Genomic DNA, 144,179 nt, shown 5'->3' on the forward strand with positions numbered 1-144,179 from the left:
TCAGATTTGTCTCCTGGATACAGCCGCCTGTTTCTTGAGCCAACTTCATAAATCGATATTGATGTAGCTGCATCTAGTTGGAACTGCGGGTGCGATTTGTTAATTTACAGCATCACACGACAGCACTTGCAGCATCCACTGTCATGAGACACTTTGAAAAGTGTTGTTATTGTTCTGTGTTTCGGCAGCTACTACAGCCAGCAGCGCTCTCTCTCTCTCACGCAGCGACTGTGATTTATGCTGTCACAGTTTGGTTCATTTTGCACCTCATAATTTGACTGAAGTCTCCTTTGTGCTCCCCGTAACTGCATGACGGATGCACGCAGACTTTGAAAGATGCTGTTGCTGCTGCGCTGTGATGACAGCAAACACAACATAGCAGCCTCCCGTGCTTGTTCACAGTCTTTATTGTATGCTGGAAAACAGACAAGACTTTCAGTAGGACAACATACATTTTTAGAATTGTATACCTAATAAATTAGTGAGAACTTTTATATGTGAATTGGAATCAGTTTTATTGGTCAGACAGACGCAAAGAAAAGGGCATCCTCATGAGAAGAGGCGTCTAGTCGGAAGCGTCACATGCATTATGGAGCAGCATACACACACTTTGGCACACACAAAGGCTGCTGCATCTGGCCTTCTGGGCCATTATATGGCAAAAGTCTAAAAGGGTTGAGGCACAGGCTAATCAAAGCCAGAAATGGCCATGTTTTAATCCCAGACTCTGACGTAAGTTTAAACCACTGGGGGCAAGAATGAATGTTTCTGTTCCAGATGGTCTTTCCAATGATATGTTAAGGTTGAGAAGTGGAAGCAATGTTTGTTTTCTAGAGAAGGATGCAGTATATTGCAGTGAACCTTCTTTCTTCTGTGATAATTTCATTCTGTACACCCTAAATAAGTTCAGTATAACAAAGCATAAAAGTTCGATCGGTTGAACAAACATGGAAGCAGAGCACCTACAGTTTCTCACTCATATGCTTGACTTGGCCTGCCTATCTCTGTCCATGACAAAAAACTGAAGATGTCTTCTCCACTTGCATACTCCCATATGATGCTTTTCAAATTGCAGAGTTGGGTTTGTCAAACCCATTCACGACAGCAAACAGCGCGGCTGTCACTTCTAGCCTCTCCGTCTCACTTCAAAATATCACTGAGCCCGACGTCCCAGCGATTTGACTCTGAGACGGGAGGCGCTAAAGGCAACACCTGCTCATATGAAGTGTCACCATTTGATGGGAAAGTAGTACATTTATCTCCTGGTGATGTATGAAAGCTTGTCTTCTGATCTGTCTCGTCGTGTGTGTAAATTTTGGCATGTGGATCAGTAGGTTTTATGTTTAACTGCGTATTTGGACTCTTGTGAAGAATTTTCTGTTGTACCCTTTGACCATTATTCTTCCAAGTAACTTTCACTTGCAGAAACATTATCTCACACAATCCCACTGAAACACTGTACAAGCTATTTGCAAGTAAACAACCATTTACTGCTGTGACGGGTAATTAATCCCTAATTTGTTTCACAGGATGAAAACAGTGTAATTAGGGTGACAGATGGACAATATATTAACAGCAAATGTATTTGTTGATGTTGATTAATGTAAAATAGTTCTGGATTGATGAAACTTGTGGTTTGGGAAACTACTGAGACTTACAGTTACATGCAACAACAACAAAAAAACACTGTTAGTGTGATGCAAGTGAAAGATAACCTGATTAAAGATGATACATTTCTTTTATATTTAAAGCAAGATGACTTCTCTAGAGGATCTTTCTGGGTGGAGTTTGTATGTTCTCCCTGTACATATGTGTGGGTTTTCAGCAGGTTCTCCGGCTTCCTCCCACAGTCCAAAGACATCATGAGGTCAATTGGTACTTCTACGTTGTCCGTGGGTGTGGATTTGAGTGTGCTTGTTTATCTCTGTGTGTAGCCCTGTCCAGGCTGTATCTAGCCATTCTAGGACTGTTCTGCTTGTGATGCTCTTTTAGATCTGTCCACAGATGTTGCATGATGTTTAGGCTGGAGGAATGTGAGGGAAACACCTGCAGAGTGCGCCTCTTGAGACAGTTCATTGTTGATTTTGAAGTGTTTCTAGGATCATTATCCTGCTGTAGGAATCATCTTTTTCACCCTCAGCTTTTTTACAGAAGGTGTGATGTTGCTTCTAGAATTTGCTGGCATTTAATTGGACCCATTCTTCCTTCTAGCAGTGAAATGTTCTCTCTGCCACCAGTTTCAACATAAGCCCAAAGCATGATTGATGTGCTCAGCAATTCTCCAAACATTACCTTCTCTCACTTCAGTCAGAATGTTTTAACTTTTTCAGCCCACAGATCTTCTTTCCAAATTGTATCACACTTGTTTTCCTGTTAATTGGCAAACTTTTGATGCTGAATTGTTCTTGTGTGGAAAGTTTGCAACACTGGTTTCGTGCAGGTGTTGCTGCACAATAGAACAGTGAATCCATAGCAGTCAAACATTGGTTTTAATTTGCCTTCCCAGCAATCCTACAAGCAGCTCTACAAGAAAGTTTTCCTGTACTTCCAGACCTCAGCTTGACCTTCACTGTTCCTGTTAACTTCCAATTCTTAATTACATTTCCAGCTGAGGAAATGGCTAACTGAAAACGCTGTGCTATCTTCTTATGGCTTTCTCCTGCTTTGTGGGCATTAATTATTTTAATTTTCACAGTGCTAAGCAGCTGCTTCAAGGGGCCCTTGGCAGCTGATTGTAGAGACACAGTTTGAGTCAGATGGTTTATTCTGTATTTGTGTCACTCGTCTTTCCAATATGACTGTAGAATGTTAAAAAAGGAAGGAACTGTGTGTCTTTTGACAAAATATTTAAGAATTAATATAAACAGAAATTTTGATCAGAGGTGCCCAAACGTTTGCACGACACTGTACAAATCATGCAGTGAGAATTAGACGTGAAAACGAAACAAATGCCACAATGAAGAACAGAAAAGAAGCCCTCGTAGAATATGTACCATAATTGAAACTGTAGTGGTAGTCCTGTTTTAAGCCCACTTACATCCAGAGTCCCTACTGAAAACAAGCACTCTGTGATTGCAGCTGTGAAGCTGCCAGTCATGTTTGCCAAATGGTTCTGAAGTGGTTTTTGCTCTCTAATAGTTTTTCTGAACAGCTGTAACTCGAGTTTTCTGGCAGCTGCTGCAGGAGAAAGGTTAATGGAAGCAAAACCCGTCCTCCACTTGTTCGGTTTAACCTCAACTCATATCAGATTTTAGTTATTAAATGTGTGCAAAGCTTGATTTTTTTATAGTCAAAGTTGACTTCGGAAAAAATATTACATGCAACATTTTTATCTGCATCGTGGTCCGGTAACAGTGTCAGTCAGTGCCAATGTTAGCACCATATTTCTGTTGGAAAAACTTACTAACAAAATAGGAAACTGGTCATTTTGGGTCACATCAGAACTTCATTAAAGCAAAAGCACACACAATAAATGACTCAAGTTCCCGCAGGCCAGCTGCCCACAGAAAATACATCTGATGAATTTTGTAGTCGCCCATCTGCTTGTGACGCACAGAAACGCTAATCAAAGTTTTAAGGCGTACTGTAAGTTTGCTGTGAGACATCTGAAAGTAATGACAGGCCACACCAGCCCTCCTCCCAGATGATGCTGTGATTCTGAATTCTCTCAGCGAGTCAACACTCCTTTCTTTACTGACTATTAAGCTCCGAAGAGTTCTCACAAGCAAGCAAAGTCACAACAAAACTGCTTTGAAAACAAAAAAGCTAACAGCTGCTGGAGCTTCAGGATCCAATTATTCTTGTCCGCGGCTGCTCTGATGAGCTGATAATATCACGCTAAGTGAAAAGAAATAATGTGTTATGTCTCACCGGCAGACACTATGGGTGCAAGTTTGAGCTGGAGTGAGGAAAGGATGTGGTGAAAGTCTGTTTTCTCCAAAATGATAAACCTGCCACAGCTGGATCAATACTGTGAGGTACGTGTGGGATCGATAATTGCCCAGATATCTAAGCAGTGATAATTTGATTGGAAAGTACACGGCATGTCTGATCTTGATAGGATTCAAAGCAGTAATTTTCCGAGGTAGAAGACGTGCTCATTGTCTTGTCAGAATTGAATGGATGTGCCATACGGTCAATTAACTCCTCCATGTGCTGTGTTACTCTGGTGTGTGTTTGGGTTCCAGACACTTATGTGAGATCAATGTTTGGCTTGAGTCAGATGGAAAGAAAGAAAGAAAGATAGAAAGATAGAAAGATAGATAGATAGATAGATAGATAGATAGATAGATAGATAGATAGATAGATAGATAGATAGATAGATAGATAGATAGATAGATAGATGAGGAAGGAAAAGATGGATGGATAGCTTTTTTTCTGGAGGGATGGAATGCCATTCTTCCAAAAGATTTCCCCTTATTTAGTGTTTTTTGGCGTTTTGATGATATAAATGAAGAACGCTGTGTAACATGTTGGTCCAAAATCTCCCTTGGGTGCTTTAACTGCCATCATTTTTCATGCTTCTCAAACCATTTGGTGACCCCTTGCGCCCTGTGGATGAAGGTACTGACATCCGTGGAGAGACCGCCAGCATCAGGATAGAAATGTTTCTTTATAGGGTAAAGGTGATCACCCAGAACAATTTGGTATTGATTTACAGTGAGCCTTCTCTCCAAGGTGTCTGACCAGAAAAATGCATAACAGAACCACTGCATCCACTCACTGCAGGGGCCATGGACTCAGGGTTTTTGTTTAATCTTGTCAACTGCCTCTGTGTTTTTGTTTATAATGATAATTAACAAATTTTTGCATGAAAATGTTCTAAATTAGAGCAGTGTCCTTGGGCGGCATGTCGTCATCATGATTATGAGCTTGTTACAGCATCCTCAAAGCGCTAAACTTTTCTTCCTAATTGAGACCTAACCTTGCTGCTGTCATGGCTGTATTCTTTTTCTCTAAATAATATAAGCCCATATTAAAGCGAAAAGAAAAGCAAAGCCAAGATACGCATCAGATTTCATGAACGCACATTCATAATTAAGATCTGTGCCGAGATAATTCAGGCACTTTTTGAACTGATGCGGATAAACAATTAATTCTGTCTTGTATCTTTTTTTGGTACCAGTGGAGGAGGATATCAAACCCAGAGAGGAAACCTCCTTTGCTCATACATAATTAAAAAGACTGGGGTTAGAAGAAACTGCTGAGTTGGCCCATTTATGATTCATGCACGTATCAGACACTATTTGGTTTTTGGCCTCAACAGATAGGGAGAAAACAAAAGTGCTGAAAGCTTGCCAGCAGGGATGAGCTATTCTCAGAGCAATGTCTGCAGGTAACATCACGCTGGAGAAACTTTGGCCTGGGCCTTGACAGCTGGCTAAATATTAACACTGTGCTCCCTCAGACAAAGTGAACCGTGACATGTGCCAGCCCACGGCTCACCCGGAGCATTTCCTGACTCGCTTAATGGCAGTGCATGGAAATTGGTAGCCTAGCTGCGCTAGACAACCCACGGCAACGAATTTAATTCTCTGCCAGGGTGGGTCCAGTTACCCTCCATAAGCCTCGAGGTTGGATGCTTCTAAAACTGGCCGGACGAATCACCATGAAGTGTAGAGTCAGAAGGCGGGCATAACTAAGTGACAACAGAGGCGCGACGATTCTGACAGAAACAACCGGAAACAACTAGCCTAGCCGCGCTAGACAACCCACGGCAACGAATTTAATTCTCTGCCAGGGTCGACAACAAAAACGACAACAGTCGTTGAGCTCCATTAGCACCGACTCTGAATAATCTTTCTGTTAACATGTCTGTAATATACTCGAGCTTCACCCATTGACTGTATAAATAAGGCTTCACCGAACTACCGCATCCTCTGATTTCCGGCGCTCTAGGAGCCTATTTGTTGCGCTGATTGGTTGTATATCTACCCAATTGCTGCAGAGTGATTTGATAGACAACCTTTTAGCCCGCCTCCCTCCCTGTTGAGCGTGCCTAGGCCCTTGCGTCTTCAGAGCATGGGTCTAGCGCAGCTAGGCTAGGAAATTAGTATTTTGGATAGAAAGTGTGCAAAACAACCCTTACATTATATTCATTGAGCTGCTTTTAATATGCTTTGAAACTGAATCATGCAAGTAGATTGTTACTGTTACCAATATTCACTAAGGTCTTCTCACTCCTAAAGGTTAGCTAAACAACAACCATATCTATTTTCTCAACACCCACACTCTGTTTAGCCACCAGCGTCAATCTATCTCACTTTATTTGCTTCATGTCAGTGATGAGCCAGCCGGCTGCCCTTTCACTATCCTTTCCTCTACCCTCCAAATCCTTCAATTGCTGCAAAGCCTGTCCATCAATGTGCCACTGAGGCGATGGTAGTTCTGATCCTCTGTTTTCCAGTGAATACAACAGAGATATAACTGCTTAATCAATGACAGATGAGTTAAGCCCCAGGTGGAGGATAAATGAGCACTATATCCGTTCTGATTTTACAAGGACCAGACAAGCAAGGGAAAAAAACTGCAGGTGATCGATTTCAAACACAGCTCAACATTCTCGTATTTTTTCCCAATATGCTCAAATAACAGCCAGCAGGGGTAACACAGAATGCCATTTTCAATGTATAACACCTCAGTGAAAGAGAATTAACAAGCAAGTAAGAGATATATGGGGTGTTTGGTTGTAAAGAAAGGTGGTGTTGAGGAAGTAAGCCTCAAGGTCTTAACCTCCACTGTGAAAGTAAGCGACCCAGCAAAAACCCAAAACCTACATTTCTGCACAGAAACTCAGAGATCATGAAACAGTCTTAGGCATTTTCTGGTCATTGATTAAACCTCTAAAAACACATCTCTGTGCATCAGCGTTACATATTTGGAAGTGTTTTTTTCTTGAAAGTAGTCCCCTGATGCATTAAAATGAATGAGATGTAATTCTACATAATTGCTTCTTCTAGAATGTGCAGTCGTCCTCTGTTGATCGCTGCAGCTTGAGCACACCAGCTCACCAACAACACTATTCAAATACTGTACGACTACTTTGTACAACACTATGTCAAGTTGTAATATTGGAGCAAATCAGGTTACATGTTCAAACCAGAAACTTTGTCTGAAGGAGAATAAAAATACAAAAAGCTCCACCTTGCAAATTGTCAGGGTTGATTCCTTGGGTTTGTTACTCATCAGACTCTGGCTGTCTGAATCCGTGGCTTTAAGATTATCATCGGTGCACTGCAGCTTCAAGGTGAAAATGCTCAGCTATGGCGTTGACTGTTTATTTCTCTCACCACGTGTCTTCAAGCATTTATTGAAAATAAAACACCACAAGCACGCTGTAACAAAGTAAAGGCAGAAAGACTTGATTATCACCGGAGCGTTGCTTTAATGACCTGGAGAGCTCTGTGGCAGGTTCAGTCTTATTTTCTTTCTGAAAATGTAATAGAACACAACAAAGCGGTGCTGCTTTTTTCTAATCAGTGCACAACCTCGTGAGTGTGATTACTTGTGGAAAAAGTATAACATTTTGCACTTGGCTGGAGAGTTTTCCACTGATTAGCCACATGTAGTCAGTGGGGCATAATTTTCAAATAATCACTCATAAATTTCTTTTTTTTTGCCTTGAAATCTGTGTGTAAAGATGCTGCAACTGAAGCTTTATGGTGCATAATAACAAAGCGGACCTTTTATCGCCAGTGATTAATCTTCATTATGTGCTTACTGGCCTTGTCCAGACATTGGAAATGGATAAAGTGAAGGTAAATCACATAAATGCTCTGAGCTCAGGCTGTATGATTTTTCTATAATCGCTTATAAACAATGTAATCAGTATAGGTTTGTTTTAAACATTGCTTCTACTTTGAATTCTCTGCTCAACATGATATGAGGATTAGAGGCTATCTCCCTGGAGATGCTTAATAGAACAGAGTCATTCCCTTGTTAAGTGAAGGGGGAAAAGACTCCAGCATTTTACTACAATTTCTGCTCCCCTAATAGGTCACTGATATCCCTTTAAGTTTCTATTCCCTGCTGTCCGGTTTATGGTGACTGTAAATAGCTTAATGTAAACGCTGACACACGGCTAATTGCCACAGCATCACAAATCACATTCAGTGGTGCTCATTTAAAATCCCAGCCATGTTACAGAGGCTGTGGCGGCTAGCGGCAGTATGATCTATATCAGCAGCTGAGGCTCCTGTTGCACTGCCTGAGGGGTAAACTCAGCAATCTAATTTCACTGCCTTCAACTTCCTCCATCTTGAGGAGAGACTATAAATTTATTCCTGCCAGCTGCGCTCAGCATATGCCGTCCCTTTATTGTCCTTTGGAGCTTGTTTTACCTTCCCATTAATACATTCGGCTTCCCTTTTGCCAAATAGATCAGTGCGTGAAAGTGTATTGCTTTTGTTGACGCACCTGATAGGAGCAAATGAGCGCCGCACATGAGAGAGAACAACTGGTCTCATGAGAGTCTTCCTGAGGCAAATAAGAGGATCCAAGAGAGGATTATGGGAATCCCAACTACTCTGAAAAAGAGAAATAGTCAAGTCTAGGCATAGTGGATGTAGGGAGACAAAAAAAAAATTGCAAACAGGGGACACTCAGGAAAAATAGCCCCCTTAAAAAGAACATGTATTTTCTTTTAAGATTTACATATTTGGATTATCAGTATCCAGATATATCCAGTACATATGACGGATGTTTAAATTAACAAATTTAGAGAGTAATAAATCATGAGAGACTGCATTTTGTTGTTATAAACTATATAGAAAACCTAAACAAGTTATTTTGATCAATACATCATTACTGCTTATGTATAAAATTAACTTTATTTTTGAATTCTAACGTGGTCTGACATAGATGTAGGGTAAATGTAATATAACTCCAACATAAATGTTAGTACAAATAGAAATTCTTCAGTGATTTCTTTCAAAACGAGTTAGTTTTTTGGATGGTGAACAATGCATTTTTTTTCTGTTCGATCAGCCAAGAAAAGAAACACAGAGGTTATGGTCAAAGCATTACACCAACTTACCTCAAAAGCACTTCTTTTAATTACCTCCAACCACTCTTTATAAAAGTAATCAAATTAACCTTTTCCCCACCGCTTAACTGATTTCATATTTGCAAAAATAAAAATCTCATTTACTGGTTTAAATAAGCTACATAAAACAACATATTGATCGTCTGTTTTGACATAGTCATGATGGTAATTGCATCAGCTTAATATTATGTGTAATTTATACTCACATTTCTGCATCAATTGATTGAAAACTAAATTTAAGTTGAGTTAACTTAATTAAATTGACTTCATTTTTCTTTACGTTTCAAGTTTGCTCCACTATCTTGTCAAAAAGATTGATTTTTGGTGAGCCCAAAGATTTTTAGAGTGCAGAAGAATGAGGCTATTTAACAATTAATCAGGGGGATGTTTTTCATATTGGTTTATTATGTGCACTTATTGTAACACTTACATATACAACATAATGACGATGTGTTATGTGAAGTGAAATTAAGCTTAAGAATGTGACAGATGGGACACAGAAGCATTTGCAGTGTTACGTTTCTTCCATCTCTCCATAATTAATTCAGAAAGGAACGTCCAAAGTGTCCCTGTTAAAACGCATGTGATTTAATGTTATGTATGATGATGATAGTGATGATGATGTTGACTGACCGACGCACATCCCTTGGTGTTTCTTTTTTTTTCTTCGTCTCCTGAGGGATGACGAATATGAACGAGCCCGAAGTGGGAAGGAGGAGAGGGAGAAAACCGCTGGCTGTGACAGTGACAGTTGCTGCTTCTCTCCCCCTCTTTCTCCTCCTCCTCCTCCTCCTCCTCCCCCGACTCAGCTTCTTCCTCTTCTTCTTCATCATCGTCATCATCCGCCTCAGCAACAGCAGCTTCAGCTTCATCAGCAGCACAAGCGGAGTCCATCGAACAAAAATCAGCTGCACGGAGCTTCTCCACTCCAGGAGGGAAAGATGGGGAAATGGCAGCTGCAGATGAGCACATGTAAGGATCAAGAAATCCGACGAAATCTTCTTTTATGACACAAACCCGGGTTTTTGCACCAGTAGGAACTATTTAAAGAAGAAGAGGTAAGACGTTTATCGACATTATATTTCTCGTCCACACTGAATAAGGATGCAAACACCTCTAATAGGACGGTCTTTTTTTTAAAAAAAAAAAAAAAGGGAAAAAAAGCAATTTTCACCCAATTTTAACTAGATTAGTAACTCACACTGCATCAATCCTGCATTTACTATACTAAATGATCATCTTTTTATTCTCTAAAATCGGTGGGAAAAAACGCTTTCACTGCTTTTACCTGCTAAAAATACAATAATAAGTCATCGTGTTATTCGTTTTGAGCGTCAAAAAGCCTTTTTTCACCTTCATTTATGCTCCCAGAAACAAAATATATCTTTTATTTTAATTATCTACATCCCTAACATACATACTACTGTCTTTAATTATCAGCAATGAAGTTATATTTATGTATATTTCGAAAAGGAGGAGCAACTCTGTTAGAGGAGGAGAGGAGGCAAGTAAGAGTATCAATCTGCCCCCTTGTGGTTTCTGTTTATGCAGGTTTAAGGTTTTGCCAAAAATGAATGTTGTAGTAAGAGTGATTCTAGAAAATAATAACAGTACTGACAACTCTGTCTGTTCTTAATATCTCCAGGGCTTTTATTTTTAGATCAAACTGAATACTTTTTTGACAACATTCTGTAATCATCTCCTCAAACCAAATCTTGTTGCTATTTAAAGAAAACAGAAATCTCTCATGACTGAAAGGACCATTCAAACTCTTCAGCCCCATTTAACCCTTACACTCAGTGCTTTATACGGGGCTTGCTTATTTATGGTGTGCGACTCCATTCATCTCATAAGTGGCCCACATTCATGTATCATCCCCTCTGTGGATTCTTGTTATGTAATTTCATCCCCATCAGACTGCATCAGCCTCAGAATGCTTGCTGCTTGGCTTATATGAGCTCACATGGGAGATAGAGATTTATATATAGAAGTAACATAACATGAGTGTAAGGCTTGGCAGCATTTAAAGGTGTCACAGAGGTGACTTGTGTGTGTTTCCTCTGTGGATTTTGTATTTGTGTGGGCGTGGGGGAGATGGATAAAGTCAAAGCGAGTGATGAATTATGCAAAAGGATTTTCTCTGTTGGGGAAAGTATCTGTTTTGACTAAGTAGAGAAATTAAGATCAGACCATGCAGCAATAATTTTTAAATGCCATTTTTATATTGTCACACTGTAATGATTTTCACTTCATTTTTTCAGATTGCCTCATTTGACACCTAGAAAACATGGATGTATCCTCATCCTCGCTCCAGTACGGGTCAAAAAGCGGGTTAAGATTCATCCCAACACAGTAACAGTGAAATACGCCACCCACTTCCCCCAGCCTGGTGATGAAGGGTACGATGATGCACCCTCTTTTGAGGACTTTGGCACCTTCGCAGAAGCAAATGTGGGAAAGAGACTGGTGTCAGACAGCAAAGGGGGCAGGACTTTCTTTGGAACCATGGAGACTCAGCCTAAGCAGCCAAGTGTGCAAAGAGACAAGGGAGTTGAGGGCCAGCTGGCTAGCTTCGGCGAAGCGAATGTCTTGGCCTCCAGAGTGACCTGGATGGCCTTGTTTGGGGCGGCGGTGGCTCATGGTTGTGTGGCGCTGATTACTCGTTTAGCAGCTGACCGCTCTAAAGTTCCCTCTCTTGAGCTGCTCTTCATCCGCTCTGTGATCCAAGTGCTGTCCATTTTAGTAGTCTTCTACTACCACGAGGCCCCCTTCGGCCCTAAGGGCTACCGACTGCGTCTCTTCTTCTACGGTGTTTGCAACGTCATCTCAATCACCTGCGCCTACACGTCCTTCGCCATAGTACCACCCAGCAACGGCACCATCATGTGGCGCGCCTCCACCACAGTCTTCAGTGCAATACTGGCCTTCTTGCTGCTGGATGAGCGGCTGGGCTACACAGATGTGGTCACGGTGGTGGGAAGCGTGTTCGGTCTGTGCCTCGTCATGGTGCCAAATGTGGCAGATGAGGAGAAGTCCAGGCTGGGGTTTTGGAAGGAGGCCTTTGGCTACACAATGACAGTGATGGCCGGCTTGACTGCTGCCCTCTCCATGATCGTCTACAGAGCCATTAAGGAGCGCGTCAGCATGTGGACGGCACTCTTTACCTTCGGCTGGACGGGCACAGTGTGGGGGGCCTCCACCATGTTTATCATGCAGGAGCCCATCATTCCTCTGGACGGAGAGACCTGGGGCTATTTAATTGGGATCTGTATCTGCTCCACCGTGGCATTTCTCGGAGTCTACTATGCTCTGAATAAGTTTCATCCAGCCTTAGTTAGCACCGTGCAGCACCTTGAGATCGTGGTTGCCATGTTTCTCCAGCTCATTGTTCTGAGGATGATCCCGTCTGTGTATGATGTCATCGGAGGCCTGGTGATCATGATCAGCGTGTTCACTCTGACAGGAGTCAAGCTGTACAGGGTGAGCAGGGCCATTCGGCAGGATTATCAAGAGATCCTGGACTCGCCAATCAAATAAATTAAGATCTGTCAGTCTATTTGTTTACAGTGTTGCTTGGGTGTGCAATTTAAAGAATGTCTGGATCTTCATCTGATCATTTTTGTATTGTTGTGTTGTCGAAAGAGTGCCAGTTGTGTAACTAATGTCTTAATATTTGTGTGTGAAATAAAAGACAAATGTAATATGGTGAACATATCCCCTGATAGTTCTGTTTTAATGTCAAATTGTGTCATGGACCAAAAATTCTGCAACAAAGAAAAAAAAATACAAGAGTGAATTTGATTTGTGTGATTTACTATGCTCCGACATTTCAAATAATACCGAGCATATTGAATCTGGTCTTGTGAGTGGCAGTGTAAAATCATAACATCAACAAGGTGTGGTGTATCCCTGTGTTGTCACACTGCCACACTTGTCACACTGTGTAAATGTCAGCAAAGAACTCATTCATAGTGCGTGCAATGAATGAAAGAATAAAAATACATACCACCCATGCTTCATAAAATAACTGGTATTGATTTTCGCAGCCTTCATCCATTGTTTACCAAGACATATTTTTAATCAAAATGCCGTAACAGAGTAATGGCCTTTTTGTATCAGGATAAAAACTCAGTCATGTGCATTACATGTCAATATTTTTAATCTAAAGCTACAAGTGGACTCCAATTTATGCAAGGTAAAATGTTAATTCGGATGAAACAAAAGCAGTAAGCTAGTCCTCTTACTGTTTTCAGAAATAATTTGTGCACAAATTGCATCCTTTAGTGCTCATCTTGCCTCTCACATATGTTCTGACCCCATGAGTTGGTTGATATTTAACACTGGCGATTGCATCCCTGGATATTGCTTCTGTTTACTTTCAGACGCATATCAAACTAATGCCCAGAGGCAGGTGCACTGTATTGAATTAAAGTCCCTTCTAACAACGTGGGACTGTCTGCTTTCTCTGCAGTGGACGATTCAGTGGCTCAGCAGTGACGTTTCCTTTCTCTGTTTAGAAAACCCAACCAGTGAGTCAGTCTCTGTGATTTCCCCAAGGCAAAGCAACAGTGATGGAATGAAATAAAGATATAATGATGGTGCAGAGCGGGTGAAAGAACTCTGCTTGCTGAAAACTGACAGAACCCGCATGCTTCACTAACAGCCCAGCAGGTGGCATTCATGGCCTACTTCATTACTCTGAGCATTTGCAAAAGTATTACTTTGTTACAGTAAATTAGGAATTACTTAGTGGTTTATCACTTGATTAAGTGTTCTAAATTGATGACACTGTTGAAGGTTTAATATATTTAGACAGAAATGGGAAGGAATCAGTCCGATAACCACACACAAAGAGGATATGCTGATGGACTCCAATCTTTCTGTGAAATGACAATCTACTGTCAGTGATAACAGTCAATAAAATGGTGAGTACACCACAGCTATCATTCATTTACAGCCACAATCATAAATTACTAATGATGTGAAACTGTCATTTACTATGTTCTAAAATGTATTTTTCAAACTTTAAAGTGAGATTTGGTGGGTTTTCCCATCCACTATGCATGCTGTGTTATAGTCTAGCTTTGTGATGGGGTTTTGGGTGCAGAAAACAGAATACACGTAGAGCAGGCCCATCTGTTTGAGCAGGAAACAGATTGCATCCTGCAGCGAGCTGCACAGCCTTCCAAATTACTCTGCAACTCTCTTCACCACAGACATGTTTATCAGATGTATCATCATTTCCCAGGAGGGGCCTGAATGGAGTTTGATGATGAGTTAATGTATGTACAGTTGTGTGTGTGTTTGAATGTGTTGCATGGTATGTATGACTTGGCATTTTTATTAAACCCTCATCAACAAATGATAACTAAATTTTTCAAGGCCATGCCTGCTGAAGCATGGACTTGCACATGTTATTGTCAGCCATAGATACCATTAGTCATAAATTTAGAAATGGTGATGCAGTGTAGACCCAGTTTTTCAACTTTTTATATGATTAATTTATCTGATTGTAGTAACTGGATGAAAATCCACTTTTAATTTTTGTTTCCAACTAAAACAAAGTAATATATATATTGCCGATATCGGTTTTACGAAATTATACAGCGAGTAATGTGCTCAAGAGGGTCCTTTTTTCTGGTGGAAAACCTGGATTCTCAGACACCCAGACATTAATTGATTAATAAAGTAGGAATCCATAAGAATAACAAGCACACAATAATGACACAACCCCCTCTCCATCTCTCTTAACAAACATTTTACAGTGGTAATTATATTGATTATTTGCCCTCAAAAGGCAAAAAACACACCGAATTCTTGTGGGACCGCAAAACATCAGCAGTTGCAGTGCTATTGACTGACAGTGCGTTTGTCCAATCAGAGGAGAGTTAACTCTTCCGCAGCCAATCGTGTGGGAGGGGGCGGGACTTGTGGGTCTGGACTACTTGTGTAGCCGCGGCTAGTTAGCTTAGCTGCGCTGCTGAGCTATGACATGCTTTGATATAGAAATGCTATTCCAACGGGGCACAGCGTCTAATCAGCTAAGCTAGCTTCTTGGAGTGGGAGAAATAACGGGCTGCTAGCTAGGACTCTGGATATCATTTGTGTGCATCCAGTGCTAGTGTACGTGACGCTTTAACATATTAACTATTTCCAAAAGGGGATAAGAAGAGGTTGCCGTCAGCAGTCAGGTAAGACGTGGTGTGACTGAGCGGGGTATGAATCTGAGCTGCCGCAGATGGTGAAGCTATGTGATCCTTGCTGCCGCACTAACATTTCTCACGAGAGCTACAAACTAGCTGCGGCTAATTCAACGTTACAGCTCACGTATGCTAACGGCTAACTGTTAACCCAGACAAAACCAGCCTGTCGCCTTGCCAACATGGCCAACATACTGCTACCCCACCGGCTAACGCTTAATTTGGCAGCGACCACGATGTTTGTGACCATTAAAGGCTAGTTTTTTTTTTCCTCGTGAATTTTTCTTAGCCAGGTTAGCAAAGTTAGGCAGCCTGACACGCTGTCAAGCTTGAGTTAAAACATGAAAGCTCAAATTAAAACTGCAGCACAACCTAGTTAGACGTGAGCCCAGACTTCATTTCGTGTCGTGCACCACGTTAACACTTTTATTTCTGAGATTGAAAATGGAGAGGACGCCTTAACGGGAGTCACAGTGGGGTGGAAACCTTTAACGTTACACCACATAATGCTTTTTACGTCATTTACAGTGTTATTGCATTTTCTGTTTCCTGTGTTTTTAATGATGTAACCTTAGCTCAAATTGAAGTTGTTGGTTGTTGTGCACTGATTAGACCCAGCTTGGTCATAGTCACGATGGAGGCATTCCCTAACATTAACTTATGGTTCCTTGTACTTGTTTTTAATAGCTTTAAATGGTTATTATAGTCAGTCCATGCTGTTTTCACGTTTACCCTCCGAGTATGAATCTTTAGTAGTGCATTGGCATTAGAAATTGTTTTATCCATAACTTATTTGTGCAACAAAATGCCAATGAAATGTCTTCAAATAGCTTGTTTGGGCAAAACAACAGTCCCAAACCCAAATATGTTCTGTTTACAATGACATAAAATGCAGGGAAACTGAAATTCAGTGACAGATTTGTGTGCTTCAGCGAAAAAACAAATCTAAAAACAATTGTCCAAATTGTTGAGGGTTCATTTTCTTTCCATAGAGTGATCAGTTTAGCTCTAATTCAAAGAGTGACACCAACTAGTGGGAAAGTGTCTGAACAAACACACATCTTCCTTGGAAGACCATAAAGAAGAAGTCAGTTACACTTAGAATGTGTAACTGTTTCTGTTTTGGGGCAAGATTTTCAGATAATTGCACTCTCTGTTTTTCTCCTAACATTGTTTCTACCTTGCATAAACTAAGCCAAGCTTAATGTGACACTTGGATAGCATAATGGGTAATAAGGCTTTATATTTGTTGGCAAGACCTTGTGGCTTATAGTTGTATGACCTTTTGCAAAATTTGTCCAACAGTGCTGGGTGACCATCAAGAGATTATTATGCCTTGAGGGTTTTGTCTGTGTTTTAGAGGGGAACCATGTGTGTCTTTCCAAACACCAGCAGCTGCTGAGTAGTAGTTTCTGTAATTGTCACACTTAAGGTTTCAGGGAGGTGGGAAAGGAAGAGAGACATTTGGTCCAGCTGTAGCCTTGTTCTCTGTGGAAGTTAAAAGGAGAATAGCCATAGTTTATAGAGCAAGAAGATGAAGTCATACTTATGACCAGTGGGTGCTTGAAAACTCACATTTCATTTTCATATTCGATATACAAAAAATGGCAATTAGTCGACCTACTTGGAAAATTTGCACCTGTCAGCTGCCAGGTTGTGAGCTTATGTGAAGGATTGAGAACTACCCTAGTTGAACTTTCACTGTGTCCTATTCGTAGCTCCTGCTGACTCACATGTCCTCTAACGGCACCCTAGTTTGAATGTTATGAGAGAGAAATCTTACGGATGTGAAGTGATGATCTCAACTTTTGTGAAATTCTGCCCTTGCCTCAATCCCAGTGCCTGGCTGTGTGCTACCAGTGGCCTCCAGCAGCCAAATCTGTCCTCACAGCCTCGGGGGAAATACCAACTGTGCATTTCATGATAGCCAAAAAACTAAAGTGGCTGAAAATTTCCCAGTCAAATGACAAACTCTGGTCTATTAAGTAGCTTTGGCTTCTAATGAAGTTGAGAAATGGGGAAATTTTCTTTACCACAAATGTCTCTTCTCTCATGTTACCTCCCTAATCTCAGTTATTTCAAAAGCTCTCTTCTATTTCCTCTTTTTCTGTATGATTTGCTTTTCTGTCTGTCTGACGGGTTTTTGCAATGACTGCCTATGCATGCAAGCATGTCTGAACAGGCAATAACAAAGGTACTCTATATGTTAACTAAAGTCGCCTATGGCTAGGGGACTATGGAATGAATAACACGTTTTTAAATTAAAAAAAAAAGCTTTGTTCAACTGTTTATGCACATAAAAGCAAAGTCATCAAGCACTTCACTTTTAATGATGTCCAGTGTGATGACATTTCTTCTCACTTCTGTAAAGTCTTATGGTTTGTGGCCGTGTGCGGTCAGAATATTTGCTTTTGTTTTCTCATGTGGAGTAACTGATTTGACTTCCTTATGGAAGAGAAAATCAGTGTGCAATTTCAGTGGTGTTTTTTCTTGGTTCATTATGGCTCAGGGGTTTCTTTCAGTGGTTTTGGCAAAGTGAAAATGAGGATACATGTACTGGTGCATCAGCAACTGTCTCTGAATAACAGAAGTTTTTGTGTAGCTTTGACTATAAAAAGCAAAATTGTCATACAATGTAAATTTCCTTCATGATGAAAGCATACTTTTCAGGAACATTCATACTTTCTGGTCTGCCCACTTCTAGTTTTTTTGTGTGAATTTGTTGCAGCAACAGTAGGTGCAGCCTTTAGGTGTACCACAGTGTTCTCCCCAGGCTATGTTAGCAAGTCCGACAGGAACACACTTTCAGTAGCTGAGTCAGTGTCAAGACATTCAGCCGTGGCTTCTGGTACCGAAGGTATTCACTGTTTAGCACCTTCATATCCCTGCCCATCTTCTCTTGATATTTTTTTTTTTAAGCTGTGACAAGCAATTATATGTGGTGTCTTCCGTAGAAACATTGAATGGTCTCTTCTGAAAGGCAGTCTGCTAATTAAAACCATATTTATAGTAAATAATTAAGCTGCATAAAGTAATTATACTTCAAGTTATTTTTTTTATCAATGATCTGCTCTGTAGCAACATTCAGTTTTCTGTGACAGCAGTCTCAGTCAGTCATACAGTTTAGCCATGACATGTAAAATACTAGCAATGTGAAAACTAAAAAGGTACCTAATGACTAATTTGAATGTTCATTTAATTAAAATTTTAACCTAGACTTGTCTAAACATAAAAAAATCACTCAGATAACAGTCCAGATTAAACTCAGTTTCATCTACAAAGTCAAAAACTCTCCTAAGAGTCATTTGAAATGTTTAATCACATTCTTCATTAACCAGATTACATTTAAAATGCAGCTGAAATGTGTTTCAGTTTGCGCCGTGCATATAAACATTGCACATTATCCTACAAGTTACTGAATAAAAGTAAACAATTAACATTTCAAATAAATACCTTGCGGGTTAATGCCCACATGCCTGTGCTGGTTATGCGTCACTCCAGTGGAATAGCTCTATGCCAGTTTATTCTGACACGGTCTACATACTGCCCAGATACTCACTTTCTAGATCTGAAAGCTGCCAAACCATGCTGGTTTTACGAGAGGTCATCTGTCCCACTTTCCACCCTGCTAGTTTACAACATCCGGGCATTAGCATAGTGACTGGGGGAGCTGCAGACTCTTCTAGTGGCTAGTAGCTTTGTAACATCTTAGATGCAACAGTTAACTGTATATTAATAGTACGTTTAACCGATAAATATTTCTGGTGTAATGGGCTAATAACACACATACCTAATTAAAGCAAGCTGACTGCACTTAATAAAAGACCTTGTGACTGCAGTCATGTTGCAAACCACCAGTCACCTGAGTCAGAACATGGATTCTCTAGGCAGTTTATTGGGTATTTTGATCCCCTTAAAACTGAACATCAAATAGCAACTCATCTATTAGTTGTAAGATTTATGTCAGCTGTTAGTTTTAAAATGCGTTCTTTTGAAACTCAAAATCTAATATATCAAATAGATTTTAGAAGCTACGTGTAATGTCATTGCTGCATCTTTCAAATTGTTTAGACTTCTTGGGTACTTTCCTTCATTAAAATTTGACCATCCCAGTAAAAAGTGGTTTTGTGTTGCTTCTAATCATTTTTGTCCTGGTTTGGATTCTTTGCATGAATTAACAGCCTACATTGTCGCCTGTGAGTTTGACACTATTACTAAGAGGTTGCTAAAGTTACCATACGAATTGGAGCATTTAGCAGAATGCCTTGAGAACTTGAATTATATTCCTTTAGATAATATTCTAAAATAGCAGATTTTCATGAACAACAACGTTATCAGTGTTTAAAAAGTGCGTAGGCTGTGGCGTGTGCGGCCAGTCAGGACAAAGGTGAAGGTTTCTGTTGGAAATGTTTTCTTCTTGTCTAGCTATCAAAGATCTTGTAGATGCTGCTGATTTATGCAGACACCAGATTTTTGTGGCATCACCATGCAATCTGGAATGCCTCCTGCTCTCAAGATGCTCATACACAAGTCCCAACACGTGGCCCGCCCAGACTTCTGTCCCGAGTAGCTTGTTTAGTCCTATTGTGACAGCACCCTAGGGCTCGTATTTGTCAGGATGTAGGAAGACTAAGAGGAAGCCAGTGTATCCATTTCATCTATCTGTCTAGGCTGTCTGGGATTATTATCGTGCGGTTAACGAATAAGCTGCTATTTTGACTGCAACAATAGCTTTTTCCAGAGGGATGCAGCTGCAACAAGGTATGCAGCTACAGCATACTGCCTTGTCTCATTTCCATTTTACATGCATGGTCTGTTTTACTGACTCCTTAATGCTACTAGTATTTTTAGGTAGTCTGACAGCACACAAAACCAAACCACAAACAGCTTTATCGTACTGTGGTACTTCATGTTAGGAATCCTTCTGCTGTGTAAACTTGGATTAGTCATCGGGAAATCCCCCTGAAGCTCTAAGATTGTGAGGTAACCTGAAGGTTTATTTTTTGCTGTTGCCTTGATCCCAGATTGCTTGGATGTGGCCATCGTTGGACGTGGTGGGCAGGCCACCCAGAGCACCAACTGGCAACCTCAGGGGTGTGGATGAAGACGTGTAGGCTCTGTAGATTTATGTGGGGTCTGAGGAAATGGATCCTTCCTTACATAGAGGTATTATGTTCTGGGGGGGTATCCGCTTACAGGTAGACCAAAAGCATTTTCCTGCTGGATCGCCTCCTGCTAAGGTTAGCTGCTGGCTGCTCTTTTACTGTAAATAATTGATGGTAATTAGATAATGTGTGAGTATGGCATACAATTGGTTAATTCTTGCAAATGGCTGAGCAGTGATAATATTTCTATATTTAGCCTGTTCTGCAGAAGTGTAGACTTCTTACAAGCTCTATGGTGTAGTCATTTGCTGTGGTTTCTGATAGGGATGCTTTGATCAGGCTTGTCAGAGCTGATAAAGATCACTAATTCACTTCATTTTGACAGTTGTGTTGACAGTATTTTTTCAGAATGCACCCACATGAGAGACCCTGTGAAAATCATCTTTGTCTCATGTCTGTGTCATCCCTTTTTCCACTGAGTTAATATGTTCCTCTAAATAATTGCATATTTACTATAAATGCCTTAATTGGAAACAGTGATTGAGATCTTGTTCTGTTTGTTTTGCATCTTCAAAAATCAGCCTTTATTTTAGGAATACTTTCATGTAGCTCACACATACCCGAGTGTTGTGGGCCTGTTTTAGCATGTTTGAAACTTACAGCTTTTCCTACACACAAAAAGACATTTGAATAACTGCGTTAGACTTTTTCTAAATCCCTGTTACGCTGTTTGGCATCTTATCCTCGCTTTCAACCACAAAAAAAACAAGTATTTTCACCAGTGCCATCTCTCTGTGGGCCAGACGGTAACATCCTGCCTGCAGCCATAATGAACCGTGAAGTGAAATGGGGAAGTGAAAACATTTTAAACTGATTGTTTTGTACTTCTTTATGATCCCATATTCATATCATCAAATATCCTCTGATCTGACGGCATGTGTGTTGGTAGCAAATTGTTACCATATATTTGAATAAGAAGCAGGCTTTGATTAAAGTTAAGTATAACTCTGTGACAGTATTGGAAACACTTGGTTCCCAAAAGCTTCATAAATACTGCTCTTGTCTTTTTAAAATTACTATATGGTGAGAATGGTCATACTTGATTTTGCATTTTCTGGGTGAATTGCTAAGCAACATAGTTCAAACAGTGGCATTTGTGTACACTTCTCACAGATTTATTTGGAGTGTGGAATCAGCCCTTTGATGTGGAGTTAATCTTAAAGAAAGCTTGAAACTTTTGCTGTTGGTTGTTGCTATGAGAGTAAATCTCTGGCAGTTCTCAAAGGACATGAGCCACGGTCTATTTTAGGCCATTCCCAACTGCTGAGGGTGATCCCGAGGGGTGGATAACCAACTGCTTTCACACAGTCATGAGTGTAGCCCAAGTGCTTAGCCCAAAACACTAGAGGCCCCCTAATTAAATTTTAATATGATACTGGAACAATGCAGTTTTCTAATGCGGAAAATTGTGTGTTCTCTGAGCAACAGTGGTGTTATAGTTTGAAGTAGTCCTGCGTTTCATCTCTTTCACAAGGTACATTACATGCATCAATGCAATGATAAGTTATCTGAACTCATCTGAACTCAGGGGTCAAGTCCACACTCTGTCAGATTGCATCACTTTCCCATCATCCGGTCACCCTTGTGTCCACACTTCCTGTCTCACAGCTGGCCTGCCAAGTCTCCCATGACCCTTTGCTGCTGTGCTGCTGTTTTGTTTTGAGAGAATCTGGGACAGCTGGGATGAGATGCAGTCTCATGGGTTTTAGTTGCTGCGGTTCAGAAAGAGCAACAGACATTTCTTCAGCGGGTCCAGCGCCGTCCGGCACTCGCCAGTTTGCGAAGCAGACCTGCCCTGTGGGTAAAATGCAAGTTTTGGTGTAAGTTGGAGGAAGTGCAGCAGTGCCAGAGGGGGCCGAGTGAGTAGAGAGCATACAGAGCACATTCCAGAAGGCAGCAGAGCCCTGTGATTTTAGCAGGCTGTCACAGGGATTAGGTTACTCTGTCTGCCTCTGTGAGCTCATGCTGTTGCTGTCTCAGTGCCTCAGCAATCCTGAACACTGGTAACACTGGAGACAAGGATCTGTAATTGTTCTTTTAGGCATGTTTAGCTCATACAGTATCCATCTGTGACTTTATTTTTTTCAAAGAACCTCCCATGTCAGTGGTAAATAAAGTCAAAGACATAAAGTGACACTTTAGCTGAATGTGAGTGCAGTTTTTAATTCTTTCCCTCACATGCAAGTTTCCCTTATAGCATCCCTAAGAAATGCATTATCCCATAGGCCACTGGGCGCGCTCTTTGACTGGTTGTTGTGTGTATGTTTTTTTTTTTTTTCTTGCGAAGACACAAGAGGTTATGGCAGCAGCTGCAGACTGCAGGATGTGGTGAACTCCTGTCACTGTTGTTTCGTAGTAACATAAGAACGCGCAAAGCTGCACCCTGCATCTTCATAACACCACTGACTTGCAGTTGTTGTGGTTTGTGGTTTACGGTGTCACTTTAAACCTCTTGAATTTCTATTGACTTGTAAGAAAAAAGTAAAGGATTTTCTGAAATCAAACTAGAGTATCACTGCCCTTTGCTTATTGAATATAGCAACGATAACTGTTCCAGATTTAGATTAGTTGTCTGTTGCTGATGGGAAACAGCTGTGACAAGTGTTGGTACTCTGAAGAACATGAGTGGATCACTGATAGCAACGCTGGTTGACCTGCCAGTGGCCCACAACTGCTGCTATGACAGTAGATTAGATGGACCCATACTATCAGCTTGATACTCAGTGCAATGTTTTTCCTGCATAGAGGTTTTCAGCCAATGCCAAAGGAAAATCACCAGTGCTAAAATAAGAATTGAAAATAAAAATACCAAGTGAAACCCTCTCTGTGTTTAATGGTCGTATTTTGTCAAAGAAGTAGGGAATAAGCATACATGAACATAAACTTCAGTATGATTTCTTTGACTTCCAGCAGTCAGCTCCCCTCTCATTCACAGCTGCTGTATTTTACACATAGGTTTGGCATTAGATAAGCCAGCTAAGCTGGATTGTTTTGACTGGATGCATTGTGGTGCAGCTACCACTAATGTGATTTCTTTTTTACCATCAAGCGTCAGGCAGTACCGGACTCTCCTGATGGTTTTAAGGGTTGCATTCAATATCTCTTTTATTGTCGTGAGTCAGACTGTCCAGCACTATGGGCTGTTTAGCGGTGATAGCTGCCTTCACTAGCATCTCCAAAGAGCTAAAAGAACAATATTAGGTGGTATGCACCTTTTAACAGTGAATGTAGTCTCCCAGCAAAGCCATCAGGAAAATACTTGGATTTCTGTCAGCTAACGTAACACACATTAATTTTGTCTGAATGCAAACCAGTCATGCTTACTGCTGTGCATAGTCGCCCCTCCAAAGACCCGTTCTGTGCCAGGAAAAATTCTGTTAGTAGTTTTCAGTGCTGCATATTTGCATGACGCAAATAGGTTAACATATTCTGTAAACCTCATTCTGCCTTCTTGTGGTAATATCACTATGCAAAGTTTATTTTTTTCAATCCTTTTTACATGGAGTCATATTGCAGGTAAAACTGAAAACACAAGGCATTTTTTAAGAAGAAATGCCAAACTTCCATAAGTTGGGAATATAAATTCAATATTTTTAGCATTTAGGCAGGTGATTGTACAAAACAAGGAGTTTGTAAAGGTCACCTTGACCTCAGGGTAATTGTGAGATAGGTTTTTTTTTTTACTAATTTCCTAGCATTTATAGACTAAGCAGCTTCTTCATTGAATTGAATTATAATCTAGATTGCAATCGATCATAAAAGCTAATTAGTGTTTGCAGCCCCGGTCGGATATACTTCTAATAAGTTGCCCATTTCACTGTTCACCTGCTATATTGATCATGGACTGGCCGCTCATTTGCTGTGTTTATGGGAGCTGTAATGAAGTCGTTTGCTATATTGGCAGTATTAATACAACAGCAATACCTTTGGCTGCTGCAGAATCACTGACAGGCTCTTATTGTGGAGCAGCTACAGATTTCTGTTCGGTACAAAACAGCATATTAAGAGATAAGCCCTCCTTTTTTCTTTAAGTCAGCAGATCAGCTTCAAATGTTGCGAAGAAGGAATGATAAAAGGAAAAAGTAGCCACAGTGTGCTGGGAAAACCCTACATTTACCACAGACCAGCAGATCTGACCACCTCTTTACCATTCCATGCAGTCTGGATGCCCTTGTTGACAACCGCAAAGCTTGTGCATAAGGATCCTGTTTTTGCTTTATGTCTGGTGCCCATGTTATTTTCAGAGCTCTCGGCTTCTTCAAAACATCTATACAACTAGTTATTCATTATAAAGGTCACGGACTATTTGACTGGGAGCAGCGGATCATTACATTACATCATTGCATTTGACAATCTTTTCCACAAAATATTTCCAGATCAGCAGCTCTTGCCCTTCATACTTTCAGTTCTGCACAGGCCTCTCTCCTCCACATGCCATTCTGAACAATCAGAGAATAACTTGACAGGACAGAATAACAATTCCAAACATGAGTTTATGGTTCTGCTTAAAATCATGAAACTACAGCTTGTTCTGCAAATATTGATCCATCTAAACTTACAACAGGTGTATACCTGTTGTAAGTATACCTGTTTAGGTTCAGTAATGATCTTGTTCATTATTAGATGATGCTGCTCTTGGTCAATTTAAGAGAAGTATTTTAGTTCTATGTCAAGAGCTAGCAGAAATGCTACTGAAGTTTTGCTGTTCTTCAAATAAGATCCTAGTGTGCTGCAGGTTGATGATGGATTGGGCTTACCTGTTAATTCTGCCTGGCAGAAGGGCACATGGAGACCCTCAGTGGATGTGAATGTGACACCGTTTGAGCAGTTTGACCTGTCTGACCTCATATTCAGTGCTTTGGAGCAGCGACTGGCCTTGGCTCAGTCTGCAGCTGCGCGATTAGCTCAGAGCGTCTGTCGCCTAACTTTTTGATCCTCCCTCACATCTGCACCGTCATAAGTCACTGCGGTGTTAATGTGCACTTAGTGCTCAGCTACCCAAGATGTGGGGGGTGATGGCAGCAACTGGGAGGCAGTGTGCTTTCTGAAAATTGGAGATGGCCTGGAAAGGGATAGTCCCACACTGATGGTTCTGTCATGCAATAGCGAGGAAGAGTGTAAAGTGGAAAAACGATTGCAAGGGAGGGACGTTGTAAATAGAGAAGGAGCACATATACACACTTGTCTGCCTCTTTGGCAGACAGCTATCCAGCCCAGCCCAGGGAGTGGAGAGATTGTTGCCTTTGTCTTGGTGAAAGAGGCACTCGAGGAGAGTAAATCAGCTCTTTGTTTTTGCGTGCCGCTCCCTAACATGTCTCCCAATGTTCATTAATTTAATTAACGATGGAAAAGGAGGAGGCAATAACATGCCATTAGATACAACCACAGTATACACCCAAATGTTACTTGGTAAATTAAGTCAACAACACCCCTCATGGGGAAATACAGCCCCGACCACTGGTTTCCCCCCTCCTCTTAAAATTTGAGTGTGAGCTAATGTGTGTCAATTACAGTAGCAGTTTGATATTTTCTATGTTAAATTTATTTTTGTCTTGATGTGGCACCATCATCTCCTGTTACAGTAACTCAGAAATCAAATCTTATAGCTGTCTGATGATGATTCTCATTAATGTCTAGGGTTTTTCTCCAGGAAAAAACTGCTGCAGTGTTGTTTGTTCTGCTCCTCTTGGTTTGTCATGCTGAAAGTTAGCTTGGCTGCCTCTGCTCATGTTTGCCTAAGATCAGGTTCTGGTCCTATCTCAAGGCCAGCTGTAGCTGAAACCTAGACACCACTGCTGCTTCAAATAAAAACCAAGAGCTCTCTATCAATGAGGTCAGGTCCCTGAAGTCAGTCGGGTGGGGGGAAAGGTGAAACTTCATCCACTCCCATGACATCAGAGCAGTTTGCTTCAATGGTGCCTCACTCCCTCAGTGCTGACCCAAGTTTCTGCAGTATTAACCTAAAGGCCCGGTCACACCGCCCGAACTTTGCTGGAGCGTTCCTTGAACGGTGAAAAAAATTCATCACCGCTCGTAACCGTTCACCACTGTTTAACAGAAGTTGGCCCCCGTTAAAGCAACACCGTATACGCTCGGCCACCGCTGATGTTTCTGGAGGGGCCCTCCTACCGCTCCGAAAGTTTTGAGCTGCACAAAATATTGCGAGCGGTGAGGAGGGGGCAATTTTCCGCCCCGACAAAGTTCACCCCCGCTCCACCAACGCCCAGTCAAAGTTTGGCACCGCTAGACGCAAGTTCGTGGACGCTTGAGTCCGCTAGGCCAACGCAGAAATCTTGAACACTGGACCACCGCTGCTTCGCCAGCGTTGCCCGGGCGGCGATTAAACGTTGCGCAAACTTCGGTGGAGCGGTTGTAAGCGGTTTACGAGTGGACACGGGGTTGCTGGAACAGTGTCAGGCGTTGAAGCAGCGATCCATGGCGGCGATGAACTTTGGTTTGGCGTTGGTATAGAGGTGTTGGAGCGGGACCAGAATTTGGCTATAAATACGGGGAGAAATGGACCAGGAGCTCATGCAAGCTCGAGCTGCCATTGAGTTCAGACCTCATCTATATTGAATTTGCTCAAAGTTACAGTAAAACTGTATCACCATGGATGCTGAGAGACTTGCTATGATTGGTGCACTAGTCCAGCAGCAGAATCAGAACCTCCTCAGATTGCAACAAGCTGCTGACAGAAGGAGAAGAGAGAGAAGAAGGAGAGACAGAGTTGTGGGATAGACTTCTATCAAAAATCTATCAGAACTTGTATCAAAACGATCCTTTCAGCTCTGTAGTCACAAGCGGTATGCCGCTAAACCAACTTTATACCCCCGCCGAGCCAACGCCCGCATGCGCAGAACGCCGTTATACCAAAGCTCGCTACCACCAACGCTAAAGCAACGCCGGCCTCAGTGGTGCACCGCTAATCCAACGCCCGTGTTTTCGATTTTTTTTTTTTTTTTTTTTTCCCCCATTTTGTGCGCGGTGACGAGCGTTGTCGAAATTCGGCCCCCCCTCCCTACCGTTCAAGGAACGCTCCAGCAGAGTTCAGGCGGTGTGACCGGGCCTTGAGCAATGCTTGACTTTGCTGATGGCTATATGGGTCATAAGACCAGTTGTAGTGAATGTGCTCATTGTTGAACATGAACAAGTTTTCACAGTGCATCACAGTCCTCCAAAATCATAATTTTAGATAGCCTGGGGAACCTATGCAGTATTGCAAACAATAGAGCCATGCTTGTAAGGCAGTTCACAGAAGCACATCATTTGCATATGCTGCACACATCAGAATATTTATAGGCCACTGCTAATTTTAAAACAATATCCTACATCATTAGCGCTCACTGAGAGCTTCACTCCTTGACATACCCACATTGCTGACGCACAGTGCCCCTCGTCTTCATTTCCCTGTTACAGTGAGCTTTGCCATCTTCTTGGCTCACAGGTTAACATCTGACACAAAAGACAATTGCTGGACTGCTCCTGGGAGGAAATCGGCCCCTGTGTAAATATATAAAGACTGCAGATACGAAGAGATTAGTGCTATGCTCCGACAGAAGGCTGAAAAGAATCATCATTTATTTCTGTTATTTCAAAAATACAATTGGTGGATGGAAATTATGTCTGAAGAGACTAAACTGTGAAAATAGTTGCTCAGATTTCCTCGAGGATTCTAGTCTAGCCATAGTATATTTGGATAACATTGTTCATATCTTGGCTTCAATGTGCTACCAAGACAGTGCTACATGCAAAGCAACTTGGTTGAATTTAAAAATCGAGACGCTAAAACAGATGTATGCTGATGCTCGAAGTCATGTCAACTAATCTTCAGGAAGGTTGAGAGAAGATTCAATGCCTAATTCTCTTGCATCATTTCTGTTCTTTTTGCAGGTCAGCAGAGGTGTCAGAGCCCTTGAAGTTCTCAGCTTTGATGCAGTACAGGTACAGCTATCTATTTCCAAACAGTTTCTAAATTTACTCTTGGCGTGTCTACTACCTGATCATTGTGCCTAGAGCAAACAGCACACCATCTATGAAGTCTGTGTAGGGAGTGTGATGTGTATGAAGTCTGTGCAGACAAAGGAAACAGACACTTAACAGACACTTATGATCCATACTTGGTCAAGACTGTCAGTTCTACAGGATGCTGTGTGAAAAGTGGTTTCCAAATAAGTCACTACAACTGCTGCACGCAAGACAACACTTCTCCTGATGACAGTATTTATTAAGAAACATTTTGCTCTTCAGTTAGATGAAAATGTCTCTAATGTAAAACATTCTTTTCGGTCCCTCTGATTTTTCCTCTTCTTCTATCAGTGTACCTAGTGCAAGATGACGGAAGAGGTGATTGTCATCGCCAAGTTTGACTACATGGCCCAGCAGGACCAGGAGCTGGACATCAAGAAAAATGAGCGCCTTTGGCTCCTGGACGACTCCAAGTCCTGGTGGAGGGTTCGAAATGCCACCAACAAAACGGGCTTTGTGCCGTCCAACTACGTGGAGAGGAAAAACAGTGCCAGGAAAGCTTCTATTGTCAAGAATCTCAAAGACACACTTGGTAAAACAATTTGCTACTGCTTTCTTCAGTTTAGAAGTCAGTTTTCAGTTCTGCATGTGGTGGATTAATAAGCAATGACCAGAAACCATGTCAAAGTTTACACTCTCCCCATGACCTTGTTTATTTTTATGGTGGCTCTCCTAATTTCTAAATAAGCTGCATAGATAGTTGCACTCTAAATATTTATGTATCTTCAATCCCTCACATTTGTGTTTCACACACAATTGGTTTTGAAAGTGAAAAAATAGCAGCGCAGAGCATCCTTTATCTAGGCCAGCTCTGGCTCAGTTTGTTTTTGACCTCACTGCTGTGGTTTGCCATGTCTTATATGCCTGACACCACAGGAAGATGATCACAGGCTTCAACCAATCACAGATACGTGATTGGTTGAAGCAGACTTTCAGCTTCTTTCTCACCGTGTGCTTGAATTGGAACTTTAGTATCTGATTGGAGTGTCTGATGAAAGGTTTTGTGATTCCATTTTACCTTGAAGGATTTACCGAGGTAAGGCAGCAATATTGACTTTTTATGTCTGTTTTGTGTTAATGCGTCTAAATAGCTCCTCTTTCTGTTTGTGTGTGAGAAAATGCAACGCAAGATTTTTTTCTCTGCGCTTTTATCACGACTGAAATTGATATGGCACAGGTGTTGTCTCCTCTGTCAACACCACAGTAATATTTCTGGGCACTGCCATTTGCCAAGGGCCTTGTACTTCCTTCAGCAAGCCAAATGTAACAGTGTATGTAAGCCAAGGCTACCATTTGTCTTAGCTTAATTCATCTTGATGACAGATATTTATGATAATTTGCAATGCGCACACTGACCACTGGCATGCAGTCTGGAACGCAGCCAGATAGTTTGGTATTTATTTTGCAGATGATTTCACAGTTTAATCATTTCTCTTTGTATTTTCATAATATTCCTCATTGAAAACTTTGTCTTAAGTTATTGATGCTTTTCCTGCACTAATCTCCAACCTGTTCACACCACAGGGTGTTGTTTTGTCAATTAGAAAAATGATGGCATATCCATTTCTGTTGGTATACTTTGAGCATTTTTGTTTGGCCCAGATCTCCATTGGTTGTGAAATAATTTTTTTACTGAAACAGACCTGCATGGTGTTGATATTTGTGAAGTCAAACTATGAAACCTAAGCTCCTACCTGTAGTTTATGGGACTGCGCGACAAAAACATAGCATCGAAGCACACATGAGAGAGTGTGGGGAAAAAAAACAAAGGTAGCCCTATGTCCTTTGCTGATTGATGTGGTGAAGATGACGAGCTCCCGCGTGGGCTTATAGCTGCGAGGAAGCCCCAAATCGGCTTTTCCCTGCAGACAAAATGGGGCTGTTCAGGGTGCTTCTTACCAGAAGTGTGTCTTCCGTTTGTGAGTGCATCACACGTTGCAGTGTTTGCAAAACACTTATCTGTACAACATGTGAACTGTGTCTTCCTGTTAGCAGCACTCTGTTTTTTTTTTTTTTTTTTCTTGTGTCAGTGTTGTGATGAAAAGAGACTGATGACATTCAGACAGAGCTGTGTTCTAAAATGCTCTGAAGAGGAAAAATGATACATGTGCAGGAAGAAGCCTCTTCTGTTGTTTTCTGATTTTATATAGGACTTATTTTTTGGTGCTTTTAGGCAAGCTGGACTGACTTTAATTAACGAGGAATTTTCCTTTTTGTTGTGGCTTGAATCAGACGTGTTTATCCTTTAATTGCTGCATTTGCATCTTGTCCAGATTGTTTTGCCCTGAAGTGTCTCGGTTTATTTGCTTATCCACTACGGTGTATTTGTGTGTGGTTGGGTCGGAGGTTGTGTTGTCATGCACCACAGCCGTGAGCCTCCCAACAACATCCCAGCTGTCACTACATCCATGGATCAAATGTTTCAGGTGAACAGCTGCACCAATGACACAAACACAAGTCGTGTCTCACTTACACACACAATCCAATAACACCCAGACTAAAAGATGTAAAACATGAGTTATTTAAAACAACAATCCTCATTAAACACTAATACAATCATAGAAAGCTTGTAAATACTTAACCTTCATTTGTCCTGTTTTATGACCTGTGAAGTTTAACTGGAAGATTGTCAGTGGTTATGTTTTTCTTGTTCATGAGTGGGAGGGCAATAAGAGAAGCAGCCTGAGGTCCACACTTTCATATGTTGTGTGGGAGGAAAAAAATCTATCTTTTCTTTCTTAAACAGGCCTGTTGCTGGGTGTGGAGTGGTGTCATCATTTGAAAGAATGTGTGAGTGCATGATCTGTCTGCAGTTGGCTGTGTTTTGCTGTATGAGTGTGTGTGTGTGCATTTCTGTGTTTGAGGACTCATGTTTCCTGGGGTTGTTGTAAAGTTATGAGTGTGTCTCTACAAACAACTGCAGTCATGTGACGCTGAGAACTCACTGACTCACTAGGCTGCGTCCCCTCAGATCCCTGTAGTTTCCCTGCGTTTTTTGAGGAAACTACACACTCCCAAATACCATTGTGTTGCTGTACACTGAGGAAATAGCTCCTTCACTTTCCAGATATCGCTCCTCTTTCATTTTTCTTTCTCTCTGTCTCTGAGCTTTACCAACTCCCCCTCCCTCCGTCTTCCCCTCTCCATGAGGCCTCTATACTCAGCCTTCCAGAGTTGGACTGGAGGCCTCTCAGTCCCGCGCTCTCATTGGCTAAGCCTGACCACATGGTCAAGGAGTGGGCTGCCCTGCTCCTCAATCCGCCCAGCTCTCTGGGTGTTCACATGGAATAACTCTACAGCTGCAGTGGGTAGAGAGCAGGGGCCGGGAGAGAGACAGAGAGAGAGGAGACGGCGAGCCCAAAATGGACATGGCTAACCTATTCAAACATTTCTTTCGTGAGTTTCCAACTTTCTCTGTCTTCTGTAGTTCCTTTAAAGTTGGTCCAACTTGTGTATTGCTTTACAAGGGGTTTTGAAATCTTTCGTTTGAAGTTTCAGCAGCTCGTTGTTTTTTTTTTTTCTTCCTCTTTCTAACTGTGCAAGAGTGGCTGTTAGTTTTTTTTTTTTCTTTTATCATCTTATTCTAATTTCTCACTTTGGTTGTAAGTCACTTTTAGCTTCAAGGTAGCCAAATGAATGTGTCATATCTAGAGCAGGCGGAACCTGATTTTTGTGCTAACATGTTCTGCTGGCAGGGAGAGGGTTGAGAGGGTGTCTTAACAGCTTTTGAGGCTGTGTCTGTGTGAGCGGCTGCAAGGACTGGGTGGATATGCTTTTGAAAAGCCTTCTGCTGAGCTGAAGCCTGTAATTGCCTCAGCAATCCTTCTGTCTCTTTCTTTTAAACACACACTCGCATACTTACAGACACACACACACAGTATTCCTGCTCTATTTTTCCTCGAGTATTTGTCTTAGTGAGTGGGTTTCAACTCAGTGGATTACATTATTATGCTTGAAGACCCCTCTCTCCACCCTGTTCAGGAATATCTCAAGACATAGCCAGTGTCTGTTTTCTTTTATGCTACCCTGAGGGCGAGCTCACTCGTTCTGGGAGGGTCACCCCCACCACTCCACCCCACCGCCAGTCATGAGCTACAGTTGAAGGGACGCGGGGTGCTCATGTAGAACACTGTAGTCATTGTGCTAAGAGGAGGAAGGGGTCTTTGCTGATTGATGGGACCCGGGCTCCCATCTCCTGCACCTCACTCGATTATCAGAGGAATGTCAGTACCCAGGCAGCTCTGTGGGTCGTGGATACTTTACAGCCACACCGGCACTCTTTTTCAAAAGGCCCGGTGCGCACTCTCGCTGTAATCTCACCTTGTAGCTGTTGAGTGGTATCTCCTGTCTCTGTCTATCTTCCCTACTTGTGAATGTGTGTGTGTGTACTGACTGGTCTGCTTGCAGTCTGAAGTATCCACAGAGTGTGAAGAGATGAGAAGAACATAGAGATGAGCTAACAAACGCTTTGCTTGTGTAAACTGAGAGCTGTTAGACTCCTCTCTCTTTCTCCCCTCCCTCTGTTTTCCTGTTTCTCAGCCTCCCCAGCGAACGGAAACTCTAATTTGAGCCACATTTCTCTCTGAGCTTAGGAGAAGTGCAAGCCAGAGAGGAAGTGAGAAGTTAGAAGGAAGTTGAATCATTGTGCGGGGTCTGTCTGTTGGACTTTCTGGCAGTCAACATCCCTCACTCCCTCATTTCCAACTCCCGCTTCTTTTCTCCAAACCGCCGGTCACTGTTTTTTGACCACGAAAGCAAAAGACATAATCCTAATTAAGAGATTGGCGGGGGAGTCGTCAACGTCACTTTGGCCTACGATGTTTTTCTCCTGTGAAGATGTCAGCTGTTTTTGTTTGTTTTTCTTGTGTCTTCTTCTCTTAAACTCTTCCTAAGTTGCTTAAAAGGAAGTGAGTAGTGGTCTGGGCTTGTTGAAGTGTAGCCAGCACTGTAAACATGTTGGTAGAGAGCAGCATAAACATCTACAGCTCCCCTAGGCTATCGAATTTAATGGTCTGTTGGGCTGCAGATGATCCTTTTTATTAGTAGATAATATACAGATGAACTGTTTGGTAGAATATGAGCAAAAAGGTCACATCTTATAGTCTTTCATTTTATCAGAGTAGTAGTTCAAAACTCGGAAGCAGCAACAAAGTAGAAACTACGTTTTAGACTTTTTTAGTTACTGTTACTGGATTATCAAAATATTGTTTGGACCAATTGATTAATACTTAATTGTCTTGTTTTGTTAAATCTAATGAAGGTTACCTATTTGATGATTGGGAAAGTCATGGTAGTAACATTTGCCATTTTATTGAGCCAGATTTCACATACAGTAGCTTGAATTTAGACTGTGTTGAATGAGATTGGTTTCTTCTGTTAGATAGGAGAGGTTTGATTGAAAAGTGTTTAATTCTCAAAGTGAAGTCATCATTCCCTGAAACTCAGCTATGGTATAAAATTTTTCTTAATACATTTCATTGACTCGAACATGACTGTTAGCTCCCAGTAATACTTCTCTTTAATTCTCACGTCTGTCTACAAATAACTATTATTTACGTATGTGTCATGATAGGTCTTGCTTTTCTGGTGTACCCAAATAACACAATCGTGCAAAAGATCTTTATGGAAATCTTTTGTTATTGAATTGAAGTGTTGTATTGAATGAGGAGAGTCACAGCCGTTTGTCAAAGTGCGCGTCAATGACAAAAAAATCTAGATTTGGGTCACCAGAGAAGAGGTTACGAAAAAGTAGGTCAAATGAAAAAATACTCCCCCCCCCCCCCCCCCCCCCAAAAATACTTAATTTGATAGTTAGAAATGTGATGGATGTAGTTTGAAAATGAGCTAATAATATCAGTGTTGCAGCGGTGATGTACACAAAATCTCAACTAGTGGGTTAATAACTGTAGGATCTAGTACAGCCACCTGTTTGTTCTGCTAGCAGGAACAAACAGTTGTAGTTCTTGACAGCAAAACTGCACTGTCTACAGCTGTAAGAAGAACAACAATAAAAAGGAAAACCGTGCTTCTCCCTGAACTTGGCTCCGTCTCAGAGATCGATGGCTGCCTGCTTTTGATGTCTGAGACGGCTGAAGTTGAAAGAACTTTATGCATTTCCTGCACAGCAATCAGTCAACCATGTTAGCAGATTGATTTGAAGCCGTAGTCATGAAAGGCAGTCCTAGCAAACAGCACTGAAAATACTCCAAGTCAGTGTCGTGTGCGTTCCTTTTCTGTTTGTTTGACTCACTGTTTCTGACTGCACATGCTGTCATTACGTTGTACATGTCTCATGCCAGACCATATGGTTGAGGGTTGCTGTTTTGCTTTACTTGTCTGGTGAAACATTGTTGTCAGGGCTGCTATCAGCGTATAGAGCCTGATACCAAATGACATCGGTATTGCGGCATATTAGTTCAGATGAACTCCCTAGAAATACAGTTTAGGATATGATGGTAATTTGCCACAGAGCAGTGGTCAGTCTGTTTTGAAATTTAGACTACAAGCAAGTGTGTGCTGCGTCAAAGCAGGGGGATGTTCTGGCACTGTCAGACAGCCTGACGCGGGGTGTTGTCGTCCACAGAGGAAGAGCCCTGGAATGGAGGGAAGCCAAGAGGTCGAAAGGGCCCTAGCAGACAATGGACAGCCAGTCAACGTACTGAGAGCAGAGTTAAAAAACAAAACTAGTTCCTGTCTGTCACTGGTAGCCGGACAACCTCCCCGACACTTTCTTCTCCTCCTGCTGCTGTACCTCATCTGTACACACTTAGTGGCTTTTCCAGAACAGTTTAACATCTTCGTGTTAAGGTCTTTGTCATTGTTTGCGTTGATTTACCACCATCTGATGCAATACGATTTCCTTCCTCTGCATCCGTCTTGCAGGAAATACGCAGGAAAAAGCATGTGACGTCGAAAGAGAGAAAAGTTTCCAGCGTACAGTACTTAATAATTTCTGTTGTAAGTTTTTCACGGGTAGCGGCAGAGCCGCAAGATGTTTGTGAGTTTCAGGGGAAGTTAGAAATACCCAAAATGCACATATGCTTGCAAAAGTGTAGTTGACAGAATTTCGGGTGAATTTAGGATAGAGAAAGCAAGTATCGGCCCTGAGAGGTAGAGTCTTCTCCTAGCTTGGGAGGAGTTGGGGAAGCTGTTATCAGTGTGACCAGAATGGAGTTTATTTTTAGTTTTGTGTTTTTTCTCTATTTTAACTGTAGGTGAAACCAAATGCAAAACGCTATGTCATTTCCACTCTTTCCCCCCCCCCCACAGTGCAATATTTAGGCGCAAAATTAGCTTATTTCTATTAGCTACTTGTTTGCAGCTGAATGATTATACTATACCTCTTGGTTATGTTGTGGTAAAGGTGTCGGTGTTGAACTGCACAGTGGGCTACTGCTAAGACAATTTAAGACTCCCAGCACATAATCTAGCGACATCTTCATCACAACAGAAATGCATCCTGTTTGAAGTTCCTGACCTCAGACTGCAACAGTCACTTTATATGCTGACGTTACTTCTCAAAAAAATGAATTAAAAATACATAAATGTCAAGGTTATCTGGAATTTCTACAGGTTAGAAAATACTCTGCATATTTAAAGGTCCAGTGATTGTGCCCAGAGGTGCATTGAATCCACAAACCTGGCAGAATATCATGGCAATACTCGCCAAAATCAGTTACTGTTGGTTGAGCAGAATGCAGCCATGTCCACCTTTGAATCCAGGAACTTTATGCTTTGGCAAGGAATACGTAGCATATGCTGACTAATGAGAATGTGTTTTTTTTTTCTGGCTACACTTACAGCGCACATATGGCATAGGGTCATGGCAAAACAAGACGTGAGCTTTTATTTTGTGTTTGGGTCCTCAGTTTTTGGAAAAGCCCTGTCTCATTCAAAGCATTCATTCCTGGTTTACTGGTAGTAAAATTTAAACACAATATGGACACTTTATGACACGTGTCTAAGTAAAAGGGCAGCAACTGATCTGTCTTTATGTTTGCAGCACGGTTGTTTGCAGTGTATACATACCACTTAAAGTTTAATCTGGCATTACTCTAAGCATTTCCATTCTCTGTGTGTTTGGTTTTAAAAGATAAGAGCCTCTGCTAACCTGTAAAAAGGAAGCACTAACTCCCGGTTCTCCTATCCAGCCACACACATGAATTCTTATGATTAACCTACAACAGCAGGACAGATTGGGGGCCCTTAGAGAAGCAGATGCCCTCAATAACAACCCCTTATCTTCTCTTCTAGTATCAACCACCTACAGGCAAATCCCACCCTCCTGTTATTGCCTTGGTACAGATTGAGCATCTAGTCAAATGTAGCGGCTCTGCTTTTTTAATGCAAAGTCCGTGTGACCGTAGCAGGAAGCAGTAAATTAAAAACCCTGTGACAGGGACACTGATAAGGGTTGTGTTACCTGGCCAGAGAGATAAAATATAAACTCTCAGTTGTCTCTGTTCTCAGCTAGAGCTCAGAGATACTTTATTTATACAAAGTTGACTCCTAACCTTTGATTGGAGCTAACTAGGTCATTTCCAACTGTGCAAAGATACGTCCTGGAGCTTGCACCTGCGTGATCACATTTTTTTTGTCTTCCCAGAATCCACGTGTTAGATTTCAGCTCTTGTGGATCAAGATTTTGTGAGTTTCATGCTGTTATGAGGATACAAACCACAGATTCTATTAGTCTTCCTTTCTTATTTTTTTCCTGAAAATCTGCATGTTGTTCGTGTCTTTTTGCAGTTCTTCCTTGGAATCATGAAGACTGCACAGATGCATAACTAGCATCTGTGCAGCACCTAACCTCCACCTACAGACATCAGCTCTTAACACCCTGTCTGGAGTCTGTAGTTATGTACAGTGGTGTGACTAATAACAGGGTCTACCTGGAAGCAATCTGACGTTGGACTCTCAGCGCTACCGTGAAATTTGTCTGCACTCCTTGAGTCACAGACACCTTTCAGTTCCAGTTTATCTGTGGTGAAGCATATTCAGTACGTTGTTGTGCCACATTAGTCACAGTCCCCACTCTGTCCTGGAGACTACACCCTGCCTTACTGTATAATTTCACCCAGCTGTCTTCTGATTATGCAAGCAATCGCTCTGCAAACGTAATCAGAAATAGGCTCTCTACTTTAGTCTGCTCATTGTGTCTGGTATCAGCGTCTGGTTAGTCTTAGCAATAGTCTGGCCTGCATCATCAGTAGACTTGGGATGATTACGGTAATGTAATAGTAGCTTTGCAAGAAGTAGGAAAATGTTTTAACTGTTGCTTTCCACACAAGAAAGTAATGTATGGATAGATCAGACTCAGTAATGGAGCTGCGTTCTGCTCTACACGTGTGTTTCTTACAACTGTTAGCATGTCAGGCTGCCAAGTGGAAATTCTTGCCCAGCAAGACGATGACCGCAGGTCTTCTTGAGCTTGGCCTCGGGGCTCCACAACCCAGGAAATGGCTCAAGGGCATGGTAATCCTTCCACCGTTAGCCTGCGAGTTGTTGAACAGCAAGAGGCTGACTGGTTGCATGCTTAAATCCACCCTTTTGCCTGTGTGTGTGTGTGTGTGTGTGTGTGTGTGTGTGTGTGTGTGTGTGTGTGTGTGTGTGTGTGTGTGTGTGTGTGTGTGTGTGTGTGTGTGTGTGTGTGTGTGTGTGTGTGTGTGTGTGTGTGTGTGTGTGTGTGTGTGTGTGTGTGTGTCATGTTGCCAGCAAACAGAATGGAAAAGCTTTTCTGGTTCCCCACAGTTGATAAAGTCCTGATAAATATGCTCTTAATCATCCCCACATTACAGCAGAGTCAAAGGGTGAGCTCAGTGGGGTGCTTGGAAAGTGATTGTGCTGGGAGGAAGTGGGGAGTGGAGAGTTGGTGCACACGAAGGGAAGGATTGAGCACTATACAGAGTGTTGACAGAAGTGTGATTTTTATTTTTTTATAAAGCTGCAGTGCAAGCACGGCTGCAGGTGTCAGAGCAGCTGAGGTGATTAGTACGGTGTGATTAGCAACAATAAAATGCGACGAAACATCTCAGCCTCCAGGGTTCACGACAAATCTAGACTGTTGCTAATTTCAATGTTATGTGGCAGCACTGGAAGTACTTCTTAAGTTTCCACAGGATTTATTGGCCCATGCCAAAACAAGTTTTCATCCCACTCACACTTTTTTCACCACGCCAGCATTGCTTTTTGTTTCCTCAGCACCTAGGCGTAATCCCCAAGAATGTATTTGGATTTGGAGTGTGTGTGTGTGGGGGGGAGTTAGGGCACTGTAATGTGGAAAAGGAATGATATTTAGCCCTGCTTACCCACCCTCAGTGTATTTCAGAACAGTCCATAATGCTTATTATTGCTCCCTGGTATTTGTCTGGGATTTTTTTTCCTCCCTTAAATTTTTCAGAGGTGTTTTTTAATATATGTGTGTGTGGTTTTTGTTCATCTGTTGAGACTTGTTCTGCATCAGTGGAAGGGTGTGAAAAAGGGGACTTGTGTTTTAGTAAAATTCTAAGGTCTAATTTACACAAAAAGGCATGTGTGCCTGCTGTTTCAATGATGTCAGTCTCCTGGACTTCACTTTAGTGCAAAGGACAGTCCTGATCCCTGCAAATCTTAACATCTTTCCTTAATTATTTTCTTCCAGGAATTGGGAAGGTGAAGAGCAGAAAGGGGGGGATGAGAGACACAGCCTCCAACGCCGACACAGATATGTATGCAGATAACGGTGAGAGACTCTATGACCTCAACCTGCCCGCCCTGGTCAAGTTCAGCTACACGGCGGAGCGTGAGGACGAGCTGTCTTTGGTGAAGGGCACGCGCGTGGTGGTGATGGAGAAGTGCAGCGACGGCTGGTGGCGCGGCAGCTACAACGGACGCTCTGGCTGGTTCCCGTCCAACTACGTGACGGAGGACGTGGATGGGACGGCGGGGGGAGGGGGCATGGGCGGGCTCGGTGACCCGGCCGGATCGCTAACAGAGAAGCTAGCCGCCGTGGTGAACAGCACTACGAATGGAAACCGAGTGCTGCACACGGTTCAGGCGCTCTACCCTTTCAGCTCAGGCAACGACGAGGAACTAAACTTTGAGAAGGGCGAGGTAATGGAGGTCGTGGAGAAGCCCGAGAACGACCCGGAGTGGTGGAAGTGCCGCAAAGCGGACGGACAGCTGGGCTTGGTGCCTAAGAACTACGTCACTGTGCTGGACTCCTCCTCCAATAAACCCACAGCAGGGCCTGCTGGGCCGCCCACACCTGACTGTGACTACATCTCGCCCTCAGGCAGTGGGCGCTTTGCGGGGAAAGAGTGGTACTACGGAAAGGTGACGCGCCACCAAGCGGAGGTGGCCCTTAATCAGAGAGGCACAGAGGGAGACTTCCTCATCCGAGACAGCGAGTCATCAGTCAGTAGCCTAAACCTGCTCCTGAAATGACCATTTGTTTGTCATCTATTCTCTGTAGTTACTTTGAAAGCCTGTCAGTAACCCAAGTTTTCTATTTCCCTTTCAGCCAAACGACTTCTCCATCTCCCTGAAGGCGCAGAGCAAGAACAAGCATTTCAAAGTGCAGCTGAAGGAAAACCTTTACTGCATTGGACAGCGCAAGTTCAACTCTATGGAAGAGCTTGTTGAACACTACAAAAAGGCCCCCATCTTCACCAGCGAGCAGGGAGACAAACTGTACCTGATCAAGGCCCTGGCTGCCTCCTGATCCATCTCTCTCACACACACGTGCACCCACACACACACCTACACATTAACGGCATCGATATGTAATACAGATACTTACACCAGAACACACACTAACATTTCAGCTCCAAGCCTGAAGACTTAACACATCATCAGGACTTAAATGCCCAATTTGTGAGCATTCCAAGAGGAGGGATGGAAAAAGCATGGGAGAGACGTGGAGGGGGGAGACACAAAGACTATGGACTCCTGAGAGTTGACTACAGACTTCTTGGTCGCCAATTTTAAATTATCCAGATGTGTTAGGTTATAGGCATTGCCATGTATTTCCACCTTGATATCTATTAGAGTTGCATTTAGTTTTCTTTTTTTTTTGTTGATAATATATAATCTTTTTAACAGTTTCTTTTAAAAATGTGATTTTTAACTGTATACAATACACCACAACCACCTGACTGAGGCATTTTTTTCCAGATGTTAGCAAATTCAGAGCCTAGAGATCTACTTTTCATTTTTTTTGTGGGTGTGTCGTCTGTCTTGACGCTTTCTTCGTGGTTGTGGACACACTAAGCCACAACTCCTGCTAATCACGAATAAAAATTAAGTGACCAAAATATATTTATTGATACAGTTCTGTTAGGATCGATGTTGTAGAGATTGGAATATCACACTGTGCATCTGTTTCGTCGAGGATCTGGAAGGTTCCTCTTCTCGTGTAAGGTCAAACTAGATATTCATCTTGCTTTTTGTACAACAGAACTGCTTGTCTCACATATTGCTGTATCCACATCATGTGAATGTTACAAAGACAGTGGGGGCTCCGAACCCCATGACTTTGCATGGATGCACGCAAACCCAATAGTGTCCTAACACCTTCCTTGTATCTCCCGAACGAGAGACTGTCTGCCTGCGTAGGCGATGCGGGGATTTTATTTGTGCATGTCGAGGTCATGCAAGGAGTCAAAGTATTTTTTTTCCCTCCTCGTCTGAGACGTGCTGATGCGTCTTCCCAGTGTTGCCAAAGGGGACGATTCTCAGGACGGAGGACAGCGAGGTGGGGTGAGGGAGGGCATGTACGCTGACAACGGTGCAGCTTCCAAACAAACGGCTCCGTGGAGCTCGGAGGGGAAATGGCGGGCCAGTCCACAGGATGATGTCACCGCTCCTGAATTAGTGATCACTGGAGGGAATGGAGGAGTTAAGGGGGTCGCCCAGGGGTCGTGTTTGTGTGGTTGCACAGCGTATACATCATGCTAGGGAGACGCCCTCTTCCTTAAGCAGCCACAAGGGATTTTTCTGAAAAAACAATCCCTTATGGGGAAGTAGCGAAGAAAGCAGCCGGCCTGAATGAGCGTTCTTTGATATTTGGGCTTTTATTTCCGCGACTTAATATATCTAGGGGGCAAGTTTGGTCGATGTCAAGTCAGAAAACGGTGCATCTAAGTGTTTTCAGCCGCACACATGGTTCATATTTACGGTAAAGGTCTCCAGTGAAAGGCTACTTGTTGAGCGAAAGTGGACCAAGTGGTGTTTGAATGGCGACGGGCAGCTAGTTGCTATTGCTTGCAATCAGAGCTGCAGCAGCGTTGGCAGGGAGCCGCTCAGGGAGACGATGATGATCACGATGCCTGCGATGATGAGTTCTCCAGCTGTGGCCAGTTGGACCCGAGCACAGAAAAAGAGGGGGAGAGAGAGAGTGAGTGAGGGAGGAAGAGGGGATTTCACAGAGGACAGAAGGGGGAAAATGGACATGAAAAAATAAAAGCAATAAATTAGGAACTAGGGAGGACTGTGGAGGATCTGTTCCACTGGATAAGAGTATCTGGAACACCACGCCCAGTCATATAAGAGCAGGGACATGAACAGAGGCCAATACTGATGTATCATAGCAGAGAATGAAAAAGGATTGATTTAGAGGGGCTTTTAAGATCTGGTTAATCCAAGCATGAAAAAAAATCAGTTCTGAAAGAGCACAAACATGGGTGTGAACCTCTTTTTCCCCTCCATTCCCCACGTGATTGACACCTCTTCATGAAAAAGCTGTGTGAAGACTGTTTCCTCTGTTTTGCAGCTGTACGAGATGATTTCTGAACAGTGAAACGCTTACCTTTCAGTTGGATTTGCGATGGGTTCAAAGGGCAAGTGCTAATTTTACCCTCCCAGTACCAGTTGAAATCTGAATATTAAGTAAGATTACGTCTTATTAAGCAGTACAAAAACAACATTCCAGCATTTAAAAGCATCCGACAGGAATATTTAAGAGAAATACATGGTGGAAAGAGTAAATCGCAGGTTTGTTTATTAGCATGGCTTCAGTGATTTTTGCTAAATGTGGGTTCTGAGTCTATAAATTTCAATTTTCCCGTCATTTTAAGTTGCGTTGGACACCAGTGCCTGTATTCCCTTCATTTTCATTCACCGGATTAGTGTTTGGGTTTAACAAATCCTGCCACTTATTACGCCCAAATCCCTCTCTGTTGCATTGTTGCCATTTTGCTGACACTTTATGTGTTGATGTTTGCTTACATTTGTAATCAGCTGTGATCAGCAGCTTGTTTTTTTTCTCCTTTTTTTGGCAAAATTTCCTCCCTGACTTCCAGTTCCACAGCATCTGCGCTGTTACGCAGCATTAAAGTGACAAACGCCAACGCCATGTGCCCCAGTTTGAAGGATTTAGGAGGAGATTTTAATGTGCCTTCACAGCTTTTTGTCAACCAAAGGTTTAGTGTCCTGCTTTTTTTTCTGTCCTGTGCTTCCCACTGCTCTTGTCACCGCCGCGCACCATTTGGTTAAAGCTTTGCATGTTGCGTCAGTTGAGTGATTAGTGAGCGACGTGTTGGGATGTCTGAAAACATCCTTGTAGGGGAGCATATTTCCTCATTAAGCGCTCACTTTGATGTAGGCTGGCAATTTCATCCCCCCCCCCCCCCCCCTCGTCATGCATAAAATGCCCGTGAGTTGATATCGTGTGTAGTTTCAAGTGACCTTACCATGACAGATTTCATCGAGTATAACTTCTTAAGTGAACAGTGAATGCCTACATGTACAGTATAAAAATATGTGCTGATGTTCATTCAGAAACATAACCCCAGGTGTGATGTAATCATGACCTGAATCTCATGTATGAGCACCTCAAGTAACGGTGTCACATATTGTTGGTTGTGAAGAAACTGTCAAGGTTTCGAAGGATATAGTTTTTTTTATGTCTGTATGTAAAACTAGTGTAAGACATTCACTTTTGCAGTTTAGCCACTTAAATATGTAAAACAAAACAAAAAAAACAACTCCTCAATACTTAAATGTTTTACTTGATATTCAAATACAGAACTACAGTATCTCCCTGCATAGATATTGTTACTGGGATCTTTTTCTTTTTACAACAATGGAGGCCGCATGAGCAGAGCCTTGTAGCTGTACAGAAATGGTTTTCAATCTGCATAAAAAGACACGGACGTCAGTTGTGACCGATATTATCAAGAGATCGTCATCAGTGATCAAGAACTACACCGCAGTGGACACTTGGGTTTCTTCACTGCACAAGCCTGAGATATTCTTGAGTCTTCACCTTCAGATTTCATTGATAATGTTCCGATCAAGTGGGGCCGTGTTTAACTTTGGTGCTTTTGTGCTGCTTACATTTCTATGGTGTTCTTTGTCTCACGAAGCTTTTTTTTTTTTCCTGTATGAGAGAGTGAAGAAAACAGATTCATGCTGTGGAATGACAAAAGGCAGTGCTGTGAAAATTTAATGTCATGCTCTTAATACTGTTTTTATGGAGGGGAGATGATCGTCTTCAGGTGTAATAATTTAGAAGAGTTTATTAGAGTGTTCAAAAGACGTAATAAACGGCATAGAAAAAGGATAATGTCTGTTGTTTTTATCTGAAGCGAAATTGAAATACTTAAACATTGGTAATTCCACTTTGTCATTATGTTCTTTCTTAAAGCAGTATTTTACTGAATTAGAAAAAATGGCTACAAGTCAATAAAAAAAACTGTAGATGTTTCTCTCCTGTGCTGTAGCTTTGTTCAAATGTCAGTACAATACAGCTTAAATTAGCTGATGGCAGCACAATTCATGCATGAGGATAGGTGTGGTAGTTTTGTGCGATGCATGTGCGCCATCTGGTGGTCATTTGTAAAACTACATTTACTTTCACCACCCAGGCGGATCTCAAATGACACTTTAGATAAAACACAGTACTATTTTGGTCACTTTATTTCAAATCATTCTTGAAAAATGATACTGTGATTGTAATATTTTAAAATAAAATGCTCTATTCATTTGCATCGTTCCATATACAAATATTGTGCCAGCAAAGAAGGGAACAAAAGGAGGGAGGAGGGACAACATTTTTGTTGGAGCATGCCCATCGATCACATCATCAGAGCTCCGAGTTGCACGCAGCATCTCACGGAGCATGTGGGACAAAGTGGTCTTGTGTTGTTGTTATGTAACTGTGTGGCGAGTCCAGCCAGATCTGACCATGGCGATACAGTAGCTGACCTTGGTTTGTTCCGGCGTCGGCCACAACAGAACAGCAGGAGGGTTCTCAAGCTGAAGCAGCCTCATACCAAGTGGTCCCCGGAAGATTCCAGCAAGGCAAAAACGTTACAAGTATCATTAAAAAAAAACACAAGATAGAAGAGGACAAGCACAAACTTTTTAAAAAGATAATGGAGTTTTCATAGCTGTGAGCATGTCATAACCCTGCTTATATCAAACACAAAGTAGTTACTACTCATCAGAGAATATATCTGTATAGATAAAGTTATGGTTCTTGCTAGACGTACGAAAAGCAAAGTGCAATAATTTACTTACAGTTTAAAAAACCATTAAGTTTTAAGGCTTGATCAGTGAATGATTTCAAGTGCTGAGGAATACATAGCAGAGAGCCCTCTTCAGGGTAAGTCTGGAGATCCACGTAACGCTACACAGTTGAAGAATTTACCGCTATCTGATCTGAGTGTGAGACGGACGGAGCTAGTACAGGAGCGGCTTCTCCTTTAGAAGTATAGACGGTCGGATATGGCGCCCGGCAGATGTGTCATCACCTGCACTCTGATCCACCAGTGGGGCTCCATGGGGTGGTATCTTGTGTAGGGGCGCTTTGACATGATAGCGTCGGTGATGTCGTCCAGAACGGGGGCCATATCTCTCTGTCCGCTGTTGCAGTAGGAGCGCATCAGGGCCATGTGCTGCTCAAAGTGGGCTTTCCCGTAATCCTCCTTCACGTTGGAAGGCGCCTCGTTCCACAGCTTGTTGGCCGTGGTGGCCACAATGTCACGGGTCATGATGCCGGTGGCCACGATGAAGTTGCCCGGTTCGATTATGGACACTTTTACTCCCCAGGTCTTCATCTCGTAGCGAAGGCAGTCAGAAAAAGCTTCCACGCCGTATTTAGACACACAGTACGGTGATCGCATCGCATTTCCCATCCTCCCGTACATACTGGCCAGGTTCACAACGCGGCCTGCAGTCAAGAGATACAAAGGCAGGAAAAATACACTCAGGATTTTATAATAATGTCCAACAAACGCTCTGAGGATGTAAGTCTTTTAACAACTATTACAGTGGATAATGAAAGGATTACAGTTAAAAATTAGGCCTCTAGTGCAGAGTCCAGAGTTGAACTGTCTTTAGCAACATTCTTAACAAAATCCTGGTCAGGAACTTTGCTTAAATGAGCAAATACTTTAACAACACCACTGTTTCTTGCACCACACCGCTGTCCAGTCGGCTACTGTCTGGTAAGCTTGTTTACTGAAAAGTGCTGCGACATTTGCATATTTTAACTAGTAAATAATCAACTCATCTATTCACTTACTGTTTAACTTGAAACATTAATGAATGAGTTACCATTCACAGTCCAAACCACTGGTATCCTATCTTCTTTCTAATGTTGCATAAAAACAGCCGATAGCCAACTTATCATGACCGTAAAATACATTCTTTTTACATTTACATTCTTGTTACTTCTTTACTTGTAACCATGTTCATATATGTTGGCTACAAATGTTCTCATAATGTCAAAAGTTTAATTTCACCTTATGGGGAGGGGCTTTTTCTGTCAATGTCAGGCTTTGTTTGCATTGTCAGCATTCTTTGTAGAAATCACAGGACACAACTTGTTGTTTGGCTGCAGTTTTCTTTCAGACCGGAATCCGAACAATGCTTATAATCCTCCACAGAGAAACTTGGGCAGAATTCAACCTTGTAGAATTCATGGTGTGTATCCCTCTCAGATTTTTGCACTTTGGGATTGTCATTTTGGACATTATGTAACTGAACCGTGTTTATATGTGACAGAGTGATAATATCTAATCTACAGTGTGATTCTTGTCTCACCTTTCGCCCTGCGGATTAACGGCAGAACGGCTTTGGTGACCCTGATGGTGCCCCACAGGTTGACCTCTGAAACCTGCTTGTAGGTGTCCATGGAGGTGAATTCCACTTCTCCAAACGTTGACACACCGGCGTTGTTCACCACAGCCCACAGACCTGAATCATGGACACGACACAGGTTCAGACAGAGTGAAGCCTGTGTCTCAGCTCTGATTCATTACAGAATCATTTACCCTTTTCTGAGTCCTCCAAGTTGTCCTTGATGAATTCCACGGCCTTGTTCACCTGCTCTTCACTGCAGACGTCCAGCTGGACCACCTTCATGCGATCTGAGTGAAACTCCTCAAGCTCCTTCGCACCTTCTCCACCTTTATCCTGCAAGGGTGACATCAGAGAAGTCATGAAATTAATATTTCATTTCATTTCAAAGCTATGAAATATGCATTGATGATGAATCTTGCGTTTTATTCAGTTTCAAGGAAGGTGAGAAGTCAAAGACGAGCTAAAAAACTAAGGAAGCTGGTGGTGACATTGGGAACCAAAATCCATGGAGATCAGTGCAGAGTGGGTGTAGTTATAGATTTGACAAGACAAAAACTTGTCTCTTTCAGGCTGTAGCCTTTAGAGTGAGCACCATGTCAGAACAAATTTAGCTGAGACTCGGCATTCCCACAGCTGATGTGTTGGACTGCACTGTTTTTGGAAAGATGTGCCTGTTTACTGTAAATAACACTAATCTTTGCAGGATTTTGACATTTTTTTGCCAAAGTTTCGCCACAGTGCTGTTACTGACAGATGCATTATGTTTCGACCTTACCTTCAGAAAACACCCAGCAAAGACTGTGAAGCCGAGCTTGTGCAGATGTTTGGCAAGTGCATTACCGAAGCCACTGTCACAGCCTGTAATGAACACAGCTTTCCCTTTGACCTACACACAGGGGCACAATAACAAACGCCTTATTCAACATTACTGTAGCCTTTCTTCTATGGGATTTTGTGAGTTGCGAGCCTGTCAGTTTCACATCAGGGCTCTTGTGTGGCATATTTGAACGTTGCCGTTATATTTGTACCCCTAATAAATGTGTTATAAGCTCACACCCAAGGAGAACAGCTCATTTCCGCGTTGGACATAACGCTCCACACTGTAACATTACCTCCACCAGTCCTCTGGGAATACGAGGCGTCGCTACGTACAGCACAAAAACTACATAGAGCACAACTATGCACTCGGTCACGCTGGTCTCCGGTAAACCCAACATCCTCATGGCCGCGTTCAGCAGAGCAGGCAGCCCGAAGCCCAGCACCACGGTCAGGAACACAGAAAATGACACCAGCAGAGCCACTCGAAACACCGACAGAGGGGCCATCTTGGCGGAATGGTGTGTTTACTTTCCTGGAATAGCGGTCTGCATTACCCATGGAGGGGTCACGGCACGCCCCCTGTACCACAGCAGCACGAAAACCGAAGAAACGTTCAATGCGTTTAGAGAAAATAACCGTTAAGTAGATTGAAACAGTGTTTTCCGTTAACTCACCCGCTTTATATTATTTGTTTCGCTAAAACTAAACCGTAGGAGGTTTGGGTTTGTACATTACGTGCCCGCGAGAACGTTCGGGTCCGTCCGGCTCGGTTCGGCTCCGAGTGACGTAAATTTCGTCAAATGGACGTGTTCCTACTCAGGAACTTAGTAGATATCAGCCCTCGGACTGTCTGAAAGTTCAAACTAACAGATCTACTGTGGGACTTAGAAAATATCAGCCCTCAGACCGTGTGAAAGCTCAGGTCCTGAGGACTCGGAGTGAACTTTGAAAGTGGAAAAAAAAAAAAGCTTTAGGATAACTAATCTCTTGAGAAACATTGTGGATATTGTTGTCAGATGATGTCAGTTTGTTTTCGGTGTTAGGGTGTACATTTTAAATAGTTTTTTCTTAATTTCTGTATTGTTGTTTTACCTTGTGCAGCTTGATTTCTGCTTGTTTTGTTGCAGATGCTTTTAATTCTCAGCCAATACTCCCCGTACTGTTGCTTGGATTGCAATATTATTTGGTTTTCTTTTCATCAGTTGTCTAAATTTGTTTGTAGTGAGAGTGAAATTTCAAAGCTTCAAAACACTCGTTTTTGAGGACATTTCCCAATTAGAATCTGAATGAAAGGACTTGTATAAGGAAGTTGAATCCAGCAGACTGGTAATTGGGGAATAATACCGTACACACAAACAAAATAACACGGCCCATTCACAGTCTTGTCTTCCAGTGTACCAAAGTGTGTCAAGCTGTCGCCTACTTCTCTGCAACAAGAGCTGCATTTGTTTTTGGTCTGCCTCATAGTTCAGTTATTGTTTTTATGCACAAGAAATATATGCACAAAAAAAGCTACTTTACTATTCCATAGAATAATCTCATTTTACTCATACTGGAATACATTTTTGTCAGCGATTCCTAACCAATCAGAATGAGCAAATTCATTTAGGAAATCAAATTTCATTACCAAATATATATAAAAACCAACAACACACACACTGAAGCAGTCAACAATCCGTTGCAACAACAATCACAGATTTTGAAGAAAAACAATTGAAGCAAATCCAGAGCTTTTAATGACGTTTTTAATGTTTCCAGAAGAAAGGTTTTGTGTTATAGCAAACATCCAGATCAAATAAAGTTCAAAACCAAATCACCCACCGAAAAGCTGCAGGTCCAGAGCTGACAGGATGGTGGTAGTAGAGAGAGCAAGACACTAAGGCACTAAGGATCTAGTGTACATGTATGTAGCCACACTATGGCCTTTAGAAGTGCTGTAAACATGTTTCTTATTTCTATGTTAAACAGAGGCTGTTTGAATTCAAAAACAACAGAAATTAGCTTTTGAGGAAAAAAAATAACATTAGGCAGACTGCTAGGAGATGGCACAGTAAAAAAGAAAGAAAAAGAAGAATGTACATGTAAGTGACTGCAAATCTTAGTCACACTAATACAAAAGGCCCAGTTGAACTTTTGCTGTCATCTCCTTTACACAAAAAGAGCAATGACATGTCAAAATATTGCCAAGGTTTTAATAAGTACCATAAAAAGTACATTAAGGTTATCTTGATTTTCTTCACAGTGTAACAGAACAGATAACTGTTGCAGGGTAAACTGAATAAACACCATCTTGCATAGACAATTAAAGCCGTTCATTACATTTTACTTTTTCCATTTAAATTGCACTGTCTTTGGAGTACGGAGGGGGGATAGTGCTGGTAGAGGGAAAGACTCGGCTCATTTCTAGCTGGGAAACAGCTAGGAAGGAAGACTGCATCCAGTTGTGCAGTATTTTCTTGAAAGACCTGTGGTGACAGTCTGTTAAACTGCAAGTGCTCTTCTGATATCCTGCATCATTCCTTCTTTATTTGAGAAAAACATCAAGCTTCCTCTGGATATTGTCAAACGAGTCCCTTCCCATGTAGTCGGCCTGACCTTGCTCCCATTTCTGCTTCCGTTCTTCTGAGGACATCAGGGGCTGGTGCGCCTGTGCAAGCGGAGAGCTGCTCTCGCCCTGAGAGCAAAGAGAAGAGAACCGCAGGAAAACAGAAAATGAACGGCAGCACAGAACACACCGTTTGCGCTTGTTGCTTTATGAAAGCGTCGAACTTGCCTTTCCAAATTAATGGCCACAGGCAAACACACACGAAAGCTTGGATTTTAGAGGAAGAGTAGCAGTAGCATTAAACCGGGTGCCAACAAATTGTTGTTCAGGGCTAAACTACAAAAACCAAACCATCTTCTCCATACCTGTTCGCTCTCAAAAGTGACCACGTCACTGTACTGGAACTTCATGAGATGAATAAGAAGACAGAAAAGAGTTATACCAATTACACTTAACACTTACATTTAACCGACTATATTTCAATATATACATTTCTGTAATAGCCGTGCAAGCACTACAACGAACAAAATATCTTGTATTTTGCGAGCGTGGTAATCAGGAAACCGTGGTCAGCATGTTGATGATCTGTGAAGTTGGAAGCTGTAAGACGTTTGTTATGCGATACTTTGGAGATGAAGAGAAGCCGTTTTATTATCATTTGCTTGCATACCTAAATCATATAAATTCCTTTACAAGCTAGTCCAGTGAATGCAACACTAAATAAATATTATAAAAAGGGGAAATCAGGCAGAAGGTCTAAGCAAATATGTCTGTTGGAACAGACTGACACAGGTTGTGTGCAGTATAATTAATCAAATATGCCGATTGTTCACCCACCTCTACACATCCGGAGTGGAATGGCTGGTCTCCGTACTGCTTCTGCAGCATGGGCACCACAGCACTGGAGTACAGGATCCACCAGTCCATCAGGAAGGTGGGATGTGACGTGGCCTCCTGCACACTCCCTGAAATCTGCTTGGCTTTGGGGTCAAATGTGTAACTCCATGGCTTGGTCTTCCCCAGGAAATGGACCACCTTGGCATTTCCACCATACCTGAAATCAGGAATTAAAAGAAATGAGGATTAGAATGTAGAGAAGAACCAATCATTTTATCGCGGATGCTTCGTTATGGTTAAATTTATTGAATTATTGTCCATTTTTATGATCATAAATGGACATGTAAAAATAGTAAATTTGAGTCAGCAGTGCAACCCTTGAGCCAGCAGCTCTTTTATGGACGTGTTTTTGTTCTGAAACAAGAAAACATGTTGTTAAGTTATCCTGTGTTTTGAATTGGCTACATAAGAAAATTAATCAATTACCAACTGGAGAGAGTCAGAAGCAACAAAAACTCTGAGAAGCACACTGGCCATGTTTATTTAAGCATCATAACAATCTCCCCTGAAAAACGCTCCAGTTTTGGAGAACTTTAAGCAAGTTGTCAGTGTTTGAAAAAAGCCTTTGGGTGGACGAAACAAAATTCATAAGTCTTTCTGTGTAATCTGAATCAGAAAAATACTGATTCAAGTCTGTTGCAATGTCTGAGGCTGCAGAACAGCCCTTACAGATATGGATGTCTATTTAGCATTGGCAAGCTGCATGTGCACACAAATAAACCTGAATGTCTCCCTCTGGGGTTTGTTTTGTTGTGTGTGCCAGACTAAGCTATTGCTGACAACTAGCAACAACCAGAGACGTGTTTAACAGCCCCGTCGTCCTGATTTGGATGCCAGGAAATGCCAAACTCTAAGAGCTTGTTGATGAGATTTGTTTGTCCGAGTTGTAGAGGCAGAGATGTGATGAGGATAGGAGGGGGAGCTTAAGACCTGGTACACAATGCCCAGTCCTGGAGGCAAACATGAAAGGTCTTTAAATAAAGTACTCTATTTTAGGATTTGCTATCAGCTGTTGGGAGCTCAGGCTGGACATCCAACCCCGGGCTGAGGTCTGCTGAGGGACGCTCCAGCTGAGCTGCTGGAATCTTACGGCTCAACTCACTCGTAACCTGATGTCATGTCACGATGAGGCTACGTGTTCATGTGACCCCGTATCTGCTTACATCCAATACACAAGATTTCCGTCACATTGACTGACTGCTACAATACAACCCCCTAAAAGCTTAAACAGAAAAATACAGCAAAATGCTCAAAACAGACCAATGATTTTGACAATTTCAAATTTATGCTAATGTTTTTTAAAGAAATCATGAACTCTTTAGTAGACACACACACTTACTGCTTGAATGCTGGAAGGTAAGTGTAGATGGCGATGCTGCTGAGGTTGTAAATGAAGGGGAGGTGCTTTGAGATGTCGGCTGTTGACCAGTCGCCGAAGTAGCCATTCAAAACACCTTGGTCTCCGCCTGCAACAGAACCATGCATCAACACGTGATCATTAGGAATCAATAATTATAGAACAGGGGAAGCTAATTCTAGCCAATTTTAACTTAAAGTTACTTTGAAATGTAAAATCTGAAAACTATTTTTTCCCCACAATGATGCCTCTTGTACATCATCTTGTTATCTTTTGGGAAACACCTGTGTCATTTCCAATCAAAAAAAAAAAAAAGCTGGTTCACTTTAAGTCAAAGTTTGCTCGGGGTATGAATAATTTCGGGCTTTAGTGTGTATATACACACACACACACACACACACACACATATATATATCTTTTCACTTATGCAAGAAATGCATCACAAAACAGCAATATTCTTCAATTAGGTGTCAGTCAAGTCTCATATGCCGACGATGATGAGGCTCGTACTTATTCAGATTCCTGCAAGCGATCCCACATTTCCGTTTGGATATCCATTTTCAAAAATATAAATCTGTTTTTCCTTAAATTTGTGTGCGTGAATGGTGTGAGAAACTGCTGTGGTGGTGCAACCGTCAACTTAGCTTACGAAGTGCAGCTTCAACAAAACGCTCAGTCAGGTTTTGTGTCAGCCGAATGACGAGCACCCCTGTGACGACCAGATTAATTGCTGCTTCCGCTCGCATCGGTCTACATTACGGAGCAGTCTGATGAAGATATAAGTGCAGACAAGCAGATACTGAAACGTTCCCACACATTCAGAACACACAACAGGGTTTCCGTCTTTCACCGCTTGTTTTGGATATTTGAACTGAAGCTAACATGTACTAGAACACAGGTGCTGGCTTGCCTCACTGGGATTCCTAATTCATAAAGTATGAAGTAATGCATGTGCAAAGTGTAGATTTATAGTGATGAGAGTGGCTGCACAGAAGGTGAAAGAGACATCATGTACAGAACAGTCTAGTCACATGTGCTTTACCATTGACACCCTACTCCCCCAGTCATTGCAATATATCAAAGATGAGGATGTTCAGATGGATCGGCACCAGTGAGGATCTATTCATCTGACAAAGATTTACTGCCTGCTGTTTGTTCACTGACCTCCGATGCTCTGCAGTTCAAATTTATACTCTGCTTGGCAACACAGGAAGCTTTTCAATAGGCTGCAGTACGTAGCCTGTTAGGAGACAGCAATGCTAGTTTGATTGTTCTACTTTTGTGTTCCATCCTTCACATTCATGTCACTCAGAGCAGCTAAATTATTAAATCCTTCATTTAAACATATAATAAATAGCTGCTGGTGGAGTTGCACATAAAATGCAAGACTGTAAATTATGTTGTCTTCTAACTTCTCCACTAACACAATAAAATATAGACAAATAACCATTTTACACACACTTTTCAAACACAGCTCTGTGTTAAATGCCATTAGGGATCAATCACACTGCACACACACGTATAGTAAGTCATGCGACATACTTGCACTCAGATTCCCATGCATGCACCGTATTTTATGAAATTCATGAAGCAAGTTTTTTTTCAGGTGCAGTAGCAGCACTAACATCAGCAATACCCAGCTCTATTCATGATCAGTCAACAATAAATAATCCAACTAGACACAAGCATTTAAAGTTTTGTCTCGCTCTGTGCTGGTGATGAATATTAACATCGGCCTTTAGGTTCACGCTCATTTTAAAGTTTGCACTTAAGTTGCCTCACTTCCTCAGGGTTCAACTGGAGGGCTGGACAGCCACTCAGCCTCATTCAGAGCCTTTCTCATGGCAGTGACTTACATAAACATAGAACTGGACACTGTTTGGGCTGCAAGGATACATTTGGTGTCATGTACACCACTTATACTTAAAGTATATATCTGAATAGAACCTTATCATAACCTTTTTTTCATTTGACATCTCTTCTGTCACATCATCAAATCTGCAACTGACCTGCTATTACACTGAAGCTAAGCAAAAGCACAACACAAGCTCACCGACTACCGACACTGGGTTGTTTCATTTCCTAGTCATATAGTAAGTTACTGAACTGACTCTGGGTCAAGATGAGATGTTGGTTGTTAACAAAACTTTCACATATGGCTCCTAAAAAGAACAGAACTGTAAAGTCTGTGAAACCGCAGACTGCTGCAGTTTAAAATAACACACATAGCTGCTGTTTGTCCGAACCCTCAACCTCCTCTGGGGATTTCAAAACTTAATATGGGGCTGAGTGTCTTCATTTTGCGGGGATGAGCAGAGCTCAGCAAGAATGTGCATCGAACTCTGCCAGTTTGTTTTGGCAGCAGACAGCACTGAAGCCTCAGATGCAGAGATACAGAGCCTCTGGGTCCAACCACTTACTTTCTTTCCTCAGCTATTTTTCAGTATCATCCGAGATCTGCACAGACACGAAGACCTGCACAAATATATCATGTATTCCATGTAGCAGAGTGGACCTGAAATGCTAAAGGTCAGAGCAACATCAACTCATGCCCCAGCGCACATGAAAAGACCATCCATGGCTATAAATAAGACAGCTTTAACCATTAGCATGCCAGACACAGACACTAGCATCACACTAAAACACTGGATAAAAAAAAAAAAAAAAAAATCTAAAATGACATTGAGGAATCAATTACTATTAACTAAGAAAGGAAGTCTTTCTTGGAAAAAAAAATGAGACAATAGTGTCTTTTGTACGGTGTTGTGGTTGTGATGTTCAAACTGTTACCAACAAACGCTTGTGACAGCCAGAATGAGTTGGCACTTGAAAGCACCGTCCCATAATAAGCAACCTAATTGGTTTTTCCAATGAACTCCCCCTGATGGAATCTCTTTCACAGTATCACAAGGGAAAAGGCTTGTCATTTAACGATAAAGACATTCAGTGGCACTAACAAGCCTAACCATAAATTGCATCTTGTTTTGCTTACTCCACAACCGTTTCCTTTGTTTACTGACATTTTGAGGCCATTACACCATTAAGAAACTGTGATTTAGTTAAAGTCTCTCCAGTACTTCAGCAGGACGGATGCATCATGTGGAAATCTAACTGCGAATATTTTTTGTTTCTTGGTGTCAGTAGATGCAAGGTGATCACACACGAATTATGCTCCATTCCATGTACTTCAGAAGTGGGAGGTCAGGCCTTGATATCGTGTCCTTCTTGATGAAAACATTGGGTTTGCTTTGTTGATTTTCTTGTCAACAGACATGTTTTTCATGAATTTGCTTCAGGATAAATAAAATCTTATCATGCATAGTTCACTTAATTAAAGAAACAAAGAGCAAAAAAAAAAAGTTGCAAAATGTACGTTGTCAAACATTTTAAATATTAAACTTAGTTCAGAAGCTGTACTTGCGTATTGTTTAGTGTGTACGCTGCTATTTTGGGGCGAATGCGGAAGTTGAAAATGAGCAACTCTACTCAAGTTACTAAGTAGGAAATCTGACTTCTGGTCTGTCCGTCAGTCTGCTCCAGGGCAGCTGTGGCTACAAATGTAGCTTACCACCACCAGAGTGAGAATGTGTGAGTGAATGAATAATGGATCCCTTGTGAAGCGCTTTGAGAGGCCAAAAAAGCACTATATAAATCTAATCCATTATTATTATTCTCTTTGATTTTTCCCAGTTGAAGGTTAGAAATTCCAAGTTACCAGTTGCCACTGAATGCACCATTAGTTTAAGTGTACAAACAGGTGTGAAACTGAATTTTTAAAAACCCCAAGAAAGAAAAGACAGTAATTGGATCTTAAGTTAAGTGTATTTTGTAGCATATATGTTGGTCAAGAAGTAATAAGAAAGTGCATTGCAGAAATACCAAAGACATACATGAAACTTTGTCATCTTTACAAAGACTGGCAACAAGAGAAGACTTCAAGTTTATTTTGATACTTGTATATATGGTATCCTCTTTGAAATCATTTAACAAACCATAGCCAATATAAAGCAAATCCTCTACTTTAAGTGCGTTGACTCTTGAAAGAGAAGATGTAGACCTTTAAGTAAGGGTTAACAGAAGCAGGACATCGTCAAATGAGACCACAGAGTAATTTAAAATACATCAAAACATGTAATAATTACTGTGTCTGAGTTATCAGATGGCACATTCTTAAATTTACTCATAGGTGGAAGCTGCCAGCTGAATGCTCACTCAACATAGCATTGCATAAGAGTTCTTTGCCATTTCAGAAAGCATGTGAAGTTCGACTGAGGTGATGCAACTGTTTATTTTAGCAAGTCCAAGTGCTTCAAATCACAGTTTACCATGAATGAACACTGTCATGGTGCACCATTTACTGGATACCAAAGTGTCAGGATTTCAGGTGTTTTATGGCATGTTCAAAAAACATTTCTTTTTTTGGAAAGCAAAGGTGGTAAACCTGCAGTACGCAGGCATGTTCCAAAGATCTTTTCAGCCCCCGATTTGAGAAGAGCTATTCACTAAACCTGATATGGAGCCAAGGCTACGACCACAATTCAGCTACAGTACAGTTCACAGAGAAGAGCTGCTGAATGTCAACCAGTGCTCTGTGCAAAACAGGGCCTCTCAAATTTAACCTCCACCCCACCCCAGCGAGCCCCTGAGAATAACTCAGCAGAGGTAGAGAGTCTCTGACGGGACAGGAGGGCCTTGTGTCTGGGTACGAGGCTTGATAAAGGACCTACTTATAGCAAATGTTAAACAGGCTTAGTTTAGCATCATGATACCAAGAACTTAATGTTACTCAATTGAGGTCAAAGCCTACATTTTTGAGCATGACTGATGGCAATGAAATGTGAAAAATGTATTCTTAGGGAAGCTTAAATGACACAGCATGTAGAAATAGGTTCACCTCGACTGGTTGAGGCAGACAGCTGCCCTGCCTGAGCCTGGTTCTGTCGGAGGTTTCCTTCTGTTTAAAGGGAGTTTTTTCTTTCCACTGTGACAGTGCTTTCTTAATGTGAATCTTTGGATTTTTTTGACATTGACTCTATAGTATAATATTATAAAATATTTAATGTTAATGATAATGTTGAGTTGGAAAAAAAAGCTAAACCCTGCAAGCCTACGTTAGCTTAGCGTAAAAATCTGCAAACTGAGGGCAGGCCTCTAGTGTCGCTCTGTCCAAAGGTAGAAAAATACGCATGAAGGCGAATCCCCAACTCTCTCAGATGAACACATCAAATGCTGTTTGCTGCCGTTTAGTCTGTACAAGTCATTTTTGAATTTAAGGATCATGAATACGAGTTATAGTTATATGCCGTCACTTATCTTTATTCTAACTTGCTGCAACAAGTGACTTGAGTGCATCTGAAAAAACTGAAATAGTCCTTTATGTAAACTAAGGCTACAAATAATGATCACATAACTATTAATGTAACTATTTAGTACTTTAAATAAAGGCCAGGTTTGTCAAATTGCTTCAAATGACTGACTTTGTCCAAACAACAGTCCAAAACCCAACGATATTTAATTTTCAATGTCATTACAGAGGAAAGCAACATATCTTATAATTTAGAAACTATAATGGCAAATGCGCAACATTTTGTTTGATGAGTGATCAAAAAATAATCCTCTCCTGGATAAATCCACTTCACATTTCAGCACAAAACAAGTCAGAAATATAGAAAAGGAAAAACGGATCCCCTGTCTTACCGTCAAAGCTGCCGTGTTCTGTACAATACTGAAGCAGTTTGCCGTAAGTCTCCATGGAAGGACAGTAAACAAACACACCGGAGTTGAAGCAGTCGGGCCAGCCAGGGTCTGGAGCAGCTGACAACTCTTCTCTGTCAAACAGTTCATCTATATTTGAAAGCACCTAGAGTCCAGACACAAACAAATCCAGACAGACATGGTTGTAGGGAACTATCATGTGCAGCATCTTGAAGTTGTTCTGTGAAAGTAAAATGTTCTGTTAGTCTCACCAGAGTGTCTGCATCCATGAAAACACACTTGGAGTATTGTGTGAGGGTCCAGCAGTGGAGCTTGGTGAACGTGACGCCCAGGTCAGGCCTCTTCATCATGGCCAGATGTGCCGTGTCGCCGCTGTCCAACACATCCACCACCCTCACCTCGTCGTAGAGCTTCTTCAGGACCGACCTGTTGAGTTACAACACCACGAAATGAATCGCCATCAACTATCCAGGTGGAAAACAAGAGCTGATAGGAATGCTAACGGGTGCAAATGTTCAGAAATGTTGTGCCGCTGGTTGCATGGGAGGTTTGTTTCTTACTGGCAGGGCTCAGACACTTGTGGACCGATGAGCGCCACCAACTTCTTGGAAGTATTGTGGTTACGGAGGGACTTGCCCAGAACCATGGCGCCCCGAGCATAGCTGTCATTGGTAGCCAACGTCACAAAGGCCTGATCTGGAAAGAGATAAAAAAATAAGAATTAAAATCAAAGTACACATTGGGCCATTTTCTATACTATGGTTTTGAAGAGGCAAGCAACCAAGAGAAAGGATCAAATGTCGACATGTTCGAAACTCTGCACTCTAGAAAGAAAATTGTAAATTATTTAAAGATTGTCTAATTTTGTCAACGAGTCTTATTCTTCATTTATGATTTTCTCTGTCTGTTATTTCACTTGAACTGATTTGAACTCACTGAATAAGTACAGCATACACAATAAGTCAATGACGGTAACACTAAGTGCAAAGCTGGATTCAAAATGTTAAGTTTATCCAGAAACACTTGTTTTTTTTCCAATGTATAACACCATCGGTGCTTCAAAAAGCTGAAAAACCTTCTACTATTTTACTCCGGTGTAACTGCGTCTGATACGTCTTGACATCACCTCACACTGAAGTTTGGACGGTCATCTGCAGGAATATGAAACACCACCAAACAACAACATGAGCCAAGTATTCGAGCAACAGCCTTTTGCCCCTCGGGTAATGGAAGAAGTGCTTCTGTGTGGATTCTATGAAGCCTGAATGTTCCACAACTTCGAAAACAACGGTCATTTCAAATGCTCAAAAGCAAGCCGTGGAAGATTTTTTGCTTGTTGCAAGAAAAATAAGACCTCAGTGCCCAGTAAAAGATTATATGTCTCGTTAGGGTGAATTTTATTTGCAGTGCAGTGCCTATGTTGTACCACCACCTCAAACTGCTGGGAGGGAAAATCTGTCAGCTACCTGCCAAGTCATGGGTGAAAACAATGACTCGCCTGTGAGAGGACATATAAATTGAGATGATGAAATTGGCACGGCAGCTGGGATGGATGTGTGACTGAGCCAGCATGAATTCTACCTGGATTATACCCCCTGATACCATGCAGCCAGTAATGGGCAGCAGGTCGGAGGATGCATAAAGTGCTAATGGGGGCTTGCAGCATTTTTCCCCTCTCTCTGTAACTCTGGGTCAGTCCTAGAACAATGCCTCCCATTACCAAGGCTTGCCAGGAAAACTCGTTCTGTCTCAGTGCCGGCTCAGCGCCACACCTCCTGCCTCTCACGCCCCCTTTGCAATTGGTACATCCTGTGCTGCAGTGCCCAGGCATAACATGAAACACATGATTAATAAAGTTATGAAGGAAAAGATGGAAATCAGTTCAGCCACAGCCCAGATTTGAGTGAATTTGCAGCGTGTGCTTCCATTTTGACTGAGGTTTCAAGAAAGTTGTTAAGAAAAACTCACATAAAGGGACCAGAAAACTGTAAAATAATGTCATTTTTACTTAATTCATGACATGTTGCTTGAAGATGAGAGAGTGTGGCTACTTCAGAGTTGAAAAAAGTACAAAACATATATTTAATTCTTTATAAACAAGAATATACAGACTTAATAGACGTTTGCTCAATTTTCTTTATATGTCAATGGAGAGAAGCATGCAGCCCATAATGTAGAATAGTTATTTTAACATAATTTAAATTTTAGAATATCTCAATAAGACATTTTTTTGTGCAAATACATCAAAAACAAACTGACATTTTCTCGATGTTAGCTTGATAATTACAGATTAAACATTTTTGAAACTCTCCACAAAGTAGAGTCCGACAGGAAACAAAAGCTAGCGAAAACGGTTCCAAGTGTTAAAATAAAAGAGTTACTTACCAGCCATGACTGAGGAAATAAGTCGAAGCTACGTTGTAGCCCGGACTTGAAGACAGCAGCTCTGCGTGGAGGAAAGGACAGCCTAAATATACAGAGGTGGATTTATACCAGAATGACGGTAGCCAGGCGCTGCGTCATGTGACGGTCCGTCCACACACCCACCTGCTGCCGACATGAGCCTCCACACCCCCGAGCTGGTTCATGGAGTTCATGTAGAAGCTTACACTGAGGTACATCAACATTTCATACTTGTAAACACACTTTTTTATTTGTTTTTATATTGTTTACAAGCGAGGAAAAGTGCAAAAATTCAGGTTCAGCGCTTGTTTTCCGTCCCCAGGGGCTCACTCTCCCTCCTTGACCTTTCCAACATGGAGCTCCCAGACCTGGTGTCATCTTCACTGATGGTGACAATGGAGGGACCAGGATGACAGGCTGCAGTAATGAGACACTCTGCTCAAGAACACGGTGTTCCTTATTATAATAAACTGTTGGCATTTGGACGCCATCTCGTGGAGTAAACAGCCCACAGCAGGACAAACGGCAGTAGCAGTGGAGGTCGGGGGTCCTGCTGTGTTACACAACAGTGGATTATTTTAAGTAGTCTGAGGAGAGCTCTTGAAGTTCATCCTCAGATCAAGTGGCGCTTTTACAGATAAGTCTAATAGTGAGGAAGGCGTGAACTGTGCTTGCATTTAAAGGGAGACAGTGCAGGTGAGCTGGATTATAAATTTACCAAATGAAACTGCCCCATTTATTTACTTACAATAATCCAGTTATCTTTTTTTCTTATACGTGTTCTCAAATTCCATTCTTGAATATTGAAATTGTATATCTAAAAATGCCCTATTTTGCATGCATTTATTATAAAACCAGCTTCACAATTTTGCTTCATTTGCTGGCATATTGGAAAGGTTTTAACAGAATGGATAATGGCTTTTATCATTCTATAAATCAGGAAATGCTTCAACAGCCACAAACAATGTCAGTTTTTGCTATGTTGTAAGGGATATAATGACTCTGCTATATCACTATAGCAGCAGAGATCAAAGGTCCTACTGTATTACACTCAACAAAAATATAAACGCTACACTTTTGTTACTTTTTGTTTTTGCTCCCATTTTTTATGAGATGAACTCAAAGATCTAAAACTTTTTCCACATACACAATATCACCATTTCTCTCAAATACTGTTCACAAATCTGTCTAAATCTATGATAGCGAGCACTTCTCCTTTGCTGAGATAATCCATCCCACCTCACAGGTGTGTCATATCAAGATGCTGATTAGACACCATGATTAGTGCACAGGTGTGCCTTAGACTGCCCACAATAAAAGCTTCCAAGAATTGTGTACAGATCCTTGCAACATTGGGCTGTGCATTATCCTGCTGCAACATGAGGTGATGTTCTTGGATGTATGGCACAACAATGGGCCTCAGGATTTCATCACGGTATCTCTGTGCATTCAAAATGCCATCAATAAAATGTATTTTATTGTGGGCAGTCTAAGGCACACCTGTGCACTAATCATGGTGTCTAATCAGCATCTTGATATGAAACACCTGTGAAATGGGATGGATTATCTCAGCAAAGGAGAAGTGCTCACTATCACAGATATTTGAGAGAAATGGTGATATTGTGTATGTGGAAAAATTTTTTAGATCTTTGAGTTCATCTCATAAAAAATGGGAACAAAAGCAAAAGTGTTGTGTTTATAGTTTTTGTTGAGGGTACATGACAGTGAATCTTTTTAAGTGTCTGTGTTAATTCTCAGATCAAGTGAAGTTGTGCTTTAACAGATATTTCTAATGGTGAGGAGGGCTAAGTAGGAAATCTGATTTTAACTAATGAAACTTCCCCCATTTGATTACTTTAAATAAGCCAGTTATTTTCTTGTATGATTATATAGTCATAATTTAGTTTCCTTCTAAAGGTTTCTTATCTTTCTGTGTTCATGTTTAAATATACAAATGAGGTATTATATATCTAAAAGTGCTCCAGTTTGCGTCTAGATTCAAATTTCTTGTTTTATTTCTTCACACAGTCAAGCCAAAGACCTTTACAGAGGGGAAAATAGATGTCATCACCCTTTGAAATACTTCAACAACATGAAAAAGCATTCATTTTTGCCATAGTAGTGCATTTTGAGATGAGTATAGCAGTGAGGACATTCTGAACTGTTACTTACGTGTAAGTAGAAAGTAAAATTGGCTAACAGGTATCATCATAAAACTTCCCCAGCTGATCGCTTCCAATAAGCCATGCATTAATGTTCAGAAATGACAACATTTAATGTAGCCAGCTTCTAAAGGTTGTTTCTTTGTGTTAGAGTCAAAGGTTTTTACAGAAGGGGTCATCGATTTTATCACCCCATAAATCCAAAAAACTGTCACAAAAAACACAAAAGTACAGTAATTTAAATCAGGCTGTGGCTCATCCAAAAAGAAACCCCAAAGTGAAAAAGTTTACAATTTAGAGAGGAATAAAAATGGAAGGTTTGCTGCATGCATTTGCCACTGAAATGGACATTTCTGGCTCAGAATATGAGAAATGCATAATATGAAGTGTAGAAAGATAAACGGCTAAATGTGTATTTTGGATGCTTTCTTTCCATTAGGTTGACAGAATTCCAAAATTGGCCAGAACACAAAAAATACAAACAGACATGGCTTTGTCTTAAATCAGAATGAGGCTATAAGTGACTGGACTTTAAATGCCTGCATATGGGTGACATAAGTTGTCTAAATATCGAGAAAAATGTCAAATCGTTTGTGACAATTTTCAAAAAGCAATGCTTCTTGTTTACCTTTCTACCTTCTACCCCAGAAATGTGTGTCCAAGTGCAGCAAATAATTTCCTGCTGATCTTAGGCTTCTTTATTTTCTCTGCTCGGGCAGATGCTTGGCAGAGTGGAGATGCTGCCAAGGAGTGCTCCGTGTTTGTCACATGCTGTGCTGCTGGAACGACACCCCCACCCACCCGACCTCCACTGCTGGAACAGTGCCACCTGAACAAGACGGATCACCAGGATCCAAAAGGCGGCCGATACAGTAAACGAGTGGATCCTTTTGTTTCTCAAACCTTTGTTTTGTTGGTAAGAACTACTCGAGGAAGCACACTGGATTGTTTTCATGCTTAAATTCCCGTGGCACGCTATGTTTCCTTAAAGGAAATTATTCCTATAATTGCAAAAAAGCAAGTTTTCTGATCCATTAGTGACGGGCTGTAAAGTGTAAGCATTATTTTACTCACTGTAGCCTGTTTTGTTGTATATTTTCATACAAATGGCACATTCTCAGTATCCCAGACGCTATATTATCATATACACATAAAAAATTGATTCAGCATGTGGGGATGGATCATTGATTTTATTGTTTGCACTCATCTTGACATTCTGTCAAGCACAGTGAGGAAACATGGCGGGTGGTGCCCGTATCCATGGATACGGGCAGGAGATGGCTGAGAGGTTGGAGGGGCTGGGGGCTGGTACAGAGGAGCTGAGTTGGCAGGGGTCCTGGCAGTTCCGCTTTTTAATAGAGGTTCTTCTGCACGTGGGCGGCGATGTACTTGACGGCCAGCATGGTCTCCTCGCATGTGGGCTTGATCTGAGACTCGGGCAGCAGGAAGCCATAACGACCAGTGTCACGCAACTCGAAGGTGAAGGAATATTTCACTCCCAGGTCGTAGGACCAGTCATCAGAACCTCCAGCAGCAAGGTCTAAGGGAGATAAGGAGAGGGGGATTAATCAGAGGGAGCTATGCTGATGGTCTGGGACAGTCTGGACAAGGTTTCATATGAATAGTGCTTTAGGGGGGTGCTAAGAAAAAAAAGTCCTTTCCTTGAGATAGCTGCTTCTGATTGCCTTTTGGGGCCACATCTCTCAATGGAGATTTGTGCATCGTGAACACATCATAATGCATAACATTAGAGGGAGAAATAGACTTTCACTGAGCTCTTCCAATACAGCTGCTGCACTTACAGATAGTTGCAGCACCGGGTCCACTGGTGTAGCGGGTGCCATACAGACTACGCAGAGCAGAGGAGGCTCCCTCGGCAATGCTCATCTACAATACAAAGAAAAAGACGTGTTAAAGGACGAATTCACTGAGTTCTGACCACAATAAGTCCAGGTGTATTCATATTAATCAGTGAATTTGTTGATACAACTTCAAGAGAGTCTCATTTAGTCATTTCAGAAAAAAATAAATAAAACAGTGTGTCAAACTGAGCAGTGGAGTGTTTTATAGCTCATAAATCCATAGTTTTGATTTATAAATGTAAAATTTAGTTAGGCACAACCACAGAGAAACAACTATTATTATGCAACTGTTATCAAGAATTGTAAGTATGTGTTTTTTTTCCCCTCTGCCGCATCCACCATCTGTTGCACTACTTCAAACCAAACATTTTTACCAATATTACAGAAAACAGTAATAGCTGCAGCGAGCTGCAAGCGGAAATGAAACCCTTGCACAACCCCCTTGGAGAAATGCACGAGCAGGAAATGATATTTCTGGATGGACAGATGAGTTATGACAGATCCCTGGAGTTCTTTTGTTCTGCAAAGTGTCAGAAGAGAGCCTAAATTACAAGTGAGTAATAGGGAGGCAGAGATGTGTGATCTGCCTCCGTTAGTGTGATAGCTGGAACAGGGGTGTGAGTGTTAACTGTGCAACCCTCGGACACCCCGGTGAGAGGTAAAAGAGCCATGAGAATGAGACATGTGAGCGGGGAGTAAATGATTTGCAGCAGCTAAGTGTGGCTCTTAGATAAGAGTCGCACTGTAATGGGACTGGGCTGAATTCTTGCTTAAGCTTTTGGAAACAGTTTTTGAGATATTGAGATAGGTTTCTGTTATATTCATGTTTATAGGGTCTCTTTGTTCCAAAAAAATGGATTTACTTCAACATGAGTTGCATGAGCTTTACTTTTAAAGCTCCACACTGAGCCTCTAATGAATATAATTCCTGCATAAATGCAACATAATTGGAAATTCATTGAGCAGACTGGTGATTTTAGAAACTGCAGTCAATGTAATCTATAGAATAAGACGACTATGGCCTTTAATGCATGTCTATTAAATATTATTTGAAGAGTCAGACTGATTTGAAATTTAACATATCAGTGTCTGACACAGTAAATCTACATATCTTATTTCCACTGCTTACATGTACATTTCCAGTAAGACTCTATAGCACTGCAGCACATTCATGATGCATCTGACACTGCATTGATGTATCATTATCCGTTCATTGTGACTAAGCCGACGCATCCTGATTCAACAGCATGTACTGTACAGTAAGCCACTGATTAGACATGGTGTCGACTGACCAGCTCGTTGTGGTGTGCGGACAGATTGTAGGTGTAGGAGTAGGGGAAGAGCAGCAGCTGAGAGTAGGAGTGGATGGTGAGGTAGGCCTTGATGACAGACTTGTTCTGGCGGATGAAGTTGGCCACATTCTTGACCTCAATCTCAGACTCAGGTGAGGCTCCACAGTAGGTCTCGCTGCAGGGGTTTCTGGAGGCTCCCACGGCTGCAGTGGCATTGTGGAGAAGCATGAACGATACATACACTGTGACCATATTCAATAGTTTTACACAAGTTCAATTGTGATGATGATCATGAGGAGTTTTGGCTTGAGGCTGCAAATTTAGACAGACAGCATGAGATACAGAATGGAGGTGGGGAGTTTAATGGGGTCAGTTTTTAGAAGATTGGGTAGCTCTAATTACACATACCAACTTGCATTTTTGGACTAAAAAGTCAGAATATCTCAGCCTCTGCTGCACAGATTTCAATATATGTTTTTAATCTTCGACTTACAAGTGGCCAGTCTTTACAGAAATGCAATATTAAAGTGTTGCATTGCCATTTTAAGATCTGACATATAACTGCATATGTTGAACTTACTGCACCAGCCAGCGTCGAAGTTCCTGTTGGGATCGGTTCCAACGCAGCTGGATCCAGAGTTCCTGGAGCGGGTCTTTCTCCACATCCTGTTCTAAAGTTCCCAAGTGGACAATATGCACAAGGCAGATGTGCTTTATAGAAAATCAACACATACTTTAAAATAAACACCGCGTTTCTTCTTTTACATCTAAAAAAACAATTCAAACGACTTGTTCCCAGCACTTAAATTAAATGCACAATTGAAAGATGAAAAGTCTAATGTACTGATTTAGATTGCTAACATTATTTTGATGAGTTGGGTTGATATAATAACGTTGCATCAACTTAACATTATCTGTAATTTAAACTCAAATTTCTGCATTTCTTGACTTAAAACTAAATTCAAACCAAAGCAACTTCATGATATTGGCTTGCTAACTTGTGTTTTTCATCTTGAGTTCAGGTTTTCAAGTTTCCTTCCGTCTCTTAACATGCCTGGACAATTTCAGATGGTTAAGACCTATAAATACGTAAACATACCGTTGACTTTTGAACTAACTGTAGCTTGCCGTTCCAGTATACTGTAGTTTCAGTTGAAGTTAAATGGTTGTATTTGAAGTTAACCCAACTCTGTTAATTTTTTTGTGGAGACTAAATGTTTTGTTTTAGATAACATTAAGTCGACTAGAATTGGTGACAACATACGCTTGTGTGGGTGTAGTGGTAGCCATCAACGTTGAAGAGGGGCAGAACAAAGACATCCATCTGGTCGAGCAGGCTGGTCATCTGAGCGTCTGAGCCGTAGGTGGTCAGGGCCTGAGGAACATGGCAAAGAAAAGTCAATGGAGGCTTCTCTGTGAATGCTTGTCATACAATACAAGTGTCCTTCTTACCTCATTGACAAACCACTGGCAGAAAGCAGGAGAGATCCACTCTCTGGCGTGGATACCACAGTCCAGGAAGATAGCAGGCTTTTGGGAGCTGGTCTTTTTACCAAGCTGTGATTTGAAAGGTACAACATTTGTGAGATGCAATTGCACTATGAGTTTAAAACATAACTAAAATTCTTCATTCATATTTAGATGACCGGTAAGTCTGAAACACCTTGAGGAGAGTCATGGTGCGTCCCTCATAGGTCCTTCCAATCGACTGCGTGCTGACCAGATTAGCGCTGGAGGAGGCAATGGAGTTAATCCAAGACTCGATCTGAAATCAGAAGGAAGGATTACATAAAAACTGAAAATAACTGTGCAGTCAGGATTTAGAATGAGACTGATGATGTTTTTGACTCTTACCACGCTCCAGGTGTTGTACTTGGTGTAGCTGTGGGCTCTGGGAGAAGGTCCGGTGTCAGCCTGACCATCAACAGCACCCTGGACGTCCTCGATAAGAACCCTGAGAGGTGTGATTGTTTAAAAGATGTCAGAGGATAATATAAAAAAGAAATTCTGTTGATCAAATTCTAAATCAGATGCATGTTTTTAACTGTATTTGTCTGGTGACCTACTCGTGCTCCATCTCGCTCTGCTGCAGCATGGTGTACACCAAATCGAGATACATGGCAGGCACACGGATGTCCACATTAATGCCGGCAGTCACCTGCTCAGCGCTCTCGGGGGTCCAGAAGTCGACCTGCAGATGGCGCCAGAGTCAAACACTTGAGGTTTGAGACGTTCAGCTAGGAATTCACTAGAAGACGTATCAGCACCTCATCTGGCAAACTGTGATAATCTCAAAGTGAACTGATGAGTGTGAGATGAGAAGTGCATGGATAAATATGAAAAATTTAGGAATTCATGAAAGGAAAAGGTGCAGTTAGAAAACCGAATACGTCAAAGCTAATAGGTACCTCAATGCTCTGAGCCAGGTCCTTAATAAGGGTCACATGTTCATCAAGAACAGGCTTCACACGGAAGACTTTCTCGCTGTTAAAATAAAGGGAGGGATACCTTAAATACAGTACAAACACTCTGGTGCTACTTGGCAATCTCTTTACTACACAGTGATACTTTTTTGTCTGAGACACAGACATATAGAAAATGCAAACTGCTTGGCCTTTAACCCTGTAAAACCCAAATATAGAAAAAAATGAGCAGAGTCTAAAGAAAAGTTTGCAGGTTGTGTGAATTTATGACCTGATGGCAGCCCCCCCTTAACACATTTACCATCCAATAGCATTGCAGGCTTAAACAATACGACCCCTTGGCTATGTAAATTTGATTTTTAAAGAAAAAAACAGTTGCTGATTTTCTTTTTTAGGATAGCAAAAATTGCTGTTGTATTTTTGCAACAGTGAGCCTTAATAGGAGTGAAATGTGTGTTGTGGTATTCAGTGATATTTAGTATCTTTACACATCCACAAGTCTTCAAACCACCTTGCTGCAACATTTTAACACTATCATGTCATAATATTAATAATTATTAAAATTTTAACATTCTAATTTCCTCTGCCAGCAGCATTCTTTGTACATCTTCAAGCGAAATGCATCTGAACATGTGCTTCTCAGCTTGAATGCAGCAAATTGGATCAGGACTTTAGTACGCACCTTAATTCTCAGCCTTTGAGCAAACGGACTAATGTTTCAACGCTAGTGTGTCTTCATCGTAGTCTTGTGAATTAAGCTGTGTGCTCCAGCCACTGTTTAATATGCTAAATTCCACTTTTGAGCAGGAGCTCGGAGGGATGAGTCAGTTTAGCAACAGTGTGCAATACTGCTGAAGTCATTTTAACTGAGAACTAATAAAAAATGCACTTTTTCAGAAACACAACAACTTCTTGTGTTAACAGATGCTCCACCGATGGATACTTAAAACTGATGTGAGGATTACGACATTGGATTAGAATACTGACTTACAGTACTCTCATGGTTCATTAGTGAACTTTGGCTACATTCCCCACTATGTTATATCATCTGTCCGTCAAAAAGCAAAGTCTTGATGAGCACTGCAATTTTTTACATTTTAAGTCACTGTGCTATCTGTTATTCAGAGGAAAACAATGTTTTCTGCTTTAAAAAAATTGTAAATTTACCCCTCGAAGCGAGTGTTGTCAGCCAAGGCAATAGCCACCAATCCGAAAAACAGGAGGACCTTCATGTTGACAGTGAGGGTCACATCACCTGTGGACAGAACTTATAACCAGCAGTGTCCCACCCATCCACCAATCCCAATCTTTGCTACGTGGACTCTACATGATGCAGAGCTAATGATTAATGCTCAGGGAAACGCTGAGCCAAGGTCATTTGATTTTGATTCCTAAAAGCTAATCTTAGAGCCTAAATCAGTTGTTATGTCTCGATGTTATGGTAACTACTGACATGTTCTCATGAGTAATCACACTGATTAGTCTCTCTCTCTCTCTCTTTTTTTTTACTAGGAGGACATAAAAAGAACAACTTTGAGCTGTATTTCTTCATTTTATTCATATCTTCATATATTCACAAAATGTACACTTACAGAGTAGAAAAAAAAATCTATCAACATATTTAAATACCACAAAGACAACCACCAGAAACATTGACAATGATCACCCACCCTGGAGTCTTCATTTTTACAGTAATCTGCTCCCACACTTGGTAGCATTTCAATCTTAGTATGCAAACACGTATTATGCATTTTCACAAGAAGCACATAAGTTGACAATACGATATATAACATACATACTCTAGTTACCACAGTCAGATATGTTACAGATATGAATTTAAATGACATTTTGCTACACATTTCCAATTATTCCAAGTATACAGCTGCTGGCAGAGCCTACATAGGTTGCTAATGATTTTTTTTTGACATCTTTACTGAGTACTTGATCACTGTTCCAACTGGTGAAAGACCTGCTGAGCACACAGAATGGTTATCACTGGACGATATATTACTCCACTGTATCGTTAAGGCACAATGCTGACCAAATCCTGCAGAATATGCACATCTTACATAAATAATGGGATAAGCGATCAGTAATTATGTATAGTGTTTTCTAGCAGGGCAATACTCCGTTAATAAAGCTAATTCATGGATTTTTAAAGTTTTCTTTCCAGCATTTTATGTGGCATGGGAGGATTTTTCTGTTCTCTATTGTGCGAGGTAGTGGATGTTTTTTGGTCTTATGAATACAACATTTCAACCATTCTGCAGGGTTCAGTGCTTGGTAATGCAGTTGGGTTTCATAAGCATGGAATGTCTCCACTCCCAGCCTCTTAACCACAGAGCAAACGAAAAGGATGAGTGAAATTATAACCCGTTTTTTTGTTTTGCTTATTTCACTTGACATCAGAGGAGGTATTCATTTTGACTGTAAGACTCAGTGCCTCAGAGGCGCGAAAAGACAGCGCGCTCATCTTGGAGCTGATGCTCGGGTGAGGCCCAGTGGCTCCACCTGGCGAGCAGCGCAGCAGACGCAGTAAGTTTTTGCGAAAGTTTCGCCCCACGAAGCTGTACACGAGAGGGTTAACACAGCTGTTGAAGTAGGCGATGCAGATGGTGAAGGGCATGGCGGTGTCAATGATTTCCACGATGGTACAGTTCCCCTCGTGTATCAGCTGGGAGAGCTGCATGAAGTGGAACACCTGATGGGGCACCCAGCACACGAAGAAGGCCAGGACAGCTGCTGCGAGCATGCGCAGTACCTCATCGTCCCGGGAACGGGAGCTTTTCTGGATGTGTTTGGCAGCTAGCAGCGCCCGTCCAATCAGGCAATAACAGGTGATGATGATGACAAAGGGTATGAGGAAGCCCAGCAGAGCTTTCATAATATTGGTGGCCAGGATCACCGCATTAAACTTCGCAATGTTTTCTTCACTAGGGTGCAGAGTGGCACACAATGTATTGTTATTGTTTGTGACGTTCATTACGTCCCTGATCAGTGCTGTGGGGACACTGAGCACGAAGGCAAAAAGCCAAATCACTACACAGGTGATGCGTGCATACATCAAAGTGCGAAACCGGCGTGATCGCACTGGGTGCACAATAGCTAGGTACCGGTCAATGCTGAGTGCTGTGAGGAAGAATATGCTGGTGTAGAGGTTAAAAGTGGCCAGGCCTGCACTGGCCTTGCATAAGAATCCTCCAAAGGGCCAATGATACCCCGTGGCAGTGAAGGTGGCCCACATGGGCAGAGTGATGAGGAAGGTGAGGTCAGAAACAGCGAGATTAAGGACAAATATGTTGGCCACCGTCTTGAGCTTCATGTAGCAGTAGATGACAGCCACCACCATACTGTTTCCAATAATGCCAATGACAAAGTTGCATCCGTAGATGATGGGCACCAGGGTGAAGATGATTTCATGTGTTCCAGTATTGCCACATGTCAGGTTTATCCCTTCTGTCCCTCCTGCCGTTAGATTCGGCATTTTCCACTTTTAATGCCAGATCGTAGGACTTTTAAACAGGGGGCCCTGTCGGCAGGGTGCGTCTGCGGTGACTGATACAGGCCTTGGGCGAGGGCCTCAGCGAGTCCTATAAAAGAAACACAACAAAAATGTCACAGGCAGTCTAGGAGAAGCGCCATCATTACCGCTTGCATGGCCCATAAACGCTAATCCACACGAGCACCCATGAAAGTGCTCACCCTACACCAGCTCATTAAAGACCTGCACATTAAAGCCATCCTGACGCTTTATGTTATTTCTGTAAAATAAGAAGCCATGAAAAACAGATGTTGCATGTTATTCAATATTCCAAAAATGCCCTTTGAAACATCATTATTCAGACAGTCTGCATTCTGTCTTCTCCTAATGAAGGGCAACAGTAAAACTGCGCAGTGTTTATCAAATGGTCCGTCCATCTGGGTGGACTGTCAGCACCCGGAAGCAGAACATTTATGCCTTGTGTTACGACCTGTGTTAATGAAGGCTGCATGGCAAAGTGTGAGCTTGGATATCAACACCATTAAACACTAAGGTACTGGGGGAGCAGGCTGGAGAGAGAAAGAGAGGTTTAAGGCTCCAGTCACTGTAAAAGACATGTCACGTTTCAAACCCTTGGTGTGCAGAGATACATTGTACCCAGCATGAGAACTTCTAATCAGCGCACACCTAAACAAACAGGACAGCAGGGATTCGGCTCTGTGGAAACTTTGCACTGTGAGAAAATCAAACCTGCGTGCTGTGGAAAATTTGCCTCCGGGTTCGTTTTTTGCTTCATTTGTACGAGCAGAATGTGAAATGGGAATAAAAAACAAATTCTCCCCTTTGTTGAGAGTCTTTATGTTTAATAGGACAGCTTAGCGGGTGTCATTAGCAGGGCGGATGTAATAATATTAGCATAAGCCTCATGTATACAACACTATAGCTGCAAAGATACTGTTACTAATTACATGAAAATAACAACATATTTATGGTTAGATTACAACCGAACAGATGCCACAGGATGCATGCTGTGAATATGGAGCTCAAAAATAGGTAAATGGCACATAGAGACACAATTTACGTGGCTATTTTTCTGAGTTTGGAGCTGACTTTTTTTGTATAATGCAGGGAAAATGTAGACTCCTGTACAAACTGGTGTCACAAAAATCTTTTTATCACCAGCTTGAAAAAACTAAGCAGGTGTCTTGCCACAAGATGGCAATCTAGCTTTAAGATTTTACTCTTTACATTTCACAGCTGACTCAGTGCAGATATATCATAATAGAAACCCTATTGATAAATTCAGCCAGCTTGTCTAGATATATATTTATTCAGAAATATTGAAAGATTGGCGTTTAGCTTGTGCAGCGATCCAGATGCAGCTGCTGCAGACTATTTATTGAATGCATTTTTAAAAAGCTTCCCCTGTCTGCATTCCTAACTGCCCTCTGGTTGGCATTAAGACAGTCTGAGCCCCAGCAGCAGAGCTATTTTATCTCCGGTCAAAGATCTCCTCATTTTGCACCAGGTTTCAGCGGATGAATTCTTCTTCTGTGCACTAAAGCAACAGCTGTATCGGTTGCAGATGTGGGGTTTGTCGAGTGTGGAAGATGTGTGGGTGCCAAGGGCAACAGCATAATGAAATATCCCTGCGAGTTTCCTGCACAGGCCTCGCTGTAATAGGTAGGGTAAAGCACCAACACAGATGTCATCGCCTGGATTTACTGTACATGTGTTTTCTTTCTTTAATGATTGTAACAGTGGGTGGCTGTAAATTCCCACTATACAAAAGAGAGCAACATACCAGCTTCACAATTTAGGGATTTAAAGCAGCTGGAGAAAAAGCTCTGGATGCTTAAAAGATTTCTGAAGCCCGCAAATGGAAACAACGTGAAAAAATCGACACTGCATATTTTTTTACTATTACTGGAATGGTTTTGGCCACCAGTATTTTTCCATGAGGGAGATGGCAGGAGTGCGGAGAGAGTGAACCTTAGAGAGGCTGAGAGTAATTGCTGTGCATATATGTATGTGAGCACTACAATAAAGGTGAGTGAGGCGGTGCAGGCAACAGATGAAGTGGAAGCTACATCCGGCTAACTATAGATGGCACATTACTGAATGGCAGCTATAAACCCTGGGTGACCACTGACAGGAAGACAAACATCTACTTCACAAGGTCCATCTCAAGGTGCATCCTCTACGACAAGACAAAGGATGGAGAGGCCCTGCACTGTTTGCAAACACAAAGCCGCTTACAATGAAGGACTAAATTAAGATTAGGTGGAAGTTTAAGGGTATTTTTACAGTGGCAGCATTCCATGTCTAATCCTATTTTGGGGGCATTTAGATGCAGCCTATTCTTCCCGGGATCATGGGAAGTTTTTGAAAGAGCTAAAACTTGGAAAGTGAAAATCACAGCTTGGCCTAGCGGAGTTGGTTCCCATCAACTGAGCTATCTGAGGCTGCCCTTGGCTTAAGCACCCGGCTGCTCTGACATGAGCACCACCATCTGGCTGCCCATAGAGAGAGCCACTAAAATGTCTAGTTGATGGAGTTAATGATTTATATCGGCCCATTATAAAGTGAGGTTCACTCGCTGGAAGCGCACCACCTCGGCCTGCCATCTCGTAATCATCCTCTCGCCTTAGACCCAGTGTCGGTCCTGATTGGGCAACAGGATGCTCCGGCAGCGATGGGCGTTTCCAACTTTTTGTTTTTCTTTACAGGAATACTGATTTATTGGCAATTACGCAACAGCAACACATGGCAGGCTTAAAACTGCATAACAGCTTAATCTACCACAGATTAAAAATATGGGCGTCTAATATTGTAGTGCATCTCAACCATAGCCTCCTACTTCCTCCTCTGTCTCAACTTACAGAGAGTCACTTCAGCCTGCAAGAGTTTTTTTTTAAGCAGTTCAAGTTACAAATGGTGTTGCAGTTTGTTGCATTTAAAATATTCACATCATTATAGTCTCTTGAAAATATTCGCTGTGTCTGCCAAAATGTTCAAAAATAGACAGACTGGAAGGTTTTGACAACTGTGTCCATGAACTAACTGAGGACTTGACTTGAGCCTTGCAGCGGAGCAGCTAATGGAAATATTGGCCTCAGAAGCTATGTCTGCATTTATCTGTTTACATAAATCTGCTTTCGTGTGACTTATACAATTAAACAGCACAAACTTCTCCGTGCATGTGAATTGTCCCTTCATTTCCTGTACCGGTACTTTGAATTACAATAACATAACAGACTATAAATCCTCATCTCTCCTACTTATTCTCAGTTGTTTGGATAATTTGTTAGACGATTTCACCACACAGCCTCAGAGCAGCTTTTGTCTCCTACACAGAAATATTAGAGGGGGAGATAAAAGTGAAACCTATATGATATGAAGCAGTTTCAGTTTATCTCCATTATCACATTTTCCCCCCTTATTTCTTCAACAGCTTTGTTTCTGTTTACATTCTCCTCCTTTTTGCTTCTGTTTTGAGATGAAATCCTTCATAAGGTTGGATTTTTAAAGAGTGCAGAGCTAGTGTATTTCTGGAAGCAAATCAAACTTTATGAGGATTTGAGACCTGAGTGTGCATAGTTTGCGTAACGGCATTCTGGATTCTTGCCATCTCCACTGTAAAGTGGTTTTAAAAGCTCTATACACACACACACACACACACACACACACACACACAGAGATAGGACTTTTACATGGACAATTTAAGCAAACAGCATCAACAGGTTGCATGGAGAAAAGTCAAATGAACTTAGCACGTCTTTGCACGTGAAGGTAAAGAAAACAGGCCTATTTTGAAACATTTATCTGTGTTGTTCCATTACCGGCATCAAAATCAGCTGAAAAGAGGCAAAATGATCACTTTAAGATTTAAAAAGTTGGTGAGACAGCTTCATAAGAGTGAGGCAGTGTGAGTTCTTACCTGTGGTGCTGAACCAGGAGGCTGCAGATGCTTTCGGAGCAGGACGGGCAGGGAGACAGAGAGACCACCGTGGTGTGCCAGTGACTGCCTCTGATTTAACTTGACCGGTGGAGCGAGACGAGCAGGAATACCGTCTGACACACAAACCCCCTCCTCACCCCCAGCACTCTCTCTCTCACTCTCTCCCTCCCTTTCCCTCTCTCTCTCTCTCTCTCTCTCTCTCTTTCTCACACATACACACCAACTACAATGATGAATGAATTATATTGGACCCAGTCAGCTACGTATTGTCCCATCCCGTCTCCCTCTCTGGAGCCAGCACACACACACACACACACACACAAACAAACAAGATCTTACACAATAGCACCTCTCCTCCCCTCCCTCTCTCCCCTTCCTCTAACTCCCCAAGCACACTCTCCCCCCCTCTTCACTCTCTCTCCTAATGTCTGCTTTTAATCACTCAGTTTCTCTTCCATGAGAAATATATTGCAGCATTTGACAGCCAGAGCTGATTAAAAAGTGCCAAATCTGGGCTTTAGGGGTTGTTTGATTCGGCGTCACAGTTTAATTAACCACACAGATTCGTGCTTTTGGTTAATATTACTGTACTTTAATACTGTGACCACCGCTCTCCGTCTACGTTTATCATCTCTCATCCCATGACAGTCCCCTGTCCTCTACTCAGCATGAAAGGAATGGCCCGGCTCTGATTGTGATTGGGCCTGTCAACACGCTGTATTAATAGCTTGGGCCTTAGCGTGAATCAGGGTGTACCAGGGGCTCAAAAAAGGGGGGGAAAATCGACGGGGTGAAGCCAAAGAGTTGGGTTGCTGCTTCTTCTTTTATTTTTCCACTCACTGCTGGGGTTCCTAAGCACATTTCCTCCTCTCTAGTGTGTGTTTCAGCTGTCACTCACATGTCAAAGGCTTTTTTTATGCGTGGATTTTGGAATTGTGCGAATGTCTGTGCACGCATGCCACTGTTACAGAGCTGACAACTCCCCGTGGTCAAGCTGGCTTTGTCGAGACATGATTGAAGCACGCGTTGAACGTGACAGATAGAACTGTTCATGTGTGACCTTCGTGCAAAAAGACAAAAAAAAAAAAAATCAACAGCGTATGGAAGGAATCTGAAGCCTACACAGGTTCAGAAAGTGTATTAAGGAGGAATTTCTATTTTTAGGGGCTGCACACAGCCATCACCCATGGCTTAAAGTTCTTTGTCTCTCACTATTCTCTTCTTTGTCGAGGTCTTGACAGGTGTTGAGAGGAGGGTCATATCCTCACCTCTCTGCCGCAGTCAAATGTCATGGAGACGGATGGTGACGGATGAGGCGGTGTGGCTGTCATCTCCTAAATCCCCCTTAGTTTCAGCAACAGCAGCCCTGGCAGTAAAGAAAGCAATCGCCTAGGTTAAAGACAAACAAGGAAAGAAAGGAAAAACAAACACTTTAACCTTAAGTGCATGTCCTGCTCGGTGGCTTTTGCTCGCTCAGGTGTGACCCGGCCATTTGAGAATGATCACATTTACTGAGCTGTTTATGGCAGGCAGCCTCCTGGAGGTCACACGGGGTCAAAAGGCAACAGATACAAAGATGTGGGGGACTTTTAAAAAAAAATACACCACACACAGCTAAGAGCTCTTCAGTCTTTATACCTGTCATTTTTCAGGAAGGGCAGGTTGCGGAGGAGAGTAACTTACTTTGCACAGCAACAGAGCCATTTACACCTCCAGGGGATTATGATCGGGGCTCCATTATGTCTTCAGTTACTGTGAACGATAAGAATCGTCCATTAGGCGAACGTTATCTTATTGCATATCCCGTCACAGCCATGAGCGTCTGTATGGCATCAGTTCATCATCTTGGTCTCGCTTCCAAAAGAATTATCAACAATCTATATCTGACCCAGGAGACCTCTCAGGAAGTGAGGAGAGAGAGAGAATTATGTATCAAGCAGCGAATCTTTAACTGTACTTTCCACCAAACAAATAAGTCTCAGTAGGGACAGGATGTTGTTGCAACACCCAGCACTACAGCTCTGATTTACACTCGCCCAGTACAAGCAGAAACAGATGTTGATGATTTAACAATGGAGAGAGGGAAGATTAGGTGGGGGATGTTATGGGGATCTATGGAACCTGTTCAGAATAGATATTTGATGTTTATTATAAACCGAGGCTGGTGCTTCAGCAAAATAAACCTTCATGTCCTGAAAATGACCTCAAATAATTCAATCTAAAAGAATGCATCAGCGGTCATTCCGAGATTGTTGTGTAACTTTCAGGAACCCGGTGCAACTTGTAAAACCGGCGGTCACTTATAATTCATCGAGTAATGCATCATTTGTGGATGAGTAAAGCCAGAACGAGGACGGAGCTTCATCTCAAGCGCTACTAGCCTGGAGGTGTGGTAGTGGGTGATCTTCTTGCTAATCAAATCACTCTAACGAGATTAGCTGCGTTAGCACTTAAGCTGTAGTAGAATGAATTGATGACTGAGGTAATTACTGGTAGCGTCGAGCACTGCGGGGAAGGACAGACTTTTTACACCACAACAACACGGGTGGTAAAATGCCAAGCCAGCACACAGCCACCTGCTGAAGAAAGACAATACTCTGTGAGATCTGAGAAATAAGGTCAACCGTAAAGCTCAATGCTGACCGGCACTGAGTGAATACGTAGCTGCACGTCTTCTGCTTGTGTAAATATATTAAAAACACAAAGTCACTGGTGCTCTTTGAGATTCTGACAGCTTAGTGCTGCATGGTTTACATCAACCCTGCTTTCTATGCGAACTGATTGCAAGTCAATTATAGAATTAATCAAAATGAATATATCAAAAACAGCTGTTATTTCCACACAAGTTCCTCATCAGTTTCTGCACAAAATGCACTGTTAGTCTGAGGTTATTTTATGATACTTCCTTCCGAATTAAAATCTCAAAATTGAAATATTACAGCTGCAAAACTGCAAGAACAATTGAACAGCCGTGGGCTCTGGAGACAATTCTGAATACAATCCCCTCACCAGCCAGTTTATTAGTTGCTGCTGTGAAACCTAATGCAAGCCTGTAGAAGAGTTCTGCACAAAATTTGCCGTTACAAAGCTTCTGCATTTTTAGTTTTGGTAAACATGGTCACAAAGGTGGCAATTCTACTTCATTAGTCATAGTAGGTGGTTATGTTTTAGTGGACTGGATTGCATTATGTTTAAAAGCTGTTGTAGTGTTTTTTGTCCCCTTATGTATATTAATTTGGTGGACAAAATATTAGGACAAAAAAGTTATTGAAAGTGTTCTGGAAATTCTTCAGCTCTAATGAATTTCCACCAAAAATAAAGCGCAACAAATGCTGCATTCACACTTGTCAGCTTCTGAAAAATGATGTTTGTTGCTTTATTTTATCACGGATATGGCCTGGTCCTGGTTCAGAGACCTCTGGGTCGATAACTGTAGTTGCATACATGGGAGTAAGTTTCATTTGAACATTGAGAGGGCCAGATTGAGTGTTAGGGAATCTTCTACCAGTACATTTTGAACATTCAATGTTTCACGTCCTGCAATCTGTCAACATTTCTTTATATATGGAAAGAAAACACAAAATTCAAAACCCAATAAAATACAATGCAGTCAGGCTCCCGGGCAATTTGTATTGTTTTCAAATATTAATTCTCCTGCACTTGGAAAACTATTGCTTGTATCAAACAAAAAGAATGAATGCAACAGCTTGCATTTAATCTTTCTGAGTTATGAAAACTTTTTAATGAAATTGTGCTCTACTAGCAAACTACAGTGAGTTAGGGGAATCAGCTTTGGGAATTGCTCAGTTTAAAAATCTGAAACTGACCACGCAAGTTAGTATAAAGGAAGGGACTTGAAGTCCTTGAGAAAAGTCAAGTTATCAAGCCAAAAAGGAGTTTAAATTACACACAATATTAAGCTGCTGCAACAATATTTTTGTCAAGCCACCCCAACAAAAATATTGTCTGAAAATTACATGGTTTATAAAATGAGTAAAGCAGATTTTCTTTTAAATCTTGCAGGCATGTTGTTAATAAAGCAGTGGCAATAAATCCTTTAAAGTTGCTAGATTAACTTCATCAATGATAAATTAACGCATTTTAATTAATTTGTACAAGCCTTCATTTTGATGACTGTTTTGCTTCACCAAGTTTTCTTCCCATGTTCAAACCTTTCTACACTTCTGATACATGTTTGATCCACTGGACAATAAATGTGCACATTTTTTATAACGGTTTTTCCAAAATAAAAGCCCTTTATTATTATTATTATTATTATTATTATTATTATTATATTTTATTAGAAGAGACACGTGCAGGTGTTTTAATATGGGGGACCTGCATCCCCTGCGTGCATTGTGGAATCTACTCCAGATTATATTTCGTCTTAATAAGCACCATCAGTTTTTCATTAAGTTTTGTCCACCTTATTTATGCTTTAGATCTTGTTATGAAGCAAGTTCCTCATCTTTCCTAAATAAAAATTCTCAGCAGCGAAAGCACAGGTGGAACTATTCAAGCAATCACTGGAACGGAAGCAGCAGTTCATTTTACTCAATGCACACATGACAGGTCGGAATTTACGAACGGAGAGGTGTCCAATTTTACCTTTAAAGGTGCTGCCAGGGGTTGTAGTTAACCCACAGGGACTTAACTCTTAAAAAAAATATCGCGGACTCAAAACAACACAAAAGACACAAGCTGTGCACCGATGGGTATGTTGAAAAAGCGCAGATTCGCGCTCAATGACACGTGACTTGGTGCAACGCATAAAACACACCCTGATCACACCAGGCGGGCTTTTTAAAAAAAAAAAAAAAAAATGTCGCCGAGTTTCAACATGGTGCCACTGTGACGTTAGGCCTCTAAACCCTTCTGCCACTTTTCCGTTTAGTGAAGATGGCGTTTTAGGAGTGAATTCACAGGATAACTGCTTCTGTGACTGTCGCTTGAGGACGTCTTACCTGGATTACAAACCAGAGGTGTACCTGTCTGCTTTAAAAGTCTGATACTTCATCAAGGTAAGAGCTGGCTGCTGGTGTTTCCGTCCTGCCTCTGCTTGCTTGGTGTGTTTATGTGCTTCACTGACATCTTGTTGATAAAATACTCTCTGGCTGATTTGTTTGTCTTCTGTATCTTGTCTTTTGTTGCCGCTGCCCTTCACTTATGCATGTAAAGTGTTGGATTGGCAGCAATGGGTGCTTCAGCTCTTGTTTTTCCATGACTGCTCTTGTTTGGCATGAAGAGTCCCATTGCGATATGAAGATTTAAACTGCATTGTCGCTGTTAACAACTGAGATGGTTTTGCATGATGTTTTGGGATTGTTTCCGGCTGCAGGCCTCTGCAGGAGGAGTGTGTTGAACTCCTGTCTTTTGTTTTTGTTGTCTGCACTGGGAAACAAACGTGCCTTTTCACGCTTAAGAAGCCCACTTTTTGCTTAATTCTGCTTATAATTTGTTCTGCTGAAGTCATGTTTTGTGGTTTATGCTGCTGCTGTTGTCTTGCTTTTGCATCTATGTCTTGCTGTCTAAGCTTTCACAGAGCCCGTGTGCTCTATCGCGCTCTCTTCTTGCAAATTCTGCTTTTGAACTGCTGTTCTTACAGTTGTGCTCATGGTTTATGAAGTTGTCTATGCTGCTTGTGGAGTTTTGTCCCTCTTTTCCTGAAGGCCTTGATGAAGTTGGCGGACATTTTGGGAAACGGAATCGTGTTGCAGACAGGTTGTTTGGCGCCATTTTGTCTGAAATGGTGGCGTTGTAGCTACATGTTCAAGCGTCTATGATTCTGACACGCCAACATCCAGTTCCTGTCTTTCTCTTGCCAGCTATGGCCTTGTATTGTTTGCATAAAGCTGTATTTTAAGGAGACCTGCTGTAGTCCCTCAAACAAAGAAGTGTCTGTGCTGGTCACACTTTTTGATTATTGTTCTTTAAATCAAGAACTGGTCACGAGTTGAACAGCTCAAACACTTTTTGTGCACAATTCTAGCAAGATGTTTTAACTTCTCTTATTCAGAAAACAGAATTTGTATGCTACATTTATGTACTCCTTCAACATGTAGGTTTTGCTCCATTTCCACCACAGCGCCCACGTGTTGGCTATCTTTCTCTAAAGATGGAAAGTTTTATTATCGGAGCTACTGGTGCTTGGTGAATTCTTGCCTGAATGCGGTCAGCTGCCCAATATCAGCCCCGCATTCACATAATAAATCTTTTGTGTCAGCTGGCCGCACAACAAACCATTTTTAACCATCTTAGTGTCTCCAAAGCCGTGATATATGATATGCAGGAGATTATGTTATCGTAGTTCCATTTATCTGGCTGTGTGTGGAAACATTCTTGTGCAGTTGTCTTCTAAACTGATCATTGGTGGAAAAACAGATTTTAATAAAACTCAGCTCAGTGCAGTCCATATATTGATGCGTGCTTGAGGAAACACAGACAAGGAGATAGCTGTAAATACATTTATTAGCCGCCTAAATAACATAACTGGCTGTGATTGTAATGCAATAAAAGGAGCATCCTAGCCAAATAGTGAGCCTCTGAAGATTGATGTTAAGCATGGTGTGAGTGCTAAATTGTCTTTGACTGTAAAATGCCTAAAAAGATGATTGGTAATGTTTTGCTTGAGTGTAGATCAAATGACAGGAAGGCTGGACTCCTGCAAGCCACCAGAGCATGTTATAACATTTCATCTCATGTACACTTGGCGCTGTCACACTTTGTTTAGATATAACAAACATTAATCTGTAAAGACCTAACTTCTGGGCTCCTAAACATCCAGCGCCACGCCTCAGATGACCCAGAAAGGACCTGTCAAATGTGACTTTAACAAGCCTTTTATTTTCTAAGCGTGTCATTGTAGGTGTCAAGGACAGCTCGAGCACCATCCCTCTGGTGCAGTCAAGGCTCAGAAAATATTTACTGTGTCTCTCACTTTAAACGGACCTGCCTGGCTAGCGTTGTTTCCCGCATGAGCATGACTCAAAAAACTGCATGTGTGGGAGGACGAGAGAGGCAAGAACAGTTTCGTCATCAGCTGTGTCTGTTTTGATTTTATCTCAGACGGCACTGTAATGAGTTAGGAATATGTGTACAACCTGTAATTACTGGGCCTTTTGACTGACCTTTGCCCTTAAGTTTCAATCCCTGCTCAGCGTCACGGAAACTGCTGCCCCCGAGGTCACCCCTGGATATGTAAAATTCAGCGGCGGCCACACTCCTCTAGATTGGAGCAATAGAACAGATATGTCAAAGACAACAAATCTTTTACACAAACAGGAAGTGTCCGAGAGATTGGAGGGAAAATGGTGGGAAGGCCTGTGAAAGAGGCACATTGTTTAGGTCTGGGCTCCCCAAGGTTGGCTTTTTACATTTCCACACGGGGAGGGATGGGAAAAAATGAGGAGGGGGTTGGACGCTGAGGGAGGCTTGCTACTTCTCCATTTAGTGTAACCTCTCCCATGAATATTTTCAACTCTGTATTAGATCTACGGAAGATAAAGAACGCCTATATGCTTCTCTCCAGTCCTGTGACGATTATCAGTTAGATGACATTTGAATGCCATAAAACGGTGAGCTGCCATGCAGATGTATTCTGCTTCCTTAAAGGTACTATCTGTCCGCATTATGGACAAAGATAATGGAGGAAGAGGTAGAGTTGCCTTCCAGCTAGGAAGTGATTATGGTGCTTTAAAGGTTTGTTTGTGTTTATTAAAGGGATTTGTCATTATTTAGACATCTCAGACGCAGATTGTAAGAGTAAACTAATTTGTCTCCATGTATTCTACAGCTTTACTCTTACTTGACAGCAGTGGAAATGTGGTTGGTGGTGCTTAGATTATGTTGTTGTTACTTTGCTTTTAAGAGACTAGAAGTTTCAGTTTGTCTGTCCATATCAGGGTATAGCTGTAAGCTCTCTCTGCTATTGTAAAGTTCACTGTGTGTGTGTGTGTTGGCACATAAAGTGTAGGTTTTTGTGTCCCCCCCTTGTGTTTGCAAACGTAGGATGGAGAGGTTTCGCGCACACATTGGCGCACTCAGTCTGGAACCTGTCCTTATCCCCTGCCAGGATTCCTTATGTAAACAGCATGTGAACAGCGTTGACCAGTCTTTCTCACCCATGACCCATCTCCCCTGTTAAAAAGTCCTAACCATACACGGGAATATTAGCAAGCAGTTAACTCAACCTCAAATTGCATGCAAAATACAGCAAAATATTAAAAATAAGTAACAATGAATCACATCTGGCCACGGCGATGGCTCTGTTAGGACTCCTCTTCATGTGAATTGGTCATGTACGGTGTCCCACCACCCCCCGGTTGCTCTGTAACTCTCTGGGACTGCTGGGGAGTTTGGCCTCAGCTGAGTCAATAGCCCTGGGGCCCTCCAGACCTTGTAAACACCCCTTTCCTCCGGGAAGAGGGGAACTCGAGCCATGCTGACGGGGTCTTGTGAAGCCCTCATCTTTGGAGTTGCAAACATAAATTAGTATTTGACAGATGTGTTGGGAGGATGTGGTTAACCCTCTGACAGCTCTGCCGTATCAATAACAAGCCGCCTTTTGTCAAAACATGAGTTTTATTTTGAGCTGCAAAAAAAAAAAATGCATTCAAAATAAATAATTAAAGTTTATTAATTACTCTGAGAAGAAGCAGATTATGTTGCTGAAACTATAGGCAAGTGATTGGCTCAGTTGTAGCTTTCCTGTAGGGGCTTGGCTGCATAATGCTACAAAGAATAGGATGACAAATTATTTTTTCCACTCATATGTTCCAGATAATTATTTTCCCCAACCACATAGGCATAATTGTGTACTTTTAAGGCTCAATATTAAACCATGTTTGTGAGAGTTTTCTGCCTCAGTGAACTGGGCTCAATCCCAATGTCTGCACAGACCAGAGAACTTGTGTATCCAGCGCGTTCCTGCTCAGCCGGTGAGAGCTTTGGGTTGTCTGTTCATTCATCATGTGAATGAGGTTTCTCTTGCAGGCATTTTGAACTTAACTTCATGCACTATTTCCATAAGCCTGGATTTCTGCAGACTTTGCCACACTCGAGAACATTTTGACGTTAAACCAGGAACAGTCAGACAAGCGCAGAATGTGCAACCAGCATAAATAACACAGTTACTGGTGATTCATAGCCAAAGCTATGCGCAATTGTTTGTCCTGTGGTGGTACGACTTCCAAATATGCTTTTCCTTACGTGCCTTGGCTGGGAAGACAGTAAAAAAGCTTAAAATTGCATGTTCTAAACCCACAACAGCATGAACGCGTTATTATGTAGTCAGTGATGCAATATGTCTCAAAGTACTGTCTAGTGTTTAGGCTTCAGGGAGGAAACTGGGAATGTAGCCCCTCTGTCTTGGAGGCTTCTTATAGTCCTTTCTAATAAATACTGTCAAAGCACCAATTTACCAACATTAAAAGTATGTATAAAAAAAAAAAAAGAAATCTGATATCACACTTATTTATTTTTCGATGATTTAGTGCTGAACACATCCCGTGTAATGGACTGCAGAAATCTATAATTTTATGAAATTGATTTTTCCATATTTTGGAAATGCAAAGAAATGGCTACAAAATTACAAAAAAATGAACTGAATTGACATGTATAATATAAATGACGTTCAAAACCTGTAAATGACCATGAAAATATAAATATTTAAGAAGCAATTTATTTACAAAAAAGCCTGTCAAAATAAATTTGCAAATGGAAGCAAAATATTTATCACAAATGTTTTGTTTTTCTTTAATGTATCAAACTGTTTAACTCAAGTGTAATAATATAAATATATATTTTAAAATGAGATATATATATATTAGTGACATTTAGCTGAAAAAAATAAGTATTTGTTTGATATCCAACAGAAATGTTAAATCAATGTCATCATTTGGATTAAGTGCTGTCATAATGCATGCTGTCTTTTTTGATGAATTAGTGGCCTTAAAACACCTGTTTTAAACATTTGTAATATTTCCAATATTACCTATTGAATTGAGCTTTGAAATTAAATTTACTGACCTTACATTCTCAGGCTGTTTAATTGCTAATAGAAATTTTCACCAATTTTTATTTTTTGACATTCAACTTCCAAACTTAAGCAACTGAAATTACTTTAGAACTGCATTAATCACTTGTGGATTATGTGTCTTATTTATGAATCCGTGACTCTTCTTATGGGATGCGGCATAATGGACATTTTTAAAGACCCTGCAGTTACAATTACATTTGTGTATTATTCTGTTTAACCTTTATTGGAAACTCAAGAATTTGGAGGAGAATGGCCAGACCGGATTTCAGCTAACGGGCAACTTTACAACTTTGGAGGCAGAAGAGCGTCTTAGAACTTTAAGGCCACAACAGTAGAAGACATGTCAGCTTCTACTTCCAATCAGCCCAAGAACACAACTTCTGAGGATGCTCAGACTCTCTTGTCTGAATGAATCAGAATTTTTGCTCAGACTGCAACTGCCCGAGTCAGAATCTGTGTCAGCAGCAGGAAATGATGCACTCAATGTGGCGTATGTCAACAGTCCAGGCTGCTGCTGCAGGTGGTGGTCTAATGATGTGGAAAATATTTACTTGGCACATTTTGGGTGCCTTAACCCTTTGATGAACAACATGGGTCAAAAGTAACCCATATTCAATTAAAATGGGTATCTCTTGACCCATGTTGTTTCATCAAAGGGTTAATAACGCTCAACTTAGTAAGTTGCTGACTGTGTGTCCCTTCATGGCCACAATCTACCATCTTCTGGCAAAAGTCAAATCTTTATCCAATAGGACACTTTAGAATGATAAAACTGATGGTTTGCACCAAGATGGTGCATCTGACAGACCTAAGTAACTGTATGATATGTCAACATGGAGCAGAATCTCGAAGAAACGTTTCTTGTGAAATTCTCGCCTCCATGAATTGAAGCCGTTTTGACCCTGACCAATGTTCATGTAGAGTTCCTAATAAAATGCTCTTGGATGCATTATTACGTCTATACACAGTTGTGCTCATAAGTTTACATACCCTGGCCAAATCTGTGAAATATTGTCCGTTATTTTTAGCAAATATATTTAACGGAAACATTTTTTCTTCATTTAGGCCTGGTGTTTAGACAAGCTACTGATTGTCATGCAATTGTATTTGCTCTGATCATTCATGTTTTCATAAAGAATGGAGTACATTTTACAAATTCTGCCAGGGTATGTAAACTTATGAGCACAACTGTATACACATCCAGTAATGGACTTGAGAACAGAAGCAGGAACGTGGGCGAAAAAGCAGAACGGAAGCTCTTACAAAGCCGACAAATATGCACAAAGCAATGCGATTCTTGCCTTAAAAAAGTAATCGACAGTTTATGAAGAACTTTATACTTCATATTTGCACTAATAAACCCCAGACAATACGTGGGTATGTTTTCTGGTAATCCTTGTGAGATCTTTATCCCCTGTGTGTCGTAAGAGCCACGACTCAGTAAATGGCAGCAATAAACTTTTACAAGAACATACTGTATTGCTGCCAAAACGGCTATTAACAGAGCTCCCAGCTGCTCATTAAAAGCCACCTGAAAAGTAGTCTAAATGCTTTGGCTAGATTTTTTTTCACTCATGTCCATCTTCGTCTCCTGTTCCTGTAAGTCTGCTTGCGTTACACTGTGGAACGTTGAGTTCACTTGACCTTAAGTAAGCAACGGGTCAAAAACTTTATTCCAGTCCTCTGCCCGTCCCTCCAAGCCTGTTTAGTGCACTGATCTGCAGATAAGTGGCACGTAAGAAAATACCAGCACGTGTTCAGTCATGTATCTGTTTCCTGTGAAAATTTGTCACGGTTTTCTTAAAGGCACAGCAGTGTGACTCCCCGATGTGTCCGCAGACTGTTTCCGACTGAAAATACTTTCAAAACCATCTCTGCCTGCCCATTCCCAACATTTTTCTGCCGAGGTGACCTTGCTTGGGAGTTTGTCTTGGCTCTGTTTTAAGAGTGCCAGTTAGTAGATGCCACCAAGGTCTTATCAGCACATAGTCCCTGGAAAGGAGGAGCTCATACTGGTTTCTAATTTAAGTCCTCCTTCCTGTTGATATAACATTTGGATACTTGGAAGTACAGATACATGCCGGAGCATCTTTCGCTTCCCATAATGTGAGATTATATCCCAGTGTTGTGGAATGTGGGAGTGGGATTGTTTTCAATGAGTGATGTGGGCATATTATCAGAAGTGGGTGCAATGGAGAGAACATGAGTCTCCAGGGAACCAAGACAGTTTGGAGGTGGATACTAGAGCTCGATCTTGTTTTTTTTCCTTTATACTTCTTTGTTTACTGATAATGTATATGGGTAACTTGCACATATTTGTTTTTGTGAAGGATTTCCTGACTTTGGCTATGTGAAATTGTAGACATTGGAGCATAATTTCTAAAGAATGAGCTATTTAATGGAGACTCGAACATATTTTTGACATTTCTTCACTACAGTTCCACCTATCAGGTAACCTATTGTATGATTGCAGAGCCGGTTGTTAGGACTTCTCTGTTGTGCTGCAATGTACTGTGGGAGTTTGAGGCTTTGGTTATAAATGTTATTGTGGTTCATATTAGTGTAGTGTTTTAGTGTTTGTGATTTGTTGTGTTTTTGGGGTTTAGTTAGTTTGGTTATGTCATGACCGTGAGTGTGAAGCGTAGTGTGTTTGAGCCCATCCCTGCCACTATAACTGTGTTTGTGTATTGTCTAAATAAAGGTATTGCATCAGTGTTTCCGCTCCTATATGACCGACGAGGCGGGCCGCCTCGCTGGTATAGGCCACCACCTCATTACAATTTTGCCGACATTGCCACCTCACTGGTCCGTGCCAAAAAAAAAAAAAAGGAATGCTAAATATTAGAAAGCATTGACACATAAGTCCGGTATATTCGCCCGCTGAAATCAACAAGCCAGAATGGTAGCCTTTTCTCGCTGTGGCTGAAGACAGCAAGTCACATCCCCATTGGTCGGTAACACTCAGTTCTCGCGTGATCGTGTTTCAAATGGTCGGTCGTTCCGATTGGGCGAACGTTCCTAGCATCAACAAGCATGGCGGACAAGAAGCGGCAGCCCTCCATCGTTTCGTTTTTCGGGGCTAAAAGCAGGTGTGTATCACAGACATATGTCAAATTAAGTATCAAAACTATCGCATGTCATCAAAATAAAGTGAGCAACGCAGTGTAGGCATCGATCTCACTTCCTTTTACTGAGTTTTGCTTACTGTTTTGTTGTCCGCGGCGATACGAATTGACAGTGACTGCAAAAATGGCTCCCGTTAAAACATTTAGGCACGACAAAACCCGAGACAAATGATTTCAACGGAATATAAAGTTCCTAGTTTCTTTTGATAAAATGATTTATGAGTGCCCGAAATTATATCATTCAATGGCAAAACAAATTCTGTCTTCAAATTCTAGTTCTGTGTTCAAAAAGGTAAGTTTTGAAAACAGAACTGACTCCTTCAGAAAACCAGTTGTTAACCCAGAGTTGAAGTTTTCTTTCACATTTTTAAGTAAAATGAAGGTCATGACATAACCTTTTTATTATAAATAAAAATGAAGTGGGAATTTGGTACCTAACATGTAGCTGTTTTTAGAAAAAAGTAAAAGTCACCGCTTGATTCCAGATTCAAGTCCTTTGTCATCTTTTTTCAAATTTGTAATAAGAACTGATGTGCATTTTGGAATGGCTTGTGGAAATCTGAGCAGAATATATAGACTGGACGAGTTGACATGTTTTGATCGCAAGGACAAGTGGGTTTACATTTGTCATATTTTCTCCCTATCACTAATTTTTAGAAAAGAAACATGAAAATTTTATTTAATTTAGTTTTTGGAAATGGCTACAAATACAACAAAAATGTGCTCCAAATTGTGCCAGAATGCCCCATTTTGCATCTGATTTTCAAAATTTTTCCGGGGGCCCTTGCCTACACCCCACCACCTCACAGCCATTTCAACCCAGGGAAACGCTGTACATAAACAGAAGTCCTTCTCCAGTGTTCTTCTGCAACGAAGTTCGCCACAATATGCTAAGATGACACATCTGTAATCAGCAGATATCACTAAGGACAGATTGATTTTCAGCCTGACTGATTAAGAATAACTGAACAAGAAACACAATTGTTTACACAAACTAAAAAATTACCTTCTGTCAAAACGGCTAAGGCAGCGGCTAGCAGCTGAGCTGGAAGGCCGCGACAGATTACCCAGAAACAGAATCTGGAAACCATATTTAATCATGCTTAAGATAGTGGGAAATAAAAGGATAGAACAATGAAAGATTTAAGAAAATACACAAGAATGTAACTGCAATCAAACTAATCAATCTGTCGATCCACATAAACTGAGGAGAGTGTCCTAATCTTCAGTTATAGTCATTCTTATTTAGTTTTTGAATGACAGGTTCTCTGCTATCACATACTGTTAAAACATTACATTTAGCGTACATCAGTTTTTTCGTCTTTGTGGATTACCAACAATTGAAACCGGTATTGACCCTAAAAAACACCAACATCAGTCGATTCCTAAATGTCACTGCTCCTATCTGCAAGATATGTGGTAATGATTGGAGGGGCTTGGTGCTTGTATAATGTCATATAGAATTATATCAACTTTGTCTTTAATTATAACCAAGGTGGTAATAAATTTCTTGATGATTTGGTTGTTTGTCTGCCAGTAAGATTGTTAGTCGACCAGGACCCACGTACTCCTTCTGCATCCTTTTTTTTCATACTGTATTTAGATATTTTTTGTTCTAGTACTATTTTCCTGCACCTTAACCTGGTTCTTTTACCAGCATGATTTTTCACTGTCTTTTTCTTACATGTGATATGTGTGAGCTGCTGGATATGTTGGATTTCCTCAAGAGAATGAATAAATATCTATCTACCTATATTAAGCAAAAGCTGTTTATCTGATTTTCATTAAACTTTATGGACTATGAGCAAAGGAAGAACCAGCTAAATTTAGGCTAGGGTCTAGTTTTGGCTGCGACATTGCTCATTATACTGTTGTCATTGGCCGAGGTCTGCGTTCTCTGCGTGACCTTTAGGTTTACACGGTGCTGAGTGCAGGATGAATCACCCACAATACTTGAATACCCAGGAGACAGAGGCATTTTGTGTAGAGCAGTTATTTTTTTGCATCATCGGGCAAAAATTGCACAATAAACATTCAGAATGCTGTAATTCAAGCGGCCTGAGAGGAAACTAGACTTCGACACCTTTCCACGCCTCTGATTTAAAGCTTCACGAACAAGCCCACTTCGGAAAACACCAGTGAGTTGCATGCTTTTCGCTCAGATCAGGTGCCATACATAAACGACAACAAAGTTGATGATGGGAATAGGGTGTTGTGGTGTGTTCCCTTGCCTTTCCGTTTTGGTGTGAGGAATCTTTTCCTGATGTTGTTTGTAAATTAACATGAGTAAACCCCTGTACCGGATAAATTCCTGTAGATGGACTCTGCTCAGCCTTCATCCTGCATCTGATTGGTCGTTACTCGGCTGTGATTTGGTGTGAACAGCTCCAAGATATTTGCTCATAGATGACCTGTATACGGGGCTAAAATAAGAGGTTTTGTTCATGAAAAATTGGAGCCCAATTAAATGTTTAGTTGCCATGTTTAAGGTTTGTACTCCTGCCTATTCCTTTTTGTTTTAGTCAGTGAGTGCAGGGAAGGAAGCACAGGATTTAAATTTTGAAATGTTTTGTTATAACACAGATTTTAAACCACCAGTTCCAAGTTCTCTTTTCTGTTTATATGAATTTCTTGTCTGAGTAGCATCCACTGCCCTCTGTTCCTCCTCTTTGTGACCTCTGCTGATTTATGTTACTTGAAAAACCTATTATTCATTGATATACTTTAAGCTGTAGTGCAACTGTGGTTGTTTTTAATGTTGCTTTCTTTCCCCCCAGTGAGCTGGGTCGTAACACAGTGGGATAAATAGAAGTTTCACTTGGGAGAGTGAGCTTTAATCCCGTGTGAAGCCACAAGTGAATGATGGCTGAGTTTTATGTGTTTTGAAGCGTGTACACAAACCCATGCATGTCTGGCAAGGGGAAAATGCTGCAGAAGGAGGGCAGTGTTTTCCATTCTTTCTTTTTTTTTTTTTTGGAGATTTCTGCTCATTTCAGCTGAAACATGCTGCAACAACGGAGTCACGTAATGAACACAACCCTGACGCACCAGTCAGCACATGCACGTTTTGTTTAGACAAAGTACGTCTAAACAATATGCTGCTGAGCACATTGGATTATGCCCTCTCCTTTCAGTGAACAACTTGGTCAGAGTGTCGGGAACCAGGCCAAGGAATTCCCTAACTGGAGCCAAAATGACCAGTGTGTTTTCAGTAGCAACAAATGCTTTTCTTTTTTATTTCCTCCCCAAATGACCGAAAACATCAGACTTCACAGAACTGATGCGAATACTGAAAATAGTTGCAATTTTGTACATTTCAATGCAAGTTTTTTTTGTAGATTAATCATAAGTGTTCCACCTACAATTTGTCCTCATCCTAACTGGTTAGTTGGGTGTGTTTTAATAAATTTAAGCTCATGTTATACCTTTAAACCATTTGAGTCAAGGGTAATATAATAACCGTTTATGTGCGCAATGGCTACAAAATTTTTGCTTCCGTATTTTTACCGATATGGATTGGAGTTGTCATGAGATGCATTTCCCTTGCTAATCACGAAGGCGTTCAGTCTGCCCCATGGGTGCCTTTTCTGTGTTTTTTTTTTTTTTTTTTCTGAGGTCCACTAACCCCCGCTGAGAAAGCCGAAGTGGATAGGAGGAGGAGACGAGCGAGAGAAAATGACACAACAGCGGGGTATCGTAATGCCAATCAACATACAGCAAAGTGAGAAACATTAGCCCAAAAGACTGATGCTTACGATTTCCCAGGACTGTGTGGGTGGATGTTGCTTTTTTTTAACCATGAGAGGAAAGACTGGTCACTGTGCCTACTGTAGCTTCAATCATGCTATCTCAGTGGGGTTATGCTGTAGTTCCTCGGATATTTTAAGACTGTCGTTGGATTTCATATTTCAAGGCGGTTGGATTTCTGTTATTACTCTTTGTGCTTTTTTTTGAATTCCTTCACATTTGTCAGGTTTGTAAGTAAATGACTGCCTCGTGTTAGAACCACGTGACTCGACACGCAGGGTCAAGTTTCAGAGTACTCCCACTCTGTGCGGCATGAAGAGAGAGAGGCGACTCGCCATGAGGCAACTCCTAATGAAATCCCTTCCTGAGAGCTCTGTAAATATTTTCATTCTCTCCCCCGACCTGCTGATAGACTAATTCCACTCACTTTCCTAATTAATCACTGAGGAGTGGATGGAGGCTGAGACAGGAGGAGATCTGGATAAGTGGACACGCGGCTGTGTTTGGAAACTGTCCACATCAACACTGTGCATGCAGCCCCTGTCATGTCCTCATCTAACAACACGTATGCACAGGCAGGTAGAAATAGATTTCTACATGATAAGCCGCAACAGCTAAGGCATTTGTCGAGATAATACCAGCTGACCAGTTGTTCAAGAGACTATACAAAGCAACTGAAATTCTATTTCTGGTTCTTGTTTTGATTCTTTCACCTCTCATCCAAGGCGCGGCTTCTAACCTCTTCAAGAACTGAAACAGGAGTCTAGTTGCTTTTTGCTGAAGCTCTTAGGATTACTAGGAGTTGAATGAATGAGAATCTACACAGACTTTCCTTTTTCTCTCGTAGGCGATTGTAAATTTGAGTGTTTTTTTTTTTTTGACTGCGAGCTGAACACAAAAGGCAATGTGAAACTTGGAAGCTTTAACACTTTCCTGACATTTTAAAGAGGTTTTTTTTTTTTTTTTTTTTGCATGCAACATGTTACATATGCCTTGAGGCAGCAGATGATCCCTGGCTGGGAAACATTTAATAGATAAGTGGCTTAAATGATAATAATTGTTAATTGCAGCTTTAAAAGTCAATTCAGCCCAAACAACCGCCTGTTTGTGGGTGTTATGTGCCAAGCTAGCATCCACATAAGTGTCAGGACCAAGGTCAGAACAGTACATTTTACTGTGATTAATCAGTATTACACACTTGGCCTGTCGGTGGTTTTAAGCTGGTGGCTGATTATCAGCTGCCTGAGACTGAACATGAGTAGTCAGATGCTATCAGATGACGTCTCCAGAGAGTTACATGATGAAGTGAAAAGATTATCTCATCATGATACACATACCATTACATTGTCGGTTAATTTATTGCCGTTAAAAATTTCACCAACTACAAATCTGTTTATCAATAAGCAGACAGAGGGACATGCATGCTGGACAATTTATTACACATTGGCTGTAGGACCTGGTTACACCTTTTACTGTTTAACACTGTGGTGATCAAAGGATCAGATCACTCTGACTACCAGCAGTTCAGTGCTGGCAAGCAGAGAGCATTGTGGGCAGTTTAGCTTGTCAAATGCCACCATGAGAAAGTCTCCTGTGATGCTTTATGCCCACCAAGCAGCTATGACAGCTGTTGGAGTAGCTTATTTCATATGGCCATGTTCTACACAGCTACATCAGGATGCTATCTGAGCTATTGAATAGTTAACTTTTGGTTTGTTAGGCTGCCAAATACTGGTCAAGAAATTTGTTCAAAATTATCATGCCTGCTTTTACAGCTGTAGATGAATATTTAGCATTTAGCTCCTAGCATTTTTAATGACAATACTTCAGACAATCAAGTCTTCAGTGTAGAAAAGTTTAAAAGGTTATGGTTGTGTGATATTAGTGTTTGGTGTAAATTGTCTATCAACTCAAACAGCTAATAACCTGATAGGATTGCATTTTTTTTTCATGAATCGGATAATCCAGAACCTTTATAGAGTCTGTATTGTCATCGCATTGCTTCGAAACATTCCTATATTTGTACCATTTTTATAAAGCGGCTTTGGTCATTGAAATGCACTGTTGACAGAGATGTAATTCAACCATAGATCAAAGTATGGCTTCTTTTTCTTTACACTGTAGAAAGAAATTCTTCGACAGCTGTCACATATTGTCAGGATTCATACATATAACACATTTAATCGCTTCATTCTATGCTTTACTGAATACAATGACAAATCTAAATATTTTTTGTTTTTTCAGTTATTCATTATATTTAATTATATCAATGACCACATATCGCAGTGATGAGCTGCTGCTGCTAACATCACATGAGGGGAACACTACTCCCTATTATAAGAACTTTCTGTTTTCTTTAATAAAGATTAATCTGTGTCAGAGGATAAAGCGGAATTAGAATAAACATTACACAACTGAAGGTCAGTAATTCCAGATTTTGTCTTTTTATTTCAAAATTTGAATTATTATACTTGTAATTGAAATGGCATGCCGACTTTGTCTCGGATATATACTTGGACTCGTCTCTGCGTGGCGCATAAATACACACACTCGTACGTGTAATCCATCTCTGACAGGTGAGATGCACCAGTCATGCTGAGAAAACTGTTGAATCCGTCTTTCTTCCAGACTTTTGCACAGCCTAAACCCCCTCTGTCATCCTGGTTATTTGAAAAGCTTTACACTCTGATGGCAGTAATACTGATTGATGAAGTTGAGTTTCCACATGAGCCTCCTGTCATTTACTTGGCACAAACCAAACCACAGATGGATACCATGTGAGTCTCTATCATACTTGACGAAAGCGGTCATCTTATTTTCATACTTTGCAGCCTCCTCCGTATTCTAGCATCAAATGGAATTATTTAGTCCGTGAACAGTGTCTGTATTTCATATTGTAAGGGTAAGTAAGTCATGAAAAGGTGTGCAAGAGGGTCACACCTTTGGAGTGCAAAACCTTAAATTTGATGCTAATATGATGAGCGTGTTTACAAGTGCACGCTAACCAGACGTCACAGTTAATCTGTCCTCAGAGGACTGTCCATCATATTTGTTTATTCGCTCCTGATGGGGCTTTGGGTGATGCAGGCAGATATTGGTCTCAGAGCTAGCGCACTGCAAATCAGGTTAGCTCTTACACTGAATGTGGAGGAGGCCTGCAAATCTGGCCTCTGTTCCATTTCCCCTGGCTGCATTACCCACTTCTAACAAAGTTACAGCACACTTCTCGTTTTTCATTGGATTAAAAGGGCCATATAGATTTGGACATGAGACACCGTGGTACATCAATCCCAAGTGAATCTGCCCTGCCGTCGCACACACAAACACACATCTTTCTACCCAGAGCTTCTCTTTCACTCGGGCCTTCTTAGCTTTTGCTAATATCTCGATTTAGTTTGTGTCTGACCTCCCGTACAGCAGCTGTTGTTCATTAACCTTTTGTCGCTGTCGCCTCTTTGATTGCATTAGAAAAAGGACAACAGCACTAACAATGATCATTTGAGATGACTCAAATCCAGTAAAAGCTATAATGGCGTTAAGTGTGGAAAGTAAAGCCACTGATGACATTGCAAATTAGTTTTTTTCTATCCTTTTTGTCTGGGCCTTATTGATGAAGTGTGCTAATTAAACACTCACAACTCACAAGAGTGGAATCAATATTCTCCACATTTTACATTTGCTGTGTATGTTTATTTCTATAGTCCTGGCTCCAGGTACTTCAGTTTTAATAAAAACGGTGAAAGCCAACATTTTTTTTTCTCTCTGGCATGCATTTACTATTTCTTTATGTTAGCCAGTTCCAACCAGTCAATTTTCTTTATTTCCCCAAAGCCTGGTTTCATAACAGCATCTTCATCCAAAGAATTTAATTTTGTAGACTTTTTTCTGCTTCAGCTGTTGTTCCAGCATTACATACTTCCTTGTTTGGTCACTTATTATCAATTATGATGTCCTTGGAAAAAAAAAAGGAAACCTCTAAATTCAGTTTCCAGAGCAGCAAAAAATATGAATTCTCCACATTTGTTAAAGTAAATTTTCTTTCCTCTAATGGCTCATTTCCTTCACTGTACATCTGTTTCATATTATGTTTCCTCAGGGCAGATTGCTTTCACTGCATGTATCTCAGTGACATTTGAGGGACATCTTCCCATATTCCTATTAGCCACCGACTTATAGAGGTTGTTATGATGACCTCTGCAGCGACATATGTTGCCAATTCAGGAAAAAACATTTCCCTTCCATGGTAAAGTTGGGTTCACTGGTTTGTAAGGTTCATGTTTGTTGGAAGCAGTTTCCCATGCCTGTTTCTCAGGAGGTTGTGCAATCCGGCGTACAAAGGAGCCGTGGGGGTTTGGAGATGTAGTACTTCTGTGTCCAACAGGTTGCACGACTGGGTCTGTGTTTGTTCAGTTTTGTGATTCTCACTTAGCCCTGTTTGGCGTGACAGTTGCTTAAGTTCCAAAGGATTAACAGTGAAGAAGAACTGCTGATAACCCAGACATGATAATAATTTTTTTTTTTTTTTTTTTTAAGATAATGGCTCATTTTGACTGGTCTGTGGAAGATTGAACATTTGAAAACGTCTTGTAGCATGTCTGCTACAAATGTGACTCTAGCAAACAGGAGTGGAATAAGGATGATCTGAGAGTGGAATCTTAGCAGCGCATTTTCAAAAAGTCATTAGGTCACTTTAAATATGTGATCCTGAGCATGAATATTGAGTTGAGTTATAAATTCAAGACTTAAATTAACTCAGAGGAACATATGAATTAAGGGGAAAAGAAATTAATGAAGAAATTACAGAAGGGAAGTGAGAAGAACTAAGTAAAGAATCAAGTAATGAAGTACAGAAGTGACACAAGAAATGAAGGAAGGGAAGATTGAATGAATTAGGAAATGAGAAGGGATATGAAGGACTGAATGAAAAGATAATAGGTGAGGCGAGGAAGGAGTCGTCTGTTACAAATGAAGTTTAGAAAAGGAAGAATTAAAGATAAAATATACATATAGTTATATGCACTATGATAAAATGTGGAATTTAACAGTATTCTGCCTTGTAACTTACAATTTACCAAAATAAAAGCTGGATTTACTTGTCTAATGTACAACAACATTAAAATAATCTATAACTGTTAAAAGCCAAAACATTTCATTAAAGAAAATAGACATAAATGACTCATAATTCCACAAATATATCCTTCAGAGTCAAATATCGTACTGTAAATATATTTCTACAATTACATACAATATTTGACAATTTCAGTGGATTAGGAAGTAGTATTCTACCTTTTCATTTACAAAAATTACCAAAATAAATGATGGATTTACTTGTCTAATGTAAATTAACATCTGTAAAACTGTAATAAACAATCTAACTACGAAAAGCCAAGACATTTCATTTAATAAAAGAAAACAAAAGACTGTTATAATTGCACAAATATCCTTAAATTTCAATTGATGTTAGTTAAATGAGTTATGTCTTGCATAATTACAGATAGAAGATGTTTTATTAGAATCTTGTTCTGTTGTGACTTATTCAAGCTTGGTCTATTAATTTTTCTATCTCGTTATTACATGCATAAATATCCTTCATTAAACAATAAAAAGCCAAAAAAATACACAATCTCATACAAAATAATGGTAGAAATTACATTACTTTTTATGTGATGGTTATTTCCTTTTTATCTTCAAGTATTTTTTGGCTGCCAAATTACCCTTTCTTTGATACAGATATATTTTATGTCCCTTTTTTATGTTTGATTTAGTACATGTATGTTGTCCAGCAAGGCGCTAAACTTATTGATAAATGGGCCATTTTTGTGCTCTGACTTAGTTTATATGGGACACATTATTTAGCTGTTTTGGTGGGTGGTTTGCCATAGTTTGGATAAACATTTTTAAAAAGCTGTCAAACACTGCTGCACTTTATCATGACATACATTCTATGTAGTCCCAGGGAGGCCATCTGCTCTGACCAGGCCCTCTGTGGTGAATAGGACCCTGCTGATGTCACGTAAAGGCCTTTAAAGTCGGACACATGAAAGAGCCATACATTTCTCTGAAGCTTTACCTCCATTAAGTTAGCAGACTGGCACACAGAGAAACAAAGGCGTCACCAGGCTGTGCTGTTAGCTGTGCGTAACCGAGGTGTGATGTCAGCGTGTACAGCAGCTCATCGACGCACAAACACTTTTCCTGGAGGAAGCAGGAGCAGGCCTCTGTGCTGTTTAATGGAGGGCAGGCAGTGGGCCACTAGATCACTTCCAGTCACAGCTGGCACTCCGGTGTGCTTGTTTCCACCGATAAGATGTGTAATTTTCCACACTCTTCACATTGCGACCAATTTTATGTGGGAGAGTGTGAGGGGAGATCTGCGTTAAATGGCCTATGTGTGGACCATTGGTTTTGATTGTGTGGCACAGTTGTATTTGAAGTAAAATGAAGCAGTTCTGGCCCCTCTTTTCATTTATTCACTGCTTGTATGAAGTGTTTTTCTGTCTCAACTCTGCCCCACGGTGGACACTGAGATGAACAACTGAGAGAGTGCTTTGGTTTGTTTGGAAATCTTTTACCTCAGTAAAGCAGATTAATCTCTGGTGTTTTGTGGTTCTAATTTAGTAATAAAAATGGAGTTTTCTTTTTTTTTTCTTCAGAGGTAATTTCCTTGTAATCATTAATTATTTCCATTTCATTAGAGTATACAATACAGTAGCCAGTTATTGGGAAGATGCTTAAAGACAATTAAATTTATTGTAAATAAACCATTGTTTTGCCAATATAAATTACAAGATAGATATCACTTATTCGATATGGAGCAAAACAGTCTTTGGATTCAACATATGAACTGTCTGGGTGCCATCTTGTGGCTTTCAGTGGGAACTACACAAAAACAATCCAAAACAGAATCAAGAGGGTGGGCCAGAAGTTTCCATACGTAGGAAAAATAAACCTTTTATGTTGGACAACAGTTTTTATCTACATAACATGCTCTATATGATTACCATTGTTTCGAAAGCACAGATTTTCCACTGTTGATGAACTTGCATTAGCACAGTTGAAGTTATGTTTCTAATGTCGTTGGTGATACATTCCTGGAGATGATTTTATGTTTAGTATCTTCACCTGATACACCATGGCCTTTAAGTGCCCCCAAAGATAGCGTCAAATGCATCGTTTATGGTATCTGAAACATGAAAAAAATAGACATACATTTTCCTATGTATGGAAACTTATGGCCCACCTTGTACTGCGGTGTAGTCAGACATATTTTGGGCCAGAGTCTTGGTATGAAATTGTTACAGCCTCTGTTTGATTTCTAATTTACCGTTCATGGGTAGCATTTTGTCTTTTATTTGCTGGTTAGCACAATAAAGACAGAGCAGACTGGAGACATCCAAGATCCTGCGGGCCAGATGTGTGCCGAGTGCTGCAGGTATGCTATTCATTTGAACCAGGACATCCTTGACGGTTTCCTCTACAGATGAGCCACAGAGAAGCTTTTATCGCTGGTATTTCAGACACTCTTTGACTCTATCATCTTTAATTTACGGCCCCATCTCCCTGTCATTTAGAAGCATATACGTAGTGAAACACAGGCCTGCAGAGTCTCAATGTAAGCTGAGACAAGGCATTTCTTTCCTTTAAAGTTTCTCCCCTCAACACAATAAACTACTTTCTACCTCATGAAATTCCTCCACAAGCTGGAAATCTCGAAATTACAGTGACACGCAAATGACCTCCTCCTTTTGCGTTGAGTTTAAGGTGCTCAGCAGTAAAATGGCAGCTAAATCACTGGAAGCGTACACAGTGATAACTATTAAGTTTGACCACACCACTGGAGTTCAATTGATGTGCTGTCGCATGCAGTTAGCGGCTGAATGTTTGCAAGTCCCGTGGTGAGAAGTTAGGGATGCTAACTCCGTGCCTGCACACCAAGCACATCAACCAGCTAGCCTTGGGCAAAGGAAGCAAACATGCTGGAGTATTTGAGTCAGTTTGCATCCCTAATGTCAGAACAAAACGGTAGCCCCGGCGGTAACACTCAACGCTTTACTTGTTTATTTATTTCAGTATTTTTGCCCCCTTCTAATCTCCTGTTCCCGAATTAATTACTCAATTAGCATAGTAAATTAGCGAAACAATTATGATGCATGGAAAACTTCCAGCACACACCATCACAGCCAGTCTGGATACGGTTAGTGAAGTGAGGAGGGGAGAGGAGAGGGGGGGAAAAAAAGGGAAAGAAGAGGAATGAAAGCAAGCAGGGTGGCTTAGAAGTTAAGCCAGAGAATTAGAGAGTTTGTAATGAAATAAAACATTTTAACAAACGGTCCTGCCAAATGAAATGTGATACCCCTTCCTCAGTGTGAGATGTAATAAACATAGCAGAGCAAAATTTATTAGCAATGTATTAAAGTAGCAATGAATTAATTCTTTGTGCTTCTTAGAAGGTTGCGTGGAGCGCACAGAGAATTGAATGCTTTCCTGCTTTTTCTCCACCCCCAACCACACGCATGCACACAGACGCACACAGGGATGGTGGATATTCTAACAGAGCAAAACTTGAGAAAATAAATGATGTTGCTGAATTCTTTGACTTCATTAAGAAATCTGGTTTTTAGAAATTGTTTTACTGCACATAGCAAGGTTTAATTTACAAGCAGTGTCTGTGCTTTTAAACATAAATCGATCATAAACGCCTCACAGTGTTTCTTATGTGTAAAATTCTGCCTCCTTCATCAGAGCAGTAAGAAGACTGGTCCTTTGGTACCCATGTATCCCACAACTAGAGGTTTTGCTTCTACCAGCTGCACGGGGATCATGGAAATGTTTAATATTTAAACATATTATTCCTGTGGGAGCTACAATAAAACCTGGTCCCTGTAAACTGTCACACAAACAAAGCTTTAGGTTCTATTATTGGATATCTGGACAACGGAAGCGTCCCTACATTTGGGTTTAGGAGGACTTTGGTTGCTCCAGCAGCTGGAATAAGAGTATAACTTGCACCATCTTTCTCATCTATGTCCGTGTTTGTTCAGTGTTAAAGCAGCATTAGAGACACAGAACTGTCACTCTGCTGCTGCTACATCTGCCTAAATGGTAGCATTAGATCAGTATATTCATGCTACAACGGCTGCAGGATCCAGGATTTTGCAACCACACACCATCAACATAGCAGGCTGACAGTAGTGATGGTCAACAAACACTTTTTCTTTACACATAATGTCATATTGGGAGTGGCAACATTGCTGTTTTCTCTTAAAGAGGATGAACGCATAGAAGGTTTGCTGGAAAGCATAACTGTGGCTTTCAGAGTCTGGAGAGAGAGTGTCTGCTTTTGCTTTTTACTCCCTCCCAAGAAAAACAGTGTGAGACTCATCCTGGATTTATGCCCACTGAACACTGTATTACACATGTGCCGCCCCGTTTCCTGTCTTTAAAAAAAAAGATGCTGGAACTTTTTTCTTTAAATCCAGGTGACTGGTTTAGCACTTTGTGACTTTCTGAGTGCTTGAACTCTTCTTCCCAGATTTCAGATTTGCCTCATCTGTCTATTAGCTTCGTCTTTTCCAAGCCTGTTGTGGAGCTTTGTTGTGCATCTTCATCATTTTGTAATGCCATTTAAACTTAGAATATTAACTTTCCAGGTGATCGTGTTTCTTAAAAGGATCTAAAAGCGCCAGCCTGCTGTTTCTATTTATGTTTTTTGAAAGTGGGACCACGATATGCCATTATTGGAACATCAGCCTGGTGTTCTGTTCAAACAATTTTCAACCAATAAATTCATTATTAACTATTCTCATAATTAGTTTATCAGTTGGAATGTTGTAATTATCCAAGAAAAAAGTCTGATTTATCTTAAATGTGGATATTCTTTCTATTCTTTACTACGCAGTGCCTGTAAACTGAATATCTTTCGGTTGTGGATGAAACCTGGCATTTGAGGATGTAATCTTGGTCTTTAAGAAATGCTGGTTGACATTCGTCACCATTTTCGGACATTTTAGAGAACAAACAACTAATTGATGAATCGAGAAAAACAATCAACAAATTATTCAACAATGAAAATAATTTAGTTGCAGGTCTAGTTAAGACTGAACCAAAGAGAGAACACCCAGATGCTAATGTAGAAGTCTTTAGGAGAGGCTTCTTTACCGTTAAAGCCACAGAAGCTTCTCTTTCCAAAAGGTAAATAACATGCACAAGATGGAAATGCCTCATGATTAAGACCCAGCTGTGTGTGGTTGTAGAAAGTTTATTTTTAAGCTGTGGATAGGAGTCGTGGTTCTCTAGTGTTTGCTTTGACTTCTTCAGTGCTTTACTGTACATTGTGTGGACTGTTCTCTTGGCAACAGGAAGTTTGGATGTGTACACACTAGATTAAACTTTAAATCCGTTATGAATAAAGCAAAATTTAACAACACTTTCTCTTCTGCGCATTGATGTTTCAGTTTTGAGGCAACAAAAGCAGAAGTTATTGTGACAGTAGAGGAAAGGTCATGTTGTTCAACCAGTTTCTGATCTTCAACATGGCTTCAGCTTTACACAGAAAATCCATTAGCTTTTGTATTCGGAGCGATTCAGTCCGTTTCCCCCTCCAGCTCTCCAGAAAGCCCAAATTACCAATTACTCAAATAGTTTTGAGAAGCGTATTATGTTTTCACTGGATGTGACTTTCAGGCAGGTGTGGAATGGTGGCATCATAAATTTCCATTGGCGTGTTCCCAATGGCATAAGTTCCTTGTGAATATCACATACCTCATTACGCTCCACTCAGTTTAGGTTCAATGTGTAATTAGTTTAATGAGTGTTGTCCACCGAGAGCATGTGGAGGGACCCATCTCCAAAGCTAATGTATTTGCATGACAATATGAGAGGCGAGCAGATTGCACATCATAGTCTAACAGTAGGCTACTCTCCTATGTGTAATAAAAGATCAAAAAGTCACTGATGGTTGAAGTGAGTGGACTAACATTATGTACTCAACAGCTCTCTCCTTTTTAATTGCATTACATTGTTTGGCAAATATCTACTTTAATTTGTCCAAGTTTGGTTTTTTTCCCCCCTCCTCCTTTCATTTATCTTTTCCAAGGCCGATGCAATCTGTTCAGTCTTGTCATGTAAATAAAAGCTGCATCTTGAATAGACGAAATTAAATTCAAAGTATCCCACTGGCTGCCTGGCAGCTACATCAAATGACTGAAACGAGAACCTCTGTTACACTTTCAGCGTCGTCGTGTTTTTAGTTAAGAGCTTAAAGCCACTCCAGGGATAAAAGACAGCTCGGTAGAAGTCAGCGGTCAGACTGAAGGATGATAAAGCGAATGATGTTGATGAAGCAAGAGGAATAATGTGCCAAGTGCTCTGCATTCTGCACATTTTGGCACCAAGTTCAGCACAATCAATGCCTTTAATGCACTGTAATGTGCAATATGTGACAAGTGAGCACAGCCAAGAGGTATAGGTTCTGGTACAGTGTCTTCTTTTACCTATTTGAAATGACAAACCTTTACATTCCTGCATTGACAGCAAAAGTTTAAGAAAATGAAAAGTTGTGTATGTTTAGAAACTAAAAAACTGTAAAAATTACTGCAATCATTCTTCTATCTGAGGAGAGACGGGCTGTTTGACTTGAATTCAAAACCCATCTATCTGGCTAAACTGTGTTTTCCACTCAAGATGGCAAATTCACTGGTCTGCTCTCTCTTTTTTTGGGCGGTGGAGGGGGGCAGTCAGCAGTCGGAACGTCACCAGTCTTTGCCTGTCAAGGCTGTCACAGCTGGACTCCGCTTGTGAGTTGATTAAAATAGGAGAGTCCATAGCTAATTAAAAAGCTCTTCCCTTTTAATGCGAGAGTGTTAAATAAAGGAGCGGGAGAGGGGATATAAACAGCCTCCTGACAGATCGTTCATTTGCAGAAACTCCAGGCTCCCTGTTGGCTTGAGCAGAGTGTGTGAGGAGAGTGTTGATTTGGAGTGGAAATGCAGTGTCAAAGGTCACCTTTATGGAGACAGCGCACCGCCCTTTTTAATTGAGTGTCCGTCCAGCTATCCACAAGTGCGTAAAAGTTGTATTTTCTTATCTCATCCCAGGTTTTGATGGTTTTATGTTGTTTCCCCTTTACACAGTGAAGATGGGAAGAGAGGTAAAAACCAGCCTTCCTGTCTGCATTTCCTTTCTGCCCTCAAAGGGCAGGTAAAGTCTTTAGCCTGAATTTCGTGTTTATTTTACAAGCAACCTCCTGCTGCTTATGCTGCTGGTTAGAGCTCCCCCTGGAGGTGGAGATGACAGGGTCGGGGAGGTGGGGTGGCTGAGGAGAGTTTTCCACAGTTTAGAATTACAATATTCTTACAGTTTGGCTTCAGTTTTCTACCATAGATCCTCCCTCCTGCTTAGTCGGGGCAAATGTTGTCATGAAATGAGACCCTTGCACTGTAAGTACAATCACTGTCTTTACTTGAATTAAAGAGTAAATTGAACTGAATTTATACTTGCGCTGAGTTTGTTGCAGTTTGTCTGCATGCTTGTTTCATTTAATATGTATTTGATTTCTCTGAGTATGTACAGTTTTGCACTAGTAACACAGACTCATGGGACTTTTAATGTTCAAGTTCAAATCATGAAGTCAGTAGTGTTGTGGTTATTGCTTTTCATGTTGCATTTTGACTTTGTTTGTGTGACCAAGACGAAGTGTTAAGATTTAGTTAGCAAGAGACCACCATTACCAAAACTCCTGTAAATGACTTCTGACTGGTTTATGTTCAGGACGGTTTAGAAGGTAGCATGACATTCATGTAGCAGTACAATGTTTGGTGGAAGAAAACTGACACAAAATGAGATCTGTCTGTCCACATAGTCTGACTTACTGGATGTAGACTTTAGGTATAAGCCTATTGTAGTTTCACACAGCTTCTTCCTCCTTCTGTTATCTGTTAACATTTCCAAAATCTTCTTCACTACTGGAAACGATAACCACTACTTTCAGACAAGCAGCCATTTTGGGGCAATACATTGCTGCATCCTTCACTTAGCACTGCCCGAGACAACTGTGATATAAAGGAATACAAATGAGGCTGAGCATGTTTTCCATACAGCAGAATGGCTATGAGGTGCAGCCAGACCATTCTGCATAGTGCTATGGAGGTGTCTATGTGAGACAACTAGCTTTCTAGCTGTTGTTTTCGTAGTGTATAAGTGCGTTTAATTTAAAGTGCCTCTCTGGCTGTTGATTAAACCCCTAAAATCTCAACTCTGTATTAAAATCACATTTCTTTCTCATTAGAATAATTATTTTATGCCTTAAAACGGCTGAATGTAACTCTGCATCAATACATCTCCTAGAGTGTGCCGATCTGTGCAGCCTCTGCACGTCTTTTCTAGTCTGTTGGGAGGGCTTCCTTCGACACGTGCAGTAGATTGACATCTACGCGTTTCATGTATGTGGAGTAGTTGCTGCTTGGACACAAATTTCTGGCTATGAACTTTCATAGACTTGTGAGACCTTTGTGAAAAGTAGAACACGTGTTTGAACTGGAAACTGATTCAGAAGGTGCAGAAAATGCAAATGTGCAGGATTGGCTGCTTCAGTTTATGGAAACTCTGGATGTCTGAATCCTTCATTAGTACACTGCAGTTTTAAGGATTAATTGCTCGGCTGTGGCGTTTACTGCTCACTTGGCTTATGATATGTCCTCTAGCATATAAAACACCATATGTATATGTTAACAAGTAAAAAAAAAAAAAACGTGATTGTAATTGGAAGGGGGCCCTTCGCATTAAGTAGAGCTCACTTACTTGGATGCAATATGAGTTCATATGACTCCAAATTATAGTTGTAACCACTTAATTGAATTGAACTACAATGAGATACGTTAAGTGTTCACATCTTTTTTTTAAAAAAAGTTCTCAAATAATGTATGTTCATTCTAAACAATCTTTTCACACAGCCTGACATAATTAGGTTTTTTTTAACACATTTTTCAAAGATAGTTGGTTGTATTGTTTCCAGTGTATTACTTCCAGGACCTCTTATAAAGATTAGAACATTAAAATCCTTTACCTTTTTATAAAGTGTCTTCAGCTGTATTTTGTGATGCTGTAGCTTGTTTAAATTTCCAATTGCCTCGTGGTATATGGTTTTGTTGGTCATGAACTCTGTCATTTTTAACATCTAAGTACCAGCAGTCACCTAAGAGGTTGGAATCTGAGTACTGAGATCATGATTCAGTGCACTGGTCATTTTTCCTTTGCCGATATAAAGCAGAGGTTGGCCTTTAGTTCTATACTGACCGAGATTCAGACTTTTTTTTGTTCCATTTGTCCAAAACCTTAAATTTTTTTTATGCTGTAATCGGGGAAAAACAAGTCCTACATGAGCTTAGAAGAACAAGCGCTGTATGTTTTTCAGCTTATTGTGTCTTCGAGGCAGTGATGGCCAGCAGGAGCCATGCCACGTTGCACACACTGGCTGTGTAGTGTTGTGTGACTGAATTCCTACCAGTGGACCAAAAAACAAACAAACCACACACTAGAGGGGAAAAATAGGTAAAACAAAACGCAAGCATTATTCAGTGATGATGGCAACGGTAAAGAAATACTTTCAAGTCATAAATCTTGTTCGGTCATTACAGCTACAAAGCTGTGCAAGAAAGGAAATATTGTTTTGAACGTTAGAAAAAGCAGACAACTCGACTTCAGCCTGCAGTTGCATAAATAAAGCCGGCCTTACAAAATAGCGGTCTTTGAGAGTTTTTGTGTGGCCATCGAGTTTTATGATCCTAATTCTTTCGCATATATTGCCAACATAAATATGGCACTTCTCCGTGGGATGCTCCACGGAGGGCCGTTAAGACCAAGGCTCGGCAGCAACAGGTTCGGATACGCGACTTTTACTGCAGAACCTATGAATTTTTCCCATCAGTGCCTTCTCGGCATGTTTGGGTGTGAGCAGAGGCCTCATGCTGTGGATCCTTTTAAAAATTCGGATTTCTGTTGCTGATGGGAGATGATTTAGAGCTTAAACGCAGAGGAGAATACCTACTCTGCATGCGTATCTTGATTTTGATGTTTAAAATTTTAACAGTGGCAGTGTAACTCACACCGTTAAAATGGATGTGTCCAACGTAGCTGTGTGGAACATTTTCATTTGACAGCTTGATTTTAATTAGAAATTCCACAATTTAAAAAAAAAAAAAAAAATTAACATGCACACAAATTGAAGAAAGGAGACAAAGAGGTGGACATTGCACAAAGACCTTCACTCATAGCATTCTATAAACAACAAATACGGTGAATATAGAGATCAAGAAATTCTGCGCTTTTGTAGAAAGATAGATTATCTGCTCTATCTAAAATGTTTAAGATCCTAGGCTTGGAGAAAACTGAATATGAGAACCTCAAAGGCTATGATGCACAACAGAAAAAAACAGTTGACTATATCATCATAACCCTTTGGCAATAACACTGTGGTGGGTGATTCAGAAACATGTGCTGCCATTTTATCATGCCGAGGGCCAAGTTTTGGAGCCTTAAACACCCCGCCAAGGCTTGATAAATCTGGCTTGAAAAATCTCATTTGCGGAGAGTTAGGCATCTGCAACAATATTTATCTTCTTCCCTGTCCAAGGGTAATGGGTTAGGCAGGATGGATGAGGGCACAGTCCTCTTGCCTTCAGGTGCAGCGATCTCACAGAGGACCCGTAGACAGGCTGCTTATGACGAAGCAAAAGGAAACACATCAACTCCCTCAGTAAACATATCACCATGGTTGAACAATTGGCTATTAGCATAATTAGCCCGCCTGATCTTAGACTTTTTATGTATGAGAGTGTGTATGTGGGTGTGTGTAGGGGGGGGGTGGGTGTTTGGCTGTTGTTCCACAGCAATTAAACCCATCTAATTTCAAGAAGAACAAACATTCTTTGGTGGCTGGGGGAAAGCTTCGGGGCGCAGAAACTTCAGGAAAAATAAAGTCCTTGGTGGCACCAAGTCTTGTCTGATGATGTTTGCTAATTATGCAGCCAGGCACTTCCTGGGAAAACACAAAAAAGTAGCAGGCAAGGGTCTGCGCCTGAAGCTTATCAAGAAACGAGCAGGCAACTCTATCTGGATATGGCCTTTTGTCTCTCGAACTGAAAAGACGAAGGAGGATGGAAAATGAAAAAGGGTAGAAAGAAACAGCAAATCTAAAGGTCAATTTCCAGTGAAGGACTCTGTCTCAGATGTAATTAACCTTTTGATTTAGGACACTCTGTCTCGTAAATAAGCTGGCAATTAGTTTATTTGGCTATCATGTGATAGTAATGACTCTCATTAGCATGATGTGACCTCCTCTAATCTGTTGCCTCCCAGACTCTTGACTGGATTTCTTGTCTGGCCTGGTGAACTAGCCTCTGATTATTGCTGATGTGTTCGCGCTGATAAAACGCACAAGTTTAAAACACACAAGTATAAATGTAAAAGGAAATGCTGCTATGAAGTCAGCACTTCTGTCATCTTATTTTGGCCACATTCAATCTCATTTTCTCTCAATCACTCTCTTCTATCTTTCTTGTCTTATCTGCAGAAAGAGAGGTTAGGAAAGGGCAGCTGGCGGATTTTGTTTTTTTAATCAAATACTTGACAGCCAACACATGCATAAGCAAGCAAATGTCTTGCAATTGCTTTCCAACTCGACTCTGAGACACCAGTCGTTTCTTTTTGTTCTGGGAAAGCGTGCAAGTTCAGATATCTGCTGGTAAAGACGACTCAAGTTCTGCAACTTCTTTTTTCTTTCTGAAAAAGTAAATTGGCAAACAAAGTTGGACCGATAACAATCAGGAACAAGAGAGCAAAATGTCTTTTCACACTATCAGGTCTGGGTAAGAGTTAACGAGGCAGAGCATACAGGAAAATGTGGAGAACATGGACTCTGAGACCGTAAGCCAGGAAACCACGGGGTAGTAAGATGTGTGAAATGGTCTTCCCAGCGCAGCCTCGCTCAGCAAGGACCACAGATGTAAAAATATGGCCTGTTTTTACAGCACACTGACTTTATTGGGTGAATTTTGATGTAAATGGCCACGGCGATTTGCCTTACTTGGAACTTGCTCACTCTTCTCAAAGAAAAGAAGCCAGCAGGCTCACTTTGGTTTGGTGTGTGTCACTCTAAATGATCTAAACCGACCTATTAAACTTCCAGTGATTAATATCATCGCGCATTTAAATTACTGAACAGGCGATGGTGACACTGTGTATACATTTAAAAATGGCACAGAGCACAGATGTAATGTAAAAGTGGCACACTGAAAACAAAAACTCTTTGCTGTGTGCGTGAGCAATATATCAGTGAATGCTTTAGGGTGACAAGCTGCAATTAAGCGTGGAGTCAGAAGACATTTATAAGCATTTCATATCTCATTAAATACATTTATTTATTTTGGAAGAAAGGGTGTTTTTTTGTTTTTGAAAGTTTTTTTTTTTTTAGATCGATGTCATTCAAAGTTGCGGAAGCTTATTTGGAAGGAAATTAGAGAGGAGACCCTGATAAATAAATAAATGAACATGACTTCATGTGTTTTTCATGGACATTTATCTTAACTCCTTTGAGAAATTGGAATATAGATATCAACGAATTGCTTCAATATTGATACTTTATGAAGTCCTTACAGCCACTTTTTTTCAGTTCTTTCTTTTCCGGTAGTCTAATCTGCTGTTATGTGAGAAATAATCCCATACATCAAAAATAAAAGCAGCTGTGGAGGAAACAGCTGGATAAGGAGTAGAAGGTGGTGGTTTTAACCTGATCCTCTTGTAACTGTCAGCCCTAACACCACATCTCTGCTGAAACCTCATTGGCAAGTCTCAAAAGAGAGATTGATTGGCAAATAATTTCTTGTACTCAGTTAGGTCCACCTCCTTACAGTAGACTAAGTCACCCTCTTGGCACAGATAATAAACCGTAAATAAATACCTGCACTAATTGTATTCCACTTGATTGCTGTTTTAATTCAGAGACAGTTAGCAGATGGGAAGATTTTTTTTTCTTCTTCTATCCCTTAGACAATCTCAAGCAGAATCAGGCTGTCAGAGAGGCCTAATCAGTTCGAACACATGTCCAAAGAATACCAATATCTGCTTTATATACAAAAAAGTGGTCATTTTAGAGGATGCACAAGCAGATCTGTCTCTAAGAAATCAACAAATACGAGAATGCGCCACCTTATACCACTTAGCAAAAAGAGGTTGTACAAGAACTAATAAAAAGCTAATTGGAACCATTTGATCCCAAGAAGAAAAGAGGTGCCTCTGTGTGTTACTTCGAAATATCCTGCTTGGACATGTTTGCGTTGGCTCCAGCTCGGTGTCCAGATCATCGTCCTCGAACATCAAAGCCGTCGAGCTCCAGCTGAGATGTTTATCTGCTTCCAAGTCTCGAAGCCACCCAGCCAAAAAGAACAATAGTGTTTTCTCACCATCGTCCCGGTGTTCCGCGCTCGCTTACTCGACTGCTCGATTGGTCAGTATCGCAGGGTTCATAGCTAGTGCAGCCATTAAACATCTCTGAGAAAGCTACGTACTACCGCGTTGTTGGAAAACTTAAAAGCTTCTCCTCCATAACCGCTCTGAGCGAGGAGAAAAGAAAACTTCCTCATGTTTGACTAACTGTGTTTCCAGATGTGCCAGGGGTCAAGGGTTAAAGATAAAAGTACCAGGATGTGGCATACCCTGACTAGAAACTGGTTTGCAGTGTGTGCATTCCTCACTGGAGGGGGGCGATGAGCAGAGTGCCTTGTTTCTTCTTTCCACCGCTCCCAGTGAGAGGCCTCATTTTGCGGTGGTGAATTATGACACCACAAGTTTCGTGCCTGCTACTTTGGCAATGTTTACCAATGGCACCAAGGCAAAATGTCAGCCGTGTTAAACATAGCGGGTGGAAAAACAAGTGGGGAAGTTGTTTTTCGGTCTTGGCTGGAGTAGAGGTCTCCGATTTGCCTCTGACCCGCACGACGGGGAGTTCCCTAGAAGTGTTAAAACCTTCCGTATCAGTCTTTCCCGAGAAAATCAGTTAGCAGCACATACTTGATTAGAATTTTTCCTTTAAAAAAAAGGGGGAAGTTAAAGTGTGCTATATAGAGGGCCAAGCAGAGAGCAGGGTTTTGAGTAAAGAGCAGCCTTTCCACCCCCTGCCTGGTGCTGAGCAGCAATAGAGACATCACAAGTTATGCATAAGAGTCTATTACGTCGATTCAAGAATGTCTGCCAGAAATTGGACTAATTTCACAAAAAAGCGCTAATACGATTATTTCAAGTGTGTCAGAGGCTTAATAAGTGTGGAAATTGGCCTGTCATATAAGTCCTGAGAGTGGTTGTAAATTGCGTGATTACAGTCGCAAAGCCTTGGCCTCCCTTATTGTTTCTTTACATATTGTAATCTGCTAAATGAAAATGGACCGGACAACTTCATTAGAATTCTAAAAAAAAAAAAAAGTGGGTAACATTAATATGACAGAGACAACTTTATTGTGGCATTATGGCAATAATGAGCTTTAGAGGATGTGCAAAGATTACATGTCCCTTGAGATGGCTTCTTTTATTATTAGGCTCTGAGTGTTGGCTCCGAAAATTTGTTTTATTACCCCCAGCCTCTGGCAGGCTGGTCCTTCAGAAACATGGCCACAGTGGCCCCACTTATTAAAAGAAAGGGGAAAGATGCGAGATATCGAGGACAGATGATATGAAGATAGCTGTAGATAAGAAAAGTGAACTCTGAGGTTGAGTTTAAATTTGACATTGCTTGGAAGATCTAATGCAGGAGGTGGACAGTGCATATAGGTAGGGTCTGGTTTGGGGCTGTGTGCATGCTGAAGCGAGCTCACAGGGCCACTAGATGGAGTTAGATCCTACAGAAGAGCTTTGGGACCTTGGCAGAAACAAGACAATAACAGCACAAGTGGAGCAGAGGACACGTAGCCCCCTTCATGTGCTCAGACCTTGGGAAGCGAGAATGCATAGTTTCGTGCACAGAGACCACAGCACAATCTTCCAGTGGCCTGGTCTTATTTAGCATCCTAGGAGCATTTATGATTCATAAATAGGCCATACACATACATACCATGGGAGCAGCTACCTTTTATTAAAATGAAAATGATAATCACCTCGAGTGCATCCCCCAGCTTTCAACCTCTCTCATACAGTGAGCTAATTACCTACGCTACTGTTTGGATTATCCATACAGCTATATGTAAGTAGGGTCGAACAGGTTTTTTGTGTTTACTTGCTTTAGATTTTAGAGCAGAAATGTTTTTGAGTGTCAAACTCCTAGTAAAGTGCAGTTAACTCTCCAAATTTTAAAGGCTACCAGGCGCATATTATATTCACATAAGTTGAGAGTTTTCTGTCTGATAAATCTCCAAATCCATCGTTTTCATGTTTCAAGGGTGCTTTTTCCTTCTTCTTCTTCTTTTTTTTTTTTATTTTGAAGTGGGGTTGGGTTGGAGAAGATTCAAAGAGGGTGGAAAACGATTCGAATGCATCATGAAAAGGGCTGACGGCACGCCTTACAGAGTGATATGATAATGCTGATACAGAAGCATGGCCCCAGTCTCTAATGGAGAGAAAATTATATAGTTAGATACATCGATAAGGCAAAAGTGACATGCTATTTTTTTAATCCCCTCTTTGTGCTTTGAATCCAAGAGCAGCATTTTACTGTTAATGGTCGATAAATGCCGAAAAATTATTGTAATTGGAGAGCATTACCAGTCCAGTTTTTACACAGATGTAAACACTACAGCACAGCCTGCTCCAAAAGAATGATAAAAAGGGGGGGAAATAGCCTACTGTAATCTGCGAAAGAAGACTGTCACTGTATTTATTTTAATATTATGCACATTATACGTGGGGCTCCATACGAACACAGACAAGGACTTAGCGTCACAATGTAATGTAAGACTGAAGGAAAACAAATGTAAGTGCTACTCCCACAGGAGTAAACGTGAACTCTGTCAACAGATGTTTAATGCCGTGAAAAGAAGGGCAAGAAGATGTACATTTCTCTTGATCTATCGTGTGAATTGCATCATTTAGCATGTAGCAGCTGTGACAGGTAATTGACTTTAGAATCCAGCGAGGAGTATTTATGTCATGGTAAATCATGCATTGTTTTGGTGCCTTTATGAATATTCATAGTTTATGTTGATTGAGAGACATTGAGCAAATAATTGTACATATATACTTGTTTGCTTTTCTATCAGCTCTTCCTTATAGAGAACACTCGCCACAACATCCCTCCTGTTCCGCTGGTGTTTCTGTGTAATAGAAAGTTGACTTGAGCAGCTGATGCATTTCAAATGCTGCAATGAATTAACCATTGTTGTTGGATGATCTCATTTACGTCCTGCTTTGAGCTCAAACTCCTAATTCTCTTTATATACTGAAATATTAAAAGCCTAATATGTCATCTGTCATGACTGTCATTTATCATCTTAGCCGCGGCGTGTCCTGTGGGCCTGTAAAGATTTCCTTCAAATTACTTTTTATTAAATTGCCGGCATTTGTTCCTGTTTATATGCCTGTCCGTCCATTTCATTTCCAACCTTGCTCCATTAGCAGCTGTCTATCTGCGTCTTGAGGTTTGCCCTTCCATGCCTTCATTTACCAAATGACCCAACTTTGCCGTTTCTGTCTGGCTTAGACAGCTGAGCTGATTAAGAAGTTGCCTTTTGAGCACTAATTTATTCCACTCCACCATTTTCGTTATATGGCCATTGTTTCATTTAAAGTTTACCCTGATTCTCAAGTCACGCTAATTCAGATTTCCTTTTGGGAAAGCTATTTAGTCTTACAATGTATGATGGATCTGATTAGTCATTCAGGCCGGCCTCTGCTTTTATGCTTACATTAACTAACACAAAGAGCCCCCCTACAGGTTAAAGTTTAAATGTGGATTAGCAGATAAAGCAACTCCTGATTAGGTTACTGTGGGGCTTAGAGGGGAAAAATGGATTTTCCCTGCACATTATTTCACAAACATCTTCACTCTGCTTTCTTTCTCTCCCTTTTTTTTCCTTTTCTTCTCCGGCTTCATCCTCTCACATTCACTCCCAGCATGGATATCTATTTTGGCGCAAAATCTTTGAACAATTATGCAAATGCATGTAAGGCAATGCACAATACAGTATGGAAATGGCTCGGAGAGAAAATGGACTCATTAAGGACAGATGGCATGAGTGCTAAAAGCCATTTGTTATGGGTGCAGGAAGACATTTCAGACAATGTCAGAACCTGAGAGACATCAGATATGTTTTTCACACCAAGCACTATTTGTTGTGGTGGCGTAGTTCTTGATTATTTCAGCATGTTGATGATTATAAATGAGCAACTTTCAAAACAAGATGAGGCAGAGACTTCCCTCAATGACTGTGGCATCCGAATATACATTTTCTTTTTTTTGTTTAAGTGATGACAGCTTCTGTAATATTTCATCATCCTGGCAGAATTTCTTTTATTGCTGCGTTAAATGATATCCTTGATCACAAGACCTTTAAGAGCATTATGTGTGTTGATGAAAAGCAGCTATATGTTAAGTATGGAAGATCACACTAGAGCAGGAATGGAGTAGCTGTTGTGATGTTGGAAATTACATGTCATGCCGCCTTTGCATGACTTCTGCAGTGATAAAACATACATTTCATTGTCACTTCATACAGCATGAAATGAACTGCATATAAAGGAGAATGTAAACGCTTGAGAGATTAGTTTTCATATATTGGAACGTGCTTTGAAGTGACAATGAATGCGAGACACACAAAATGAGCAGTGGTTTTTTTTTTTCTCCACAATTAAGAAAATTAAGGCTTTCTTTTTTGTTATTGCCGAGGCCAGCGTTAACCCTGGGTGGGGGAGAAAATTATTTGCAGCAAGGACAAAGCTTTTACAGTCTATTGCAGATGGCGGTGTAAACACAACAGCATGGATGCAGGATTCACTGTGTAGACCTGCAAGAGCAACGCGTCTGAAGGGGGAGTTCTAGGTGGAGAAATGTGGGCTTTGACATAGCCACTGTTTATTTTGTCTTCGGCCCTCTGTGGGCTTCCCCAGTACCACTGTCTGGGCCTTTGATGTCACTGAGGTTATTGTTGACTATTCTCTGCTGTCTGCCTCAATATTCATCCGAGCTTCACATGGGACGCAGAAGAGGGAGAGGCAAAGGCTGCCATTTATTTCTACACTAATTTTCCTTTGTGATGGATGGCTTTCTTATTGTGTCATTTGTGCCTTTGAAAAATGCTCCATGGAGCAGAAGAAATTACCATCTTCCAAATCATACAACCACGCACAGTTGTCTGGGGAAAAAAAGGACAAAGAAGACTATCCAAAATGTGTCAATTACATAAGAGATGTTATAGATGGGTTGAATTAAAAAATACTCTTCTTGCTGCAAATTGACCAAAAATATAACTTTAGCAGCTGTGCAGTTGGTCTGCAGATTTTATAATTTGAATGTCAATTTTCATACATAATTATTAGATTTAATGCTTGTTTGAAGAGTTTCTGTTATACAATTTTTGTCCCTTTGGAATAATTGAACTTCAGTCAAAGTAAGAAATAATCTCTCACATACTGTATGTAAAGTTTACAGTAGCATATTGGATTAAACAATACATGTAATTATATGCATATGTAATAGAATGTGTGCACAAAATAGAAACATTTTCTGAAAAATGTTTAGTTTGTCATGTCTGTAAAAACCTTTTTTCCACTCAATCTCAGAAAACGGAAATCATATTTTAAAATGTATTACTCGTGACACTTTCATAACCAAGTGTAAAGCTGTACATCAAAATATTTTAAAATCAAAGTCTGTCATAAAAAAGCAAATCCTATAAAAGTCACAGAACAAACAAATGAGGGGTTTCAAAGGCTTCCATATTCAGGACTTTCTCTTTGTCGCATTCAGCCCGTCTTTTGTCCGTCCTCTGACTATTGTGACAGGACACAGAGACTTCCAAAGGCCAAAGTTTCTTATTAAATTATTTCTGGGTGAGATGAACGGAAGGCTGAATAGAATCATTAAAGTTCACCAGTTATAGGAATGCATGCGCCGCGCTGCCGTCTGCTGCGAGATGAAAAGCTGCGCGTTTTCATGCTCCTTCAAAACCTTTAACTTGCCATGAAAAGATATGACATCAATCCTGGCGGAAAAAAAAACAACACAAGGGAGAAATGAACGATACCATTGTGGGGCTCTAAAACATCAATCATGCTCAATACTTTGGAAAAACAATGCATTTTTGTTTGCATTTCAGAGGTGACAAACAACACTTGTGACTGGCTTAACATTGTCAATTCCCATTACTCAAAACCTGAAGCAAATCAGAATTAAACTGTGGCCCTGTTGCTAGGCAGCTGAGTTCTCTTGACATGGTGGTTAGTTTTTCTTTCATTGCTTGACAAGAGCGAAGTGAAAGGAGTTTAGAAAAACTTGCTTAAGGCGCTCAGAGGAAGGGGATAATTGGAGTCTGTGGATTGTGTAGTGGCCCTTGTGTGGAAACTTTCAGAGCTGTAGACAGAGAGAGTTGGACGCAACAAAATTTTAACTCTTGTACACAAACTTGACCCCGGGACTACTGCAGGGCTGTTTTTTTCTTTTTTCTTTTCCACACTTCATTTTGCAGAGTGTTTTGCCCCAGTGTGGCCCAGAACCCGACACTGCTGCAGTGTATAGAGACGCAGGTGAGAGCGACAGTGGAGAGCACGCCATGACAACAGTGACGGTTTTATTTACATTTGAGAGAAAGCGTTTCTAAAAGTAGAAAAACCTTCAGGGTGGGAGGGGGAGCGATGGTGGAAACACAGATTTTTTTTAAATTTTTTTTTACACTTTCAGACCTGATTGAGCGAGGTCATCCTGATACTGTAGCCGTGGTCAATTTTATTAGTGCGTCTCTTGAAATATAGAAGCAGCTCGTTAAGTAAACAATGAGAAGGGGTCTCTGCCTTTAATGACCCACGGAGGAGCCCGGCCTGTGAAAGTGCACACCCAGTTTAAGAGGGAACCAATTAATGCTGGATTAACATTCATGGTTATTTACAGTTGCTTTTGTGCTTGTTTCTGCACTCCGACTTCCACACGAGGGGAAAAAAAAGAGAGAGAGTCTGATAGAGAGAGAGAAGGTGACGGGAGGGGGGAGAGAGAGAGTGCCGAGGGGATGGAGAATGGGGGGTTGTTTGGACGCAAGAGGTGCAGCGAGGTGGCTGGGTCCATTGTGAGGACACCACCTCTCTCATTATGCCCTCTCAATCAACACTCCTGCTCACAGGAAGCCCCTGTAAAGCCCATCTGCCATAGCTAATCTACAGGCAGCCCCGCGCTTGCGTCTGGGCCTGCTACCCTCAGCCGCATTATTCTCAGATCCAAGGCTTCGCCAGGGATCAGCCAAAGCCCATTAAAGTAAATAATAGCCAGAAATGACAGGCTTAGCAAGGATTGGGGAGGAAGTTGAAGACCAGTTTGAGCTGTGAGCTCTGATTAATAGAGAAAAGCATTTTGGGGGAGGGGGGGGTGAGTTAGATGGAGGGAGAAAGTGAGGGAGAGAGAGAGAGGAAAAAAAAGGGGGAGAGAATGGAGGAGAGAGGAAAAAAAATGACCTTAGTCTGCTGCAAAGAATTCCTCAACCTCGGGGTTGTTAGGACTAGTGCTACCATCTGAAGCATTAGCAATCCTTGAGCTACTTTTGCTTTGATGAAGCTCGAACAGGATGGGGTAAGAAGGGGGCAGAGAGGAGAGGAGGGGATGGGGGAGTACGGGTGATGAGGCAGGGGGTGGGAGGCATGCCACAATCTTCAGAGGCCCTCAAGATCGAGAAGCGTCAAGAGTCAGTCTCAGTAGTATAAAAAACAAGTTTGTGGGTACACAGAACATTCGTACCACAAACAGCCAGGTTGAAAAGTTGGACGTTTTTTTGCAATTGCCCTTTAAAGGTTAGGGCGAGTTCTCTTACTTGATTAACAGTTTCTAGTCTTTCTCAGTTATGCTGCATATCTCTAGGAAGTATGAGTAATTTCTGTGGTAGTTTTAAAGATCAGAAACCATTTTAAATTGTCTGTAATAAACCGGCCTCAAAGTAGCAATTCGGTGAAGGTCAATTTATTAAACAAAAATATGAGAATTTTCTGTTTGCACAAACCGCCAATATCACCTCAACTCTTAGAAACGTGATTTTTAAATGTTTTTTTTTTAAAAACAATTTCTGACATGTTATTTTTTTTACTCAAAAAAAATCAAAGAGTAGGGTCATCAGTAATGCAAAAAATAATTGATTGTACTAAAAAGCAGCTTAGCATAGCTGTAAAGAGCATATAGCTAAATATGAAAATAAATTATGCAACAAAAAGATGATTTAAAAAAAAAAATTGTGTGTAATCTTAAAATGTGTCGACACCAGATGTAAAATCCACCAAGCGGTCTTTTCCGTGTCCGGTTCCTGTCATTTTATTTGTGTTTTGTGTATTTGTATGCGTTTTCTGGGCTTCAATACTATTCTCTGCACAACATTATCTGTAGTGGAAGTAAGCCTGTTGGCCACTTTGAAAAGGCTACTTTGTCATGGTCAGCTTAAGGTTAAACAATTAAAGCTCCTCCACAGAGTCAAGTTAGTGTCAAGTTAGGCATGGACGCCAATGGTTGAGTTGGTAAAAAGAGGAGCAGGGGGGGAAAAAGGGGGTAAATAACCCAATGTGTTAATAGTTAACTGACCTGCTGACACCCTCGGGCATCACACCAAACAACACGCCTGATAGACAAAATCAAACATCAGCAATTTGAGATCCAGCAGAGCGTTCTGCAGATAGTTTTGGCTCTGAGTTATAGTCACAGAAAAAAAAAAGTCCACGGAAAACAGTCACAAATTAAACATCCAGTACCACAAGCTGTGACTCGCAGGGTAACAGGATGTTTTGGTGTGCTGAGAGGATGGATAACACTGATCACAGAAGTGTTTGCGCTGTCCGTACTCGCATGTTTACTGCCACAAAAAAAAAAAGCTTATTCCACTTTGTGCTTGAGCTCAGTCTGGGATTTAACGTGATTTGTCACTGGGCCGACAGTGGAGACGGTCTAAGCGAGATTATGTGAAGCAGTTCCACCTCTGCTTAACTACTGTAAAAATTGCTTATATGCCTGTGAAGGAATTGGAATGCATTCAGGAAGCGAATGATCAGGCTTGTGGTCGGTCGGGCTGCTTCATATGGGCTCCTCCGATTGGACCGATGCCCTAGACAGCCGGAGCGCAGGAAGAAACAAGTTACTGCTGCATGAAAGGTGCACTCGCTCCTCTAAGAGTATTGTCTATTGATCTATCAGTTACCTGAATCTTCAAAACCTTGGAGAGCGGGAGAAAAAAGACGAGTGGAGACCTCTGCCTCTGAGATGTAATGAAGAATTTAAGATCCTCCGAACGCTTTATTGACACGACTGTAAAAAGATATGATACATTGAAACCGACAAGGCCTCTGGGGAAACACTTATGGTTTCTTAAAGAAGTGTTTAATGGTATCGATTTTTATTGTTCAGTGAACAGTGTGAAGCCTTTGACTGTTTTATTGAACGGATTTAGACACATGCTCTTAAACACAGAGAGGAAGAAGACTTTTCAGTTCTTAGATTTAATCCATCAAACATTGTGTGCATTGAATTTTAATAAGCTTTCTGACTATAAGCCAGGCTATACGCAGCTGCGCTTGGATTCCAAATGCTGCTGTTCTGCTTATTTAACTGTGGCTGCTTCCTCCGAATGCCTCTTATGTCATAGTCTCCCGTGTAGGATGAGGTTTGTTTCCCACTAATGCGACAGATGTTAGGACCTCAGCAGCCAGCAGAGGCCTCTCATGTCTTGTACAACCCCTGATACAAGTTAGAGAAATGCATGACTTAAAGCTAAATAGACATTTTGATGTGCTATAATGTAAGTTACATCGGAATTTTCAGTAAATATTCCTGCAAGAGGAAGTGAAATATAATGATTTTGTGTTTTTAAAGACCCCCCAGATGAGCTGGAGCTCTTGACAAACTTGTTGGCTATTTTAGGAATAAATGAATTGGTCACCTTTCTCTTTCCAGCTGGTGAATTCAGTTGTTGGAGCCGCATCACAGCTCTTTGACCAAGGGCTTTTTTTTTTTTTTGCCACTCTCTGTCCATTCTGATCTTTCCTCTTCAGAGCACTGAATACTCATCCTTGACCGGCTCGCCTAAATGAACCCTGCTCTCCTCATGTACCACAAAAGTGCTACTGTGTAGTGTCACCCAGGCTTTCTTCCCAGGAGACAGTGTGATTTCTATATCCGTTGTCATGGTGATGTGGCGAGGAGGGAGGAAAATGGAGCTCTAACCTCTGGCTTTAGCTTGCTCCCAGGCCAGACGGTTCATTTGGGCAGAGCAGGAAGCGGCACTCTGCCTGTTTGTTTGTGTGCCGACAATGGCAGCACTTGAAAAGGTGAAACGGGGACATAGTGGCGCTATCTGTCAAACACATTACAGTAATCGTGAGGACATACGGACGGAGTGGGATACAGGACCGATGCAGAATTAATCCCTTATTGAAAATAAACAAAGAGAAAACACATCATCACGGGGCAGAGAGAGGTTCACTCTGTTCCAACACCCCTCAGTGAAAGCAAACTCTGTTTCATGGAAGCTAATACAATTCCTCAATTTCGGTGGATTGCCTTCAAACACTCCTGCCAGAAACACCTGATACTCCTCGAGCAGGGAATCAAACGTGTTTTTTATCCGACTTCCAAAAACAGAGGGTGGGAAAGGAGGGGCTGAATCGCATTTACCCCCAAAAAAACCCACCGTTTAAGGAGACGGGGAGACAAAATGAAGACATTGGCATTATTAAAATCAAATCTGGAATGGCTCACATGCACTTCCCTCCTAATGACGAGGGAGTGCCATGACCAGTCGAGAGGAAGAGAACACCATTTTCTATTCATTTGGCAGCATGCCCAGATCTCATTCAACCAAAAAGTCTTCTCAATCCAAACTTAATCCCAGCCAATTAAAAGATGGCATCGCTTTTCCTCCTCCGTCGTTACGCTGATGAGAATGCAGTTCATCACCAGGAAGGTGGAGGTTTGTTTTAGGGGGTCAGAGCATATGGGATGATTTTACAAGGCCATTTAAGATTAAATATTTGCGCTAAAATGCCCATTACTGTGGCCCGATAAACCCTAATGTGTTGCAATGTAATGAAAAACTTGAAAAGGGACTGATCTGAGAGGGAAAATGAATATTTATTGATGTAGAAAAGTATGCTTTGTGTTTTTCCCCGACTCCTAGGGGGAAGGTGTGAAATCTAATAAAGCCATTCTCAGGAGGGGTGGCTTTGATCGGAGATTCTCTAAACAAGCAGCAAGTCCCAAGTGAACATAAGATCTATATGCTCCAACATGTGCTATCTTTAAATCTCGGCTTCTGTTTTTGCTAAAGCAGAGCTGTTGTATTGGAAACAGCTGAACCATCTCCATTCTAGCCCGAGGCAACATTCTCCTCTCAAGGAAGTGTCAAGATGCACCGTATGTTAGACATACTTTCTATGAAGTCTAAACGTTTGTTTTTAATATACTGTGCAAATGTGCCATTTTTCAGAAAACATGATTTTAATGGTAATGAGCTCAGATACGTATTTGAACTGCGTGCATTGCGTCAAGCAAGGTGTCTCAGCAGAGGTTGCAACACAAGCATAAATATGTATATACATAACGCTTTTCACACAACGCATGCTTTCGAGCACAAATTACTGAAAAGTGGAGAAACGGTAAAAGCGATAAAGCTGTGAACTCCAGGAATACACAATCGCTTTCATATCTGCAGCGCACAATTCAGGGTTAACATCAGAATGGACCCAAAAAAAAGTGTTGAGGGATGATGTGTGATGCAGCAGAAGTGAGGCGATATGCTGGTCTGATGATGCAGAGTGGGCAGTGCTGGCTGTTGCTGCATGCAGAGTCAGTGTGTGTCTGACTGTGGGTCTTCTCACACTCCAGAAGGTCACACAGGAAGTGGCTCGCACACATGCGCGCACACATACACATTTTGGGCCAACTTCCTAAAATAGCTATAAAGGTCTCCTGCTACTAGTCAAGCCAGCCTTGCACCAAATGAATATCTGCTGCACAGAGTAACCAGCCTTGACTGTTGTTTCAAATAATGATTTAGATGATTAATTATTCCCGAAGCATACAGTTTTACTTCTTGATTTCCTGTTAGGTAGCTTTCAGGTTGGGTGTTGGATTGTTTGTGTATATATACTGACAGTCAATAGAAACTTTGAGGTAGAAATGTACGCAGAATTCTACTTGTAGGGGGGTTGTAATTATTCATTGTGGATTTACTGATGATCTAGTGCCCTGGTAGTTGAGATAATGATGAGTTGTCATTTTGTCATGATTCATTGCACATGGGTTGGTCACTTTGCAAAAGTGAACCAAATACACACCAAGCAATACTCAGTGAGTATCTGCACAATTTGAGAATGGGTTTTGAAGGCCTATATAAAGGCCCAAAAAAGGCCACCATTGTTAGTCCAGTGAACAGCATCATGCCGCGTCTATCACATGAACAACGTCTCTGGGCACTGGGTATGGTGGAGGCCGGTTTGAGCTACAGTGATGTAGCCAGGCGTATGGGCTGTTCCCAACCCAGAATCAGAAGCCTGGTCCAAAGCATGCGCCGACGGATTGCTGCCTGCATCGAAGCAAATGGATGCCGTACTCTGTATTGACTGTTGTGACTTTGTTTGGCAGGTGCCGTTTTCTTTAGTGAAATTCTTTATTTTGAAACCATTCTTGAAACTTTAGATTTTTGTTTCTGTATGTCAATATGCTAAACAAATGATTCATATGAAGAAAATCCAGTTTCGGGCTTCAAAATAAAAATTATGTTGGAAAAATATGGTCTCAAAGTTTCTATTGACTGTCAGCGTACATTTAAGCTTTGTAGCTCCACATGTAGTGATTTTTATTATCCTAATATTCCTTCAAATGTTAATATTCAAGATGGTTTGTAGGAATATTCAAAATGTTTTAGTTATAGAAAAATTTAAGATGTTTTGTGTCGACTTTGGGTGAGTGTCTGTAAAATCGACTCAACACATCTTGAATATTCCTTCAAATGTTAAAATATCAGATGTTTTGTGTTGATTTTTGGGGAATGTCTTGAAATCGACACCAGACAGTGTGAATATTCCTTCATGTTAATATTCAAGATGTTTTGTAGGAATGTTTAAGATGCTTTGTGTTGATTTTTGTTTGGGGAAATTTCTAGGAATCAATACAGAAAACCTTGAATATTCCTTCGAATGTTCTTGTTCAAGAGGTTTTTGGGGAATGTCTATACAGTTGACATAAAGCATCTTCTTTATTTCTGTAAATGTTAATTTTCAAGATGTCTTGTGCTGATTTTATAGGTATTCCCCAAATCAGCACAAAATATCTAATATCTTGGGACATGCCTATCTGATGGACTAATGGATAAATCTGTGAATGTGAATATTTTTCAGAAGAGCAAAATTTTGCATTGACTTAAGCCTGCTGAGAGATCAGTTCATGTTGGATATTTTTTTGATCAATCATTGGTCTATGAAATGCTATTCAGTTCTCTATAGATACAGTGACTTCTTCAAATTTGCTTACTTCATCTGAACAACTATCCAAAAACTCAGATATTCAATCCATGTGATATAAAACAAAGTAAAACAGAAAATCTGAATGTTTGTGACACTAAAATGAGCAAATGATTTGCATTTTGCTTAATAAAATGGCCTCAAAGATGAATTGATTGATGTAAATATTCTCTGTTAGCCTTCAGCCAGCTAGCTAATCCATTAACGGTGATTACATTTCTTCAAAACAATACACACTGAAATATAGCTAGCATCCAGCACTAGCTATATTTCATACAGCAAGTAACTGACAGAAAAAAACCAAAGCGACCACAGAAGCGTGTTCCAGTGGGATAGTCATGCAGCCGTGTGACAGCGCAAACACACTTAACTAACAACTTCCTTCACATTGGATGCCCTTTGACAAACAGCCCTGCTCCTCGGCGCTTACGCCTTGTGCCTCAGCATTAACGCTAACGCCCTGTGGTATGGTCGGCTGGACAGGCACTTGACTGATGGCTCTATTAGAGCCCCCCACCACGGTACCTAGTCCTATCCCGGGCCTTTCCTCCGACTGGATGTGCTGCTGACAACGCACTGATGGGCTAAAGGGGAAGACTAAATGGAGGGCCTAAACACACCAACAACCACATTCAGAGACAGCACCAATAGACCAACACACATAAAAACAGATATATGCGTGTGAAGGGCAGATACGTGGACGCGGCTGTGCGCACAAACACACAAGAACCACACAAGGAAGTAGAAAGGATTTAGCCATGCTTCACCTTTTTGTATTGGGCTGGAACAATAGCTTACACAAATACAACACGCAGCTGATCTGCGCCCCTCCAATTCCGCCTCTTTGGTGGCTTGTTCCTGAGACCACCATGAAACATGGAGGCCACTGAAAGGCTGGCTCTCGATAATCAGCTCTGAAGGGGGTGGAAAATACAATTCATATCTCCACTTCTCTTGGTAAAGCAACCACTGGAGCAGGAAATGACAGTGGATGTTTTAATCTTCAAACGGTGAGCACCACGCTCCCTCAGGCTAGATGGAAGAATCTGCTCAAATGTGACCGAGCTGCCTTCCCATTTGAGCAGCCAGCTCACTACAGCAGCTCGGATCTTTCTTTTTTTTTTCATATTTTCAAAAATTAGATGTCTTTGTAATACATTTATATTCAAGTGAAAACATCTTGTAGGATTTTTTGACAGAGCTTTTGCATTGATTTTCCACAAGTCTCTTTGACATTCACAAGTTCAAATTTATGGTGTGGCTGAGATTGTGAGGCTGTAATGTGAAGCTTCTTGGGTAAGACGAGCAGACGGTACTCTCTCTCAAGGCCCAAGCTGGCAGTACTCTTCTGGGCAACACTATAAACACCAAGCCCCCCTGGCACCTGTCATCCACTGATGCCTGCTACCTTCCAACAGGACTCGCAGGGAATTGGAAAAGTGGAGAAATGACATGACACACAATTATATCCCAACACCCTTCAATGGGTAGCTTGCTCCCTTCAAGACTTCCAAATCCTCAAAAATGTCCTTTTTCTGCGGCACTTGTGGGCGATAGGGCAAAACAAGGAAGGACAGGAGTGGAGAAAAAGCATAACAGGTGACATTCAACCAAATGGAGTGTCTCTGGTCCGAATTCGGATCGAAATGAGCTCAATTTATCAATGTCAATAACGGCAACAATCCCAGGATAGAGACATGAATATTAATTGAAAATAATCAGATTAAACCACGAGAATCTGACATTTTGAGATGGGCACTTTATCTTCAGGGCTGGAGAGATGCAAGATTGCCTACGTACAAATCAGAGAACACTGCTTAATTGCATGTTATCACCCTATGATTGCCTTGGCATTATATAAAACAGTATGGTAATTACTTCACAGATAGTGATGTAAATAGCCTCAGGCTGCTGCTCCCATAAGGAGTGGAGAGAGGGCATGGAGCTGAACATCTGGGCGAAGAGGTAGCACAATTGGAAGTATAGTCAGGTGATTAGCTGTATCACACAGACATTAGCAGAAACATATATTTGACAGCGGCATTCACGCTTCACTGTGAACACTTGACTCCGAGCCTTAAATAGTGTCAGTTTCAAGAGATCTTTATACGTACACAAACATGAATTTCAATGTGGAAACTATAGGAGCATGTGCGCGAGCTTAGATGGAGAAGATTGTAAGTGGCCCTCATGGTGTCACTGCCGGCCAGCCCAGTGAACAGATGCACCATGGGCCAGCTGGAGCTCCCTTCTCTCCGCAGAGGGGCCCCCAGCCCCAGAGGAAACACAGCTCTGAGGGCTGCCGTCATATGTTTTCAACGTTTGTACAACGCCTGATAAATGTAATGTAAAAGGGGCTTTGTGTGTGGGGCAGTGGGGGTTGACTGTGATTGCTGGTAATAACTGACTAATAGAATAAAGCAATAACGCACAGCCTCGGGGCGAGAGCTCTGTACCGACAATTTCATACCGCAGATTTATCATCATGTTGGAAATTAGCATTTCAGTCTGTTCACTTTCCCATCTGATGGAGCTCCGTCGTGAGACTGTATGCCCTGAAAAAGATGTCTGTCAACTTCAGGTCCCCTTCGTCACAATATCCCATAACTCTGCTAACACCCCACGGAGAAAGACATCTCTAAGTTGACAGGGAACAATAATGATGGAGATTTGCAGCATGGCTTTTGTGGGTACTTCATAAACAATGTTCTATTAAAATAGGATTCCAATATCAGATGACAAAACAAGATGATTTTTGAATTGGTTGAAATATGTGCATTAATATACCAATCTACTCTGCTGCTCATCTGTAACTTTCAGCTTGAAAGACTGTTATGGAACTTCTAGGTACTTTGAAGATATTTAAAGACTTGTTAAACACTTGATTTAATGAGCTGATTTACAATTTTTTCAAATCAAGACTGATTTAATTGCCACTGGTAGCTAATAAGATCTCAAACTGAGAATTAATTTATACATTTCCTCACTTAAGCTTTGTTTTTCCATGCTGGTAAAACTAAGCTAGCCATGCCAAGCCAAAAAACTCCATATTTGTTGTTGAGCCTCGTGTAGCGTTAAATATTTGGTCTTCATTTTTCCCAAAGTTGTTTCTCACCAACAGAGTCGACGAACGACTGAAAAAGCAAATGGTACTCGCCGGATAAATTTTGCTTACAATGTTCCAGAGGCCTATGATTAGAATATTAATTAGGCCCATCTATGACGGTCAGATAATAACAATGTCAGTGGGCTGAATGGATTCTGTGACCTGTAAAAGGCCTATTCACAATCTCCAGTCTGCCATAGTTCATTCTTTTGGCCACAGGCAGCAGACTTTTTCACACCCTTTCTAAACGTTCTGATTGTCCCGCGCTCCAAACATTGTGGAGGAAGTATGGCAAGAAATACAAGAAGTTAAAAAGTACATGTTTTATGTCAAACATACTTGAAATTCACAGTTCATTCTGAAGTGTTTTATTTCCCCCCAACTAAATTTTCCCAAAAAGGAAAAATGTCAACTTATGTGCATCCTCTCTGCAAAGGAGTTGACTTGGTGTTTGGGATTTAATTACATGACACGGATCACAAACACCAAAGCAGAGGAAACATTCTACCACACCCACATACAATGTTCACTTGTTCCTCTAAAGAATGCCTTTCCTGAAAGAAAAACCTTCAGAATTACCCTGTATTATCCGTTCCAACAGTTTTTCTTCTTGTAACTTTCTCGAGAAAATTGCATCACACGAGATCCATTATCATGGGAAGCTCGACTGCTGCCGGGTCTTTGAATTAGCAGCCCTGAGTATCCCTTGTCTGCCCTGTAAATGTGAGAACATTACTCAAGTTGTGTCTCCAGGGACGTCAGTGGGATGCCTCTGTTCAAATGATGGGATGCCTCCGTTAGACGTTTTGCTGTACAAGCTACTTACAGCAATGCGAGCACTTGAGAAAACAAAGCCAATAAAAACACGACATCCCCACAATGACTAAAAAGAGGGGTTTCAAGGGTCAGTAGGTTCTTTGTATGTATTATTATTAAGTCTCCTGAGAAAAGGCAGGATAAGCTCTTTTTTTGGCTTCTTTTTTCTTGAGCTCAGTGACAACACCCCGTGAAACGAGTCAAATCAACCTATTCAGTCCACAAGTAATCAGAACTACAAAAAACCGCCACGTTTCTAACTTCTTATTGACTTAAAGTATAAATTTAAGCCAGTCATTGCATTGAGGGCAAGCTGACTTAACAGCTTAAACAATATCTATAAATACAGGATCCGCTGTAATAAGTAACCTTATATTCATGCATATATTCACAGCAGTGTTTTGATTAAAGTCGATACAGATGCATGTTTGTCATAATTGCAAAGCTTTATTATGGATAGCATTTATGCTACGGCTTATGATGGCAACAAAATGCTTGCATATCGTTACACTAAACAAAACAAAACAATGGAGCTAAATCATTATTTTTGCGATGGAAGATTTGTGCTGATAATCATGGAGAGTGCTCACCTTTTAAGGCCCAGGTGGCAAATGTGCGTCTACAAAGCCGATATAAAGCTTTTGATAGTAACTATTAGAGTGAGAAATTTTATGTTCTTGTTTAAGATGTATTGTGACATTTCTCCATTTACTGTACATGGTCGCTTGCTAGAACTATCATCTGGATGCTCATATTAAAAAGCTCAATATAATATAAAATCTCAGAAAAGTAATGAAGAATTCTCATCAGTTTCCTAAACTTCAGGGTAATGTCTTCAAATTGCTTGTTCTGTCACACAAACCGTGCAGAACCTAAAGAGTTTGATTGTCTGATTTAGATTACTGCTGATAAACTGCAACTTTAGCATCATTTGTCTGAAAATAACTTGAACTAACTTTATCACTCAAGGCTGAGCTTTACAAAGAGCTATACTATAGCACAATGAAATCTAGTTTTAGGGAAAGCAAATGAGAAAAACAAATCTGACATGAATGTTTTACAGTAGCCACAAACAAGACCTCAATGTGCTCATAGCTATATTTCTTCAGGATTAACTCCCTGGAGAGTGTTAGCCGTAAATCAACCCATCATTCCGCCCTTAAAATGAAATCTCTGAATTGAGTCAAAGAGGCATTTTGTCTCCTCGTTTCAGGAACACTTAGTGTTGTGTTAGAATTCCTGGGCTGACAGGCATGTGGCTAGTGGCAGCGGACTGCGGTGAATGAGTTAAATCAGCCTCTCGTGAACTCGACCCTGTGTCGTCACAAGAGGAAAGAGGCCAAAGACTCACGCAAGGAGGGCCATCCAACAGTGAGCCGGTGTGGCAGCACTGATTCCTGCTGGTCCCAGAAAGACTCAAATAACTCCCATGTGCACCCAAGGAGAGCAGAGGACAGGCATACATCAGAGGGGGAGCTGGAGGTTGAAGGAGTGTGGATTTATCCTCAGGTTTCAGAGAGATGTTCCAATTGCAGCCTCCACCTAGTTGCTTCACTGTCATCAATTCTGCCAATAGAGGAGCCATTGACTGTTGAGGTGATGGTTCTGTGTACCATCTCCTGTCAGAAAGATTGGTTACCACGGAGTTGGATCTGGACAAATCTGGTTTTCTACAATTTGGCACATTAGTAAATACCACTTTTTACCTGTATTTTTGAGTATGTCGCACACTTGTCTGAGAAATATGCAACTTAAAAATGACTAAGTTGAAATCTAATCAATATCTCTGGACAAACATACATTAAAATCAGCAAAATATTTATTGAAGCTGTTGTTCTCGTATGTTTCACTAATATAAAAGTAACATGTAGCACATTTGATGAACTAATTTTACTCGTGTGCTTGGAATTTACTCAGCCCTTTAAATAGCTGTTATCAGTTGCTTTCACCTCCATAGATATGTCTAGTAAGACCCCTCTTCCACCTAAAGGTTGACTCAGTAGGAGGATGCTCACCCTCTGACCTACAAGGTGCAGTTTTCTCATCCTGAAGCATAATTATGGGAGTGATGACAAGTGAGAATGGCCACTTAGTGAGCTGGCAACACTTGAAGTGGGTGTTTTACATGCAAGAGAAGTTAAAAATGTAGCTACACCTTTGAAATTATACAATTACAGTGCAACATGACATTATTAATTCAAACTGCATGGCAATTATAAGTCACATGTGAATTTTATACATGATGCATACAGAATATTACAATTTCACGTTACAAAAAACTTAGTGTCTGCCAATTGCCTGTATTTGCATATATTAAAAAGACATTTTCTTTAATTTTTGAAAAGAATTCTGAGCAATATATTTTAAGTAAAATACACGTGATAGTGCTCTATGGAGGACAAACTTTTGGTGTCAGCTGTTTTTTGAGTCTTCCCAAACAAATTTTGGCTGTTTTTGCACTTAAACCAACAGATTCTTATACAATATTCTCTGCAATGTAAACTCTCAAAATGTAGCAGTTTCAATCTTGCGCTACAAGCATAGTGACGCATATAATGTTGCTGAAAGTATCTGCTAATCACTTCAAATGTTATATTCCAACAATTTATCCACTGCAGTCAAGTGTCTACAAAGTGGTAGCTGATTCGCTTAAACTGAGGATGTCTCCAAGCTGCCTCTCCGTCTTCTAATGAGGGGAAAGTGGCAGTCATACAGGGAGCCATGCTGCTGTCCAACATTAAAATAGAAGCCTTGAGCAGCCTGTCTGGGGCGTGACGGGAGTTGGGAGGCGTGATTGCTCCAACCAGCAGCCACCACCTGCTTTGCTTGTTCACGCTGTCATTGGTGCCCTTTTTTTGGAGTCTTTAAGAGTTTAGCTATGCCTTTGATGCCTTCTTTGATTTTTTTTAGAATATGCACAGGATCAATAAGGAGCACAGACTTCAAAGCTCCGACACCCTTCACCTGCTGCTGGTCACCATTTCTGAAGTGTTTCCAATCACATACAGAGTCTAAACAAACAGTTGGAAGGGGCCGGCTGGAAGCTGACTTCGTGATCAATAAAAACTAATGCCATACGTGCAGAAACCTGGCAGTATAATCAGACTAAATAACATATTTTAGCCACTTGGGTTTAATTTCATTGCAACAAGATATTTTTGCATATAAATAAGAGATGAGGAAAGATTTCAAAGTGCGAGCATGTGAGACTCTTTTCTAAATATAATTTTCACCAGTGGCCTTATTTTATGAGCCAAGATGTATGCTCGTAATTCCACACACACACACTTCAAAGTGCTTAGATTAATGCATAATAATCTCCAAGAGCCATAACGCTTTAATAACTCACTCAGATGTCTCTAATATGTCACTCAAGTCTCAAACACTAAACATTTGATAATGGCGCTTTTCTCTCTTTTTCCTCCTACAAATCTACTAACCTAAGTGGCAGCAAAGTTCAAAGAAGCAGATTGTAATGCATGTTATGGAAATAAACCCGGGGCTGATTATCCTTTAAATCTCCGGCTGCCCCAACCCCCTCTAAAAATGGCTGTCATGATGAAATGACTATCCTTTATTACATTCTTCTCCCTTAATCCTCCTCAATTTATTAGAGGGGGAGTGCCTCGGCACAACAATGCCAAAACTCATTTCCATGGGAGCCCACACGGCATGATGTCCATGAAGGGAGAGACAACTGATTTCCTATGCAAAGGGTTCTTTTGAAAGGGGGGGAAAAAGAGACAACTGATTCTTTTATTGCAAATGACTTCAGTGTTTTGTTTAGGGGGGCTGAGGGGAGCGAAGCCAGCATGACTTCTGCTCACACACTTTAATTCAGCCCATGCAGGTGCGTGGCTAATTGCAGGTGTGGTACTGGCCAGCCTCCACCTCTGTATATCCTCATGCGCACACACAGACATGCACCCCAGACACTAGGCCTTTCTGTATAGACATTAGCCAGGTACCGAGAGAATAGATCAGCAAGCGCCTCATTTGCATTTCGCCATTCAAACTCTGCTGTAAGTCTGAGAGAAACTGAAGGGCCCTATTCAGAAATCTTAATAGTCGAGGGGATATCACAGTGTGGGAAAGCTAAGCACAAACTTTCTGTGTGAGGAAATTTTACAAAAGACTTACTGTGAACTGTTAGCTTATTGTCCCTGAAATAAATAATAGGAAGAAATTCAGTTTCTGAAAGAGAGGCTGTAATATGGCAGCAAATGTGGAAAAGGCAAATCTTTTAGTGGAGAGCTTTAACGTCCATTTTGCTACTTGAACAAGGTTTTAACCACACTCAGTTTTACATTTAATTTCTGTACTTTTTCCTCTCTCTCTTTAACCCTCTCCTCTTGTTCAATTATGCTCTAAAGAAAACGTGATGTGAGAAACACCAAAAAAATGAGGGTGGGGAGAGAAAAAAAAGAAACCTCAAAATGAAACCTCTCTCTCCAAATCCCAAATGAGAGGAAATTACTCATCAAGTGATTATGAAACTGTTGGCATTATAGAAATCAGAGTGAAAGAATAGATTTAGGAGGGAAAAGAGGGAGGGGGCTGGCAATTTGTTCACAATGGACAGCGGATGAAGAGGTGGCAAGTTAAAGTCTCCAATCTGAAGGGTCTCCTTGTAAAGCTAATTCCAGTTAATGGCCAAGGAACAAGCCTCCACTAACCCCACTGTATCTGACATCCTGGCTCCAGGTAATCAGGCTGACATTAATGCAGGCTCCAAAAGAGACACCTCGTCATCAGGAATTTTCCTCATTGGCACCGAAAATGCCAGGCTGCACACCTCTGACTGCGTGGCCCCCACATCTATTAACCTTATTGATTTGGAGCCCTGCTGAGCCCCTCCAGAGCTCCCGCCCCCCTGCTGCTGGACTGAAGTGGATCAATCCTACGCCGGGGGCCACAACTCGATAACAACCCAGTGCTCCGAGACTACTGTTTACAACCTGAAATGAATACACACATAGATGCTGCCCTGTATATTCGCTGCTCATCTGCCGACACTTCTTCCTAATGACAGTTTTAATAAGTGTGAGTTATACCTATGTAAAATTACAGTTTAATAACTTTACCGCAGCATCCACCCATGTCCAGTTGTGCAGTTAATGAACAGAGATGCATAATGACCAAATTATACAATTAAGTGTGTCAAAGAAGTCCAGTATATTAACCTCTGCTCTCCTGTTCATTGATTTCTTCAGTGCAGTTAATTTGTACTAACAAAGTGCCCTTCAGAGTAAATATTCTGCATCCAACACTTGAGGCAATCAGCATACTCTACCCCACAACTGTACCCTTAAAGTTTAATCAATGCAAATTACATGGAACAAACTACCTAATATTTTGCATGGCACCATTGGGATAAAAGCTTATCACTTCCGTGCGACCACGCAGCTTTTTATTCACCGCTTTTGGGAATAAATCACCAACAAAATACCCATTCTTTCAAATGCATTTATCTTGCTGCTCCTGCTTACGCAAACAACATATGTTTAGTGAAAAATCTGTGCATCTCTATTTAGTTTTCAGCGATTCACATGCGTTAAACCCAAACTTCACTCTGCGACGAGCCGAGTTTGGTTCCTTTTTGAAGTGGGGTCTTGAGGAAAAAAAAAGCATCTGTGAAAACAACCCAGTGTGTCTTTAAACTTTGAGCACATTCTTACTGGCCAGCTGTAACAACTCCAGCAGTACAACAACACTAAGGAAGTCACTGATATCTATTGTAACACTGTGGGACCTTCAGTTGGAATCTACAGTCAACATTGTGACTGATGATGTTTAATTTTCTCTGCGGCGTTTCATCTTCCTTGGCCTGGCAGCTCTGGCAGGCAGCAAGTACAGCATGACAGACGTTGGAAGCAGCCCCTCACATTTTCCAGCAAATGTAAATAGCTGGTAATACTGTACCATTTACTATGCCAGAGCAGAAAGCGCTGTGTGGCAGTATAGTGCTGAATGCTTGGTAAGCCAGTGCAAGCTCTGTGTGATGGAAGCATAAGCATCAGTGTCGAGAACGGTTGGTCTCATCTGCGACTCATCATCAGCCAGTGGATCCCAGCAGGGGGAAGAATGTACACCCAGGGCAAATCTGTAAACACCAATTTAATCTGCATGGAGAAAGTTACTGTCATCAGCTGTGACAGAAAAAGCCTCTGGGCCACGCCAATGCGCAAAGAGTCACTCTTCTTTCCCCAATATCTCTGTCAAACGCAGACATTAAGCCATTATGGACGTCAAAAATCTGCCATTGAGAAGTTCTTTTCTCTCTGCCAGTCAGCGCTGCAGAATGGATTTTACAGGGTCACAGTGTAAATGATGTGGATGCCCTGCAGTTCCTCCTTTACATTAATTGCTGGCAAATTGCTATTGACCTTTGGAATTGGAATTAGAAAAAATTATCACCATAAAATTATTCATCAGTTGATGGAAGATGTTTTTTTTTTTTTTTTTTACATTCTCCAGTGGGGGAGTGGTGAGGAAAATCTGCAACCTTTAATGGTCAGATTTTGTTGTAATTAATTTAGGGTCATACTCAGACTTAAGAAGATTTTCCCCATATCTGTAGCTGTTAAAACTGGCTGCGGGTGTAGTAGTCATGTTGTTTCTTGGCAGCGGAGCCAGACTAAGGCAAAGTCAACACCAGGGACGATGAACATTTAACAATAATGAGAATTACTAGCGGTCCCTCCCCCGTTTTTCATACCCTAACATCCTGATTTCATGGGTGACACTTAGGGACCCCCCAGGCTCGCTAATGTGCGCTTGGGGACCCATGTGGTAGTCATAGCCAAGGCTTTTTATCAGACACAAGGATAAGTGTAGCAGTACAGAGGAAACGAGGAAACGGAACATGTTCTTTGGATTTCATACAGTACAAATCTCATGCAGAATGAATTTAACAGCATTTGCTTTAGCTAAACAGTTATTTACACATCGGCGTAAACCATAGTGGTCTGGATTTTCCTTAAGTCCTTACAGAGTTGGAATTCTCTGTCTTCTCCTTGATGCAAATCCCCAAGTTGTCAATGCAATCACATCATGCTCACAGTTTTCTTGCCACCAGTAGAAACTGATGTCACTGGACTGGTGGCCTAGCATCCACGGTCTGTGATATGTCAATCCCAGTTGGGGTCATCGTGTTTTGCAATGGCAGGGACTTACACGGTTCAGTTGGCTTGGGCCCAGAGACGGGAAGGGGGCAGGCCGAGTGGGCTATCGCACTGCCCCCTGGGGCGGCTCCTGACAGACTAGGAACATCAGGACAGATTTGGGAAGGCAATGCCGACGGGGGAGCAAGGGTGGGACCAGCAGCGAGGGAGCAACCCTGCAGCAGGGCAGCTTCCCAGAATTCATTACTCACAGCTAATTTACAAACAAGGGAAAAACCTGGCTGCAGGACAGACTTCAGCTTTTGGCCTCCTGCTACTGTTCTGCACAGTTCACATGACTTCTCAGTCCTAGTGTTTCTTGGCCAGGGTAAAGTAAAGCATTCAAAACTTCCATATGGGCTGATGGAGTTGAAACAGGGATTTCTTTACCACAGCCTTGTGTGCTTTGGCCTGCTCTCAAGAGCAGTGGATGTGGGAATACACCGAGTGAATCCTGCTCAGTATCTGACCTTACAGGATGCACTCTGCTCATAAGTGTGCATATAAAGTAGGTGATTTGATTTACCTTACGCTGCCTATATTTTCTATCTAATCAAATTGTAGTCCTGCGGGTCTTTGATTCACTTTAAACATGCTAGATGTTGGGAAACGTCTCCAGGAGAGCCACATATTTTATCACCCCTGCTGCTTTAACCCATTTACTTCATATCATCAAGCCAAGGCCAGGGATTCCGGCACGGGAGATGTTTTACGTAGCGCCGGGGTAAAATAATTAGATGACTCCTTCAATTGTCTTGTCACCCCCTTTACCTAAGACATTCACAGCCGCTAATTGAATGAACTGAAAGAAAGGAAAGCCCAGACAATTCGGGTAACTCGTAAATCTTCCATAAACGTTATTTGCTGGGAAAAAAAGGAAAAAGTGGCGAATCCCATGCTGTTAAATTCCTTAGGCCTGCTGTTGTCGATTAAAAGGACAGTCAGCTGGACACCCCTGTCCTACTGTGTAATGGTCAGTGGCCAGGCCAGCGACCCCTGCTGCTTTGAGTAAATTAACACTGGGCAGGACATTCTGTTGTTTTAAATCACTATACAAATACATGGGCAACAACCTCAGGAGGCCAAATGTCAACAAAATGGAAAAAATACTACTCGGAAACCCGTCATATATGTAAACGCCAGCCATGAAGCTTTATTTATTCTACATATTTTCTTGAGAAGCTGCTGATTGGATGCTAACTGAGAGCATGTTGTCAGGGATGGTGGAGGATTAAAAAGGCATCTAATTGAATATCTACTGTGGCTGTAATGCCGTTGTATTACAGATCTTTTTTTTTTTTAAAAAAGCACATATTTAAAGGGTTGGTACTCAATACAATCCCAAAATTGGGAGAGAATGACCTTTAAAATGTAAATGGATGGTCTCAGTATCCATGCTGTAACTTACAAAGAAATTGAATTACACAGAGATAATGCATAATTAGATACCATTTAAAAAAGGAGATAGTCTAATTATTGGTGAGGCAGCTTAAGATGCTTTGCTCCTTAATTGAAGTACATCATGAATGCAGTGTGAATCTGTCCTGGCATGTTCAAACCAAATCTAAATCTTAATTAAATTTTGTGCAAAAGAAAGTGTTAGAGAGGAGCCTTAATCCATTTAAGGGAGGATGGTGAAGGGCTATTAAAGGGTGTTAATTCGTTAATCAGAACTTTGTGTGGCTATCCTTTACTATATTGAAGTCTGCACTATATTTGAACCACACAGCGGGTGGCGTATACAAACAGCCTCCAGCCATTGTGGATGTAGGTGCTGGGCCAGGAAATTAGAAAAGGCAGGGGGAAAAAAAAAACTCTCATGACAGTATAATATTCCCTTTTTCATGTGTTTCCCCCATTTTCCATCATGTTGTCCTATTATGCCACTCTGTTGATATTTCCTATTGAAATGGGATCATCCTCAAACAGCTACCTAAGACAGGTAAGCCATGAGTGGTCATGATAACAAAGGCACCACAGGGGTCAAGTTCCCGTGCAAAGCCTTGTTAATGACATCATAATGGACGGAGGGCTATGGCGTAACTTGGAACTACAACTTCAAAGTAGGTGAGAGCTGGAGAGGGAAAAGAAGCTTAGATGATGAGACCACTCTGAGGCCACGTCGTCTAATAGGAACGCCATCCATCCTCATGACACAGCATGGCCTCTCGGTCTCAAAGCCTCGAAACGGCAACACAAATATATGCACAGAAATGTACAACAAAGCCAATTGCTTTTAAGCCTGCCATTGAGTTTTCTAGTTCTAATACAGCTGCTGAAGAAGCAGTGTGCTATTCATGATGCTTTACTGCCAAAAAAGAAAAGTTGAGGACACATCCTTGACAAAATCCTCTTTTCAGACATAATCCACCTAGCACCATTTTACTTGAGGACTGGAGTGTGTAACATCTGATCTTATCCCGAAAGCTATTCACCACTATGTAGTGCTGGCTTGATTATGTTCCTGGTACACACAGGAACCTTTCACTCCTTAATGCCTTCCCATCACACCTGGGATAATAAAGAGGATTTAAACAGGTCTGAATAGGTTAACCAGGTGTTGAAACAAATAATGGTTTAAAATTGTAATTAACATGGCTTGAATAGAGCATTGCTCTTGGTAAAGGTCTCCTCTGTTGAATGACTTTGGTATGCAAGGGAACACAAGACTGAAAGGGCCCTGTCTTTGTCACTGAAGAGAATAAGGAACTAATGGGGAATTAAGATCTTTAGAGCCTGTGTGCTTCTGTTATATGGCTTTTCCCCTTTTCTTCAAGGATGTAATGCCACAGTTCATAGTCCTGCCCAGCGAATTAGTTGCACTTCTCCTAAATGTTTAACTGCTGCCAGTGTGCTATGGTAAAATGTAACCTAATTAAAAGAGCATGTGCTTGCTCAAGCCCACAGTTATTCCAGAAAAGCCACAAGACAAGAAAACAAAGCTTTGTGGAATCTATCAAACAAAACAACACATGTAGTGTTATGTTTCATGTTTTTTGTCTGATTTTTATTAGAAACAGATTCTAATGTTTTTGCATTTAAGATTGTCATTATCTCCATGGCATACAGTACAATGTTTACAACCCTTACCTACCCTTTATACATGGAAAGCATTAGCATTTAAATGGCCTTCTATTCATAATGTGGGCATTTCATTATGAGCCTCTGTGGTCAGAAACACATGCTGTCTCTGTAGCTGATGAAGACACTGTAGAGGTTTCAAACAAGAGGTTAGCGCGCAGTTGTATTTTTGAAAATGTTTTGTTACAGCTACAAGACAAAGGGTTTTGTGTGTATTAATTGGTGCCCACACGTCACCACAAAAGTCAAGTTTCAGCTCCTCTCAGCTGCAAGTAAGCCAAAGCCAAAGGGTCACATTCTGCAAAGTTTCCAAACATCAGCCGTAGAACTTCCACACGGTTCTTCATTTCCTGAGTGTTTTGAAGCCCCCCACGGAGAAGGTCCTAATCTTGACGCATCAAGCAATGAACAGAGAAAAAAGGCTGATTGCAAGTGATTGACAGGCCACGCGGTTACCACAGTAACTCCTTTTTTGGCTTACTATGGAAGTCCAATTTATCATCAGAATTAGATGACTCTAAAAGGGCCTATTATCATAAGGGTGAACATGTGAGTGGCGCAATCGACTACCTGCGAATCGATCGAACTGTCTGAGTCAGGCACTCAAGACTGTGTTTAAAAATAAAGCCAAAAGTGTGACGAGAAAACGCTGGCTTTTCAGACATTGTTAAGGATGTCGGTTTTGCTTTGTAGCTTATTGCTCTTTTTTTCAGCTCCTGCTGAATGTTGTTGCTCTCTTCTAGGTCAATTCTGTCATTTTACAGAGTTATAGATTACTTGAATAGTTGTCCAGTGATGAATGGGCATTTTTACATGCACATGCACTGAACAAGAAGGAAGTAGCTAAATACATGTATGTGATTTTCTGAATGGGCAATCCCACATGTACGAGAAAATCTGCTTTATTACCAAACTGGAAGCTCTGACAACATAACAGGAAAAAACAGCTTTTTCACCCCTGCAGAGGAATGAGTAATGAGAAAGCATACCCAAGATCTTTCTTCATCTCACCATCACCCTCCCTCTCTCATGCACAAACAAAAATACCAAATGGTGTTTTTGGCACAGTGCGGATAGTCTGTACAAAAAGGTCATCAACGCCATGATGAAGGAATGTTGTCTTCGTCTATTTCAGGATGGCTAAAGTATGACTAAGCACTGGTGCTTGTACTGAAGTGCCCCTCATAAGAGCTTTAGCATTAAACATACATTTATGTGCATGTAAGTACAGACGTACATTGAGCTGAGTGGTATCCCATGATGTAGATAAACATATTTTATGAATTTGTTGATCTACAAATAAACCCCAGAAGCAGGAAATCTGCTAAATGTTGTTTGAACACAGCTCCGATGGACGCTTGCAGATTTTTAGTGGTGAATGTGTGTGTATATCCGCCTGTGTTTGCATGGTCAGGAAGCAGGCCAAAGCAAAGCGTCAGCATCGGCGTCAGTGCTGTGTAGCGTCAGTGTGTCAGAGGCAGCGGGGGCCGCGGCACCCATGCAGGCTTCCCATCAGCGCGAGGATGGAGCTGAGTCGGCCAGACAGCACCGCGGCACACTCCAAACTTACTTAGTGTAATTAAAGTTGAGAAAGGTTAAAGTTTGACGGTGAGACGAGGCGATGGGTTCTTTCTCCAAGGCAAGAGACAGTGGAGGGTACCTCGTCAAAGCGGTTAACCGGTACAGCCCTTGACCCTCCTGGAAAGCAAGGGAGACACAGTGGAAATGAAGATGCACATCCAGTATCATGATTAGGTGTTAGGTCTTGAAAGGAGGGGACAATTGTGTGCACATGTAATTAAATTGGCCAACCTTTTGTGGCACTCCTCCTATTCAGGAAGATACAGGAACATCCATCCGGAAGAAGTAGTGTGTAATAGTCTGTGATCCATGTCTGGAAGGGCTGTGTGGATATGCTGAGGATTTAATCCTTAGAACAAACACAACAAGATGTAATGTCAACTCTAGAGATACTTGGGAACGTAATGGTTTGAGAACACCACAGACTGGCTTGTCAGCAATTCAAATCGAGCTGTGAGACTAAATTGTGTGAGCTTGCCTTTTGTGTTTTTATGGTGTTTGCTGAAGTTTCACATGAAATCATTTCGTTTGATGTGTTTTCAATGATAGATTAAGATCTGTTTCGCCATTTAAATTTGCTACACAACGGGACAAAGAAATCAGTGTCTGTAATGGCCACAATAGGGAACAAAAACAGGCCTCAGTTACAATGAAGCATGTATGTGGGAATGAAAAAAATAAGCATTTAACCACCATGAATCATTTGTGGAAAAGAAAAGCTGCTGCAATGCACTGCCACCAATCACTTTAACTCTGACTTCTTAAAGAATTAGTCTATTCCTTCTACTACATCACTCACATGTAGAAGGACATTACTATATGCTGCAGATGGATCAAATCCAGGCAACTTGACTGAAAGATAAGTGAGCTATAGCAACAATTTCTTATTGCATTACTGTGAAATATAAATTTCTTACACTGCCTTTTGTATCAAATGTCAGAATTTGTGATATATGCATTAGGTATCATGGGAAAATCTTCACCTAGAAGTTAGTTTTACTATATAAACATGTTCTTAAATTTAAAAATACACAGTTGTCCAAAAAAAGAAATATCAACCTTATGTGTCCATATTTCATATGTACTTTCTTTGCATGTGCATGTTTTAAACAAAGTTTCACAGTCTTTATGCACATGCTGTAGTATTTACAGCATGCACATGTTTACACAAAATGCACATGTGCATTAAAACCCACGAGGACCATATTTGTTTTCGGTCATACACTCTCACATGCAGACGTAGGAGGAACAATCGGCACTTTAGAGGCTGGGTCTTCTCTCTTTCAGCTTGAAGAGATGGAACACATGTCCCAGCCTTTGTGGGTGTCAGGAGCCCATAGAGGAAGCCCACTATGTTTTGTTGATGTGTCACTTGCACCCTCTTCCCTCTTGGTTTGGTGAAACCCGTGTTCTGTAAATGATAGTCCCCATTGTGTGCCATTAAAAGGACTCCTTTACTCTCCGCCATTCTTGAATGGGTCTTGGCAGCTGTCATGCAAAACAAGTGAATATCATTAGAAATTAATTCAACCAATCTTTAAGTAATTACATTTTTTCCCTTGAATTCCAACTCTGCTGACCCCCTCCACCTCACACCCCATCATAATTATTGCTCCTAGCAACAATCTATAGACCCCCGAAAAACAAATAAACAGCAGACACCTCAAATCATTTGTAAAGTGAGCGACGAGGCTTAATAGAAACATCATTAAAATCATACATTTATTATGCAAACGCTGATGGAGTTAGTTATGTCTGTCCAAATGTCTGCATTACAAATGCCTCACTTGATTAACTGTCAAATTTGATTACAGATGGATTATATATTTAACAGCTGTAGGTCGACCACATCCCTGTGCTTTCCTTTTACGTTTTCTGGTCAGTCATTAGCATACAATTTGCTCGCATATATATGTGGTGTGTGTGTGTGTCGCTCTGTGTGTTGCAGAAAGTTCAATTACTGTATGGACTGAATTAACTTTCTGTTAGCATAATAGAACCAAAAAAACAAGTTTCAGATGTATGTTAAAAATGGCTTAGTTACATTCTAACCAAGAATTAAAGTGACAAAATTAAGACTGCGGTTTAAATGGACATTAATTTTGAAAAGGATGAAAAAGCTTCCTGCACTTTTAGCTCCAGCAGATATTAACATGTAATGTGCTAACTCACACCTTTAAAACGAAGAGGTAATGGGCACTTCTTTTTGATGTCTTGTCCTTTAACTTTTCCAGTCTGGCATTTTTTTTAATGCGGTTCAGATTAAAACACTCCCCTGTTCAGATGCTCGAGCACTGCAATATAAAGCTCCTAATCTCTGGTTCCCAACCGCAGAAAATCCTATTAAGATCACCTTCAGTTTAGCACACACATTGTTACGAAATGCAAAATATGCAGCTTCACCGGTACACTTTTAATTGAGGGTAAAGTGCCCCCGGTAGATGGATACTGCACTGTATGCAAAACCATTGGAGCAATTTTGAGTGTCTGTCAAGAAGAAGCTCCAAAACCACAGATTCTCTCTTGGGGGCTCCCTCATGGCTGAGCCACGGGTGGGGGGCACCGGAGTTCAGTGGGGGTATCATCGGGTGTCTCAGAAGAGGTGTCAGCTTGGGAGGATTTGACTGATTAGGTAATATTCCTGCATGTTCTCGTGTAAGCAACATTCTGAGAACTCGTTCCCCGGCGCCTATCCCCCTGTAATTCTTGTCCTCGCCGTCACTCTTTCACGGCAACCTTCATCTCTTAACATGGCGACTCGGTGCTTAAAGAGCCGCCTGTGACAACAACCTTGATGGCAGTGGCAGGCGTCAGCTTTCTATTGCAAAGCCACTTACCCAAGAGGGCGCCCCCCTGGTGGATATGGTGACGCTTAAATTGCCCTCATGTCCACCATAGCAACCAGCACGGCGACATGGGAAAAAGAGCGTCTCGGCAGTGGTTTGCTACCATTCATCATCATAACCTCGTGTCCCAGAGAAATGACCTCGTAAATGCATCCGACTCATCGACTAATGAGGGGTTGCTAACCTGTTGTTACTGAAAAAACATAGTTTCGAAGGTGACCTGTGATTATTTCAATTTCTAATTGATGGTAATGTATAAAAAAAAATGAGATTGAGATTGTTCAAATGCAACAAAACAATACATTTCCCCCAGCTGTGACACCAGGTCAGAAATCACAATGTTACTAATTGAATGTGATTAAGCCGGTATGAACTTTAGCAGCGGTTAAAAAAAAAATAATCGCACCGGCAAAGAGCTCAGCGCCGACAAAAGCTAATGCAATTTTGAAAACATAAATGACCACAGTACATAAAAGAGCATGTCAGTTCACTTGAAAGCCTCTGTGGACATCTGACAGCTGTTTGATGTACAGTAGCCTCCTAGCAGAAGCATTCTTGACTCCTCAGATAAATATGGATTGAAAGATTAAACGTTCATTTGAAACCCCTCATATGCACTTTGCTTTGCTGCTTTATTAAGACACAATTACATGTCACATCTTATATTCACCACTAAATAAAGCTCTTCACACTTTTCAGTACCTGCAACCTGGTGCAAATTACTGCAGATGATTTCAGCCACTGTGTGTGTGTATACATAATTCTCTGATTTATACAACAGTAATTGAACAGTAATCACATTAGTAGATTATCTTTTGTAAGGAACTGACTTAGAAATAGGAAGTAAAGCTCTAGGCTGCAGACATGGATATTATGGGGGATGGGGGAGCTAGTTAGGCTTTTTTTCTTTAAAGCTTTGGTGAGAATAGATGAGGCTTTATTTGTATGATTTGGGATTCATAGATTTCAAGTGATGCTAAACCCAATTTCTGGCCGCCTCTTTCAAAAAATGCGTGTGTTGATCTAAACAGGACGGTGGTCAGCCATCTGTTTTAAAGATAAACGTGTGATCAAAGGGCATAACAAAACGTGTAAGGGCCTTTTTTCCCCTCCTCTTCTGCTTCTTCTTCAAGAAAAAAAAAAAAGAAAAAAGACGGAGAGTTTAAAGAATGTGGAGCGGTTTCCAGGGGATACGAATGAAAAGCTTTCGGAAATGTGGGGAGGAATTGAGCTGAAGGGGCAGCTTCTGAGAGAAATTCCCCTGTAGCTTTTTTGCAGCCATGTGAGAAATCACCAGGGTTCTTCTTATCACACAAAGGAAGGGGAAAGATGTGGTAATATTCTGTTAGGGTGCTCCCCAGTTCTTCTTTAATGAATGTTGTTTATTAATAAAAGAGACAGCAACACACTGGCGCCCCTAGTCGACCTTTAACCCCTACTGGGTCCCTTAAAATTGCTATTATTATTGCTGGTATTTGGCATTTCACTCTTTAAGAGCCTCGTGCTGGAAAAGCAAATAACCCAATGTAAACTATAATAAACTGTATGATCTCACCCTTCCCCTAGATAATAATCTTCACTTTTCTTCATTTAT

The 144,179-nt window shown here is 41.2% G+C and overlaps 6 protein-coding genes and 1 long non-coding RNA gene across 11 annotated transcripts in view; 2 read left to right on the forward strand and 5 right to left on the reverse strand.

Moving 5' to 3' along the window:
- The first annotated feature begins 11,308 nt into the window (after positions 1-11,308).
- slc35g2b (solute carrier family 35 member G2b) lies at positions 11,309-13,057 on the forward strand. Its single transcript, XM_051940505.1, is given in 2 exon segments — positions 11,309-11,361; positions 11,364-13,057. Coding segments are annotated over 2 exon segments (1,248 nt in total). The 5' UTR covers positions 11,309-11,330; the 3' UTR covers positions 12,581-13,057.
- Positions 13,058-14,972: 1,915 nt separating this feature from the next.
- On the forward strand, positions 14,973-43,977 carry nck1b (NCK adaptor protein 1b). 3 transcript variants are annotated; one of them, XM_022211502.2, is made up of 5 exons: positions 14,973-15,234; positions 28,299-28,349; positions 28,725-28,965; positions 39,073-39,827; positions 39,934-43,977. In XM_022211502.2, the coding sequence occupies exons 3-5, from the start codon at positions 28,740-28,742 to the stop codon at positions 40,132-40,134; spliced, it is 1,182 nt and encodes a 393-aa protein (XP_022067194.1). In that variant the 5' UTR covers positions 14,973-15,234; positions 28,299-28,349; positions 28,725-28,739; the 3' UTR covers positions 40,135-43,977. The 3 variants fall into 3 exon arrangements, with proteins under 3 accessions (XP_022067194.1, XP_051796008.1, XP_022067195.1); XM_051940048.1 differs by lacking the exon at positions 14,973-15,234 and adding an exon at positions 19,858-20,004; XM_022211503.2 differs by lacking the exons at positions 14,973-15,234; positions 28,299-28,349; positions 28,725-28,965 and adding an exon at positions 31,696-31,829.
- A 335-nt stretch (positions 43,978-44,312) lies between these two features.
- On the reverse strand, positions 44,313-48,106 carry bdh1 (3-hydroxybutyrate dehydrogenase, type 1). 2 transcript variants are annotated; one of them, XM_022211505.2, is made up of 6 exons: positions 47,993-48,104; positions 47,612-47,897; positions 47,275-47,385; positions 46,691-46,832; positions 46,461-46,613; positions 44,313-45,585 (listed from the first exon to the last, which is right to left on the reverse strand). In XM_022211505.2, the coding sequence occupies exons 2-6, from the start codon at positions 47,822-47,824 to the stop codon at positions 45,119-45,121; spliced, it is 1,086 nt and encodes a 361-aa protein (XP_022067197.2). In that variant the 5' UTR covers positions 47,825-47,897; positions 47,993-48,104; the 3' UTR covers positions 44,313-45,118. The 2 variants fall into 2 exon arrangements, with proteins under 2 accessions (XP_022067197.2, XP_022067196.2); XM_022211504.2 differs by having other exon boundaries at positions 47,612-48,106.
- A 937-nt stretch (positions 48,107-49,043) lies between these two features.
- Positions 49,044-60,503, reverse strand: gyg1b (glycogenin 1b). 2 transcript variants are annotated; one of them, XM_022211499.2, is made up of 9 exons: positions 60,380-60,503; positions 60,218-60,278; positions 58,393-58,528; positions 58,084-58,258; positions 57,815-57,977; positions 52,100-52,226; positions 50,701-50,917; positions 50,229-50,267; positions 49,044-49,992 (listed from the first exon to the last, which is right to left on the reverse strand). In XM_022211499.2, exons 2-9 carry the CDS (start codon positions 60,222-60,224, stop codon positions 49,843-49,845), a joined length of 1,014 nt encoding a protein of 337 aa, XP_022067191.1. In that variant the 5' UTR covers positions 60,225-60,278; positions 60,380-60,503; the 3' UTR covers positions 49,044-49,842. The 2 variants fall into 2 exon arrangements, with proteins under 2 accessions (XP_022067191.1, XP_022067192.1); XM_022211500.2 differs by lacking the exons at positions 50,229-50,267; positions 60,380-60,503 and having other exon boundaries at positions 60,218-60,354.
- A 3,065-nt stretch (positions 60,504-63,568) lies between these two features.
- On the reverse strand, positions 63,569-69,264 carry cpb1 (carboxypeptidase B1 (tissue)). The gene is made up of 11 exons (XM_022211497.2): positions 69,142-69,264; positions 67,960-68,035; positions 67,618-67,742; positions 67,406-67,505; positions 67,215-67,316; positions 67,004-67,108; positions 66,816-66,926; positions 66,132-66,222; positions 65,552-65,754; positions 64,200-64,284; positions 63,569-63,937 (listed from the first exon to the last, which is right to left on the reverse strand). Exons 1-11 carry the CDS (start codon positions 69,204-69,206, stop codon positions 63,750-63,752), a joined length of 1,251 nt encoding a protein of 416 aa, XP_022067189.2. The 5' UTR covers positions 69,207-69,264; the 3' UTR covers positions 63,569-63,749.
- Positions 69,265-69,513: 249 nt separating this feature from the next.
- agtr1b (angiotensin II receptor, type 1b) lies at positions 69,514-75,774 on the reverse strand. The gene is made up of 2 exons (XM_022211498.2): positions 75,396-75,774; positions 69,514-71,564 (listed from the first exon to the last, which is right to left on the reverse strand). The coding sequence occupies exon 2, from the start codon at positions 71,456-71,458 to the stop codon at positions 70,370-70,372; it is 1,089 nt and encodes a 362-aa protein (XP_022067190.1). The 5' UTR covers positions 71,459-71,564; positions 75,396-75,774; the 3' UTR covers positions 69,514-70,369.
- A 62,283-nt stretch (positions 75,775-138,057) lies between these two features.
- Positions 138,058-144,179, reverse strand: part of LOC127531404 (uncharacterized) — a 10,016-nt gene continuing 3,894 nt past the window's right edge. Inside the window, exons 1-2 of the long non-coding RNA XR_007938509.1 lie at positions 139,971-144,179; positions 138,058-139,856 (exon numbers count right to left, since the gene is read on the reverse strand). The exon at positions 139,971-144,179 is cut by the window's right edge and continues 3,894 nt beyond it. This is a non-coding gene — a long non-coding RNA (uncharacterized LOC127531404). The remainder of the gene's footprint in view (positions 139,857-139,970) is intronic.

Source organism: Acanthochromis polyacanthus, chromosome 20 (assembly GCF_021347895.1).
Source record: "Acanthochromis polyacanthus isolate Apoly-LR-REF ecotype Palm Island chromosome 20, KAUST_Apoly_ChrSc, whole genome shotgun sequence".
NCBI lineage: Eukaryota > Metazoa > Chordata > Actinopteri > Pomacentridae > Acanthochromis > Acanthochromis polyacanthus.

Coding starts and splice junctions, on each gene's coding strand:
- cpb1 (XM_022211497.2), bottom strand. CDS start 69,206: ATGAAGGTCCTCCTGTTTTTCGGATTGGTGGCTATTGCCTTGGCTGAC. Junction 67,743..67,959: donor ACCTGGCTCAGAGCATTGAG/GTACCTATTAGC, acceptor CGCCATCTGCAG/GTCGACTTCTGGACCCCCGA. Junction 67,506..67,617: donor CAGAGCGAGATGGAGCACGA/GTAGGTCACCAG, acceptor CACACCTCTCAG/GGTTCTTATCGAGGACGTCC.
- gyg1b (XM_022211499.2), bottom strand. Junction 50,918..52,099: donor TACCTTCCAGCATTCAAGCA/GTAAGTGTGTGT, acceptor TCCTGATTTCAG/GTATGGTGGAAATGCCAAGG. Junction 50,268..50,700: donor TCCACTCCGGATGTGTAGAG/GTGGGTGAACAA, acceptor CATCTCATGAAG/TTCCAGTACAGTGACGTGGT.
- bdh1 (XM_022211504.2), bottom strand. CDS start 47,824: ATGGCCCCTCTGTCGGTGTTTCGAGTGGCTCTGCTGGTGTCATTTTCT. Junction 46,833..47,274: donor TTGCTGGGTGTTTTCTGAAG/GTAAGGTCGAAA, acceptor TCACCCTTGCAG/GATAAAGGTGGAGAAGGTGC. Junction 46,614..46,690: donor CTTGGAGGACTCAGAAAAGG/GTAAATGATTCT, acceptor TCCATGATTCAG/GTCTGTGGGCTGTGGTGAAC.
- nck1b (XM_022211502.2), top strand. CDS start 28,740: ATGACGGAAGAGGTGATTGTCATCGCCAAGTTTGACTACATGGCCCAG. Junction 28,966..39,072: donor GAATCTCAAAGACACACTTG/GTAAAACAATTT, acceptor ATTTTCTTCCAG/GAATTGGGAAGGTGAAGAGC. Junction 39,828..39,933: donor TCCGAGACAGCGAGTCATCA/GTCAGTAGCCTA, acceptor TTTCCCTTTCAG/CCAAACGACTTCTCCATCTC.
- agtr1b (XM_022211498.2), bottom strand. CDS start 71,458: ATGCCGAATCTAACGGCAGGAGGGACAGAAGGGATAAACCTGACATGT.